The sequence below is a fragment of the Amblyomma mixtum genome, chromosome 5, assembly GCF_055824585.1.
Source record: "Amblyomma mixtum isolate Tamu chromosome 5, ASM5582458v1, whole genome shotgun sequence".
Classification (NCBI taxonomy): domain Eukaryota; kingdom Metazoa; phylum Arthropoda; class Arachnida; order Ixodida; family Ixodidae; genus Amblyomma; species Amblyomma mixtum.
In genome coordinates, this window is record NC_143016.1 from 14,200,402 (window position 1) to 14,344,580 (window position 144,179).

The following is a 144,179-nucleotide window of genomic DNA, read 5'->3' on the forward strand; positions in this document are numbered from 1 at the left end:
AGCTCGTTGAACACGTGCGTGCCTGTATATAGCGCACTTCTTCGCTCGTTTAGATTCCGAGCGGTCTCGCTTCGAGAAGATGATGAAAAATTCGTACCCGGCAAAAAAATAAATAAATAAATAATAATAATAATAATAAAACAAGAGAACCTGAGGGAAACATGCACACACCACCGCTGTCTCTCAACTTACGTTTAATAGTAAAAGGGAACGCAGATAAAAATACGACTAAAGATATACGCGGCCCATGCGAACAAGGACGTGAGAAAACAAGAAATTCACTAGATAGGCATGCCTTGTGCACAAGCAAACGGTGAAAAAAAAAAAAGCAGGAAAAGTATTTTTTTTTTAAGCTTTTTTAAGAGAATAAGAACGGGAACAAGTGCGTTTGTTAGACACTCTCTGGCACGGCCGCTGGATCTCTCGTACGGGAGATCTAGCGGCCGTGTCTTTGGTAATGAATGAACAGCAGATTACCAGTGTTCATCAAGAGGAAAATGTACAGGCTTTTTCAACGAAGGTGAATCAAAAGATCTAAAAATAGGCTCATGAGGTATATCAGATGGCTTTTGGGGCGCTGTATATCTTGTGTCGGCAGACACCAGAAGACAGGTGAATCATGTAAACTTGTAAGCTGGTTAACTAATAGTTAAAAAGTAACTACTACATTTAGGCGTCTGGTTTCAATTAAGCTGACCGTTAGCAATAGCATTACCATGTCAGTTTCATAATAGCATTACCGTTTAAAAACGCAGTTACCCTCGGCGCTGTGGCACAACAAATTTTGGCTGTCACGAGCACGTTTCAAACATTGCGCGTCTTCGTCGCGCGCGCTGCAACACCCACCAGTTTACGTCACTATATGGTAAAATTATCACGTGACCTGCGCTCACCCGCCTGCTCTGCGGCAGCTAGCAAAAGGCGAGCATCACAGCACAGACGAGGGAAAGAAAGTCACGTGCGCAATGGAGCGACGTTAACTGCTGGGCGTTGCAGCGCGCGGCAAAGACGTAATCTTCGAAATCCCGTGATAGCTAAAATCTTTCGCCTGTCCCGTCTGGCTTTCTGTGTGTTGTCTGTTTCGGCGCTACAACCCCTTTCTGGAAACATGCACCAACTAGTCCCCCAACAAGTAGTACTGAGCTAAAATCTGTTGAGTCAGAGCTCCGAGGATAGTCGCGCTTGAGAAATTGCAAAAACTGACATGGCTATATATATAACCAACCGCCAGCTACCCATCTCTGATAGCAACGAGGTGCCTAAATGTGATGGTGATGATGAATTTTTATCGCCCAAGGGGATCTGCGGCCAAAGAGCGCCATGGCGCAAGGTATTTTCGTTTTGCTCAAGGAGGGGTCGAAGACCCATTTCCCAAGCATTTCACCCTGACTAAGCCGGGCACCAGGACAGGGGAAATCTTGTACCCATTGTATCGCCGCTGACTACCCGGTGGCACTGGGGATAGAACCCAGCACCTCCCGCATGCGGATGCTCAACCGCTCTTTCCCTGTTGAACCAGCGAAAGCTTGTCTTCCGGATGTGAGCTGGACAGCACCGCCTCCTAGTCCTCAGTTGTTGGGTTATTGATTCTCGCAATATCTGGATTATTCTGGCATGTACAGCCTTTGTCAAAAGTTTGGAGCCCAGGGGGTTTGCTTCTTAAGCACACTGCCTGGCTCGTAATGCATCTCCAGCCCTTCAAATTTGCTGAAGGTAAGAAGATTTCTGGTCCTGCCTCCTCCAATGGGTAGGACTACCACGAATGTTACAGGAGTTCCACTGCGAGGCTTAGAAGCAAACCCCCTGGGCTCTAAACTTTTGACAAAGACTGTACATACCATGCGATATAAAGCCACTTCGCCGCGGAGGCCCAGTGCGGCTTGAACGAAGTTGGGAACATAATGCTGAATTTGACTGGGTTGATATAAGTATTTGATAGCAATTTCCTTAGGATGACCCCTTGCTCCTTGTTTAGATTTTAATGATAAAAGCACTACTTCACTGGCAATCCTGAAAACGCCGATATGTCCCTGAAACCTCGACCTTTGACCTTTGAGATGAAATGACCTGGATACGGTGTGGCTAGGGGAAGGTCACGTGGTACCAAAGCTTAAAAGGAATTGTCTTGAAGGACAATGTAAGGCAATGTCTAGCGAATTCGAAGTACAAGTCAAGGCAGTGTTTAGGTCAAGCTAATTCGAAACTAAGTGCTTTCGCGTGTGATACACTCGGTTTAACGGCGTCATAACTCTCTTTTTTTTTTTTTCTCCGGTTCGACGTATACTTTCCTTGTTAATCTCAAATGTTGAAGTATTTCCTCCTAAGTTAATAAAGGCTCTGAATAATTATGTTACTGTGAATGTTGGGAGATCCGGGTAATAGCACTCCATCTCTATACTTCAAAAGCCTGTATTTTAATATTGTGGTTCACCTTCGCTGAAATAGCCTGTATATTAATTGTATTTCGTCAGTACTGACCTATGGGGCAAAACAAAAAGGCTTGAAACTAAATTGAAGACAGCGCAGCGAGCTGTGATATGGAAAATGGTAGGCGTAACGATAAGCGACAGGAAGAAAGCAGAGCGGGTCAGGGAAAAAAAAAAACACGAGTTAATGATATCCTAGTCGCAATCAAGAAGGACATGGTCAGGGCGTCTAATGGAAAGACAAGATAAAAGGTGGTCCTTAAGGTTAAAGGAATGGATTCCAAGATGAGGCAAGCGTAGCTGCGGGGCGGCAAAGAGTCAGATATGGGTGGATGAGGTAAGGAGGAGGAGAAGGAAAAGCGATGTAAGGAAGTTTGCGGGGTTAGGTGGCCGCAGCTTGCTCAGTACTGCTCAATTGGAGGTCAGTGGGAGACGCCTTTGCTCTGCAGTGGACGCAGTCGATGAGGATCCTTATCAGCGAATTCAAGCTCTTTCGCGTGAAGAGTAAATGTAGGCCGATTGACGCACTTTACCATGCTCTCGTCATGACAGCTCATGTAGCCTGTGACAGCTCATGAGGTGGCGGAATAAAATTTCAGTATATGAAAATCTTGATGGGCAGCAACCAGGGCTGAAAAAATCAGCCAAGTGACAACAAGAGGGTGCTTTGGCACTTGTCTCCTTTAAAGATTTGCAGTGTCCCCCCCATCAGCACACAATAACAGACAATAACAGAACAGAAGCATATCCCGTTGTTTACGTGTCTCCTCGACACACTTCTAGGAGATATATCTATTGTCGCAGAGATATGTCAAAACACGAAGCAAACACAGGCGTCGTCATTCCGTAGGACTCGGCTGATTTCCCCTTCCTTTGTGTCTGTCCTCGAAAAGGCCAAGTTTTACAGCTGCATTCCAAGCATACTTTTTAGCGATTTTTCTCCCCCGTCCGAAACTGGATTTGATACATTAATTCAAGCACCATAGTCGATTCCCTCTCGGCGTGCCCTGGCTTTGAAAGATCACCCTTCTCCATGTCGCACTCCCCTTCGATCCGCTTCTTCTCGCGCTCACCAAACTGGTTTCGCGTACGATAGAGTCTGCGATATATAGGGAGCTCGGTCACGTGCGTCACGACGGCTGACCTGCCGAGATGGCTCAGCGGCTTTGACTTTCGACCGATGAGACCAAGGTCGTGGTACCAAATCGCTGTCAGTGGTGATCGCATTTCGGTGGAGGCGAAATACGAAAGGCCCTGTGCGCTGTGCGATGTCAGTGCACGCTAAATAAATTAATTAAATTTATCGAAATTAACGTAGAGCGCTCCACATGCTGCGACCATTTCTCTCTTTTGCCTCTCATCGAGCTCTCCTTCGTCCCTCCTCTCAGAGAGCGTTTCATGTGTCCACTGTGAGCAAGAACAATATGCGCCGTGAGCCCTTCCTTTCCTCATAGCCACCCTCATAGCCACTACTCAACATTCACACCCTCTACTCAACGTCACTCAGTGTCACTCTTCGCAGGATTCATATATATACCAACACCCTCACACCCCAGCTCGCCTGCGGTCTTACCCTTCCTGCCCTTCACCCTATGCCAAAATGGAGCACTGTATACCTTTCAGTCACCTGTAGCCAAATCACCCTACGAACCCCCCTTCAGCTGGAGTCTCTGGCTGGCATCGGTTTAACTGGGCGACCAGCGCGACCTGGTGCCCCATGCCGAGAATCTTTTGAGCGCTTAATCTCTCGCTCTTTAATAAAGTGATTTTCTCTCTCTCGCCGAAGGCTTATACTGTACAGTTCTGCTGCACTGCAGTGAACGTAAAAAAAAAGTAACAAATGGTCGAAATTACCCAGAACCCACCCTACGAAGCATATCTTTCTTCTTTCACTCCCTAGTTAAACCCTTTTCCCTCACGACACGGTTCAGGTGCCCATCAATAGTGAGACAGTTTGCACTTCCTCTCCTCGTAACCAGGGGAGCGTGAATATTCGAAGTTTTCGAATAGCGAATCGAATATCCTTGCATTCGATTTTATTTATTTATTTATTTTATTTATTCAAGTTACCCCTAAGGCCCTCCAGAAGAGGGTATTACATTCGCTGAGAAAATCAAATAATACCTGCTCAAAATTATTCCATGCAAATCGAATCCGCTCTCAAGTTTTCAAATAGTTTTCGAATAATTAACACGCAGTTTGAATAGGCCACGCCCATGTCGTAGTTCTCTTCACCGACTCGTTCAAAGACAGTGCCAGCCTCCGCGCGATCTCACCATCGCGAACACGTCATTGCGACGCTGTTCTCGGAGGGATCGACCGGTCACAGAACACCACCAGCAGTGAGCCTGTCGACTCTATGTAGCACCGCGCGATATATGATAAAAGTGATTTCTTGGCAGCTGATTGATCAATATCAGAACAAAGTCACCAGAAATTGAAAAAAAAAAATAACAGGATTTAATTCACGACGTTTCGGCTGCGGGATCCAGCCTTTTTCTAGTGTACGCATTCGAAACACGCAGCACAAGCAGCTTTTAATGCTTACCTCCTAGGGTTATTCGATCGATCGATCGATCGATCGATCGATAATCGCAAATTACTCAGGTATTCTCCATTAACTCTTATATCCCCAACTGTTCCCATTCCAGTCCCCGGAATACCTCCTGTAAGCAGGCAGTGAAGAGCATTGGCGAGATCGTGTCTCCCTGCCTGAAACCTTTCCGTATTGGAATTATTGCTGACTTTATGGAGAACTATAGTAGCTGTGCAGTCGTTATAAATATCTTCCAATATTTTAACATAACACTCTTCCACACCCTGATTCCACAATGCCTGCATGGTTTCCACTGAGTCAAATGCTTTCTCGTAATCAGTGAAGGCTATATATAGGGGTTGGTTATATTCTGCGCATTTCTCTATCACCTGATTGATAGTGTGAATGTGAACTTTTGTGTGAACTTTTCGCCTCCATCGAAACGAGCCGCCGCGGTGGCTCAGTGGTTATATATGGTGCTCGGCTGCTGACACGAAAGACGCGGGTTCGATCCCTGCCGCGGCGGTTGAATTTCTTTGGAGGAGAAATTCTAGAGGCCCGTGTACTGTGCGATGTCAGTGCACGTTAAAGAACCCCAGGTGGTCGAAATTTCCGGAGCCCTCCACTACGGCGTATCTTAGTCGCTTTGGGACGTTAAACCCCATAAACGAAACCAAACCAAACCATCGAAACGCGGAACCCGGGCACATCGGTCCGACTCTATGTACTCCAGTTAGACGGGAGGAGAGGAGGAGGGATGCGAGTTTGGAGAGCCTGTTCACTGTAATTGGTTTTGAGTAACGGAAAGACGCAGTAACCGTCTCGATTGTCGGCGGATGCCTCTCAACCGAGCCATAAGGGAAGGGAACGAGGGATGTGAAAAAGGGAAGGAGAAAGAGGCGCCTTTGTGGAGGGTCCCGGGATAATTTCTACCACCTGGGGATCGTTAACGTGCAGGTATCCATCGAAAGCGGCCGCCTTGGGTTCTAATATCCCTTTTGACTTTTCTCTTCCTCCTCCTAAAACCTCTCTCTCTTATTCTTTCGGCCAATTATGTGATAAATTCACCACACTTCATAATAACTATCATTTTGAATTTTTCGGTACTTCCCAGTGTTATTTTTGATTTGCAGCAACATGTACCTGAAGCCGCATACGCAAGTTTCAACGTTTCGCAGATTCCCGCGCAGCAGACAGACTGGCAGCGGAAATGATTGATTCAGTCACGCAGCCGGGCGACAATGCCTGTGGTGACCTTCGAACTGTTGCTTCCAAACAACGGCCTCGTTCTTTTCGCAGCGCACTATTTCCCGTTTCGCGTGAGCTTCATGCTTCCCGAGATCTCTCGAGCACTTCTACATAAGGTCGACGTACCGCCGGCGGGCGCACCAGCTACGATTTCTATTCCTTCTCCTCCTCTGCCGATAAGATAACAGCGCACTGGCGCCGGCGCGCAAGTCGTCCAGTTGTGTGTTGCGGCAACTGCAACAGCGCTCTTCGCGAGCAAAAACCGAAGCAGCGAAGCGTCGCGTCGCTCTGCCCGTCGTGAGCGGCGAGTGCGGGGAGCGCAGGAGCACTTTGTCGAAGGCCAGCAGAGCGGCAGGCTTCGCGGCCGGCGATACGCGACGAGTCAGTCATGTTTTTCAAGCCTGTTTTGTCCGTGGTCCGCTTGCACCGGGTCCCATGGATGCTGGGACGTCCTCTCGCTACCCTGCCCGTCTCGTCGGTGGCGCGACTACATGTAAAACAAGCGCTGGACGCGGCGAGTACGACAAGGTGCAGCTCCTCGCAGTTCAGGCCCCGTGAGTTGAACTTGTTTTGCTATTCCGAGAGAGCGACAGATTCTCTCTTGAGCCTTGCGATCGGTGTCGTCGGCTCGTGGTTCAACTTGGTTACAGATTCCAGCAAACATCAATACTTTTTGTCTCTTGGAGGTCTGCATTACAAATGCATGCCGTTAAAATTACTAATGATCACCAGCTCGGAACCTGTGCGCCTAGGCAAGTTCACCTCGCGTTAATGCAATTCAGTCACGAGCTAGCCATCTTCCGTTCGCAGGCACATGGAAGGATCTTGCTTGCCCCGTTAGCAAGAGTTCTTGCTCCGCGGTCACGCGTTATTTTCTTCTTTCCGGCGCAAACATTACACCTCAACTATTCGTTAACTGTTTTAATATGTGTAGGTCACGATCAGGTTTGGGTACATGTGAAGATATATTGCTGCACTTTGCATTACAGAGATGAGCGTGCACGGTGTTGCTAAACGCATTTCGTCCTGTAACCCTGCATGCTTTAGCAGCAAAATAATGTAGGCATAACTTTTCTCTTTCTCTTTTCATCCAAAGGCGGGCCATCCGGCATAATCAATCGTTTCCTCAAAACGTTGCTTTTGTACACTCCGCCACGTGTGACCCATGCATGGCACTATGTCCATGATGCCACCAAAAACAAAAATAAGTTGTGCGAGGCTCATGCGCTGGGCACGTTGCCAAACTTTCTTGGCCTTGCCTTTAGTGGGGGAGTCAACACCTTGTACAAGAGTGAGGACTGAAATGTTTGTCATGAAAGTGAATAAGTATGTAACTGAAAAAGGAGACAACTGCTGTTAATAATAGTATGTAATGAATAGTATGTAACTGAAAAAGGAGACAACTGCTGTTAATAATAGTATGTAACTATTAACCATTACCTTCCTCACAGACGACCTTGCACAAAAAGGGTGTTTCAGCATCTATAGATGCCATTCAAGTACATGCCTTGGATAATTCTAGTTCTTGTCCTCTAAAAAAAAAAAGAGTAATAAAGACATCCTAGCCTTTATCAAAACGCTAGCACATTACTTCTCCTACATGTTGAGTGAAGCAAATATTTCCGTCTTCTTTTAATTGTAGAACTGAGAAGCAGTAACTGTTTTGTCGTGTCGCATGGCCAATTTTAACCAAGCAGGAGAATGCTTGCTGTTGGCCAAATTTGCTTCTGACATGTGTCTTGAGGAGGGTTTAATGAATTTGAAGGCATGCCTGAAGACAAATTTTTTCTTGTACGGATAGCAGTGCTTGAGGAAGCAGATTTTTGCAAACAGGGAAAACCTGGTGAACTTCATGCACAAAGAATGTTTAGAGGACTCTAGGGAGACGTTGTGCTTGTGGATTTGTTTATGCCTTCTCCCAATAGTGTTTCTATGTGGAAGCTTGGTTCCTTTATTTGAACTGTACTCTTGTGCAATAACATCTGTCACAGTATTAGCACCAACCCTGACATCTTGCATCTTTAAATCAGCTGTTGTGAGGGCACGCCAGCAAAAAATCTAGCAACATTTAAGATCATTAAAGCAACATTACATTTACTGCGGCTCCTAAATTTTCCTGTCTATGTGCATGCAAATACTTAGCCATATTGGCTATTTATACAGTCTGGCCAGAGATATTTTCGTTTTCATTTTAAACATGCTTTTATTCACTCTCACAGGTGTTGTGGCTGTTCGTCCTGTGACAACAACAAGCGTCAACTTTCAGGACCTAACCTATGAAGACCTTGAGGCCCTGCTGCAAGGCGGTGACATCCAGCTGATAGATGTGCGCGAACCAGCTGAGGTGGCTGCTTCGGGCAAAATTGGCAATGCCATCAACATTCCATGCAAGTGTCTTTCATTTGCTCATCTCTTGAACTGCACTGTAGCATTAAAATCTGTTGCAAAGTAACAATACTATGGTTACCTTTGAAAGGCATCCGATTACAGCTTGAACAAGCACAAAAGATTTTTGCCACAAAAAAAAATAACCAGTAGGTGGGTATCATCAGCTGTTATTGCACAGTGAACATCTTTTAACATAGATACGGGAGCATAGTGCATAACTGTTCACATAAATGTTATCAAAGTCAATCACACATGACCAGCATTAGTGCGAGTGAAAGGTGTTATAACATAGAGTGAAGTGCCTTTCTCTTTAGAGTTAAGAGTACTTATCGTAACATTGTTGTCGGTGAAACAAACACTGTTAGCGGTGAAGCACACACTATATTGAAATCAAGACTTTGGAGATTAAAGTTGCTTAGACAAGGTGGATGGATATTTTGAATAGCATTTCGAATGCAACACGTTTTCAGTAGAACACGGGGTGATGTTCAATCTGACTTAAGTGAAGTGTAGAAAGGAATAAGCAAAAGTGTGCTAAATCCAGCAACTGACCTACATTTAGTTTGGATGACCTGTGCACAAGCTTCACTGCTCTGAGAACAGGAAACAGCAATTAACCAAAGGTTGAAAATCGATGTTTAATTTGCAGTCATTGGCCAAAGCTGAGAGCTTCCAAGTTATGCAGTTAGTTCCTACACTAATCAACTGAACACTAACCTTCCACATTGTGCGATAGAGTTTGCATGAAACTTCAGTTAAAGCATGAAATGCTTGTAGCTACCTCACAGCATTTTTCCTAGCATAACATTGTCAAACCCATAGCAAAAATTGCCGTAATGCGCATCCTGACAGTTAAAATGGGCCTGTAAACAGCAAGTGATAGTGCTCCCACACTGCAAAAATTCCACTTTCACTCATAATTCAAGCATCTTCGTGAGAAACGGTAAATAGCAGCAACTGCAATAAGCCGGCCTTATATAATGTTAAATGTTGATTTTGGACTGCTTTCAGAGAGAGCCATGCATAACGTGCTTTAACAACTGCTGCGCACAGTTTTAGTGCCCTCTAGTGAGTGCTCTGAATGTTGGATTCAATGCAAAAAGAAAGACGCTTATCACTGCTCCAAGAGTCGAGAGGCAAACATTATCTAACTGGATGCTTGTTTAAATGCAGTGAAGGAGCAAGGACACCAGCAATGTAGTGTTGGCAGTTGACAGATAACGCTTCTTGCAAGTGTGATATGATGACTGCTTTGGAACTAGCACAAAAAGCCGCCAAGTATGTGGGCAATGAAGAGCATTTGCACATCACAGTCAGAAATGCCTAATGACAGAGTCTATGCTTGCATAGCTTCAGGGTGCTACAGCTTCCTCAACCATAAATCAGCTCATGCTTTTGGCCTACTGCCTTCCTTGAAACTGGGATGAAGCTTACTTTTGGTTGTGTAAAGCATCATGCTAATATGTGAGTGAGTTTCTGAATTACAAACTGTTCCTTGTGTCAAGAATGTGGTGTCTCCCGCTATGGCTCGAATCCAACCCCAAATAAAGCAGAAAATACTCCTGTGCTGTGCTAAGTCACCACACATTAATGAATCTCAGGTGGCCAACATTAATCTGAACCCCTCCACTATGGCCAAGAGGAGCTTTGGGACGTTCCACATACTCCACATACCTCCCACCAATTAAACCACCCATAAAGGTCAAAAGACTATGTCCATAACTGCAGTTTGGCAGATAAGGTTTTTGTGCCTATTTTGAAAGTTGAGTTTAGCGATCCCATATGAATCACTGGTTCCATCTGTGTGCATTTGTATGAAAGGAACTAGAAGTGAATACCTTTTTAGTTGATAAACGACTAAAATCTCCGAGTGTATTACACAGCCTACCTCCGGAAAGTCAGTTTTGCAATTTGCAGATCTCTTGTGTTATTGTACCATACACGTGACCTGGGTGTCCTTATGCATGCCACCTCCAGCTGAAAATATAAAATGTTGTGGAAACTTGCGATGTGTTATAAGTGTCTGTAAAGAGATCCAGTTTTTCAAGGAGTTTATATATTATCTCTGCAGTGGGACAAGTGAAAGATGCTCTGCTGATGTCCGATGAGACCTTCCAGAAAACATATCATGCGCAGAAGCCTCAAAGTTATGACCACAACATTGTGTTCTATGGCGCTGGCCCCATCAAGAGCCAGGCTGCGCTCAAACTTGCTCACAAAGCTGGCTATGTACAGTATGTATCTGATATTTCTATGAATCGTGCTAACCTCTTGTAATCAACCCATCTTTCAGTTCAGCCATTAGCATAGTTGTCATTGAAGCTGTTTGAAGTTGTGAGTCAGCGCTTGTCCTGTGTCTTTCTTAATTTGGTTCCTCGTCTTTTTGCGCTGTGTGTCACCATGAATTGAAGCTATTACTCAAGCTGATTGCAGGGTAGAGTAAACCAGTGAGTAAAAACTCTCCAAGGGCGTAGTATGCACAAAGCAAAGGAGGTCATAGTGTAGCTGTCATGAGGTGTACGATTCTACCAGGACTAGTCATGTTTCTTTCATATTATTCACCTGATTTGACTTCCAGTGCTAGTGTTCCAAAGTTGAAAGGTCTATATAAACTTCTCAGCACTGTTTAGTGGCTTCACCCCATGGACAGCAGCTTACAAAGTCCACCTGCTTGTCACTTGCATCAGGCCATGTTAAGATGACTGTAAAAGTCTAGAGGTTAGCCTTAATTTAGCTCGTAATTCGCAAGTATGTCGTTGAAACTTACACGCACAATGTGCGATCTTGCCAAGTAAGTGAAAGGTTGTAAAATTTCGAGATTATTGTAATATGAAGCCTACTTTTGCGAGAAATGTGCAAGTTCATTGCAAGCATTGCCAGTTTCCTTCGCAAGAATAAAGAGTACATTTTTTTGCTTAGTTGGCCATGAAATGCAGGTAAAGTAAACAAGAGACTATTGGCTCCTATTCATTGCATATTGGGCCACATCTGGGGACCGTGACAAATAAGGCCAAATTTGCCTGAATGATACTGTGTGGTGCAGACTGAGACTTTTTTTTCTGCTTAAATTATGACCTCACCATTTTTATTTAAGTGTAGTGTACACGTTTGTTGACCTGTTATGATAAGCAACACCCGATGTTATATTTTTTACGGGACCGTGGAAACAAAATGTACCAGCTGGGAAACATAGTAGCCGACTGCAATGCATAGAAAAATTGTACATCATCTGTCGCTTTTTTTTTTTTAAATTATTTCTTGTAAGCACAACATGCTTTTGCGGAAATTGCTAGGCTTTGTGGCTCTCTCGATCGTTTTGCATACACAGAACACCCGAAGCGCCTGCGATGGCTCTCAGTCTACCTGAGCAGCTGTCAATGGAAGGGAGGCTACAGGTGAAGTTGCGGTACATGTGTGCCTTTGTGCTGTGTTCATGGTGGCCGCTGTAGTCCTACACAACCCTTGTCTGTCGGAAACCAGAAATTGCTAATTTTAAGCTGAAGGTTCAAGAAAAAAAAAAAACCCGGGTGGCACAGTAAAAGCACCAAAGCCAACCTGCGTAGCCGCATCTCCTATAGTGCTGCTGGTGTGGCTTTTGTCGCAGGATAGTTTTGTTTTTGCGCCTTCGATAGTTTGTGCTCGTGTCGTAGCAGTGTTGGACCTGCACGACTGCACTAGCATTTGCAATAATATTCACGTTGTCCTTAAGCGTGCATGGTGTCTGCATGGGCAGAGCATTGCCGGAAGCTACCGAAGACTGTACGTGGTGTCTTGCTTTGGTTGGCATGCCACCTCTGTTCCGAGTGCACTAAACGTAGGTTGTCAAAATCCCGGCATGAGGCAAACCGTTATCACAAGGAAACACGTGGTGTAGAAAGCAGGAATGCTGCCATATTTTGATGTAACAGCAGAATTCCTTTTGCTTGGGCTTCTATGGGAGCTGCGACGGGACTGGCTTACTACAACATAGCGGTGGTGTTCTAATGCAGTTAGTTGGCCTGTTTTGAGGTATTTCGGCAGAGCCTGTCAGCACATAAGTAGGTAGTGCTGCAGAGAAAAGAACTCTCCCGCATTTGCTGAAATTAATGTCTGTACTTATTGGCAGTCCATTGTCGAAGTAGTAGTACAGAAAGTCTTTCATGTAGAGCGGCTCGAAAGTTGGTGTCAGGAAGGAAGATTCTGAATTCTGTGGGGTTTAAAATCGGGGAGATAAACACGTTCTCCCCGTTTAAGCGCGGCTGACTCAGTTCAAAACCGCGCGGACCCCACCCCGTGGTCGCGTACGCTACTGAGCGCACGCCGACCACGGCGGGCCGTGCTCTGCGGGAACAAAGGAACGACACACTGGCTGACACAAACAAGGCATTTATTGCTATAGCAACAATAACGCCAGCTAGCAACAAAATACACTGAGGAATCTAGGATGTCCGACTCACCAGCACGGCGACGAGCGAACGTCCGCCCACGGTAGGGCAAAGGGATAAACTCCGAGGTCGAGCGGAACGGGCTCGGCGGGAGTAAGTTCCGGCCGAGAGGCGCCCGTCGACGAAGAGCGAAGCTGCGAGCGAAACGTCCGTTCGCTTCCCGTCGCCGAGGGAGAAGAGAGCCCGTAGCTCCCCGCGAGCGCGCAGCAAAACGCCATCCGTGGCGCTGGTGTCGCTGCGACGCGAGCGCCCTCCCCTGTTAGTGGAAAGTCACCGAACCGAGAGGAGTGCTTTGAGGAGGAGCTAACCACAGGGAACTAGCGCGTTGAGGGAAAGCGAACGCAGGGGACGAAAGCGTCCCCACAATTCCGAGGTGAAATAAACAGTGTATATCAAAAAGACCTACTGTACTCGCTTCCCTTGACTTGTGGCAATGTATGCATTGGCCCAACTGGCAGGTGTGCTAATGAGAGGTTAAAGGAGCACCATTATGATGTACACAAAGCTTACAAGAGCAGCTTGGAGTTTTTGTTGAAATCGTGACAGTGTGCCAAAATTTACATGCTGCGCAATCCTTAAAGGGACACTGAGGAGAAATTGAAGTTGGCTTGTATCGACAGATTACCAGCTCCTGATTACAAAAACGCCACTCATACTGACAACAAAGCTCTTGTAACGTAGAAAAGAGCAAGAACCAAAATACAGGTATCGCCGCCACAGGCCAAACTCGCAAGTACAAGCGTGATGACGTCATAGGACAAAACAGTGTTGCTAGAACCAATGGTTCTAGCAACACTAAGACTCGAGAAGCCACGAATCACTGAGGCGCAGCCAATGCATGCGCAAATCTCCTTGACATCGCCAGATGGCGCCACGTACCCGACAGCTACGCGTGCTCCTGCAGCATTGGGACCAATCAGCGCCTGCTCGCCGGCAGTAGGCGGGCTCCCGGTATTCGCTAACAGTAACAAGGTACACTGTATGATAGAGGTGTCTATTTGCGAGAACTTCGTTGACGACTTTGAGAACGGGATCCATGGTAACGCTGGCAAAACGCCGGTGCAAACGTAAACGAAGCGATGGTAGCGACGGTCGCAATAGCCGATAGATGCCTTCAACGTGCGGCCGGCGGTAGCTTTCTTTTCGGCTGCTGCTAGGCCGCACTGCTGGCCGCCAGAAATTACGGAGTCTGCGTTACGTCATGTGCACTTCATGTTTCACGTCACTTAGTCCCGTGTCGTCATAAGAAAATCCCAAGTTTGAATCAGAGCGGCGGGAAAAACTTTTTCAACTTCGAATGCAAATTTCTTAGAAATAAATGCATCTTTCGCTGCCGGCCAAGTGGCAACAAAGCCATGAAATGCCGAACTGTCGGATTTTGCTTTTAAAAAAATATTAATAGAGCTCTCCTCACTGTCCCTTTAAGAGGCACAGAGAAGGGTGTGTCGCGAGGTAATAGCAGCGGAAATTTCTAAAATGAAGGAAGGAAGGAGTCAACATTTATTGGGAGGGAAGAAAATAGTTGGAGCAAAGCAGATGGAGTCGTCAGTGGAGATGGCGATGAGCACCTCCTGGACTTCCAGGGCAGTGCTGGTCAACCGCACCTCACACTGCTCCAAGGCTCACATTTGGCAGCTTTAGCTGGTGTGGTTTATGGATACTTGTCCCTGTGACATGGAGCCAGGTAGGGGTGGTGCCGCATTGCGGGCTTGCATTCATATATAGTGTTGAGTGGAGGCGGTGTAGATAGCGGAGATTAGGGAAAGCGAGTCTGGATTCAGCGGAGCATGTAGGCATCTGGTGAAGAAAGGTGTTTGTGAGGAGTGGTGGTAGATGTGTCGATTGAGTTGTTAGGTCTCAAGGCGACTAGAGTAGAGGGTCGAGAGGGGTACGTTTGGGCTGCAAGTCTCTGCTCGCTTGGTGTAATCACCAGCTAGGGTGTCAACCTTTGTGTTGCCTTCTAGGCCTTCGTGTCCAAGGGCTCAGGTGATGGCATGATTTTGGAGGAGGGTGGCAACAAAAATGCGGAGGGAGTTTGGGGACTGCTGTTGGTGAAGGCCCGACACGCAGCCTCCAAGCCGGTGATAATGTGGGAGCTGCGCATTTGTTTGTCCTGTGCTTTGATGGCGAGTTCGATGACAGTAGCCTCCGCCTGCCGCGAAAGCGTATCTGGAGGGTAGTGGGTAGGAGGCTGCGTCCACATATACCACTGTCGTATCACTGCAGTAGTGTCTGCGGAGGTAACAAATGTGGGCCTGACGTCTAGTAGCCTAGAGTTCGTGGTGTATGTGGCATGAGAGGGGTCAAGGTGGAGTGGAAGCGTACTTGCTCAGGGAGGATGCCTGTGAGGGCCATGGTGCATGAAGCTAGATCATTGCCCTCAAAAGAGTGGGCAGTGGTCTCTAATGTACGTTTTGATGTCCCTGGGGTGATTGCATAGGCTTCGAAGAATGGCCCAGCTTTTAAAGGTGCTTAGAGTTCCTCTTAGTGCGTCGCAGAAGTGGAGCCAGTTCTGTGCGGAGGGCTGGGAGACATAGTTCTGGGCCTGGGTTGCAATGTTGGCAGTGTGAACCTCGAGTTTACTGTTGTTTTTTTTGGTGGTGCCAGCATTTAATGAAGGTGGAGAAGATGGGTGTCTCCAGCTGGGTGTTCTAAACGCTGGAGTAAACGGGTGTGTACAGAATGTTGGGGACATAGACCTTGCCTCCATTCAGAGATATGTGGTAGCTTGGGCAGAGGAGTGTGTGGCTCAAAAAGTCCCAATTGGTAACCCAAATTTCGCCTAGTGGCTTGCGCGATTGGGAGTTTGAAATATTGATAGAAAGGACGAAATAGATTAAATGGTCACTTCTGAGGGTTTCCCCCAGGTTTTTCCAGAGCAGCTGCTTGATAATTTTTACGAAGGTGTTTCTTGATGCACTATTGCCAGTTCTGGTTGGTGCATGAGGAGATAGAGTTGGAGAGCATCAACTGCTGTGAGAAGGGAGACCCCTGCCGTCATGCATTCAGAAAGCAGAGGGCCAAATGGGGCTTACTTTTGTTGGGGTGGAACAAACATGTTGATCATGCAGGCGCTCTGTTTTCGACATCTGCACGGGAGGAGTTCCCGGAGAATGCGATCAATCCGCTGGCTAAGAGTGTTATAGAGCTCAGTCGTGTTGTTGCCAGGCGCTCATTTGTTGCTTCATTTGCAGTTCCAGTTGTTGCTCCAAGTAGGGTCCAAGGCTGAAAGAGATGGTGGGGTGGAGCGGGTGGTGGAAGTGTGTGCCGTGGCAGGGCGGCCCCCCAAGTAGGAGTGCAGTTAGTTGATGGATGTGCGCCCAAAGTTTATAACGCGAAGGCGTTAAGGAGCTCGTGACACGGAAAAGCCGCAGTCGCAAGCACCACAGTCTAAGGTCATTAGTGCCTGGGAACACCAGCGGCGGAGGTCTTGCGCAGCTTGAGAGAACAGAATCTTTCTACTTCTGGAGCGCTGCAAGTGACGTCTACATTCATGCTTAGGGAAGCGGAGTCCAAAAGTTTATTGCACACAGGGGCATCTAGGAGCAGTGCGGAGTGATGCCAACACGTGGGTGGTATAAAGAGCGAGCTTAAGGTCGAGCTTCTCCCGAGTTTCTATTTCGGCTCTAAGTTGTTTAACCCAAGTAGTGTTCGGTAAAGTGAAGGAAAACTCTCGCTTTAAAACTGGTAATATCGCTTTACTTTCATGTACCTTCCTTACGGCTATGAGGTGGAGTGGTTTTTAGGTTGCCAGTCTACAAACCTTATACCTTATAAATATACTTTATAATATACCTTTTGTAAACAGGCAGCATAAGGTCTATTATAAGGTTTCAATAAAGCCTTCCGAAAATAGAGGCCTGCATCATCCTCTGCTACTTTGTCCATGTCGTTTATTCAACCATCTCTCTTGTTGCCTTTCCTAGGTTTTGTTTTACACTTCACTATTTCTAAACAGCTAACTGCCCAATAGTTCTTGTATAGCAAAATGAATCTAAAGACCGTTGTGATTTCATCAAAGCTGCCCATTCGGGTCACTTGGAACGTTTCTGAATGCACTGTAAAGTTGGATTGCAAGTTGTCATCGGTATTCAGTAGAGTTTCTATATTGTTATTGGAGAGATAATTCGTTGCTATTGAAAGGGGAAAATGTTTTTCATGGAATGCATTTTTGTGTGCAATCAAGCATATCTTCTACGATGTGAAGAATAGTAGCTGGACTTCATCCATTATCCAGCTAGCCACTTGCTTGTCTGGGTTACTTGAATGTTACAAGTTGTTAGCATTCAACCTACAGTTTTCGGCATTGGAGAGAATTTGTTGAAAGGGGAAAAATAAATGTGTTCATCGAATGATATGTAACAAAGCTAGCCACTTGCTTGTCTGGGTTACTTGAATGTTACAAGTTGTTAGCATTCAACCAACAGTTTTCGGCATTATTGGAGAGAATTTGTTGAAAGGGGAAAAATAAATGTGTTCATCGAATGATATGTAACAAAGCTTATCATCTAGGTACATGAACAATAGTGACGCTAGTGCTAAACCAGAGACAGCCTTTTGTGCATGTATTTTAATCTGAAAAGTATTTTTCTACTTTGATACCAGCATGGTTAATTACATGCATATTGAATTAAGTTCCATTTATAGTCAAAATAATTTGCCATGCACTTCTTAAATCAGCAGTTTAGTACCAGTGCTGCAGCTCTGCCACTGCTGTACCTGTTTGCTTGTTGCTTCCAGGCGTTGAAGTGATAACTGTGTACCCAACCTTTTCCAGCGCTCGAGAGTACAGTGCTGGCTGGGACGACTACCAGAAGAAAAGATGATGATCCTTGCCTTTTGTCGCACACTTTTTCTGGGCAAGCTCATAGCATTCGCCAAGAGCTTTCCTGTGCAGTCTTCCGGTGCCAATCAAGTATATATCATTCTGACGCTGTTTGAATTTCAGCCGCATAAATAAAGCATATTGTTTACATAGCTGAAGCTTCCTTAGTTTGTGTTCAAAGTAAAGTGGACATGCTCAGTACTGCCATTAAATGCTGTTTGATACTGCACTTCGTCCATTTAGAATGAAAGAAACTAAACCTTCACTCTGAAGGCCTCTGGGTAAAGACCTGGGTAAAGACCTGGGTAAAGGACCAAGTTGCAAGTGGGCTGCCTACCACAAAGTAGGCTTCAGGGACGTACGTACGTACATGCCTAAAATCGGAAAATGCTCCTAGTAGTGCTACTGCACAAAAATATCGTTGACACAAACCGTTAAACTTTTGCACACTGGTTCACAAAAGCACGGAGAGAAGCTAGTTTGGTTTATGGGGTTTAACGTCCCAAAACGACTAAGGCTATGAGAGACGCCGTAGTGGAGGGCTCCGGAAATTTCGACCACCTGGGGTTCTTTAACATGCACTGACATCGCACAGTACACGGGCCTTTAGAATTTCTCCTCCAAAGAAATTATGCAGAGGTGTTCTCCAAGCCCGAGAAGCCATCGCAGGTGACTTTCCAAGTTTTCTTAGAGGAGTGATGGCCATGGGCGACAAGAGCGATTATAAAGGATTCAACAGCTGCTGATTGCATGCGCGATATTTTCAAAAGCATGCCTCTAACATGGCCATGTTTTGCGAACACCACGGTTCTTTCTCTTCCAATTTCCTCTGCAAAACCTGAAATTTCAAGCACTCTCAATGAGATGAGAGTCCATGTTCACCAAGGGACACCGAGGTCATATCTAAATAGGCCTATATCAGTTTGGTCGGGTTTATTTGGTTTAATGTTCCAAAGCAACTCAGGCTATGAGGGACGCCGTAGTGAAGGGCTCTCGAAATTTCGACCACCTGGGGTTCTTTAACATGCACTGATATCGCACAGTGCACGGGTCTCTAGAATTTCGCCTTCATCAAAATTCGACCACCGCGGCTGCGATCGAACCCGCGTCTTTCGGGCCAGCAGCCGAGTGCCGTAACCACTCAGCCACTGCGGCGGGGCAGGCCTATATCAATAGGGTACCATGTTCTGATCACAAAGACACAACTCGCTTAAAAGAAGCATTTATAAGCTAGAGAACACCAGAAAACAAAATAAAGGTATAGCCATAGTTGGCCGGATTAGGAAGTGAAATGCGTGCATTGACAGGGTTTTGCCGCGGATCCCAGAGGATATAGTACTACTCTGCCACAGACACCAAAATGGTGGCAACCCATCCTTTTTAAAGCCCCAGCCTTTTCGGTACAGTGTTCTTTTCAGCATGGATGTCACAAATATGAACTGACTGGCGGGAAAATTTTTTTCTCTTTTATACTTTGTACAAAGCCTGCAGACTCGATTCAACATTCGCTGCATTTCTAAATGGATGCTACGTTTGATGACAATCTTGGATTTTTTTTATCCATGGCAAAAATTTTTTCATATTTTACAAAGCAGTTGCCAGAGACACTGTTAACAAGATGTCACATAAACTGTTAACAAGATGTCACATAACATCTGTCACATAAACTGTTAACAAGATGTCACATAAAAAATTGCAATTTATCAAAATGAAATACCAAGATTGTCATCGCATATAGTGGAGCTCTGCGAATGCAATAAAACAAACTGGAGCAAAATAAACAAAATGGTCATGAAGAAATCTGCGTCGCAAGGCGAGCATCTAGTATGAACACCAGAACAGAAAAACGCCATTTTTCTAGTCTCCCTATCTGCAGTGCCACCACGGTTTATGGAACAATTTTTTTCAGGCTACTTCCCCGTGAATTTCAGCAATGAAACTTCAGGACAGCATAGGAAACAAGGCATACGAGTGAATGGAAAGATGTTCAAAAAAAGATTAAAAAAAGCAGTGGCCAACCACATTTTTTTCGCTCAATGGGAGCTTTTTCTACATCCATCAGCCACGTAGCATATATTTACACAACTGCGTTTGCACTGTTTCAGTTGCTTGTGTTTTTTGTCACCTTGTTTTCAGAAGACCCCATTTTCCGCTCGCTCCTTCCTGCTCGGTGTGGTTCAGGTATTCATGCAAACAGAGACGGCTACCATGCCTTCCAATCCCTCATTATTTCCTCCTCACCGTTGCCCTGTCATGCATGGAACTTGCTTTGGCCGGCCTACAATCACAACACCAGGTACTGCCTAGGCAGTACAAAGACCTTCGTTTTTCCTGCTTGCCCGATCAACTCAACATGTTTTCTTTTATACGTGCCAGTTACATGACTACAAACATTGTACACCGAATGGATGCAGCACATTGTCCTGTAATAGCCACAAGTTGATTTAAGAAAGTTTACTTGCCTGTGTCACTGCGTCATCTTGCCATTTATGGATAGAGTTTACAATGAAGCTGACTGTTAAGCATTGAGTTCAACCTCATAAAAACAGGGCAAATGTTTTAACCTTACATTTAAATATAACAAAATTAAGTTAAAATGATGGCTTTTTTTGCCTTGGATTTAATGCAGTGGTGAATGGAAGCAAGACTGCAAGGCAATGGTACAAGGCTAATGTGGTAGATTGTGACACACACCTTCTTCACAACTTCCTGGCACTCACCCTTCAGTAGGCTATGCCACTAATACTTTAACTCATTAAAGGGACCGAACATTGAATTTTAAGCGCCCAATTTTTTTTTTTTTTTTTGGCACAACGTAAAGCTTGCTCTCTAAAGTGCTGGATTCCACAACAGTTTTGTGAGAAATGTAGTAGAAAATTTTTACCAAGAATTTTCAAATGGTGCACGCACCAATTTTTTGTGTATCCCGATACTGGGAACCACAATCAGCGAGCGCAATAGCGACTGCACTTCAGCAAAAGTGCTATACAAAAGCTCATATAAACCTCACCTGCCAGACAGTAAGAAGATATTTTTAGAATAGAATAGCGTCCATTTTAATTTCCATACCTAAAGCTTTTATGACGCAGTGATGCACCCTTGTTGACGAAACTTTAAGTAGACCGTGATCGACACTCCAAGAAACTCAAAACACTGTGATGCCATCTACCGCACTCACGTGATTGCAAGTCTACTCGAATGTAAGTCAACCCCCCATATCGCATCAGGAAAAAAAAAAAAAAGGGCGCGCGGGGCACATTCCAAAACAAAAATGTATTAGTCACTGGACTACTCGTCCACACTTGTGCCATCATCCTTTCTAGCGCTGTCATCGCTGCTGCAGTTCCACAGCATGTCGTTCTAATGTCATTGTCCAGCGAAATAAACCACTTTGCAAACAACCGCACCACGAAATCACGTGGAACAGCTGAAAATTTTGCCTCGCTGCAGCCGCCACACCTGCCTGTATCACCCGTTCAGAGACATCGGATTTGCACCCCGGCACACAGTTGTTTGTTGAAGAATGACAGCCATTTTGAATGTAGACATGAACGAGCACCGGACGCTTACCGGATCCGGAGCACAAGTGGCGAGTGACGAAGAACTACATTAAAAACTGGTAGAACGTGGCCAGCAGTCGTCAAATGCATCAGACAATGCCAAAGAGAAACTACACATGAGCGGTGCCGGCTCTTCCATCAGATACCAACATTGCCCAGAAACACTGCCGTTCCGAGGGGCGGTGGCGCCGCAACTGGAACAGCGACCCTTCCATCAACTATCGACACTTCCTTAAGTGCAGCATGCGCAGTTGAAAGTTTAAAAAATAAAATAAAAATAAGTCCTTTCAAACAAGTGCACAGAATAGCTGAGTGCATCCGGGAAGAGCCAAAATGCAAACACAAAATTGCAACCATGCTGTAGCACCCCTGATATCTCATTTGTCTCGCTTTTATTTATGTTGCCATGCTTTGGATTCAATTGTAAGTCGACCCTCCACTTCAGATTTTCAAATAAAAAGAAAATAATAAAAAGAAATAGGTCGACTAACAATCCTGTAGATAAGGTAGTTACAATAGCTAAAAGTGCAATGTCGACAATGCGAAGGGAGCATTGCTTTTCATTGTAGGGCACGCTACAGAGAGTGTAAACTAAAATAAAACATGACGAACATTCTGAAACAAGAAAACACTGTGCACTAAAAAAATAAATATGGGATATTTTACCCAGATGTGGTCACGGGGTGGGCTACAATGAAAATGGTGGGTTTCAGAGCAGGACAGTCTTTTATGAGATTTTCAGTGACAAATTACAATTATAAATTCTCCTTTCTATGATACTGCAGTGCTCAATTCTTACAATACGAGGCACAATCTTTTCATTCCTGCCATAATCTAATGACGTGTTTTGATCAGTGGTCGGTTTGTTTAAGAATTCCAGCAAGTGCCAAGTGGAATGAACCACATTTAGTGCTGTTCTCTCTTGCACCTTTACATGCTATATATAATTCCAGCATCACACCACACAGATCAGACTACTTGCAATGGCTCTGAGCAATGAGCAAGTGCCGGTGAGTGGCAGCCAAAAATAAAGTACATAATTGAAAATAAAGTATTTGGCACATTTCCGGCTCAAAATATCATTCGAACCATTAATTACTGAAGCATAATTGAAAATACAGTGTCATAAAGAGAACTAAGGTCTTCGCTCCTGCGGCAGCAAGGGCAGGGCAGGAGAAATAACCAGCTGCTGGATCACCTGAGCTTGGATACTGGACCTGCATTGTGATGACGATGATGAAGATAAATTATCAGTGGATTTTCACACACTACAGCAACACTGTAGTTCATGAGGCACGCCACGATGGAGAGCTCAGAGTTAATTTCGACAAGCTGGGCGCCTTTAGTGTGCACCAGTATCTCCACAAGGACATGAAGTGTAGCTGGGATTCAACCCATTAACACATGCTCAAGAGTCAAATGCCACAGCCATTGAGCCACCTGTATCACGGGAAAGGTTCACATTAAGTGGTTAGCAGAAGACTACATGGTCTAGAGAGATTTTTATATGCAGCGATAGGCATGAGTTCATAGGAAAATGGTTTTGAGTTAACAAATGAAATTTTTAAAAAAATTTACAACGTTGAGTGCTGTATTCATGACAACAGTAGATGTGAAAGAAGGTAGGTGAAGTTTTCAATTACACATATTTTACTATATATTGAAAAAAGTACAGGCCCCCAGAACTTTGGCTCGGCTGGAAAAGGCCTGTAGCAGCTGCTTTTCTGGGAGCTCCCTTCTGAAATTGTGTACGAGCGAAGAGCTGCTGATTCCAGAAGAGGGCAAATACAGACTGGTTGGTACATGTTTGAAGAACTGGATAAAACAGCGCAACAGAAAACGAGCAATACTAATATCCGGGGAACACTCGAGAAGGTCTCACCCAAGCACTGTCGACGACTTTGGAAAGTCATTGAGGTCCGCAGCTGTTGGTTCTGCCTCTTGTAGAACTCTGAGAAGTCCAGCCGAAAGCCTAGCCCTTGCAAGTTGGTGTCGTCGTGTCGCGACAGGCTCAGCAGAAAGTCCTGCACCAGACGCTGCGCACCCCGTATATGTCAGTGTCGAGGTCAACACATGGGGGCTGTTGCCAGCCTCTTCCGCTAAAGCCAATCGTGCGTGAGCTCCTTTTGTCATTTATTTAACACACAAACAATTCACAAGATTGTATGTAAACCTCACAGTGGCCGTACACAAATTACAGAGTACCATGCAAGTGCCATTCTGCCAAGACTGTATGTATTAAAGTTCATGTCAATGCAATAGTAACACACGGCATAAACTTCCTGTAGCATTGCATTTGTATGAACAAAAATAGTGCCCTGAGAAGGCAAGTTTCAGGCTCCAGACGGGCAGATCAATCCAGGCCTCATTTTTAGTGAACTGAAGTAAATAGCTTGTGCACGTGAAGGGTTGTGGGATGGCTGGCATGAACTTTGTATCACTTGGCACAACGATGAGCACTTACTCAAAACAGGCACTGCCATGCACGAGCAAAGGCCATGCCCTACCCTCGCATTTAAGGGGGGACACTGGTCTTGAAAAGAAAATTTCATTAATTTAGTCATAGTTATGAAATTTTCAGGGCACATGTATTTTTGTGCGCTGATTCTAGATATGTCATTTAATTTCATGTAAAACAATTTCTTGAGCACTTATGCACATTTTATGCAACTATTTTGCGGAGAGTTTTGAAGAAAATTTGCTGCAGCAAACTCGCTGAAATGTATGCCATTGGGTTCTCTTGACACCAAGGAATACAATAAGGGTAAAATTATAATCCTGGCTCTCATAGAACTCGACTAATAGGGTACTGAAGCTGCCACTTCAGAAACAGGAATACACACTTTCCTTCTCATTTCTGAAGCAACAACTTCAAAACTCTATAACTTAAGTTCTATGATAGGCAGGAAGACATTTTCACCCTTATTGTATTCCTTGGTGTCAAGAGAACCCAATGGCATACATTTCAGTGAGTTTCCTACAGCAAACTTTCTTCAAAACTCTCCACAAAATACTAGCATAAAAAGTGCACAAGTGCTCAAGGAATTGTTTTACATGAAATTAAATGACATATTTAGAATCAGCACACAAAAATACATATTCCCTGAAGATTTCATAACTGTGACTTCATTAATAAAAATATTTTTTTCAAGACCAGTGTCCCCTCTTAAATAAATGTGGCCACTGAACCAACCTGGTAGGCATCTGCGATCATTCGAAGGGCAGCCTGAGCCCGCAGGTTGCTGGAGCCACTGCCACTATTGAGCTGAGCAAGCAGCTCCTCCTGCACCTGTTTGAAGCGAAGCACTTGCTCGAAGATGGAGCGCAGCTGGGACAGCATGTCCTGCACAGATAGAGGACACACAAGAAGCACACACATTTCGTTGCCTCCAAATAAACTCACTGAAAAGAAACAAGAACACCACAACATTGCAGTCTCCTTGTCCGCGCTTTATACTGAACAGAAACTTCCATCGAAACACTGCCAACTCCGTTCCATAGGGACAAAGCACACCTGCGTATCTGGCAGTGCAACACATGGTTCCATGTGGTCTGGTAGAAAGATATACATGTTAACAGGAAGCACACCATTGGAAACACTGACTGAAGGAATCACTGACAGGTGTTACTTCAAGGTGTTCTTTGCTGCTTCGAGCAACAATGAGGTATTGTCTCATTAGCAGGCACAGTGACACGTGTTGCAGCTAATGCAGGCTCTGACCTGTCTCTCATTTATGAGGAACACTGAGCATTGTCATCTTTCAGTGGCAATGCAGCAACTTGCACAACACAGGCAACCAAAGGCCACACAGCACATCAAACCAAATCAAATAAAAATATGCACTGATGAAAATGTACTATCGAGAAAAATCATGGCACTACAACAAAACAAGCGGCATGATTTGCTGAGCCTTTCTTTAAGACTTGAGCCCACACTGAAGCGCAAAAAGGAAACAGACTGGTCAAGGGTCACGACTTGAGAGCACTGGTACTTTGCCAGTAACTGTGGCCTAGCATGAGAGATGATCTGAAACATTTTTTTTCGCATGTGTAGCATTTCTAGGAAGCCACAGCAAATTTGTCTGCCTACTCTAGCAGCCTTGACAGATGACAGGAGTGGAGATACTGAAGTGAGCAGACGAATGCTATGAACGATCACACACAAGATCACGCATTGTATTTCTCGCATCATTTACAAGTCTACCCTTTTATGTGTAAACAAAAGGAAGCAAGACCGATTCAGAAGCTTCAAAATGCCCCCAAATGCTGCTCATTCAGATTTCCACTGGCAATATTCAAAAACATTTGTTCTCAAAATAAAAACCTAGTCAAAAGTGTACCGTGCATCTTTTATCTAGCCTATCCCAGTTGTTCTGCATAGCTCCCCTTCAATACCAAATTAATAAAAATAAAAAAGTTTCAGAAATGCAAAAACAGAATGAAAACAAGCTGCAGTAAAAGTGAGAAGTGCAGTCAGTGAACGTTGAAACAGGACTAAATGAAACTTAATGCTCACTCCCATTTGCAGGAGTCTTGACATAGCAGATCACAGCACGCGGTTATCATGCAGGCTCACCAAACAGCTGAAAGCACCACTTCATATCAATACTAGGATACCACAAATGCATCCCGCACCAATGCGGAAGCATGATGACAAGTGACAGCACGTGATTCCACAGGAATGACAGCAGTTCTGTGCTACCAAGAGTGGCGAGTGTGGGTGGTGCTGATAAAAGGAGCTCACCCGTGACTCTGCGTCGACCAGGGCCCGGGACATGAGGGCAGTCAGGAAGTCGTCGTGAGCATGGATCACCTGATCCAAATCCTGTGCTTGTGCCACCTGAGATTCCAGCTCCGCCCACGAGCACTCAATCACCTGCATTCCAAGACTGGCACCTTCTGAACCCTGCCTCAAACTAAAGAAGTTGAAGAACAACTAAAGAGTCTAAAGAAACTAAAGAACAAGAACTCATTCTGCACCTCAAGTAAAATGTGCAAAATAAACTTGGTAGTGCAGTACCATGAAACCACTCACAGATGTTATTTCAAAAGTTGTAAGCACAGGATAAACAAAAATCTTACCTCTTCACAACACACTGCTCTTTGCATAGGTGTGCGCTTTATGCGTGCATCCATGATTTCTATCTATCTGAGCTTGTTCAGCACTTATTTCTCACACTAGAGTAAACCTTTATTTAAAAAGCATGAATAACAATTTGGCATGATATTTAGGCAGCAAAAATCAGATCCTTGTTTAAGGCTAGCTCTAAAATTGAAGGGGAACCCATCCAGTCAACATTAATGATAGAGGCCAGATACAGCACCTAACACCTTACAGGGGACCTGTTAAGGGAAGCAGCATGATCAAGCGGAACATTTTGTTACTTTCATGCCAAGCAGGAAAATAAGAATAGATGATCAGCCATTTTTCCTGTCCTATAGACCATTTCATCTAGGGCGCAGCCATTTTGGGGAGGTGGCGCCGTCTATTTTCTGTTCTTGTCCCTAGCGCCAGCTGGTATGCACGCGCGCGCATTTGTGCTGCGCCCACGGTGCAGTACGGAGGCGTCGCAAATTGGCGTTTCAGAGCTTCTGATTTTTTTGTGCGTGTGTGTGTATGCTAGAAATACGCCTGGGTGACGGGAAAAGCTTTTCAAGCAAGACTGCCGCCGTTCGGTTTAGTGATGGCCGGAACTCCATCGAATTATGGGCAGGAGGCACTTTCACCGTCGTTCAGATGATTGACCTAGGCAAACGAAATCTGTTTACGAGTTGTTTGTTTGCTCTAGTGCACAGTAACGGTCGCACCACTATCTACGACGGCGGTCAAAGAAGCGACACAGGCAGCCGCCAAGCTTCTTTTATGCTATCTGATCGAGTTCGATAGAGTACGATTACCGCCAGCATAACAAAGTCACTTCATGAATGTTTACGTTAGCCGCACTTCACTTTGCTTAAATGTGCGTGGTGCGCAGACGTGAACTGTATTGTTGGACCACTCACGGTGATGAATTTCTTTCGCGAAAGCTGACCCGTATACACTTCACAATTTCAGGCAGGTATCTCTGCGTTTCAGGTGGTTATCACTTCGAGATAAATGCTCGCCTACGAGCAGGTCTAGGTGGTAGTTGCGAGAATGTTTACTAAGCCAGAGCGGGCAGGCACCGAACGAAAGCACTGTCCAGGCTAGTTGACATCGCGTATGTCATCATTGCTTGCTTGGGGGCTTGGCCACCGAGCGAGCGCGAGCAATGACCGTTCTCGCTGCCTCGCCGCTTTTTTCCACGTACGTGTCCACTCTTCACTCGTGGAAAGAAAAGTGTTGCGGCCCTAAATGAATGTCCGCACTGAATAGAGAAAGTTAGATGAGAGGTTGCATGGGTATTTGCCACGCGGGAGTAGAACTTCGCCACGCCACCCGCAGCTCGATTGTGCTTTGGCGAGCAAGCGCGTTTGCGGTCGTCGTTAAGCACGCTATGCGTCTTCACACAATTTTTTGGTATCTTGACGACTGGTGCAGTGAGCACGCTCTTTTGTTTCTGCCAAGGCCCAGTTGTTCGCGGTAACAACACTGCTGCAACAACATTGCTTACTCGGCAGTGCTGTAATATCGCATATCATTTGCTGTCAAATTTAGCATGCAACAAAAACTTTGGAGAGGTCTTTTTTCTGCTTATCTGAGCTGTCTACTTCCATTGCTCAGATTTTGTGACCTTCATACTTGTCTGCAGGTCACGAGCTGTACAGGCATCCAAGTGTTGTCACTGACTGGAGTGGGCACACGTCCGAATGCCACACATAATTTTTTATTTGCTAGAGAAGAAAGCATGTGACATCAAAGAAGCACAAAATCCTCTCTGTTAACGCTAGCCAGCCAAAGACATCGCTCGTCTTCATCTGACGGAAAGCGATGCAGGTGGAACAAGTCGCAGCCGCACTGACGCCGCGGCTGTTGATGCTGTGCTCATGGCTCTGCGCTAGTTTTTTTCGCTTGCAATAGCTGTTGGTGCAGCCAAAAACAGCGCAGTGTTATCCTGATGACCTCGGCTCATGATTCATGTTCACAGTCAGCGTCAGAACACGTAAAAACTGTTTTCTCGTGCAAAAGACAGCAGTACACGAACGTCACTCAACGCGTACTTCGCCGCCCGCGCATACCAGGAGGAGAGGAGGAGGAGAAGCGGCGGCGCGCGCGCGCCGGTTCGAGGCTATTTTCCTCCTCGCGCCGAAAACGGTCTATAACTTCTGCTCACTTCCAACCTTAACTTGAGAGAAGACATCTGGTCCTATGTGTGTAAGATCCAGGCATGGCTTCAAATAAGCAAACTGCTAGAATGCTATGTTTCCAAGAAACCTTGTAGAACGAAAAAAAAAAAAAAAAACGGCCTTACCCATCATGCACCGCATATCAGATTGCTCCAAAGCCTTCTGAAGCAATGCAGGCGATTTCTGCACGTTTCTTTAGCAGCACCATCAAAATAACAAAATACAGTAGAACCCTGCTGTTGCATTTTTTTTTGTAGAACCGTGAAAAAAAAAACGTATCCAATGAGAAGTGTAGTAACCGGGCACTGCTTGAAAAAACAAAATGTACATCATTGTCTGCTGTTTCTTTATTTCTACTAAGGGCAGCATGCTTCTCTGGAATTTTCAAGGCTTTGTGGTAGCTCTCGCGATCGTTCGCATGCACAGAAAATCCTAAACACCCAGCGACAGCTCTCTGTCTGCCTGAGCAGCTGTCGATGAATAAGACCCAGCAGCGAAGAGGGCAAGCACACGGAGCGGGCGGAGTGTGGGTACGCCTGCGCGCCTCTGTGCTGTTTTCGCAGCAGCTGCTATATAATTCTACATAATCCTCATCTGCGCAATCAAGAAATTGCATTTTTATGCTGCAGGAGACAAGAAAAATGAGGATGATAGAAACATGCATCGGAGCCAACCCACACATCTGTGTCGTGCAGCACTTCCCACGCGGAGTTTGCCGCGGCATAGTTTTGTTCTCGTGCCTTCGGTCTCATTCGCGCTTGGACCATAGCTGTGATGGAACTGCACTAAAAGCTACAACAGAATTCATGCTGCCCTTAGGTGCACTCGGCATCGGTGTGGGTGTAACATGCCGAAAGCTGCTGGACGCGGTGGTGGCCAGGCGCTGATGGAATCGTGTTCCACTTTCGCCAGTACGCTGTCGCCATTCCGTGAGCGTTAAATATAAGCTGTCAAAAAGTCCGGCACGGAGTAAACCACCTTTGCAAAGTTGCCAAAGTGACATTCAGGAGATAGAATGTGGAACACTGCCACAGTTGCAATGTAAGTGGCTTATGAAAATGTAAGAAATATCCGCACTGTGACTTTGGTTTACATTGGTTTAATTTTGGTTTCATTTACACAATTTTTTCCTTAAAACCCGAAAGCAGGATACAATTATTTGGAAAAAACAAGTATTTGACTTTAGTCACAGCCAAAGCAATACAAATCATAGAAACAATTAAAAGCATACAGTATAGCAGTTCCACACAGAAGACTGCCAGTGTGCTTAAGTAGAAACAAGCCACTGCCCTGTCCCCTCTGACCATCGTAATGGGGATCAACTGTACCAAAAACGTGGTGCGATGTGCACAAAGGAAGGCTCGTGAATACAGCATGATCTCTACAAAATGACATTGACATCGTCTGCCTGCTCCCAGCAGCACTCACCTCGAAGACCATGTAGTACTGGACCTGCTGCATGAAGTGCATCATCTCCGAGAGCACCATGTGGCACTGGTGCAGCACAGGCTGTATCTCTGCACAACACCGGGAGACAACAGCACTGCCAAAGGGCACCTCTGAAGCCAGTAAGAACTGCCAGTGTCTTTTGTTGCCAGTAGCAACGTCATTATCACTGACCTATGCACAGCCATAAGGTTACCAGGAAAGCCACCGGCTGAGGGATATTTGTCCTGGTCATCCTCTCAAGCCTGGACAAATTGTTCAACTTAATTGTTCAACCCGATAGCTGCATAGCTCACATTTTTATCCAAGTGGATTACTCACTTAAGATCCTCCTGCCAGCAGTTTCAATATGCATGACATCCTTGCCAAAAAGGACTGGTTGCCATTGTTTTGAAGCAAGTGGCGGTGTAGTGTCGCCTCAGAGATCCACACCCAAAAACACAGAGACCCGTAGTTACACTATGCGTTGGTTGCTGTTAATGCCTTTAAATCGAGTTTTGTACCCTTTGTGCATGGTATTGTTTGCGAGCCCCTACACATCTGTCTGCACACAGCGAGACATCCCTTCGGGCCATCTAGCAGGTGGTTAGATGTTTCCTCGCAGGTGTCTCGAAGTAGCAATTCGGACATACAGTTGTCACTTCCAGTCTGGTGACACGACTCCACCTCCAGCCAATAAGAATTATTCGGTCTGGTGATATCACTTTCCTCCAGCCAATGGGAATTATTATACACTAAAACCTCGTAGATATGTTCCCGGTTTATACGATTTCCCGATTCTTACGCTCAAAATCGCGGACAATGAAAATGTCCCAAGGAGTTACACTGTATTTTTCCCGGTTAATATGTTGCTGGAAAACATGATTCCTCGGCTCATCCCGTGGGCATGTCCTGGCAAATTAGTGCCAGCGATGAAAAATTTTAAGTCTTCCACCTTGATGCAAAGTAAATCATTTAACATTTTCGGAACGCTATTGTAAATCTCTGCAGAGATAAGCCGCTTGCGGCACGCTACAGTAATTTTGCTTAGATCCGCTATCATGCTAATGCTAAGCCCTCTAATAGCAAAGCAAAGGACACCCTAATTCCCTTATAAAGAACTCTTCCTCAAGAAGTCGACAGCACCACCTACCAGCAGCGTGTTGGCGGTTCTTGATTTTAAGGTTGACCATCTGCTGTTTCCAGGCAGCTGTAGCTACATACTCCATGTGCTTGACCCTCCAAAGGTGATTGAAGAGCCGTAGATACACCGACATGCAGTATGGTGTGAACACCTGCATACATGCTACAGCTCAACCATTCATTCATTTACTAGGCTCCTTGCTAACAAAGATACACATTAAATGCAGTCAGATTGTCTGAAGTGCACCCCATGCAATTTTAGTGCTTGTGCGGCATGATGAAACTCAAGTCTGTCGATGGAACTCAGAGGCCACAGTCTAGAGCTTACCATCATCACTCAGGCCCCATATACCGGATTCTCGCCAAAATAAAAAATGCCCACACAGAACTGCTAGTCTTTCCCAGCCCGTATTTGTGAGTGCAGTGATAAACTTGTGCCACTTGCCATGCCAATTGGTCCATCAACACGGTAGAAAAGGCTGAACGCGTCCCAGCCAGTGTCACCAGGGTTAGTCTGCAAAAGATTGTTACAGTCAACCAGACTGTCACCACAACAGGTCGCAACGTACGGAGTGTCTAAGTCTCACACTAACACCTAGAACTCTCAGCAACGTGCCAGCTCAATGAGCTAGTATAAGTTCTCTGAGTGCAAGCTTGAGAAATGCTCAAGCATTGACACCCTCAAACCTTCTGGATTAAGGTTCATTGAAAAAATACTTGATCAAAAATGTTAGGCACACAGTTCAATCCCCTTATTACCAAGGTAAGCAGGCAGAACAAAATGTCAATACCACTGAAAGTATTTCGAATTTTCTATCCACTTTTTGGTCAGTCACAATCTGAAAAAAGCAGCAAAGCGGACAGTGATGGCAAGAGAATAGTTTATGGTTTATTGGGGTTTAACATCCTAAAGCAACTCAGGCTATGAGGGACGCCGTAGTGAAGTGCTCCGGAAATTTCGACCACATGGGGTTCTTTAACGTGCACTGACATCGCACAGCACATGGGCCTCTAGAATTTCGCCGTCATCGAAATTCAGCCGCCGCGGCCGGGATCGAACCCGCGTCTTTCGGGTCAGCAGCCGAGCGCCGTAACCACTGAGTCACCGCGGCGGGGCTGATGGCAAGAGAAATATACCGGCAATATGAATAGCTTTCTACAACTACTGCACCAGAAGTCAACTCATAACAAACTTTAAAGCTCAACCTAAAGGCAAAAAAAAAACACAACAAAGCAAAGTGCACTCACACTAACCAGTTGAATGGCATGAGTTTCCTTGTGTAATGCGGTGCATGGCTACAACAACATTATATACAATGAAAGCATGTTAGCAGAGCTTGTATGGGGTATCGCTGGTTTGACATACCCTCATTCGAGCCTAGTGATTGCACATATCTGCGCAGGACAGGACAAGAAAAGAGACATGTTCACATCTGAAATTCTCTTTTCATGTGTCTTTGCTTGTCCTATCCAGTGTAAATTTGTATGAGTGCAAGGATCGAATGAGACAAAGTGCCCTGAGGTGACCCGAAAGCATGCAGTGGAGCCCACACAGAAGATGCTGCTCTTTATCAATATGGCTGCTAACACACACTCCACACTTCATCCTTGTCTTCTGTTCACCCGGCAGTCTGAGGCATTGCCCCCCCCATGAATAGAGACTTCGATACCCGTGCATGTGACCTGCAATGGCACCTACCACCCGACACGAGATAAAGGGGTAAAATAATGTGCACTGTGGTGAACAGAAAGTGTCATAGGGCTGGCAGCACAACGGAGGTGGAGTGAGCACGAGAAATCCTGACAAAGTGCAATACGTATTGTTGTCGTTTAGCAACAGATGGCATTTCACAAAAATAATTTGTTAGCTTTCCTTACATCGAGTAGCCTTATCTCCAGCCGCTTCAGTATGTCGGGGTCCACAAACTGCGCATTGGTGGTGCGCACAGCTTCAGCCAGCGCCTCTCTCAAAGTGTGCTCATGCAGGCATTGCACGGGCTGGTTCAGGTGCTCACTGCAATAGGAACACCACCACAAGGTCAGCCAATGACAAACATGAGCTATGGAGAAAAACATAACATGGTCTCAAGCAGTGTCTCAAATGACTATGGTACGGACTGGAGGCATACCGGTTTCATCTGGAGGCTGGAAAGGTCCTTCCCATGCACATGGCAAAACGCAGTGCTTCCCTTGGTGCCTCTTTTCCATGCTACATTCTTTGGTTGTCTGCTCAGGGTCATTACAGTTCAGTGCTTTCCCTTCTGACTCGTATCTCTTCAGTTAAAAATTGAGGGGGGGGCACTTTGTTGACCTAAAGTGCAGTGAGGCGAAAGCCATAAGCGCGGTGTTGCTGCTTGTGTCGCTGATGTGTGGATAAGATGTTAAGCTTCGCCTCTAAGAGTGGAACACGACAGCGTTTTGCAATGCTGCCAGGGAGTCCACAGAACGCCATCGCCCATTCCGCTGTACGCCTTGTTCCTTGGTAAATTGGTTTTTGAGGAAAGGAAATGTATCTGTCTCACATATCTCAGTGGACACCTGAACCTCGCCATAAGGGAAGGGAGGAAGATGGGAGTGAAGGAAGACACCATATTCACTAGACCCGCCTTTGTTCATTCCAAACCATCGAGCTGGCATGGCCGAAGTGGTTACTGTGCTCCTCTCGTACTCCGGGGACCCTGGATCGATTCCCCAACTCGACCAATTTCTTACTCAGTTTTATTTATTTATCTGGTCTGATTAGAAAAATTAAATAGGCTAATTGGTTAATTAAGCAATTAACTAAACTCAGTTCCACTTACTTGGAGCATCACTATACCATCCCTTTAAATGGTTGCATGGTTACTAGCCAAAGTACAATTGGCCCTGTTTGAAATTCGCGCACTGTGATGTCACGACTATTTCCACTAATTGAAAAGCGTGACATTTCTGTCGACAACTTCTGCTTACAACGATGAGGCATTCCTTAACAAGTCAACCTCCATGCCATAGTGGTCAAAGTGCCATAGCACTCTTAAGCTTCTTCCCTCCAGTTTGTTTAAGGCTTATGGGGTACTAATATCTCAAAGCGACTCGGGCTATGAGGTGAGGGGCGTCGTAGTGCAGGGCTCTTTGTAACTCAGATCTTCAATAACAGAAATAACTCCTCTCAGCTGCTTCTCATTTTCAAAGCGACTCGGGCTATGAGGTGAGGGGCGTCGTAGTGTAGGGCTCTTTGTAACTCAGATCTTCAATAACAGAAATAGCTCCTCTCAGCTGCTTCTCATTTTCAAAGCGCCTCAGGCTATGAGGTGAGGGGCGTCGTAGTGCAGGGCTCTTTGTAACTCAGATCTTCAATAACAGAAATAACTCCTCTCAGCTGCTTCTCATTTTCAAAGCGACTCGGGCTATGAGGTGAGGGGCGTCGTAGTGCAGGGCTCTTTGTAACTCAGATCTTCAATAACAGAAATAACTCCTCTCAGCTGCTTCTCATTTTCTCAGCTGCAATGCATTCCTACAGTGAACTCCAAGCATTTATTGCCAAAGAAGCAAACTATAACCAAAGATTTCTTTTATAAGGCTATCTTTTTCAAAAGCTTTGCATGTGGACAATTCATGGCAAGAAATACAGCATTTGGGCAATACACCTGGCCGTATTTCACAAACGAATGCTCAACAGGTTTGCACAAACACCAGTTCAGGCAGGGTTTAAACTGAAGATCTAAGCTGCCCATGGACAGAAAATGTATGCTACAGAAGTCAATGAGTCAATGAGCGTACACTGCTCCATATTTTGCACAACAGAACTGAATAAACAAAAAGGGCAAACTGAGGACACACACAGCACGGCATCCCTCTGGCAGGTGGCTGTCCCATCTGTACGGTGATCCCTAGCTTAGTTTTGTGAGTGCTGAATTGCTGTTCTTTTGCTGCACAGGCGCAGTTAGCTTTCTTATATATTAAACAATATACATGAACAGGACTCCTCTTTCACTTGACTAAGGCTCTAAGCCCTGGTTTTAGGCCTTGATATGTAGCAACGTCAACCGAGAGTGACATCACCATAGTGTGTGGCAGGTCACGCTTGTTCGACTTACTCCAGGACGTCCATCAGCTGGCGCACAAAGTCACCCTGACCCAGCAGAAGAAACTGTCGCAAGGCCTGCACAAACACAATCAGCATGAACTTATATCACTGATCTACCAAAACCACTGCTACTTTCAAGGTCAAGTAGCTGCCCTGCAAATGCTACGCAAGAGACTGCTATAGGAAAGTAAAAGAATATCTGATCCTTGCACTCAGAAACTCCTTTTTTTTTATGAAGGAATGTGCAACTACCTTGCCAGCTATAGAATGAAATGGCACTCAAGACAACAGCACAGCAATGAGCAGCAGAACTACTGTGTCACTTTTGGAAACAGGTAGAACTTTGCCCCAGCCCAATCACAGGCTAAACTAAGCAGCAATTTTAGCTAGAGGTGGAACTCGGTGGTTCACCGCATTTTCATACCATGTTAGCTTGCAATACCTGCAATGCCACAATTTGTCAAAAGGAACTGAGGTACAGCGCCACCTGTAACAGTACCAAAATTAACAACATACTTGTTACTCTTATCCCTGCCAACAAGGTTACCATTCTACAGTCCTTGCTGCATCACAAGAACTTGCACTGGGAGAGCTAGGGCCTTAAAGCCAAACACCATGGTAACTAACTGCACATGCTACATGAAAATAACATGCACCGCCATTCAATGGCTGATCCTTCACTGGGCTGCGAGAGAACATGCCTTGATAATTCAGCTCCAAAGGTGCCCTAATGCTGGTCTTGAAACCACAATAACAACCACAGTTCAGTTCAAGTAACATAGAAATATCTACACTGACTTCACATTATTGCAGCTGAAATAAATCCACGGCCTGCATTTACACCCATTTCCGAAAGTAACTGCATCTGCAAGGCAGAAATAAACAGCATGCAGTGATAAAACCAAGGCTAATACAGCAGCTAATCAGTGCAGGGCAGAAAGGCACTTGGTAATTTGGGTTATTGAGTTAAGTAAAAAAATAGCTATTCATCTTCATCACAGCTTCATCACAGTAACGAACTAAGTCGAAGCGATTTGGTGTCCTTCCAAATGAAGCACTTTGACAGTGCTAAGAAAATAATGTCTAAAACATCGTGTAATAGTTACAAACACAATCTGCAATCCAATGATAAGGCAAAGAGAGCTACAGTAATCCCTCGTTATAACGAAATCTCTTTATTCAAAATTTCTCGAAGCGCACGAATAGCTTGACCCGCTTAGAGCGAAGTGGCGAGCGGAGGCATCGCCGCCGCCGAGCGTAGGAATCGCCGCCGTGACGGTGACGCTTTGCGCATGCAGTGTCAAATTAATACCGCCGACGAATTACTCATGCAGGCATAGAACAGGCCACAAAAGTACCAAACCCATGATCGATGACCTGCCTAGTAACGGGCACCAAGAGAGTGCAGAGTGTCCCTTGCTCAGTGGGGCCAAATTCCATGGCGCAGCACGCCGGAACCGTTAATCCCGGTCGGAAGCGCATTCCTGGTGTTCCCCATGACAGAATCCACAAGAAAATAAATTTTTCCTCGCGCTTTGCGATGCCAGAAAACCGCGGTGTCTTGGATGCGGAACAGTGGCCGGTCATGCTCGATTCGCGCCATTCGACGTGACAAACGGTCTAAATGCGTGGTAGGGTCACTGAATTTTGTTGTTACGGCGGTGACACGTGCGAAAAGCGAGCGCGATTCACCGCGGCGCGAAGTTGCGAACGGCGTCGCAGCGTCCGATCACAGCTCGCCGGCTGCGTCATGTCAACGACGGGCCACCCGCGGCAAACGCAAGGACGGGCAGCGGGAGCCAACACGAGCGCGGAGAGCCACAGCGTCATGATGACATAGGGCGTGCTCCTTTGAGCCGGGCCGGCCTGCCCATGGCCGGTCTCGGCGCGCATGGCCGGTCTCGACGCGCTCGCTCGCGCCGAGACCGGCCATGGCCTGCCAGCCTTGATGCCGGCCGCCGGCATCTGAAAACGCGATAGTATTGTTTGTTCAAGTTCATAGCATGTCCTGGGGGTAGAGATGATGACTGCGATATAAGCAAATTTCATCCAATTGCCGCTTTGGCGCTGCTCCTGCCTGATGCGGTTTGCCTGCCGTCTGCTAGCTAGCTACGTTGCTGATGGCGTCGCGGAAATCTAACGTATCTTTTATTATGGGACCGGTTGACAGTAAAGGGTTGCCGTGTGTAGCACCTTTATTTGAGTGCTGGCCAGTCCCGAAGCGCTAACAGCTGCGGCATCGATGCGAAACCGGCTAGGCTTAGCGCAGACCAGGGCAGTCGGGAGCAGCGCGCAGTTTGTCACCCGGCGTTCCTGCAGGCGGCGTCGTTGCCGGAAGCTCCACACTTGCACAGACATGCTGTCGTTGCTCGAATCTAGGAGGCAGACTTTATGGCAGCATGGCTGCTTTGTATTTTTCTTGTGCGAACGGGAAGTAAGCCGAGCCTGCCGGCTTGTTGATCAGCCTGGATCCCGTCTGGATCACAAAAATGAGCTTAAAGCTTGTTCTTGATATAGTTGATATAGATAAACTCTGGTATAAGAAATTTGAACTGTATCATCTTTGAGGATCGCTGACCAATACTGAGTTGCTAGCAGAAGTAACAAATGTGCTACGTGCAAATTTTGTAGCGAAAGCTACATTGGCCACGAACGTGCGATTTCGCTGTGGCGGTGCTCTGAGGAGGCACAGAGACCGACCTTGAGCCGTTGCCTAGCAACCGCCGCAGCTGGCGGCATCCGCCAGCTTCCTTGCAGTTGTGGCGCAATTAAATCTAGACTGTTTTAGCTTTTTTCGAGCGGTCGATTATATCGAATTATCGCTTATAACGAATTTTTTCGCCGTCCCGCTGACTTCGTTATAACGAGGGATTACTGTACTTGAAGCTAGAGTAACCACAATAAATACAAACCTGCAATACAAGAAATAAATGGCACATAGTATGCTGCATACATATGCACTCTTTACCTCTATCATCAGTGGAACAACAGTTGACATAGCAGCTTTAGTAAGGTGTGTGTGAGTGTGGGTGTCATCACAAGCCTCACGCAAGGGCTTTCAATTGATCAGTTGGCATGTAATTAAAGGCCGACCGTTGTCTCCTAAAATTCAGTCGTTGAGCCATTTTCTAGTATTCACAGGCCGTCACTCCTAGAGAGACTGACTGACCTGCAGATGCTCCCTGAACTTGAACTGACTGTTGAGCGCCGACAGGACGCGGAAGTTGCGCGCATGGTACGTCTGGTCCAGAAACTCGAGGAAAGAGTCCTCCCGCTGGCCATCCAGTAGACACTCCACTGCACGCACACAGTCACAAAAAGCACCACTTTGTTCACAAAGTTTGCCTGCGGGCACCATTCGAAGAAAACTACCACTGCCTCCTATTTTCCTGCTTCCTAGTAAACTTATGAATGCTGCGGGCCCTCCACTCAGCCCTTCTGTCATGAATTTTTGTCAGGCCCTCACAAGTCTACATCGCAACTATACACTGCTTCCAGGGTCTCAATTATAATTAGAATAATTCAACTTAATTTAGGCCATGCAAGGCAAGTGACTGAAAACAAGGGTTCTCCAAAGCCATGCCAATGCTTACGTAAAACTAGGAGGCGTCGATCTGAAACACAATTTAGCATGTTCCATTTTGTAAGCATCAAGTGCCAGCCACTCGTGGCGCATTATAACCTTGCAGCAACTGAAACCGATACAAAACAAGCTATGCACATATATATGTACATATATATATATACAAAACAAGCTATGCACATATATATGTACGCCATAACCTAAGGAGCTAAACTTTGCAACTGTTAGCATTGGAAAATACAGTAAAAGCTTGCTAAATATAACTGCACAGGGACATCAATACAGTTCAATTTCATCGAAGTTCAAGCTAATCGAACTGAACAGAAAAGATGGTACGTTGTGATCGGGAAGCAGCCAAGTAATGAGTGCCCACCTTCGGCATTTTTTTCCCACAGGGCAATGGCTCTAATGGTCTCGTTAAGAACGGGAGCTGTCGGTTTTAGCAAGCCTCCATCCAGTTCTGAGAAGCCGCTGATCATCTTAGCACCTTGCGAGGCTGAAAAATCAGCATTCACTGCAACCGTCCTATGACTGTCGCTGTTCAAACAAATGATAGCTCATCCTTCACAACTTGCAAGTGTGCATTTACAAGTCGCACAGGTTGTGTGACGAGAAGCGACAGCAACAGGAGAGTCACACACTGTTCAATTTTCCAGCTCTGCAAACCCAAGTCGCAAATCAATGAGTGGTGCTACTTAGATTGCGCTCTCATTTATGATGAAGGTCGATGGTGTGCTTTTCGGTACCATATGCTTCCTGGCATGCTTCAATAATAATCCGAATCAAGCAGGATTTCAATCTTGATGCTTTTCAGCCTGGGATAAGTACACACAGCGTCCAAGCGCATCAGCGCGTAGTTCAAATTCCCAATGGCAGATCCTATCCAATTCACGTTCCAGTTATCAAGTTACCTAATGCCTAGTCTTCAGTGGAGCACAAACATTCCAAGTTGAAGAGTTCGAATTATCAAACCATTCAAATTACTGGAGGTCAAATTAACAACCTTTCACTGTATTTCAAAATTACAGCGCTCATATGCAACCAGCGCAGCTGAGAAGTTGAAGCCAGCCAACAGAATGGCGGTTTTGTCACGTGATACAAGCAGCCAATTGGGAAGCTGCATTTCATTTTTATTTTGAAGAATTTTTCTCCTCCTTGAAGCGACACACAGGATTCCGTTTTCGATGGAAAGGAAGCTGGCGCACTGTGCTTGCAAAGAGAAACTAAAGTGACTGCATTATGGTGCCTGGTCTCACAAAATGGACAGGCATACAAAAGGGCACATTACGATGACTTTTCACAAGGTACTGCATCATGAGCCACCGCGACGGCAGTTCTTAGCTTTTATCCGAGGTTTTTAATGTCTGGGCATTGCAGGGTTAAACGAGTCTTGGTCTTGCGTGTCGAACCGTTGGAAAATTGCTCATTAACATGTGAGTTGAATGTCGCCAAAAGGACTAATCGCCTTTAATATTTGCAGCGCGCAGCTTCCATTGGCCGACCAATACGGCAAAACTTTTCAGCTCCTTTTTCGTGTCCCGAAGTTGGGGACCGACCTACATGATGCATCAACTAATATTTGAGTAAACACAGGATAGCATGCCTTCAATGCTGCATAATACCCGGTTAAAATGCGAGCGGCGACTTTTCGTTGTCATTTCCCGTAAAAAAATTCGCACTACACGTGAGTAAATAAAGTATGACAAAATTAGGAAAACCGATTTTTTAAAATCGTTTTTCAACCCTAAATATTAGCATACCCCCTTAATCCTACTTTAAGCAAAGAGGTAAATCACCTATTTTTTTCCCTAGTAGCGCAGCAAAACAAGCCACATTCACGTTCTTTGAAAGGCCCAGACAATGTGTTCACATACGACCATTCATTCCCTATAAACTTAAACCTTGAATGTCTCACTGACAATGAGGTGCAGAGCATGTAATGCACCATCACAATGTCACACAGCCAAAAGCATGGAGACTAACCTGGGTGTGGTGGAGGCAGATCTGCCTGCTGTGGAGTACCTTGGCAAACGTGAAGCAAGAAGTTGACAGCCTTGCCTGTGCACAGAATCTGCATCAAACATGAAAAAAGACATAGTTCTTTTGCAGCACATGGAGGTAAAATGAACAACCCCTGTCACAGAAAGGCAGGTGGCTACAGTTTTTTGTACCAGTAACATACATTTACAAACAGCAAGTGAACAAAACCACTCACCATGGACGTACCCATTAAATATACAAAAATACCGCATTAATTTCAACTTCAAGGGGCTGAGAAAAATGTCCGAATTATCTGAAGGTCGAATATCGAATGGACTTTAATAAACTGTCTGAAACCATTCACGTCCCAGCAGACTTATTCAGTGAAAACCTAGGCGATGGTCGCCTGCTTTTGAGGAGATAGTTTTGCGGCAACGAGGATTTTTCGCAGTTCTTACAAATGCTTTACTCTGCGTACATTGCTGGAAATGTTGAAACTAGCTGTTCCAAAAATTAGAGAGGACACTTAAGCAGTCACCAAATTGAAGATATTCTACGGGAGCAGGCTTCGTGCTGAACTGCACCTTCCGGGCCTGTTCTTCAGAGAGGAACGATGGCACCATGTTCTTGCGCAGGTAGTACTTGTCGTGCCACAGACTCTCCACAGGCACCGCAGGATTGCTTGCGATGAAGAACTGCACACAGGAGGGCCACACACACACTGTGTCACACAGCGCGTTCCCCTTCTCCTTTAATGCCTGCAAATTTTGCTTCGCTCCTGGGTACGGAGAGAGGTTAAAGTGCACGGCATACATTGGGGAAAGCTTAGCCACCAAATGCACTGAACTTCAGCTGGCACAGACACTCTGAACACAAAATGTTGCTGCAACTGCATTAGTGTCACAAAGAAAACAAAAACAAAGCACACAGACATCTCGCATGAATGGCGTCATACTCGTACCTCACAGTGAACATCTTCAAGCTGCCCCGTCTGGATCCAGCGGCACAGCATGCCATACCATGGCTGGAGCACCTGCATGTTTAAAAAGGTTGGGAAGTGAGAGAGGTACCCCACTTTAAATAACAATGCAAGGAATTCATCCGCACCACTAACTTTTCTAATATGTTTTTACAATGCTCGATATACTTTTTCTCCACCTAAAAAGAGCCATGCAAATGAACTGATCTTGTTCCTCTCTTCTGCACACTCATTTATCACTCATTTTTGTGCAATATTCTCTGATGACGGAAATCAATAATGCCAAGCAATTAAAAGCCATTCGCGACGGCTCACAAACTGGCCACCAAAGGTGAAATGGTTTCTCAGCTACAGCGCCCCATCATTTGCGTTTTCAAGAGCTTCACTTGATAGCAATTGCAAAGAGAACTAGCCCAGATACATGTTAGTGACGCAAAAATGGTGCATTTAACCATTTAGAGAAGACAAGTTCGAATGTAATAATGGTTTATATTGATCCAAATTACTATTTTGCATGAGAAAGAAGCCCAAGAGAAAAGAATGTGTTAACAAATAGAGGATCTACACCAGGACATTTTATTAAGCACACATTCTTTCTGCTGGTTTTTCCTAAGGTAATACGTACAGTTGGTACACAGGTCATGACACCAGGAGTGCATCGCCGGGTGGCACCCGTATGCAGCAACAGTACGGTCTGAAACTTGGAGGGGGGTTAGAGATTTTTGACCCTGACTGTACTAAGTGGCCGGCCCAGCAAGCCATGCTTCTTCAGTACTATTTAGCAACAAATTAATATTTGAAAAATCGAAAACGTCAAATTTTAAAATCAAAATAAAATGAATAGAAAGAAATATAAACACTTGATTCTTGAAATCTTGAAACACCTGCGCCGTGCAGAGCGAAATGTGGAAAACTGCAGAATGCCTTGCTACCACTTACAGCGATAAGCAATCTGCGGACCAGGTCACTAGCGTCGGGGTCACCATTTGCCATGGATGCATGTAGCAGGCTGGCCAGCTGGCCCCCCTTGAGCCCTGGACACAACAACACGCTGACGGTGAGCACAAGCACTGGCCTACTGCTTCCCATATTTGATTGAAAAACAACCTGCACCAGTGTAGCACATTCCCCACTTGTGAAACGCATGCGCCTGCGAGCACCTGATAACTGATACAGTGGAACCTCTATTATACAACTTCCAGGGAAACGCGCAAAACCGTGTTATAATTCGGGGCCCGTACAACTGGAAATCTCGAAAACAATGGATACATTCACGTAATAAACACATCCATTATTCTGGCTGTTATATTTCTGTTCCTCACACATTATAAAAAGAGGCCTAGTTTTCGTTTTGCGAAATTTGCTACTAAGACAAAATAGCAGGTCTTTCCGGCATCGAAGAGGCGGCTTTGGATGAAAGGCACACGTGCTTTGCTTCTATCACTGTGCATTAAATAGGCATCACATGCGCCTCGAAAATGCCGATTTTGAATGGCATGCCTATAATATTGCTACGCGGCGGCCAGCCGAAGAATGAGACGTGGTGAACCATGGCTATGAGATGATTTTAATGGCTGCTGGCCTAGTGCGGGCGCTCCGTCCCGCGCCACTGCCAGCTTCGTCTTCGTCACACTACCCGGGGCCTCCGAGCGATCGTCCCGATCGGTGACAAACAGACGGCGAAATGGCGATGGTCTTGAGTGAAAGATGGTGCAGTGCTGGCCGCCACGATGAGAAAGATGAGAGAATGAGTCCCGGTCCACGAAGCATCCGCGCCGTAGGGTGCCAGGAGCTGACGGCCAAGGTGTCTGGACACACCGAACGGCAGGGGCAGGGGGACAGTGTCCTCATGTGTGGGCAGGGTCTTGGGTCGGTCGGGTCTCGGGTCGGTCGGGTCTCGGGTCGCCGTGTCTTGTGGTCCGGGCGGGGGACGGGGCTGGGGTGAGCGGCGAGGTCGGTTCAGGTCCGCGGCGGGCTGGGGCATGGCCGGGCGACGCGGACCAGGCACTCACGGCCGACGTCCATGGCAGGCGCAGGACACCGAAGCTCCGGGACCAGGAGGGCGATGAAGGGACCCCAGCACCTCACACCAAATGTTACGCGGCGGCCAGCCGAAGAATGAGACGTGGTGAACCATGGCTATGAGATGATTTTAATGGCCGCTGGCCTAGCGTGGGCGCTCCGTCCCGCGCCACTGCCAGCTTCGTCTTCGTCACAATATGATTGCTCCGACTCTTTGAAGACATTTTGCAACGCGCGATATGGCCATGCCAGCGACACATCTCTCTGCTGGAACTCCGTCTAGAACCGCTCTGACCTCGCCATTTGTTTCCTAGGCAATAGGCAGCAGTGCCTGCATTAGGTCTTTGCATACACACACAAAAAAAGAAACAGAATCATGTGTCTGCCTGCAGCGCGATTGCGTTTGCCTGCAAGCGTGCCTTTCACTCGGTGTCGCAAGGCCTAACGTGCTCCGTGCTGAAGCCGCAGTGGAAAGCGCTTTCGGACTAGCCAGCACTGATCAAAGAAACGTCTTATCTTTACTGCCTGCACAGTAACTTCATGCTGGTATGAATGTGACATCTTAGAGAAGCGAGCGGAAAAGCGGGCCTGGCGAGAGCTGTTTCGCATCAATGGCCACGGGTCGCACGAAGTCAGATACGTCCGCAGAACAGTCATTACAGGCCATTGTGCACCGATTCGCATCGTTTCATGCACGTGTCACCTTGATCCGGATTTTTGAAAACCCAGTGGTTATGTGACATCTGCCAAAAAAGATCTCCACCAGAGTCTTTCATTCCGGATGGTTCCTGCCGGGTGTTGTATGAAGCGGGCCGCGCATAATTTTCCATCATATATAATACGGAGGATTCACCAGGCCCGCACTAATTTCTCATAAAATGCATAATCGGAGTCCCACTGTAATCAGTAAAAAGTGTGCAGAGATGCCAAACGGTATTTTCCCCACTTGAAAGCATAACTATACATATAAATACATGCTCCACTAGCCCGGAAGGTTGCTATAATTTTCAACCTTTTGACAGGCCCACTTGTCCCCCAACAGAACTACAGTCGAACTTTTGTTACAGTGAGATTACAATGGCCACTGGAGCCACAGCCGACTTCCATTTGTCATGGAGGGCACCTGGACTGTGAGTGGAAGTGCAATTTTCTCTTTTCGGGAACACTATCACAAACCATTATTTGTCGGCCTGCTTGAACGATTGGCAAAGCACATTCTCATCACTTTCACGAAGGAATTAAAGTTTTTTAATCGGAAGTGCTCTGGCGTGCTTATACAAATGCACATGAGATTCCACCCCCGCTCCTAGAAGGGTGGAGATCATTTCAAATGACTGCACCACACCTGCACATGACTCCACAAGGTCTCCCAGGAGCCGAAGTTTGGCTATGGGCTTGTTGTTCCATGCCATCACTCGGCGCATCGTCAGGGCACCTGCACCCTCTTCTGGGAGGCTCAGCTGCAATTCAAGAAAAACCAAGTTCTTTGTGACCGTCCACAGCACTGAATCCCAGTCAGTACTGTGCAACTTTAACCTTTTAACTCCGTCCTTAATACGTCAATCCAAATCAATCAATTTCATTGACTGCACAAAATGGCCCATAGGAGGTAAATGCAGCCATTTTTGGACATGAAGCACCATCCAGTTTGTTGACAAGTAACTCCACTTCAGTTCCAGATTCAGTTTTTTTTTTTTCTAACACATGAAGGTGTATTTTTAAACTTCATGTGGAACCAGTCAGATCGATGGCAACGAACATGGCATCCTTGTTTCATGTCAACCCTGCTCAACATTTCACTTTGTAGGTGCAAGCGACAGCGGTGTGTTACAAGAAGACATCTACTCGCCCCGATTGTTGTTTGGACAGTGATGACAGCTCCACCTACCTGGCACCATCAACAAGTGCCTGTTGATTAGTTTTGTTTAGGATATATTGCCAAAGAGATTCACTTCTTCCTGAGCCACTCTGAATGCAATAGACATGTTCTGAATGATTCCTTGCCCCCAGCGGCGAAGAGGGTCAAGTTTTCTCCAAGGCAGCCTGGAGCCTACCTTGGCATTGCACTGCGGACAACAGCAAAGCACCCACACAAGCGATTTTCTTTTTTATTGATCAAAAATTTTACCATGATGACTTCTTTAACTTTAAATACTCATTTCTCACATGGTAATGCATAAAACTTACAATATTCAAGAATCTTCATGCTCCTATATTCTGACAATATATTTATTTTATTTGTGAATTTTTGTGAGCCACTCAAATTTTGCCAACCAAAAATTTCTTTTCTCTTAATTAGCAATATGTATCCTTTCTTATTTAAGTCTTTAAAAAGAGGACTCAATTAGGTGCACTCTGATGCGCTGCAATGAAGCAAAATGTTCGAATTTATGGCTTTACATAAGCCACCCTGAAACTGCCCGTTTTCCCGTAGTTAGGAAAGAGTTAAGTGGCACAATAATTCCCCAAGCAGCAGCCAGAATTCGCCATTTCATTTTATGGCATGGTTTGATAAATTCCGCCCAAATTACAAAACTTTCTCCTGTGAAAATAATCACCGAAGGAGGGCAAAAAGTTGGACATGTTGGTATTGATTTATAACAGATATTCCCCCCCCCCCCCCCCCTCTTTTTTTGTCCCTTTCTTCCTTTTTTTCTTTCTGTGGTATTTTTCCTGACTTCTATTTATTCTGAGCGCGAAAATAAATTGCTTTCGTTGCTAGTATGTGCCTGTCCTGTGTGGCCTTCTTCACGTGTGCTTGTCTTTTTGTGCTCAAGTATCCATTCTGAAAATAATCACCCCTTTTGACAAAATTATCTATATGAAGTTAGAACAAAATATACAAAACATGCCAGATGAACACTTTTTTCTTTTCGCATTCAGCGCAGTCCACTGTCAAACTGAGTTTAGTCCTTCATTGTCCTCTGCCTCACTAACTGCCCATCAATACCTCATCAATACCATTATGCTGTTTATAGCTGCTGCTTTGTTTGGACAAAGCTGGCGGAAACAAGTCCAGTTTCAGTAGACTGAATGCAGGAAAAGAGGCACCTGCGCATCAAGCAGTGCCAGCAGTCGGTAGTACTCTGCCATTTCAGCCTGCAGGGCTCCCACAAAGGCATCGCAGAGAAGGCCAAGCCGCGTAGTCTCCGGTCGGCAGAAGCGGTCCACCCGAGAGCGCAGGCGCCCCAGCTCAGCCACACGGCGCACATGACGCCGCTGTGCACACGAGACCTGGCCCTGGGCGCCATCCACAATGGTTAAGACTGAGTCCAAACAGGGTAAACTCAACACATCAGGTGCATGCAAACTTCAGGACAAAATTCCCCACAGTAAAGCAAGCATGCACCACATGGTGGTCAAAAGCAAGCTGGCTACATGCATGCACAACACATATCTCCCCTTACTTTACCCAATGTAACCTAACACAATGCAAAATATAACTCAGGTCACAAGATGCAGTAATATAGTGTTTCATTCATTTTCAACAATAGAGGCCACTTTAATGCAAAACTGGTCAAAATAACCCTGCTGGCTCAGTTAGAAAACGCAAACAAAACAGATATACTGGGGTCTCACTTCTTACTGCAAAGTTGCAAAAGGAACTGAGAGCACTTTCTCGTGTCCCCATCGCCTGTTCACAAATACTGAGGCCTCGAGCACAGTTCAGTCGCCTGAGGTCGCCACAATGACCGGCATCAATGACTGTGCCAGTGACAACTGTCCACACAAACTGCTCCCATATGCATGCGCAACTTAGCAGCAATCCTCTCCTATCAGAGCTCTTTGTGTTCCCCCTCAACATGGGTGCAACAATCAAGTTTTCATGCACTTCATTACTTTTTCAGTATTTCAGCCAAGATGACCCTACAGACAGTGAGCCACACCAGGCCAGTTTTCAATGAGCAGATCAGTCTTATGAGAGGCAAATAGATGGCATCTCAGCACAAGTAACTGAAATAAAGTGAGCTCAAAGATAGATTTTGTAGCTGCCTCATTAGCAGAAGTACCGGAAGTAAAGACCTACCTCTGGGTCAATGGCATAGCTGCCAAGAGGCACATCGTGGAATTGCACCAGACTACTTGAAACTCCTTGTAAGCAAAACAGCAAGTCCCTCAGTACCTTCTGTTCCGTGTGACCAGATCCTCCAATCACTGCACAAATTCAACAAAAGATGCGTGCGATTTATCATCAAGCATTCTTTTGAAAAACCAGTCGGTTCCTTGGGCTCAGTAACCTCTAATGTTGCTGTGCCTCTAGTGACAAAAGCTTCAGCGAAAATCCAAGTTAATGCACGGTCCAGAGTGAGTATGTTTTTTCAGCCTCTCAAAGATGCCCCAAGAAAACAACCACGGTTGTGGAAATCCACAGAGTGACACCTCCACCATAACCATTGTGCCACAGACCAGGTGTCATCTGTCATGCACTGAAATTCAAAACTGCAATACCCCTGCAAGTTGCAAAGACAAATGACATTATCAGAGTCCTGGGAATTTATTTAATTCAGCAAAACAAATACAGAAGAACAGTTCTTGAAGGATACTAATGAGCCTAGTATTTCCAAGCTACAGAACCAACAGAAGGTTTGACGACATTCAAGGTCCTATGGCATAGTGACAAGTGCATTCAGTGAACACAAAGGCAAGACCTTGGCTACAGCTTGCAGAGGTGAGGCGCTCCTGGTTTTCCACAGATGCTGTGTTGCGACATGCACCGGGGGGCCAGAACTCAGGGCGCGAGGAAGACCGAGGCTGGCTGTGCCGCGAAAGGCGGTGTGGTTCCTGAGAAAGTAAAGGTCATAGTGTCAAGCTCCAAAACACCCCAGACAGAACAGACGCTGCCTAGCACTGAAGTGAACAAGCAGTTGAGTATTCATCAGTGAACATGCACAAGGAGTGTATCTGCTAGGGCATTCCTCAGCTATAAACGCATGACCATCAATTTGCTTTTCACTAACACCGGTCACTCACTGCCAGGCTAGCGTAATAATACTGGAACTTGTGAAAAGGCCTCGCGTACAGTTCTAAACAGGCTCATGGAGCTGCCACTCCTGAATTAGGTTGATTCTATTATAACTAAAGTCTTGAGGGAGGCTCTGAATGAGATAAGAGCGGAATATGACTGCTGCTGGGGGTATGAAATACGAGTGAAATGAAATGTGAAAAGAATAACTTTGCTTCTTAGAGGAGTATAGACACACAATTTTGGTGGCATGTTTTTGTCTCTGTAACGATGCGGAAGACACTGCTATGCATGAATCATCACATGGTGTTCACCTACGACTGATAAATTATTTATAATTGAATTTCTTTCTCGTGCTCTTTCGGTTTTGGTTTCAGCAGCCGAACGATGACCGTGACGTTAACGTGAAGCTTACAGGTCACGTGAAGCATGAAAAAACTGCAATATAATCGTTTATTCTACATCCGTTGTGATTCCGGCTCTCGAGACAAGGTGGCTTTAGCATTGTAGTGAATTAAAACGATGAAGCAGCAATTATATCGCAGTTTTTTCATGCCTCATGTGACATAAAATCCTCACGTTGACGTCACAGTCGTCGTTCGGCTGTTGAAACTGAAACAGCAAGAGAAAGAAATTCAATTATAAATTTAATGTTCGTAGGCGAATACCACATGGTGATTCATGCATAGTAGTGTCTTCCGCATCATTACAAGCAGAAAACATGCACCCAAAATTTAAGTGTCCACCACCAAGCTGGTGTTAAAAACAGCATTAATTTTAAGCCACCTGTCAGCATGCAAAATGAAAGGAATCACTATTAAAAAACTTTAAAGAGCATGTTAATTTTAATTGCGATGGGCTCCCTGTGTTAAATCCAAGTGCAGTAACTAAATTTTCCATGCTTTATCAGTGTTATATATTAATTTTCCTGCACTTTGCACCTTTGAACTACTTATTTGCCTCGATACAAAGTAGCCTTTTCAGTAACATTGTTTTTCAACACACAGCTAAGACAATAGTGGATAACAAACAAACAAGCACGCATGCACACATGCATGCCCACAGTTGCTGTGAAAAACCATAAATTCTAAACAACTCCCTGACCTTCTGCCCCATTGCAAGGTAAAGAAGTGACAGATGGAGGAAGTAATGCCTTTCACTTGCAGGAAAAACACAATATCAAGTCGCACCCAATTTCAACCCAAAAAGGCCCCTTCAAGAAATGAGGGCTACAGAAGCAGAAAGCTTGAACATGCCTATGACTTGGAGGGAAAAAAAGCGATAAAAGTGTGCTGAATTCAGTTTTAACCAAAAAGGCCAGAAGTCTTGGCAAGCAAGTTATAGCTTGCTGGTTGTTAAGAACGGGTTACACTCAAAGTTGAAAATTAAGCAGGGAAGCTGTGATGCAACAGTGGCATTTTTGGATCAGCAGCGCAGCTGTGCGATTTGACGTGGCGCCCCGCTAGCTTAAACACCTCCACAGACATGGAAGCATCACCCCTTGCTGTCTGCTAACAAAGCGCTGTTTGTTCACCATCACCAGCTTAGCCGGTTGAGTAGGTTTATCAGTTGCATGTAGGACACATACACGAAACTGTGCATAGACGTCACTAAAAGTATAACGTTCTGGCTACTGCAACAACTGAGCGGCAGTTCTATCCCTGCCGTCAACACGCCGGCAACTACATGATGCCCCGCCCTCTCGCTCTACCCAGTGCGACACCCCGACGATACCAGGTCAACCTAGTTCAACAGAGTTCTTAGCAGTAAACTTCCACATCTGTTTTTGTCTGCCGGCTATCTCATTTAACTTGTGTCACTTTTTAATGACAATAGCTATTTCTTGTATAAATCAGGACCTCAGTTAACTTTCCTTTTCCGCCAAGTCCATGTACGGTCTTGCACTTTTTTCATCTGGCCATTGCTAGATAGTTTGTGCGCTTAACCAAGTGCAAGAGTATTAGATAACATCAAAAACATCAACTAATGAATAAACAGGAAAATGTTGAGCACATTAAAACAAATTACCATCTTCAGAGACAAAAGCTACCTGGTTCCAGTTTCAAAATACGAGGGCAGGGACATTTTGGAATGTTTTTCCGAACACTAAAAGCGAAAAATCGATTACTTTGCAGAAAAAAATAAAAATTTGAATGTTGCATCATACCTTAAGGCTTTCCATCAAGTCCAAATGCAAGGGAAAATTTAAAGCCCTCTATTCATGCCTCATAACAGAACTGATCGAGAGCGTAGACCGGCTATTATCTGCAGTGGAAAACAGCTACAGCATGTAACACTGAAATTTCACCAATTTGTAAAACAGCAGGCATACCAAGAGTGGCCGTGGTGTGGGTGGATGTTTGCTTGCATCTTGCAATGCCAACAGCAGGCGGAGTAGGGACAGCCGCTTGGAAAGCACTCCCTCTAATGCCTGCACAAGAATGAATGCACAAGAGTGTTAATAAGCATGCACAGAGGGGAAGGGAAGGCATCAAGGCATGCATCAAGCACGCCTCAATGCTGCCTGGAACTCTCCTTCTGCTTCAAGGTCGCTGCGGTGGCTCAGTGGTTACGGTACTGGGCTGCTGACACGAAAGACACGGGTTTGATCCCAGCCGCGGCGGTTGAATTCCTTTGGAGGAGAAATTCTAGAGGCCCGTGTACTGTGCGATGCCAGTGCACGTTAAAGAACCCTGGATGGTCGAAATTTCCGGAGCCCTTCACTACGGCGTCTCTCATAGCCTGAGTCGCTTTGGGACGTTAAATTAACCCCATAAACCAAACCAACCAACCTTCTGCTTTAAACAAGGCATATCAATTTTCAGCACAATTAAGTACACACTAAATCATAAATTGAGATCTCATGCACCCCTCAAGTTGTTGGTCAACAGCACTTGTTAATACTGGATGCCTCAGTGCTAACAAATAGTGCAGTTTACAAACTCGACTAAATAATGCAAGCTTTGCAGCTTTGCTGCTTAAGCTGCTAGCACTTTTTAATTGCAACAAGACACTTTCGCATATCTTATTGAAAATTAGAGACCTTACTGTGCGCCGTTTCATAACGTTTTTTTTTTTTTTTTTTTATATAGTAAGACCTTGTAGCATATTTGATACCTGTCTTTTCAGTTTGAAACAATGAGCTCAGCTCTAATATCATGTAGTTGTGCATATCAGATAAAACGAACAGGAGTTCACGCTGGCTGTAGATGATCTGATCAAATGCGAAATTGGTGCACTTCAGTTTTATAAATGATAATTATGAAAAGAAATGTGCGTGTCACAGAATAGCAAACAAGCAAGGCCAGACACACAAACTGAAACAGGTGTGCAGTGAACAAGGAAAAACTCACCGGAGACCGAAGTCTTCGATAGAGGTCAGAAAAACGAACTGCCTCCTTCTCCTTGTGTTTAGCAATAACTGAAAAGCAACGGCTATTATTTCAAATGTTCAACAGGACCGTGAAGCCGCACTCACAAGACTTGATTATCTTCTCCACCACACTTGTTTCATCTTCCTCAAAAGAGCCTTCAAATGAGCTGTAAAATAAGTAAAACCAATGAGTCACTTGCAACCGAGTGATTTTCTGTTTTTAGATCATTTTCGATTTATGAGGTACCCTGTTGCACAGTAGTTCCTCTGCTATAAACTTGAATCAGAACTAGTCAGCGAACAGGAACTTCTCTAATGCAACATGTTTTGCACTACAGGAAATCCCAATGCTGCTAAACGACAGTAATTAAGCACAACTTCATCAACTCACGAAACCCCTTGTGTTTTCAGCTTTTATAATTAAGTATATGCCAGTGCTTTTGGAGTCGATTACGTGCACCGTATGAACTGTCAGGTATGCAGAAGCCTCTCGCTGCTACTTCCAAGCGGTCAAAAGAAAACAAAAAAAAAAGTTTGTGTGCGAGGTCTAATGGAATTGCGTCCCGATAACATCGATGACGACTATAACGAGCATTGTTTAGAAGCAGTGCAAACACAACACTGACAGAGAATTATACAGCTGCTGCTGTATGTTCTAGAACTAAAAGCGGCAGCATCTTCCGAAGGTCGTCCGCCCAATACAGCCCTGCCTTGACAATGGTCAGATATACCAATTATGCATATAGCACGGACGCAATAATTACCTTCCAAGTGCGGCTAGTGTGTTCTCGTACAAGGCGCGCACAGACTCTGAAAAAGAGAGAATGTTCAAATAGCGGCATTGCGCACACCAACGGTGTCTTCAGCATGAAGCATACCTTCGGGTAGTCCTGTCAGCTGCACACACAAACTGTGCCAAAGCTTGGCTATTTCCGCCTCCCCACCAAGTAAATTCATTTCCATTCAGTCAGTCAAGCACTGAGCTGACAACGATAGTGACAAGGATGGTCTTCCATGGTCAGGTATGTTTACATCTGCAGGTTTGGTTCGAAAGCCTTGATTCGAACGCGCCAGCGCGCGATCGCGATTAACAGACGCTAGCGCCGCCAGCGCCGCGTAACGACGACAAAAGAAAAGAAGAGCGGCAGAAATCAATTCAGCGAATAACGTGGTTGATGTAGTTTGATTCTTGAACCTACACAGATTCAGAGACGCTTTTCAGTTCAGATCGATTTCTAGTTCGCAGTTTGATTATTCCATGACTGCAGCCGACAAACGCGCAGCTACAGCTTTGGCCTCCATTTCAGACCCGCGAGATTTGACTTCAAATGTGCGAGGCATTTTGTCCTCTGCTAAACTGTCCGGTTATTTTGTTGTTCTCGCGCATTGCCCATGCTCAGGCAGCAGTTTTTGGTATCATGTAGTCTGCTCGTATGGTATAATTTGAGATATTAGGAAGTACAGCAACAGTCTGAACTCGAAGACTTGCACCTCTTGTGTTTCGACAAGTGTTACCAGTGATGGTGCGGTGCTTCGCGAGACAGGCCGCGGAACTAGCGCGGAGACTTCAGTGGGAAGCTCAGCCGCCTGTCTTAGAAATCTAGACGGCAGTACATTACAAGTGCCACGTTCAGCGCTGCTCTTTAATACGGGTCACACGTCACGACACAAAGCGCGACAGAGCATATGCCTCGTATTTTTAGAATAGCCACAGGGTAAACCACAGGGGCGACTACAGCGCCTCTATGCACTCGCGTGTTCTATTCGACCTGTGCCATCGCCTTTTCTGCGAGGCGTGGGTGGCGTGGGGGCGCAATGAGGAGGGGAGTTCGGATCCAATGGGCAAGGTCGCGACACGGTGACCAGAGTCAAGCGGCGTTTACCGTTGAAAAGCATTTGCAGTCTTGACAGAAAAGTAATAATTGCTTATTTCTCGTTTACCGACCTAATGGAAAATGGGTGTAAATGCTCTTCTTTTCTACCCAACACTTGTACAGAAAAAAAAAAAAAATGCTTAGCACTCTGGATGAACAAGCAAGTGCTTTGCACAGATGTAATAATTAAACAAACCGCAACATCTCTAAATGGGCAAACGCACAATATAAGCATGTACATAATATAAGTATGTGCATAATATAAGGAACGTGGATCATAACATTCAAGAGAAGAATTAGCCAACTATGATTAGCAGTGCAAGTTAGCAGTTAGCAGAGCAAAAAACAGGACAATGTAATACAGACAAGGTCTCACTAGTAACCTAGTCAGCTGTGAAAGGATCAGTGCCCACAAGCACCATGAACACCCTAAACAGGTCATGTCCCCGTTGTATCCACAAAGCAATGCAAAGGCAGACTGCACAGGTTGCACACTGTGGGGTTCCTGGGCACAGTTTTCTGTACAATGGGATACAATTTGATTTTGAAAGATTTTTTCTACGCAGCCATGCCTAAACAGGTCCACGAAAGGCAAGAAAAACCAGTTGTCATTACATACATGCATGCAGTGAGTCACCCCAATGAAAGAAGTCGTACGAAGGTACCAAGGGTTGCCAGTACTTTCTTCACCTAAAAAGCCAGAAATACCAAAAGGAGCTGCTGCCAAAAACGTTCAAAAAGAAACAAAAAGACTTTTATTGAATGCACGAAAGTAGTGTACGAGATTCTGTTATCTTGAAGGTCATGAAACATAGGTCAGACAAGCCGCTCTCTATATGATCAGCTAATATAGAGGGCATAACAATGATATCAAGTTAAAGAGGACGATACTACCCCAACTATGTCCTCTTGCGCTGTACTACAAACTTCGAGAAAAGCAAGATTCTTGAACACTACAAGCATCAGTATGTGCATGGATTGTATGCAGCCTACCAAATACATGGGAGAGCAATGGACTGTATCAGCACTCCTTCTGTAGGTCTGAAATGAAAATAGATTATGTATATCTAGATGGCTGCAAGAAAAGAACTATGCTGTATATGCTGCATGCAATGGGCAGATTCTTTCTGTATACAAAGTAATTTAACATTTATAGATCTTTATTTCAAAAACTGAGAGAGATATATCGGTGCAGTCTGTGCAGGTGGGTTGTAAGCAAGGCAGGCATTACTAACTAAAATACAATTAATTGCCTAAAATTATACAATTAGCTTTTTATTTTTCACTTTAACAGCAAGATAATATTACAAAATTTAAGGCCGTCAGCATCGAAGGTGAGCCCAGCATTAAAATTGTTTTTTATCGGCACTGTGGTTTGAAATATCAAACGTAAAAAATACGAAGTTGAAAGCTCGCTGAGGTGGCTTCCCCACATTGCACATTTAAAAAATGGTGTCATTCACATTTCTAACGAGGAAAGTGCAGACACCGTTTGTGTATTTTATGACACAGAAGCAATTAATGTCATTTCAGCAACCATACCATGTGCAGCAACATCATTTTATAAATATGCAACGGGGAAGCCAACTCGATGAGTATTGAAATGTGGAATTTTCACGGATATTTTGAACCACAGTGCCAATAAGAAAAATTTTAACACTAAGCTCACCTTTGAAGTTGACAACCTTTAATTTCGCAATATAATCTTGCTCCTAAAGTCGAAAATAAAAAATCTGAGTTAGATCTATCACACACATAACGTCTGCCCTGCTGTACAGTCCACTTGCAGCAACCACACCAACATCTCACCCATAATTCTAAAAATTAAAATCTGTAAACATTAAAAACAACTCTCTGTAGAGTGAAATAGATGCAGCAAATTTATTTCAGTTGCTAGTCAGCACTAGCATCTGTCTCTTCTTCTACTTTGTCCTGTCTAGTGCACTGATAACTCCATGAATCATACTACACTGTTGAATTTGCCTGGCCATTCTCCATACAGTCTTATGGGTTATGAGTTTTGCTTTTGGCTGTACAGCCTTCACAAGGAAGTGCAAAATAGAGAGCTGCTTTAAAGGTGTCGGCAATGTACACTTCCAACTGCCATCTTTGACAGTCATAAGATGAACTATGGTCACCTCCTTGCTGTTGGCATCTGCCACCAGCATAACTGTACATGGAGGCACTGTAGATCAGGCACCGCAAGTGTTGGGACTGTACTGGGTGTGCTTGAGATTCCTGGCAGTTCAAAGAGTCGAAGTGCAATCCCTCCACATTTGAATGAATCCTGGCTGAGAATATGTGAGGAGCACAATAGAAACCACAGATAAATTTTCCTTCCACTGACACCTGAATGTCCTGCAGGATGCTGAAGGCCTCATGAGCCTGCACCGCCTCACTATGTGCTTTTAGAGAAATTTTGTGAGCCCAAACAACAGCGCAGGCACCCAGAACTCCCACTGAGCAAGCTGAACGCAGAGCTAGGGTTCTCATCAAGGCTACCCAAGTTCTTGCCTTATCGCTTGCTCTCATTGAGAACTGAACTCATGAAGAATTGAACTCATGAAGAACGTCTTCTAGTCTGCGACAATATATATTCCCTCTGCACTGCTGCATTTGTATATTGGAATTCAATTACACCAGAGATGTTTTCTGAAATTTTAGGGCTCCTTCGAGGGTACTGAAGGAGTCTGTGACGGTGAATTTTAAACTGCACAACCAGCACTGTGACCGAGTTTTGTTTATTCAAAGTTCTGACAATACGAAACTGTCTTAGACTGTGAGACCTAGTGTTCATGTCGTACATTCATACTTGAATACATAAATGCGTAGCAAGGCATGAGCTGCGATCAGTAACAAATTCTCGTTGCTATCATAAAGATATAAATGATAAATGTATATGATAAATAAGCATGCGTATGTTTGCCTTTAGTGGGAAAAATATATATAGCACATCAAAGAAAAAATATAAGGTTACAATTAATGAAGACAATGTACTCCTGTTTGTTTGGTTTTTACTAAAAATAGAGAAGTGTATTATAAGAGGTTTTAAAACAGTACAATACTGAATTATTAACACAGGTAGAAGAAAGTACGTAATCTGTATTTTGCTTAATTCAAGTGTTTAACCTGCGTACCACAGTGCACTGCCTAAAGTCAACGTACGCACGCCTCCGCAGTTACTGCGGTTCCACTTGCAGGTGCATATATCTAACTACCCTTTTTACAAGCTTCTAAAGGTATTTTAAATGAGCAAGCTTTAAAGGTGACATTTTTTAGGAACAAAATAGTAATAAATATGCCCTACTCCCAACAACAACTCTGCACATAACTTTTGCTACTATCCTCAAGTGATCCAGGCCGTGAGCTAGAGTTTCAGAAGTTTTTGAATGTTGTAAAAATGCCATGACAGTATTATTAAGCAGTAAACTTGGAGACTTTTTTAATCTGGCACATCATTAACACAGAAACAAATACAAGCAACCCAACAGTTGGCAAGGCTGCATTACCACTGTACAAAAAATCCTACGTCATATTTCACCTCTTTCCTAGCAAACGAAATTCTGCACTGTGCATACATACAGTGTTCTCATTAGACAAGGTAGTATAGCATAGAAGCATTAATATAGAGATAGTACTAAGATCAAACACCCTGTCAATTAACAGGGTTAATTGGAGAGATATGGGAGAGGCCTTTGTCCTGCAGTGGGTGTAGTCACGCTGATGATGATGGTGATGAAATTGATTAATTGATTAAAAACAAAAGGCGTGCATGAAGGTTTCGTTCCAGCTACTCAGTTATAATGTGTAGGTCATTCACTGTCCAAATGACATATGAACCGGTTTGCCCATTTCCTGGTCAAAATGCTATGGTTTGAACTGGACTGACCAACTTGACCAGTGATAAAAACTAGAGGAAGGCAGCACTAAGTCACTCGTCAGATGGAAGAAACAGACACACCACACAATTCAAAAACTTCAACCAGGTCAATTTATTAAAAACGGCCATATCAACAGAGATAAGCATTTTGCTGAGCTTTACAACTAGCAGCTAAATATAATTCTAAGTACTGTATGTTACTAGTGTAAAGCTTTTTAAATAGTGCTGTCCAATATAGCAAAAAATACAGTAAGCAGTGGACAGCACTCTAAGAATCTCATCAAAATATTGCTGTAAATAAATACTCTATTGTATCATTCCATCGACGTCGAAGAAATTGTGCGAACAAGCTCGACTGGTAGGCCAAAAGGAAGCGCCGAACTGCATTGCGCTTCACCGTGAGAGGTCAGCCGATAGTCGCCACCCTTCAAGGTGGTTTTTAACAACTGAGGTTGTCTACTTGAAGGTCACGCTAAGGTGTGCCTGAACTTTTCAAAATGTGATTACTCTGAAAGAAAGAACAGCTTGAGTTAGCACAAAATGTAACTGGAATGCAGTAATGTGTATTTCAGACAGCACTCTACTTGGACTCATGAAAACTGAAGTTTTTTCTGGCTTACACAGTTGCATATTTTCAGTATTCAAGGATACTTGATGAGCGTAACCTCCTTAAAAAGGGAAAAAAAGGGCATTCTCCATAAGCCACAAGCATTTTCATTCTTGGACCCAGCTTCTGCCCTGCTCTTTATTGTGGCTACTGGCCCGAGCTCTTCCAGTTACAATAGTCTCAGCTGTAGTATCACATAACAAGAAGTTCTGTGCTGAACAGCCTTGTACAAAAGGCATACAAAGGATTTCTCAAACTGGCTAAAACAGGGAGATCATGCACGTTTAACCACAGAACTTAAGCTAAAGTGTTTGCTCGCCAAACAGCAGTCAGACTTTAAGCCTGGGCATGACATAGTGCACTGAGAAAACAAAATATTTCTTTGTCCACAAGCTGTACCTCTATTATATGGGACGCCCAAGCAGAGGACTCTAAATTAAATTTGCTAGCACCAGTTTCTCTAATATTCATTAAGGACTCGGTATATAAAAGACTGAGTATATAAATGTTTCCACGTTTTGGCTCCAATGGAGTGCTCCCACTACTGCCAAGTATTAAATCTGTAACTTCTTGGTCAGCGGCACAACACAATAGCTGCCATGCCACTATCGCATATGTATGGCAAGCATAAACACACAGAGAAGCATTGAGCAACAAACTTGTGACACAAAGCACACAGCAAGGCAAGTGGACAGACGTGACAGACAAAGAGTTATGACAAAACGCATACTAACCAAAAGTGGGTACTAACTGATAAGAGCTCACCTGTTAAACAAAACAGGAAACAGAGACATATGTCGTAAAGCCATGCACAGATGACAGAAAGTCTGGCATCAACTTGCTATTTTCTGTTTGCTAGAATGTGCACAGCTGCTTCTCTATGCAGTTTTAAGAAAGTGCACATAGGAAAAGGTACTATACTGAAGAGCTGCACTACAGCACACACACACACACACACACACACAGCTGATGCATCTAATGAAAGAGTCATGGCTTTCAAAGTAATCACTACGCTAATGGCACTGCATATTAAATGTCAAATCGATCACCATGAATGTGCTGTTTTGTCACAGCTAGCACAACACTGCTGTTTTTATTATGAGCACTAAGAGAAACTGTCTGCCACAATATAAACACGTTTCAGTGGCACTGTACCCAAAAAAATCTACTCAGAAATCACAAGTGCATGTCGCAGAAGTTCATAAGCTGATTTAGGCCTTGTGCCATTTTGACATCCTTTTGTTGTCCGTTGTCATAATAAAAAAGCAGACTCTACTAGCAAAGCTGGCAGCAAACAATGACTGCCACAATCCTGGTGCTCTGGAATGATGACATCGATCTCCAATTATACGGGTAGCTCTTGAAACAATTTGTCACTCCTTTTTTTGGGCTTGCTCGCAGACTATCCTTCACAAAATTTAGTCCATGCAGCCATAGCATCAGCAAATACAAAGTCAGAACACATTTTGCAGCTATACATACATGCAAGTGTGCAGTACTAAGCAAAGCATGACACTCAAAACCCTCTACATTTCTACTGATACTAATACAATGGCATGCCTGCTGAACGGTCACACTGACAATTCAAGACAGGTTTTGTGCTTCGAGTTTAGATGATTAAAAGAGCAAATCACCCTACTAGCCACACATTCATGTCCATTATTTTGTTTGTTTGCTTCTAACAATGCTGCACCTTCGAGCACAGCACAATAGTAGTTGAATGTACATCTCACATTTTGATGATACATTGATAATGAGCCAGCTGTAGTGAAGGAAACTTCTTGGAGCATGAAGAATCCCTTACAACTGCGGGGCACACATTACATACTTGGTCACCCCAGATAAGGATACTAGTTATCCCCAAAAGGCACTAGCTCCATCTGAATAATTTCCATGGCATGTACGAGACAGAATTTTGTATCCTCGCATTACCAGCACACCTTTATCACAATGACTGAATAAGCCCACATATAATGTTTCAGCGATCTTCATTCGCAATAAAAAAAAAAAAGGCTTTTTGGGATATAAAGTTGTCTTTCGCGGCATAGTAATACCAGTGGATGCCACATCTGAATGGTTGGATGCAGGCAATGTGCAGGATTTTTTTGGAGTGCCTAATGAATTCTTCCTTGAAAACCTCTCATTTTTGTTTGCCTTGTTTCTGGTGTACTTTTGGCACCTACATTAGGCATGCGGCAAGGATGATTTTTCGAAGGGGGATGGGCACAAGGTTATCTTTTGCAAGACAATTGGGGTCTGGGCCCTGCGTCCCCATATCAATTGGGACCCATGGCACGCTCCGTACCTCACACTTAGCTACATGCCTGGGTCACAAGCTTTCTTCTGTAATATTCACCTCAAAAGAAGTCTACTGTATAGCCTACTCAATAAATTCCCATGTTTAACTTGGCTGTACCACGTAAATTACCTTGCGCATATCTGAAATATTTTTTTCCCTTGCCTGTAACACTGATACAAATCAAATCTGGAGACTCTACGTCTTTAATACCTCAAGATCTCATGTGCTCTGATGGATATACCTCTTTGGCTAGATTAGAACATGCTTCTATTACAAATGCAGTGTTCTGAGGCAGGCAGAGAATGCTTTGACTAGTTCAAACACACAAAAAAGCAAAGAATAACTGTGTCAAAGCCCACTGTCCTTGTTAAAAACACATGTGAAAAACTAAACGTTTTATCTTAACCACTTACAGTATCTTGATGGCAGCAGGTAAGAGAAGAGAAGAGAAGGGAAGAACAATGACAAAAATATCAGAAGGATGCTATCAAATCAGAGACTGCCAGAAAAAATGCTAATAGTGATACTTTGTGCTTTTTAAATACTGGGCACAAGGCTAACGAGAAGTGCGCATTATGCGCAGGATAAAACACAATTGCCTATAGGTAGGCAAAGAGAACGGATAAGATCAGCACTCTGCACTCCTAAGTAAAGAGGGCTAGCTGGAAGGACTGTGCTTTCTACTCCACTCAAATGTTCACTCAGGCATGACTGCCAGTCATGTCCCACAATTAAGTTTATGCAGACTGGATGTGTCCCCCAGAATCAATGTTAAACTGACAAATAAGCGCACTAAAGTCTCTTCGACAACCGTGTTTCAAACTGCATAAAGGATTCAGCAGCACTGTTTCACTGAAATAAAACTACTCTGAAATGACCAGAAAAAAAGAAGCATTATGTCAGCTGATAGCAGACAAAATATTCTATTAGGAACCATCCCGCACCCACAAGGAATTGGCACTTGGGATTCAGATTGAGGCTAATTTCAGTAGCACTACCCTCATGTCATGCACACTCCTAAGATTTCTGGTTTCAAGAGTTTTTCTCATGTGCACGAAAAGACAGCTGAGTTCCCAGAGAGCACTTCAAGTATGACATGCAGGTATGCAACCCAAGAGGATGGATCTGATCATACTAAACAAGTAAAGAAACAATGGTTAAAAAAAGTCAATGATAAAACAATGTCACAGTGAGGCTTACCGGGAGATGAAGATAAGTCTGTCTGAGATGCATCATTATACAGAACCCGATCACTGCGCTCTTTGAGGTGGGGACCGATCAGCTGTAAGGTTTCCAGTAGTAAGCATTTACAACAGAAAGTGCTGAAATAACACATGCACAATGCTTATGAAGGATACACTAACTAAGGCTAACTTACAGGCATTTGCAAGAGACTCCTGCAGCCAAATACAACCAACAGGTGGGCCAGCTGGAACACAAACAAATGTGAAGTTCATTAACAGAAATTACCACAAGTTTAATTACAGGCAATATTCTTGCAGGCATGCTCGCTTGTAGTGAACAGGCAGCTGTGCAGGTTCCTGAACATGAATGACATGAAAAAACACTTTCCTTGTGACCCAGGCAGATGGCATAAAAGTGAGATACCCACTGAAGCAGTAGTGCAAATGCACAGAGACTGAACCTCTCGATTCCTGGATTTATATGCTGATTTTGTGAAAATTCAGTTTATTTGACAATGCAGGCACTCAATAATAAACTTTTTCAGCAGCTAGCTGTGCATACAGAGGAACAAAATGGTCACAAATTCATTGCTTCTAAACGTGCAACATGTCTTCTCTTAAAGGAGCACATACACCAAATTTTGGCTGCATATTTTTTAAGGCATGTGAGAATATTCGATAATTTCAAATATTCATTCAAATAGGAAAGTACCTCATATTTTTTTTTCTGAAACTCTTGCTACGTGTGGTTTCGGTTCAATATACCTCCTCCAAGATGGCACAAGGGTGTGCACGCAACCACAGCCCCGACTCTGTGCTGCGTGCCTGCCCTCCCCCCTATATACCAGAGCTGGTCTGTATATTCTTGCGGCAACAGATCCGAGCATGCGCACCTGTACCTGCCAGGTGTCTGTCACAGCACTATTCGTGGTGCGCACGCCCCATCACCAGCATGGCGGCGTGCACCAATAAAGATTTAGCATAATGCAATCCGCTTCTGCGCATTGCCCGTGTGCATGTGCTGATGGGCCCCAATGGGGCACGCGTGGAGACAGCTGGCCAGCGCCTTGTGGCACCCTCTGGGCAATATACCATGCGTAGTGGCTCCCCACGAAAACAGATCGCGCAATGCTAAATCTCTCTAATCGGAGGAAGCGAGGCGCCCTTGATTTTCTCTGAACGAGTCTGACTTGACTGTAACTGCCGCAGCCGCTTTTCTGTGCATTAAATTTGCTACACAAGCACGACGGTATGAGCACAACAGGGAGCTGAGCCAGCACGAGACACGCGGAGACGCAATCACAATTAACAGCAGCAGTTGGAGGCCCCACATATAGGTCCCACACCCCGTAGATAGCACTGCATGCTGGTCGGCTTCCCCAATTTCCGACGGCCATTTTTACAGAAAGCCTACACAGAGTCTGTGAGTGCGACAAAGCCTCAATGCATTCTTTTTTTGTGTGATGACCTTATGCGTTTGAAAAATACATTATTTTGAAAATGCCCATTATGCTAGCTGTTCACCCTTTTTGTGTGCCAGAAGCATTCGAAATTATTTGATGAAATTTACTATTTGCTTCAAATTCGCTTCGAACTAAAAAATCACTAATTGCATACGCCAAATTTTTTTGCTTTTTAATGATATGTAAAACAGGCAAATACCACATCATCATGTGGTATTCACCTACAACCGCTAAATAATTTATGACTGAATTTCTGTTCTGACATGTTTCAGTTTAAATGGCCAAGTGATAGAGATAATGTCACAGGTCAGCGTAGGTCACGTGAGGCATGAAGGAAACTGAAATATAATCGCTGCTTTTTCACTTGTGTTCCGGCTTTGACGCAGGCTGGCTTTAGCATTGTAGCGAATTAAAACAACGAAGCAGTGATTAAATCTCAGCTTCTTTATGCCTCACATGATCTATACTTGCCTTTGACATCATAACCATTGCTTAGCTTATGAAACTTAAACTGAAACAAGTGAGAGAAGAAATTTGATTACAAATTATTTAGAGGTCGTAAACGAATGTGAAATGGTGATCAGTGTATAATAATCTTTTATGAATCACTACACAGAAGAAATATGCAACCATAAAATCAAGTGTCTACACTCCTTGAGCTATTAACTCAGTTGAAGGTAAATCACAGATATTTTTTTTAAGAGAAGTTCCATCAATGAACCAGAATTAATGCATTCAGGTATGGTTAACAATGCTTGCAGAATCATAAAAATTGATGTTAAAATTAAAACAAATTCGAAGGTAGTAAGTAACACCTCAGCTTCTAGCACTGTGAAAAATAGCCAGCAGCATATATAACATGGCTGCTCGTAGTAAAGTGTAAAGACAAACTATAATCATCAAAAAAGTGAGACAAAAGTTGTATAAAGCACAAACCAGGTAGAGGTTGAAGCCCAGGTACAGGACCCCAAAGATTGCCACACCAAGATAGACGGCCCAGTGAGATGGCAGGCTTTCAGTGACGAAGTTGCTCACAAAGTATAAGTTGATGCCAATCACAACCATGGACAGCAGGCTCGCCCCTACTTTAGTCAGCCTGGGGAAGTAGAAAACAAACAAACAAAACAAATGATTCTACACTTTTGGTGACAAAATAAAAATCTGTTACAATACTTTTTCAAGGCTGCACCATTTGGGAGCAGCCTTTTCTTTTTCTTCTCTAAGAAGAAGAAAGAAAAAAAAGACTTCTCCATTTCACAATGGGGCTGTACAGTGTTGAGTCCAGTTGAGTGCAATATGAGCATGCTGAAGACAGCAATGACATTTAGCTCAGCGATGTGATGAAACAATTGCATCCTGTTGTGAAAGGTTCACCTTGAAAAAAATATTGCTACATTAAGTTTGATGCCATAAGCGATGCTGGTCAACTTTGATTTTTGACTACGCTCATAAAAGATGTGCTTTGTAGGATGGTGGTGGGGTTCAGTTGCAGACTAGATAAGCCAGTACATCAACAGCTGCTCTTCCCATGTAACAACAAAAATAAAATGTATCTCCTACCACTGCCCTAGAAGGTCTGTAGTCTGAGAACTTAGCTATCATGTTTTGAATGGTTTGTACCTAAGGTGGGGTTCAAGGTGCACTGAAGAGGATATTGAACTCGTCTTTTGGCGCGGGAACTCAATCTACACGTTCCGAGTGTTCTTAAAAACCTCTAATTATTGCCCTGTACGGCCGATTTCCCTAATTTAAATAAGATTAACGTCTGGCTCCCGCCTTTCTTTTTTTTTAATTCCCCGCAAACGGTGGGAGGAGTCGACCAACGCACGTGCCTTTCAGGCAGTCGCGTGGTGGCTTTGTTTTTGCTTTTATTTCGTTTTTTAGGTTTCTGTGAATAAATAGACCTAGTAAGAGACTACATAGCTGCAAATTAGACCCATGGAAGTAAAAATATGAGTGTACTCTTTGCTTTCGCCGATCACTACATATCGCTCTAACGATGGCAGAGCGGCAAGCCGCCACGGGACTTGTTGAAAGGTTGGCTGACTGCTCCCACCATCTGTGGGGAATTCAAAGAAAAAAAGGCGGGAGCCGGGAAGTTTAATCAGATTTAAAGAATGCTCGGAACGTGTAGATCGTGTTCTGGCGGTAAAAATACGAGTTCAGATTAATCTTCGATGCACCTTTAAGACATACATGATGGCTGCATTGTGGCCATTTCTCAAGAAGAAAGGGTTCCGAGGTGAAGCTGTGCCCTCATGACCCACAGTAAACACATGATCCGACTTTATTCCACCATGCACCCGTGAGCGCATCCACCTTCGAACATCGTCTTTGTCCACTTGTGGCACCAAGCAAATAAGCTTTGCGCATGTGGAAAGATAGTTCAGCAGTAACCATACCTTAATGAGGTGCAGATTGTAAAAATTAACTTCAATGCACTCCGATGTCTCTTTTCACTACAGGTGTCAATGGCAAGCAGTTCATACATGCAAACAAACCACACAATGAATCACAGTTCAGGTGGTTTCCGCATTTTGAAGTCAGCATATATATAAACCAATACCCAATTAATAAAAAAATATTATTTGTAAAGCAATAAATATGACAAGAATCATTCGTCATATGTCTTGCCAAGCTGCTATGCTATTAATAGATCTCTCAGTCAAATATACTAATTATTATGCCCGACAAATTCTAGCATTAAAGCAATAACCACTGTGGTGGTATCCCTGATCAAAATAAAAATCCCTTGAATATGTCATGCTCCTAATGGCTCCCAGCAACATATAGAGAGACTCTGTACACTTTGCAATATATAATGAACAGAATTAATTATACTATATATAATTAAAACTTATACCCCAGGCAATGAATGACCTGGGGAATACACCTACATGCAGTATGCCAATCCAGAACAGATATGAGGGTCATTCAGTAACAGAAAAGTCTTATATAGTTGCATTAAAAATATCTAACCGCTCCATCTTTCTTATACGACTTAATAAGGGAGGCTGTGATTATTCATTTCTATAAAGCCAATGTTAAAAGCCAGTTTTTCTGAAAGGCTTTAAAGAGACACTGAGGAGAAATTGAAGTTGGCTTGTATCGACAGAATACCAGCTCCTGATTACAAAAACGCCATTCATACTGACAGCAAGAACCAAAATACAGGTATCGCCGCCACAGGCCTAACTAGCAAGTACAAGCGTGATGACGTCATAGGACAAAACAGTGTTGCTAGAACCAATAGTTCTATCAACACTGGGACACAAGAAGCCACGAATCACTGAGGCGCAGCCAATGCCACGGCCGCCTCGATCACGCGCGCGCGGCGGAGCCAGGTGGCTGTGCCAATGCATGCGCAAATCTCCTTGACGCCACCAGATGGTGCCATATACCCGGCAGCTACGTGCGCGCCTGCAGCATCGGGACCAATCAGCGCCTGCTCACTGACGGTAGGCGGGCTCCTGGTATTCCGCTAACGGTAACAAGGCACACGGTATGCTAAAGGTGTCTATTTGTGAGAACTTCGTCGACTTCGAGAACGGGATCCATCGTAACGCTGGCAAAATGCCGATACAAACATAAACGAAGCGACGGTAGCGACGGCTGCAATAGCCGATAGATGCCTTCAACGTGCGGCCGGCGGTAGCTTTCTTTCCGGCTGCTGCTAGGCCGCACTGCTGGCCGCCAGAAATGACAGAGTCTGCGTTACATCATGTGCACGTCATGTTTCATGTCACCTAGTCCTGTCTCGTCATAAGAGAGTCCCAAGTTTTGAATCAAAGCGGCGGGAAAAACTTTTTCAACTTCGAATCCAAATTTCTTAGAAATAAATGCATCTTTCACTGCCGGCCAATTGGTAACAAAGCCATGAAATGCCGAACTATCGGATTTTGCTTTAAAAATTTATCAATAGAGCTCTCCTCACTGTCCCTTTAAAATATGTACTGACTGTGATGACAACGCTGTCAACCAACCAGAATTTCCTTGGCAGTATTTGCAACTTTCCATGTTTAAAAAGAGAAAAGTTTGCACGGCACCCAATACTGAGAGCATGATGGATAGGAAATCAATTTGTGCAGATTCAACACTGTACCAATCAATAACTGCAAAAAACTAATTTTTATTCCGCAGGTTTTTTCTTTACCTATCCTCATCCAATTTCTATCACAACTGCTGATGAGCTTGCTTGCACTACTGTCCCATGAGAACAAAATGCAGTTTCTGGAGGTCAAGCTAGCATTCATCCAAATATGTCTGTTCTGTCGTCACCTTTCATAGCACTACAGTTCTATAACGCAAAACAATTGTGAACCAACACCAACTGCAATGTGTATTATTGATTCCAGAAAAGACTAGGCCTATGCTAGCTTGAACAGCAAAATTAGCTGTTGAAATGAACTATCATACACTTCTTCAAATTTACTGATTTAATTAAATGACTCTTGGAAAAAAAACAACAAAAGCAGCTGCTGCAGGCAGCATGTAAGCTTCACAAAAGTTGGCCGTACGTACGTTCCATTCTTGAAGTCGCCCATGAACGATGCTGACGTGGTGAAGGTCAAGGTGGGGATGAGAGCAAAGGGCAGCTGCAGGCTCATAAGTGCATTGAGTAGGTCATTCATCCCAGACAGCTGCCCGATGTCGCCAAACACAGCACACAGTATCGTGGGCGCGATGGCAATGAGACGTGTGATGAGCACTCGTAGCCACCGGCTGATTGGCAAGTTCAGAAATCCCTGCAATTCGAAAAAAAGTGGTGTTCAAAGTGAAGCGCTAGGAGAACTGATCTTATGCAAGTTATGGTATTGGTCAAGGTTATACATTGGTAGAAATATGTACAGACATGGAGAAAGTCTACGCGACGCAGGTTTGAAGGAAAAATCTATTTGTACAGTGCCTCGAAATCCAGTCAGCAGGTATCCATTACAATTTATCAATCAAGCATGTCCCCTCATGCTTCCAGGCTTGTCAACAAACCTGTTCGCCAGACCATACATGTATACATTTTTTTGGTTGCAAACCTGCCCCTCATCGACTATTGTACATGATGACTGTACTCCCCAACAAAACGGAACATCAATTACAAGTGTGAAATCAATTGAAGTCTTTTTTAACACAAACATGCAGAATTTGCATAACTACAGAGCAACTGACAAAGCAATACTTTGCAACACCAAAGAATCCAATAAATGATAACTGTGCTATAACATGGCAATGGTACGTGGCACAGTCAATGCTAGGTTATGAAGACTACAATGTGTACAGCATATATGGGCCTCTACCTCCAAAATGTTCCACAGTTTAGCTGTAAAGAGTCTTCGAAAATTGTGCTGTCAAAGCTTCCAATTACTCCTAAGGCTAAAGTTACAGGTCAGAAACAAACCTTCTAGCGAAATATTCGTAACAAAAACTAGATGACAGTGACTTTTCCATTCTTTCATTTTTATACAGTACAAGAAACAGACAAAGTTTCTCATGGTCCGAGTTAAATGCACGCATTAGCGTAGTAGGCATCAAATATAAGTTATGGCAATAATACATATCAGACTTAAAAGGACACCGAGGATAAATTGAAGTCAGATGCTACTTTCATTGAAATCAGAGCTTTCATAAGCTAAAGAAGGCCAGAAGATGGAACGCAGACGTCGCTATCACCGGCTGTGATTTTGAAACGACAGTGCGTCGACATGGTTTTTTTGGTGCACATCCATGAGGCTGCGCTACATCTTTATTAATTTCCAAAGTGTGATCATAGAGCCCTTCTCAAAGTAGATGTCAGAAGTTTGAATCCATTAGTGGGAAAATACTTGAATGCAATTTTCTCAGCAATAATTGCTCATTCCGCCACAGGACAGACAACGTAAGAAGAGAGAGACATAGAATAAATTTTTACTGAGAACAAAAGTTTTCTGAATGAAGAATGCAGCATTAAGACAGCGTTCTTCATTCAAACATTATGTCTGACCAGCTTGCCCCCCCAGTATACTTAGCTAAAAAACACTGAGTGGAGTTGCCCTCAGGGTCAACTTAGAGAATGGTCTGACTGCACCTGCATGTGGCAGTGCTGCTAGCAGAATGAATTAGAGATGAGTGGAAGGATACGACATTACTGGTGAAATGAACACTTCAAATGGACTGCTAAATGACTGCTAAGTGCTCAGACAACTTAAGACTTTAAGGTCCTAGAAAGCATAAATAGAACCCCATACTCCAGCTGAGTTTAGATTCGAGACTATGCTTGCCAGACAGTCATATGCACTTCTCATTTCCCTATGTATTTCTGATCGTGTTCTGCTTGAGGATTGGTTTTTAATATATGCAGGCCAGTGGGGTTGACAGCAGTAAATGCAATTCTGGGGTTTGTTTGTCTGTTGTGCTATGGTAACCTCTTTCATAGTAATGCTGCAACCACTACAAGTTCTTCAAATGCAACTTTGGCAAAAGGCAAGAGAGTATAAGTCAGTCCCTTAGCTTCAGAAACCAGAAATAAAAAGAAGTGAATGTCGTATAAGTCAAGCAACGAAAGGTGTGAGCAGCACACTGCACCACGTATCGAAGCTGTGGTGGAAAACCTCCACAGCCGCACTGAAAGCTTGGCGTTGTTACTGCACTCGAAAATGTGCTCCCGCTGCTTTCTCCAGTTTACTGTGCGTGTTCTGGCAACATCAAAGCCACACGATGCAGCTCAGTTTTACGAATTTTTAGCACATAAATGACAGTTTGCGCCAAAAATGGTCCCCAACATTCGGGAGGCGCAGGACTCTTTGCGTCCTTGGCTAAAGCACACAGTCAGCACGGCGGTGGTGTGGTGGTGCTGCTCATTTATCTTGGTATCAGATGCACCTGAGCATTTTTTGCTCAGGTGCATCTGATACCAAGATAAATGAGTTCAGGTCTTGAAAAAGAAGGTGCACATGAAATCTTTGTGCCGATATGGTGGTAGATATTGTGGTAGTTTGTAATGGGCTCAAAGGTGGCCAGAATGCAGGACTTTCAGTGGTAGCATCATTGGGGTCATTCTCGAGAGCCCTCCATTTTCGGCATCTGCATCCAGGTTTGCAACCATGCTCTGATCATGATTGGTCAACTCCAGAGTTTAGAGAGTGCATTTTTTGAAAAAAACAGCAGGTTGACTTATAAGCAAGTAAATATGGTACTTTGTCCAACGTTTTCTATTTACGTCTCTTCTTACAACTTAAGAACTGGCATTCAGTACTAATTGGTGAAACAAGATGAAAGCAGGATGACCTTTTGCAACCATAAAATATGGTGTTACAAAAGCAGTTACCCACACAGGGTATAGTTACCTCCATGATGAATTGGCCAGAGTAAGTGCCGGTCATTGTGGAACTCTGCCCAGCGGCCAGGATGCCCACAGCCCAGACGTAGAGTGGGAACATGCCAAATGCACAACCCAAGTAGATTCCCTGTGTTCGCACACCACACACAGCCACGGTCATCCAGGGCACACACACACAACTGAGAGCACCACAGCTATGACTGGTAGTTTAATAAAAAAAAACCATCACCAGTTAAGGAGTTGCAGTCAAAGCCCCCCCTGCTGCAGCGTTAATAAGATGAATGAAGTGCCCAATACAATACACACTAACAGTCATGAAGCAAATTTTGGAATGTCGCAAGATACGTAGTGTAGTCCCACCATGACTGAAAATATTTTAAACAATGCTTTCATTACCTTTCTCATGATGCCGCTTATAACTGATTCCCCGCACTCATTCCCAATAAATCCATGCTTGATTGCTTTTACAACACCTTCACTTAATAATGAGAGAACCTTGAAAAGTCTGCAGCCATTTATGCTCTGTGCTAGTGCTTCAAGGCTTGCTCACCATAAAAAAACTTGGGACAATAATTGCTTACAGTAATGTTTCCCTACAAATAAATTGAAGAGCACAAAAATAAAATTTTATCACAATAAAGAGCTTTCAGCAAATTGCAAGGTACAGGTGTAGAGGCCCATAAAAGGCCAAGAAATGTAAAAGAAGTCAGCAGTGCTGGTAGCGAGAAGCATGTAAGGTATTCAAACTTGAAATAACTCACACCCTTGTATATATCGACGTCCACAGGGTCAGTATTGTTCTGAAAATAACAACACACAAATATGAGAAATCAAAATTAACAACAGCTCATTGCATAATGCAAAAATGTTAGTTTGTTACCACAATGTCTTTTACTTACAGCAAAGACACTCTCGAACTGTGTTCCTATGCATTGATCCCTCTGAAAAAAGTAATCAGGAAAATTGTTAAATACAAGACAGTACACAGCACTGGTGTGATGCACATTATGCAGAATATACCTGGAATATGATTACAATATCCCATCTTAAATCAGAAGTAGCAAAGAGAACAAACTGCTCAGTCAATATTTACCTATTTAGATGCCTCACGGCAGTAAGCCCTTTGAGAGCTGTTCAGAGTATAATATCACAAGTAGCAGTTTGAAAGGACAAGCTATTGTCTACGCAACTACAATTAATGCATTTACCATTTGATCTAAAACTAGCACCACCAATAATGTTACATTATAACAACTGTCTGACGTGCGATCATACTCATGGCATGCTTGGCAGCAGCATCTTACCACAGGGTTGCATGCCTCTAACACTGCTTGCTTTGACGCTCTATCAGTGGAAACAGTTACAAGGAACTACGGAGACAGGGAATCACAAAATGAATAAAGAGGTAAAAAAACGGCTCCACACCAGAACTCACAACATCGAGGTTGGTGCGACCGTAGAGTCCATGGGCAAAAACACCCATGACGAAGATGTTGATGATGAAGGAGACAAGAAGTGCAATGCACGCCTCGACAAAGAAGTACTTGTTGGCCTCCCGCACCTGCACCTTGTCCGCACGATCTACAGCCCGTGACTGCAAAAGGTAAGAGGAAACTGAACTCCTGTCCAGTCTATGTTCTCCCGCAATAAACTGCCTTTTTTTAGTCGTCATTGAGAACAGTTACACTTCAGCCACAGAAAAAAATTGGCACACAAAATTCCACAAATTGTAAGCCAACCAGAATGAAAAACAACTGTGATGATATTGACTAGACTGGATATGCATCATCAGACAAACCTGTTCACACAACAGAACATTACACGCAAACAAGTGTTGTGGTTTCTAGCAATGCAACTAAGGCTGGAATATGAAAAGACACCATGTGATCTTGCAAAATATGGAACACATGAATGTCAGTTCAGGTAACACATCCAGTACTTGTTACCGCAAGAGTATCTGAAATATATCACACAAAAAGCAGCTGCCAAAGTAGCCAACATCCTTCATGTAGAAAGAAAACTGTGGCTCGAGTTACGTAAAATGCTATACTTTATAGAGAAATATTGAGGTAATGCACTTAACATAAACAGTGACATCATTTCGGAAGCAATAAAATTTGACACGGACAAAGAAAGATGGTGCTTCTGAAATTACATTGAAGTACCAACTAGCTCGATTCACTACCCTCATGCGCAGTAAAACACTTCAAAGCATCTCCCCAGTCAATACCACACAACCATGTCACTGTTCACGAACCAGACATGGTAGGTGAGTGACCCATAAAACAGGAAAGAAGCCAATGCTTGTGTCACAGGAAGGCGCATACCTTGACAAGGGCGGAGTGCAGGTAAAGGTTGTGGGGCATGATGACAGCACCCACAATGCCCACAGCCTGCAAAAGGGCCCGGCTGTCGCAGTGGGAGCACCAGGGCACAAAGAGGCCCTCAACGACGCGCGCCTGGTCTGGAGCCACCCGCACATACTGCATCATGACAGCAAGCCCAGTGTGAGCACACAGGTAAGTCTAGTGAGATGAGACAAATCACAAGGACCCACACTCTTTCTCTGCTTCTGGAAGTTTCGATGAACATGGCTATAACATAGAATAGCAGGCCAATTCACTGGTTGTATGTTTGTTCTAGGCCAAGTGTAGCAGCACATTTTCCAACGTTACTTGATCCTGAGGACAGGAATACAGAAAGCCAAAACTTTACCCTTTAAGATTAATACAGCATGTTACCTACTGTAGCCTAAAAATATGTGGAAACAAACTTCACAGTGTAAATAGCAGTCTGGTTAAATGCACCTCGGTGCTGTTTAAACAGAGGAGCTGCACTGAAAGAGAAGCCAAAGGAAACTAATGCAATCGACAGGAATCAAAAAGCTAAAGAAGTAAAAACTCAAATCATACAACTGACTACTTTTAAGATTGCCAAGTGGCTGGCTTTTGACCTGCCCTGCCAGCTTCTTCCTCCTTGCCCTCTTACAGTGAACACAAGATGCTACTCAAGCTGGGAATAAGTGCACAACAACCCTGAAAACAAACTGCCTGAGAAGTAACTATGGCAAACCGCTACTCTTTAATTTCATTTCTCTTTCTCTCTCTCACACCCCCCAGACACACACACATGCACACACACAAACAAGAGCCCTCTGAAATTCACATGCACACATATGTGCTATAAACAAGAATTTTTCAACAATGAGAAAAATCAAGAAAGGACCTCGCCTACCCAGAAGCACAACACGCATGCCCTTGACCTCACGTGCCGTACCTCATATCCAAAGGTGAGTGCCATAATGAGAATGAGGAACCCAAAGAAGGCCTCAAGCTTGCGCAGCCCATACTTGTCCAGCAGCAGGAAGGTGAATGTATCTATAATCGTGATCAGCACGCCCCCATACAGTGGAACCCTGCAGCCAAAGGGAGTGGGAATTGGATGTACTGAGCTGCTACACCTGCACTCGATCCTCAAGGCATTTTGTAACGTACTTGCTCATCTTTTAAGGCATAGCGAAAACTGAGCCCCTTTGAGGCCCTTTGATGCTCTCAGAATACATGGGAAAGCAGAACTTATGCACAGCAAATTTCAAAACACTTGACACACTGCAGCACAGTTTGGTTTTGAATTAATTCATTGATTTACATGTTAGCCACACTGCCTCAAAAAGGCCCCAAAAAGCCACTGTGATAATCAGAAATGCCCCTTTTATTATTTTTATTATTTTATTATTAGTCTTTTATTATTTCACAAGTTATTTTACAGCCATCTACGAACTGCACCCTACATGGTCCCTCCGGCACGCATATCTCGCCGCACTCTCCATCAACTCCAGATCAACCGTCTACGTGCACGCACCGTCACCTTCGCAGCTTCATTTTTTTCTCGCACCGCTGTGGATTGGAATGGCCTTCCCGCTGACACTGCAACAATAACTTGTCCCGCGAACTTCGCGCACAGAGCATACAGCTATTTGTCATCATCATAACGCATGATTACTTTGTCTCACCAAACGTTGTACCCACCCCTTATGTAATGCCCCTGAAAAGGGGTCTTTAAGAAAATAAAATTGATTGATTGACTGAAAATTTATACGGTGCATTACGAGCAATGCTGAACTTAAGGAGTATTTTCTGAGTGCCATATTCATAAGCAAAGAAACTCAAGCTGCTTCTGTTCCTTTCAAACTAATACCTCCAGCCCCTGTCCACTTGACCTGCACTCCCTAAAGCAATGCCTACCCTGCCAGGGCCTTGTTATGTTACAGCACATCCACTAGCAACTACCAGCAAAAGAAATGGTGAGGAGAGAGATGGCTGCAGGCAAGTTTGAGCAGGCTTGAGTAAAGTAAATTTTGCTGGAAATGTTTCCTTTTCAAAACAATTCGGGGCTGTTATCACTGACATTAACTAAACAATAAGGCATTATTAAAATTAAGTGCATTTAGTACAGTCAGTGCAAGCCATAAGTGCAGTAGATGGCCACCCACACACTGATGTCATTAAGCGCACCACCCATACTCATGGCTGAAAGTTGACAACTGCATCTTGTCCATATGCAAACACTAAAAAAACTGCCACTGAAACAACCTGTAGCACCATAATCACTGCTTCTTACTCATTCCTTGTGTATGGGTCAGGGCAGTGCTGTGAGCCATGAGCAGTGACAACACTCACCACTGCTTGGGACTGTACAGCCACTGTCAATCCTTCGACTACCATGTCTGTCCTATAAATAAATGTGGTTGTGGTTGCAATGCTAGAAACTTCCCCAAAACAAAGAAGAGCTTGATTTTTCCTTCAGTCTGTGAGTGCTGTGGGCCATGTAGGACAGAACAACTTGGCAAAAATATTCGCAGTGATATCATCCATCTGCCGAATCCATTTATTGCCATGCTCAAGGAGCGCTTAAGGGCTCATGTTGATAGGATAGAAGGAAGGAGAGTTCAAAAAGTTTGAAGCAGTGCACAGCTTGATAAAAATGAAGCCATTGCAAAAAATAACCTGGTGATTGGTCCCCTGGCTAACGGATGAACGGCAAATCCCATTGCCTTTATAACAGCCCTACAGCCCTATGAGTGAAGAGTGGGTGCAAGGACAGCGGAAAGAAAGGTGCTTGCAGTTCACACTTGAAGTACAGTAATTATTAAGGACCCTTTAACTATAAAAAAAGGAACACATTCTGATGTTCTCCAGCAAAGCTGATGTCCTCAAGGTTAAAATTTTTGTTTAGCTAATGCTCACGCTGTATGCACGAACCTGATCACAAACCTCTCTAAATTTAAAGTGGAAAATGTTTGCTTATGTTTCCAACAATATTCAAAAGTTTCAGAGACCATTCCAGGACATCTGCCAGCATGGATAATGTACAGTGTGTACGAAGAAGAAGAAAAAAAAGTGAGACTTGCCGTCCACCAGAGAGAAGATAAATGGCAATGGCAGTACCAATGACCTCTTGCATGTCTGAGCCAACAACAGCCACTTCAATCATGATCCAGAGCAGGATGCGTGGAAAACGTGGATAGCCACGCCGACACATTTCAGCCAGATGCAGGCCTGTCACCACACCGAGCCGAGCACTAAGACGCTGCATCATCAGGCCCAGAAGCGTGGCCGACAGCAGCACCCACATAAGCTGCAGAAAGGCCAGCAGAGAAGTGACTCAACTTCTGATCACTGAAAGGCACTACTGCCTTCTCAGAAAAGGTAGATCACAAGGAAAAGACATGGTTCCTAAGACAGTTAGTTGACTTACAGTCTGCCTTCGCAAAGGACAGCCATCTTTTTTCATGTTATTTAGCTGTATTATGCCAGTGTTTGTCTTGTGCAAAACTCCCCTTTGTAATGCGATTTTTGCGCTAATAACAATAAAGCCCAGTAATAATAAGCAAACAGCCCTAGTTTTTAACTTTTGGTTTTCCACGATAGCAGGCATCTTGACTATGGCAAGTTCAAAATGCTAAAACTGCCTGTGCAGAGATTTTGGTGCATGTCGAGAGGTCTTATGTGGCTTCCAGTTTAGTGTTTACATAAAACAAGATAATGCAAGATAACGTACAGTCTATTGTAAAGTTTACAATCCACCGTGCCGCTCATTTCAATGGTGTAATGGACTGTAAACTTTTGCAACAGACGGTATGTGTATGTAGCATCAGTACTATTGACTTAAAAGCATAGTACTGAAGCTGTTTTTATATTTATGTCCCATTCTAGTATTGTTCAGTTTACTACATTTATGCAAAACACAAACAAACATGTTCCTATACGTTCATGTAAATGTGCTTATTGCAAGAAAGGTTCAAGCATATTCTTAAGTCAAGTGGCCTATTTTGTTAAAAATCTGAGAGGTAATAGATGTTTGTTCAGATATAACATTCAACCTCCTTTTTTACCATACTAGTTAGTACAGGGGTGTCAGAAATAAAATGAAAAGCTTTATGGTTGATACTATTCATACTTTTAGCTCTCCTCATAGCATCGCATTTCAATGACTGTTCTTGTTTCGTATGTGTCAATAAGACAGCTCGTAAGTCACAATTAAAGGTCTTAGTAACGTGCACATGACGAAGCTATACCACACGAAAAGTGAAGAAGCAGCGATGGATAATGGCCCTTTCCAAGTAAAAAAAAATGCTTCTTTTGCCAACCTTAATGTCTTAGGCTACAAAGAGGGAAGCCTTAGTCACAACAAACAATGAACAAATTCGTGTTACTGTCAGCTCCCGTGAGTGGGCTCGACAGCACACAAGACGTGTCTGAGACTGGTAGAAAAGAGGCAGCAAAGGTAGGACCACTGCACCTTGTACTCGGCCAGGGCGCCTGACTGCAGGTCTGACTCAATGTTGCCCGGGTCCAGGTAGGCGATGCTCATCAAGAAACCCGGTCCTGTGAAGGCCCACAGCTTGCGAAAGCTGAAAGTAGTCTGGAAAGAATTTAATGTAAACTTTATTTCAAGCAATATACAATAACCAAGCAACAATGAAAATTACCTGGACACAAATAATCAACCCTTTTAGGTGGCCTGCACAGTGAGATGGAAAAGTACAATAGTAAGAACAAGTGTCCAGTATACAAAAACAATTGCCATTTTCAAAACAGATGCCACAGCTATTGCGTGCTTGGTTAAACATATCAAGTGAGAAAAAAATTGGCAGTGGCATGCATACTCAGCCTGCTGATGCTACACACTGGATTAAACACAAGCTTGATCCCTTCACAAATTTCTAGACTCCAGACAACCTTGGTGCCGTCCATCAACATTGGTGTCACTATGCCGCAAAAAGCTTTTCTTTACCTCAAAAATCATACTTTTTTAAAATTTAGTGATAGCTTCCCTAAAACACCTGGTATGCAGTAGTAAGCGCCACGATCACGTGCACAGGCTACCAAGCCTATATACAATGGTGGTTGTATCCCTGTAATGGCAACCATGCAGCAGTATGTTAGAAAGTTATGTAAATTTTGAATGTTCACTGTATACAATGTATTGAGATTTAGCAACAAATCTGATGTAACTAAACCCATTGAACACGGTCCAATTAGAGCCAAAGTTGAACTAAAAGACCTATTGGACTCCCCACTTGGCATAGACTTACCCAACTGAGTGCCCTATTGGAATGTGGCCTACAGTCCTTTAAATTATCCAAATGGAACAACCCTTCTCACAGGAATCAATTGGAATTGAAATCTGAGTCCCACTGGAGCCAGATAGAAACACAATTTGTCCATCTGGAAGTTCATTTGAATTATCCAACTGGAACAAATTTTATCCCATTTGGATCCCATTGGAAGAAGCTGGAAACGCAATGGGTTATTACTGGGATGCTTATAAATAAACATATGACAGATATACATGAACAGGTCCACAGTACAACTTGCTCACCTCTCCTGTGTCTGGGACCTCAATCTTTTGCTGAAAGTATGCCTGATCAGATGGTTCAAATATCTTCTGATTCGATGCTGCGGTGCCATTTCCGAGCCCTTCAATAGAGTTGTATGTTCGTGATGACTGGTCTCCTGTTCAAAGAAACATACAGTTATGCGTGTGAATGGCGGTGAAAGAAAAAAAAAGCAGTGCCACATTACCTGTAGCCCCTGCATAGCTCATGCCTTTATCTGCACAACAGAGGGCTGGCTGTAGCATTGCTTCAGATTGTTTTTGCGTGCTGAGAATGAGCCAGATGCAAGCAATTGGGGCAGCTATTGATGACTACCTTCATTCTGCACTCGTTATGTTGTGAAGGTAACATATAAGAGTCCAGAACATTTACTTGAAAGAATAAAAACTTGGTGCACATGCAGGTTTTCTTATTTAAAGCACTCAGTGTGGTGGCAAAATGACTTTCTGGCTCACATCATGCATCTGTCTTGCAGAAGATCGCCTGGGTTGAACTGATGAAAACAGAAGGCTGAATGTCTTGGATAACCGTTATGCATTTAGTACATAGGGCAAGGATCAACTGATCTCTTAAAGGGGCTGCGAAACACTGCTTGGGGGGATACCGGCTATACTTCAGGTGGGTTCTTTATGTCACACAGATGCTGACTTAAAAAGAATTACAGGAATCGATGCACAGGAACGGGAGTTATTCAGTGAAGAAATTTGAAAATACAAGCAAACAAAACGCTGCCCTCAACTCGATTTTGGCGGGGCTTCCCACTCCTATTTCGCTCTCCCAATGACGGCACCCGGCGCAACCAATCAAAACAGCCAGCCAGAGCACGTCGCGGAAGTTTGTACTCCACGGTTGCCTGCTCTCTGTAACTCGTTCTTGCTGAGACTGGCAGCGTCGTTTCCATGCCGGAGCGCCCCTGGTGGTGTATTTTTATTTTACTTGCTTTGCAGGACTTTTATCTAAGACAAACAAGTTGTTTTTGTTGATCCAATATAAAACGCAGACAGGTGACAAAATGTGTCTCTATTTATTCACACAATTTGCAGTATATTTACTGTTTGTCCGATCAAGCTCGCGCCAGGTGATGTCATATCTGCTGCTAAAAACCTGCCACTGTGTGGCGACACCATCAGAGCCATGAAGTTGTTTTTGGGAGGACATTAAAATATTAAAAAACGGAATATACGCGGTATTACCGACGCTAATAGCACCATTATAACTCACTGTATGCAATCAACAGGCAAAACAGTTAACTAAGATTGTGTTTCTGGGCCCCTTTAAGGGTGAAAGAACATTCATCACAACAAATACAGTGCTTCCATTTCTACTCGTATTGGGGTACACAATATATATTTCACACAATGGCAGTAGTCCAACTTATTAAAAACAAGTTAAATAATTTCTCGGGACCAAGTCTTGAATATGCAAAGCAACCTCTTTGGCAACTTGCACACCTGCGGAGCATTCAGAATTCCTTTAAGTCCCTACGTCAGCTCTGGGTTAAGGATGTTCATCTTAGGACTTTACATGCCACTGCCAACTTTTAAGGTGCTCAGATCTATTAAAGGCAACTTAGTACAAAGGTTACAACTTCACTCTGCTGTCAGCTCTTGACAAGTAGACTTGACCGTTTTACGGTTCCCACCTTTCCTTTAATCTTGTCCTATGAATACAAACATATCTGTGCTTTGCTTAACTTTTAAGCAAACTTTTATTGGGAAAGACAGCTAAAAAGTCATTAGCATCCTACTCTTTTTTTCAGCAGATTTTTCAACATAGCCCTATTGTGATGCTTATAAGTTTACAAGCTTATAAGTTTTTGTACACGTTAAGGCATATATGTGTAACAGCCACATTTGTGCTAAGTAATAGTGAACAGCATGGTATACACACACATACCATGAGTTATGTGCATGCTGGAGTCTTTGCCTTCAGATGAGCCTCCTCTATCATCATCATGTGTGCCTGAAATGACAGGATAAGTCATAAAAGTCAAAATGTACACAGTGAAATATATTAATTCCAGCTCTGCACTGTGCAATGTTATTTTTATTTCGCTTATGCAACACTGATGTAAGTTTGACCAAACACAATGAAAGGAAATTCCAAGAGAGCCTACCTGGTACTGCCATGCTGAAGCCAGGTCTTCAAGTTGGAACAATGTACAACAAAGGGTATAAACCTCAAATGCTCTTGCTTTGCATTGCTGTTCTCAACAAGAAAAGCTAAACAATATGCTAGTGACAAGTAAAAAGTAATAGAGCTATGCATGTAAGCATGGCCCATGCAATGAAGTGAACAATATGCTTTTCATTGCAAGAACTGCAGCTACATGCACTAAAGATGTACAGTCTTTGTCAAAAGTAACCAGGCTGCATGGTTTGCTTCTAGCTCTTACAGTGGAGCCCTTATAGCTTCCATAAAGCTGAAATGGTCCTTAAAGGTAAGGACTGGGGGTCTTCTTACCTTCCAACACCTTTTGATCTCTAGACAAGCCACAAGGGCTCCACTATATAAACTAGAAGCAAACCATGCAGCCTGGTTACTTTTGACAAAGACTGCACATGCAAGTAATCCACAACCCTAAAATGAGGATAAAAGTATGCAATACGAGAATGTGAATCAAACGATGGGCACAGCAGCAGTGACATACCAACACAAACAATATACAATGCATGCATTCAGTATAATAAGCAATTTCAATAAGCATTCAGAGGCATTCCTAATAACTGCATCCTGAATACGATAACTTACATCTTGAATACAATAACTGCTCCAAATGTTTATGTCCTGGGTACAGTAGTGTTTTTGCCATTTTATTGTACCATATCATGGTGCTCATTAATGTAGAAATTTCGTTCTCACAATAACTCCCGGTGGTGGACATCCATCATGCGAAGCATAAATAGTACAAAGTACTAAGGCACAGTTCACAATTAGGAAAACATAATGGCATATGCATTTCATTGATTATGGCTCCACCATACAATGTAATGGACACTTTGCCAGCTTACAGCTGACATGCAAACATTTAGAAAGCATACACAAACTGCACCAGTGACCTAAAGCGATCAGTGTGGAGTAAATCAATGTATATGACAATAAGGCAGGTGTGAGTCCGTAGCCTGACTGCTGTACTGCTTTTATGAGAATTTCACAAAAGAAATCACTTTCTAGTTGTGCCAAGCGAAGCTCCATCACGATGAACAAAAACATCTCCACAAAATTTTTTCCTGGATTGGCTGAATAATGTTTTTCATGGTCAAGGACCTTCAGGAGGCTAATGAATATATATATATATATATATATATATATATATATATATATCAATTAGCATTAAGCAATAACATATTCAGTAATATTCTAAATTGATCAACACCACAAATTAAATAAATAAACTAAAAAAAAGTCCCCTGTGCCCCTTGGTTTCTGGTGGCTGTTGGCTTCTGTCATATTTATAACGAGCCCCCTCATTCCCTTTCCCTTGTTTGCTATATATATATATATATATATATATATATATATATATATATATATATATATATATATATATATATATATATATATATATATATATATAAAATTGTTTGCGGGCGAAAATGAAACTGTTTTTTTTTACCTAGCTGCACCAATAATATAAGCCTGTGCATCAAAGAAATTAAATCTTTAATGTTATATAGAATTTTTCACCACACAAAAAGTGAAATTACAAAAAAAAAGAAAATGTAAATACAAACTTCCATCACGCCAAAAATACAAATGTGAAAAAGAGAGACGTCAAGGCGCTGCGTGTAACTCGCGCTATGAGCACAGCGCGCGAGCGCTTTTCAAGGTGCACGTAGCCAAACTGAAAACCCAGACTTTGCTGCTGCCCGCGCGCGGTGCACAGGTTTTGCGTTAAAATTATACGCACTTTCGTGGCTATATCGGCAGACCGAATCCAAGCGCAATAATTAATAATAAAAAAAAAACCAAAGCGGTTGACCGTGAGCTTTACAAAGAATCTAGACCTACGGAAAGTGAAGAAAAATGCTTGCTTACAACCACTGGCATTTCGATGTCTTTATAACCACTCAGAACCCAGCCGATGTTCAAAAATTTGACGCCAGCTTTGTCATCAGAACATATAACGCTGGAGTACTGATAGAGAAAGAAGTTCGGGGTTGATACGGACCATTCCGAATTTGAAACCGTACGTGCCACAACAATGCATTTAGCATATCGTTCTCATTGAGGCAGCGAAAATTCAAGACACAATAAAGCGCGTGCAACCTTCGATCGCTTCACAAGACCAGCAGCAGTACCTCTGCAGAGCTACAGCCTGCGGACAGCAGACACGTACGACAAGCTCCCGTCGCGATTTGGTGGCATATATTCATCATGTGCGGGCAAAGGAGAGCAACAGGACTAAAGGCTACTTACCTGTGCATTCAGTACCGAAGTCAAGCACCATTCAATAATTAGAACCTATCACACGTGCACGCATCGCTACCATCACCACGCACACATCACCACCGCCCGCTACACCTGCGCGGCAACGGCAAATAACGAAGCGAAACTGGCGAAACTGACAGCAGCCTACACGCTCTCTTCCCCTCTTCTCCCTCCTCATCGCTTTCGTGGCTAGCGCCAGCGGCGGCAGTAATGGAAACATTTAGCAAGAAAGGAAGGCAAACGGGATGTCACTTTGTGTGAAGCTAGTTTGAGTAACAAAATTTGAAGTGCTGTATAAAAGACTCACGAATTTTTTAGTATTTCTTGCGGCCAATTGCTAAAAAATTAGCAGAATGACGCGCTACCTATAAGCACTAAAATGCACTGCTAAACTGCAGAAGAATGGAAGTCTGGGCGAGTTGCTACTAATTCATAATTTTGTAACAGTGCTACACAACGAGGACAACGAGCAAAGAGTGACTGCGCCGTCAGCGCCGTCTCTGTGTCACTCTTTGCTCGTTGTGTAGCGCTGTTGCAAAAATTATGCACTGCTAAACTTAGCTGTAATTGTCACGATCGCCACAACCTCTCGCGCTGTGCTTTGGATGTCGATGTCTTCATGATTTTTTATCCTTTTGCAAATTGCGTATGTCGACTGTTACCGAAGCTTTCGACTACATATTACCCGCCCACATTCTCGCCATACTAGCAGACACACGCTGCGGACACACCATGTACAATTTACATAAAAGCTTTCCTCAACCACCGCGACCACCGCTCCGCCCGTATCCGCTTGCTCCACAAACCAACGTTGCACAAACAGCCTCACCCCATACCACTCACTTGTGGCACTCCGCAAAATGCTGTCCCCTCCCTCAGTCTCTTTAACCTGGGCATGGTCACGCTCGCTCGGTCCCTAGCAGACATTTCCGACCTTCATCATCTATGCAGACGATCTCAACCCGTGGGTCACCACTGGCTCACCGGGAGAGGTTAGCCAGTGTTGACTCAAATTAAAAAAGTTAGCTAATCTGGCTTAACTAATTAATAAACTTTGAAGAACTAAAAATACTTCAGACTAGGTCACGCGAGTCTAAACAACCGTCAGTTGGTTTCACGTGCCTAGGACATCCCGTGTTTTTTAACAACTTGGTTACATTTAGCCGGGGAACCTGGTATATCAGGGATTTGGAGGGCTGAAGATCCGTATAGAACTCTTATGAAGCAGACAATAAAGGGAGAGGGGGATATATGCTGGGGAAGGGGTGTACGTGCATGGGGATGTGTCGGCAGTTCAACTGGGGAAAAGTGCGGAACGGGGTGCCATACAGTCTAAAAATCAGATAAAACAATTAAACACATTAATTTACTAAGAAAAAGTGGCACTGCACCGCCCGCCCGTTACAAAGGGGTGCCAATAGTTTTGTATCTAGTGGCTGCACCCCACAAAAAGAGAGGATATTGGGGATCTTGCAAGATGCAACAATTCCTAATCGCTTTTCAAAACCGCGCAGCGATATTAGCCGCGGCGATAATAGTCGATCGCAGGGTGGTGGTGGCAGTCGGCTACTATCATTACTCTGATAGGAGGGAAAATACATCCGTCCTCATCATCACCCGCCCACTTGCCTACGTGCTTGTCTGCACATGAATCTGTCTGTCCCCGTCTATCTTCCCGTCTGTCTACAAATCTGGACCAATTTGAAGCGTAGGGCTTATACGCATAGTTCAGAGACAAGTACTACTTCCATGAACAGTTTCCTACAGGCAAACATGTCTAGAGCTAAGTGTAAGCTCTCCATTTTCTTTTTGGCTCCCTCATCACGCGCGACATCGACCATTTAGAATCAATTAAAAAAAAAAGCAATACGATTCATCTTCGGCCGGCACGATCGCAACTTTTCACCTTCTTCACATGTGCATACTTCATCTTTGCAAAGGTTAGAAGATAGGTGCACACGTGAACGCATCATTATGCTGCACAAGATCGTTCACACGTAATCTGGCATTCAGGCGCCCTTCTCATTTGTGTCCTCAAGCCCACGTGCAACCCGACGGAACCACCCATTAAACATTGTTCCTTTCAAACCACATATAGATTGCTTTAAATTTCCTTTTTTCCCTCTAACTGTTAAATTTGGAATCGATGGGGCGGCTCACTTCGCTCATTACCAATTGAAGTATTCGTTGTTCAGTTGCCTAACAATTTGACCGGATGATCTGTTTTTAATACTTCTATGTTATCTATTTCTATGCTACCCATGTTATTTGTTTTTACTAATGTATGTACTGTAATGATCGGAGGCCCAGCCAGCGGAGAACGGCGAGACAGTCAGGCGTCATCAGGTATGCGGCCAAAAGCGCTGCTGTCCGGGGGAGACAAAAGAGACACTGCGTGGGGCAGCTACTGGCGACGGCGTCGGCGTACACAAAGACGTCTAATCCCTTCGACCGGGAAGGCTGAGCGCGGTGCTTCTCCCGGACTGCCCGTGGACTGACCGACGAGACCCAGTGGCGACGACGGCGGGGCGGCGGCGCCGCTAAGTCATTACCCGCGTGCGCCCTGGGCAGCAGACAAAGCCGAGGGGCGACACGGCTGATTTGTCCCTTCCACCGAACTGAAGAGGTCACCGGTGTGAGCGGTCAGCGCTCGCGTCCCCATCGATCAGGATCGTCACTCAGCAGCAAACGACCTTTGGGCCTGGGAAAACAGTTCGCGACTCAGAGACGCCAAGTTCCTCCTTGCCCGTGTATGTGTGTGTCTGTGCGGTGTGCGCCGTCACGTGGGGAGGGCGGAGCCAAAGAAGACGCTAGCAGCCCATTGGACGCTCAACCCGAGATCAGATTCCCTACCTGGGTACCTGGGGAATCTGAACTGCATTTAAGCAGCAATCTGTGGGGTGCCAGATCATCCTCCCTCATTTTCTGACTTTGGTCTCCGTGCTACTGTACAAAATGTAAAATAAACGTTCCAGCTTTGCTATTCCTCCCGAAGGCTTCCCTCCGTAGTCTGGCTGCTTCGCCCCAATGCGGTGAAGACCCCTGGTCCCGATCCCCGAGCACATCAACTGGTGGCAGCGGTGGGATGGTCTGCGCGGCGTCCTGGCTCCGGTATGGGTAAGTGCACGGTCTTGTCTCTTTTTGAGTTTTGCCAGGTTGTACATCTTTGGAATTTGTAAACCTAGGTAATGGAATGTGGCTCCAGAGATTGCCTGGGAATCTTCTCTGACCACTAGTAGAGACTATCCGTCGCTTGGGGAGCAGACATGGACTGGAAAAAGTTGCGCAGACCGGACCTGGTTTTGATATGCGGGAAATTGGGCATCGATTGTGGGTCGACGTAGGAAACCGCTCTTGATTGAGGCAATTGAGGCAGGCGGTGCAGACGCGGAGGAGATAGTCGGATGTTGGGAGTACATTCGGGAGGAATTAGAGAAGGCACGGGAACAAAATAAGCGAGAGGATGAAGAAAAAGGGAAGCGCGAAGAGCAAATGGAGATCGAGAAAAAACGGCTCGATCAAAAGCGGGAAAGGGAGCTGCGGAAAATCACTCGCGAACTTAACTTGATCAGAATGAAAAGAATTCGATCTAGGTTAAGTGTATTCAGAACAGGCGGTAATATCGGGACTTTCCTTGAAAAGTTTGAAGGAATTTGTACGGAGGAGCAGCTGGACCAGGGTTATTGGTCAATAATGCTGCTGGGTGTCCTCCCGTGTGAAGTCGCCAACATATTAGCGCGCCTGTCGGACGAGGATGCGAAAAACTACGCGAAAGCGAAAAGTGCGCTCCTCCGACGCTTTGGAATTACCGCAGAGGTCGATCTCAAAAGCCAAAGTGAATGTGGTCAGGTACACCACGACAGTGTCAGCGAGCGACTTAGGAGCTGCGCTCAGTCGCCGGAAGACACGGCAGCTGCTCAGAAGTGCCGGGAAGGGGCAGATTTGGTCCCAGAAAGAAGGGTCACTTCGGCAGCGAGGACCGAGGACTTCGGTCAAAATTCTAGCAAACAGTGCAGATCCGCAAGCCGCGAGGGCTCGAGGGATGGTGTAAGCACTAAGGCTAGGAATGAGGAAAAGTGCATATCTGCAAGCCGTGAGGGCTCAGAGGATAATGTGGGCACTAATGCTAGCAGTAAGGAAAGGTGCAGCGCGGCGGTTTTGAGCCCAGAGGAGCGTGCACTTTCCGGGAAGAAGGCGGCCGTCTCTAACCCTGAGGCAGATGCTCTGTTGAGAAGTGAGGTTGATTGCTGCGATCGAGAGGGTAACACACAGGAAAAAAACGCTACGTTAGGCGAACAGCATGGTTCAGGTCCAGTTGCAGGCCAGAGCGTTAGTGTCGTAAGCTCGAACAGCAAACCTCAGGAGAGCAATCTATGCTCAGGAAAGAGTAAAGTGCCGACGAGACAGTTCGATACTGCGACATGCAGTGACTCGCCGAAAGCACGAGCCCATTGCTTAAAATCAAGTGGGAAATGCGGCTCGGTGCTGCGTCAGAGAGAAGACGCGGAGGGTGAGGACACCGCTAGAAAGGGAGGCGCGCAGGGCCGATCTGCTAAGGCAGTTTTCAGAAGGCGGCCGCGCGCAAGAAGAGCCAAACCAAAGGGTGCTCTCCAGACAAAGGAGAAAGTACTGGCCGAAGACACTGTAAGGCTAAAGGCCGGCCAACAGTGTAATCGGCCGAGACGGTCACCGCGGCACGCCAGGTGCAATAGACACCGCACAAGGGCAAGACCGAGAGGAAGGGTTCAGATAAAGCGAAGGCCACCCGACCCATTGTGGCGACCCTGCGGTTGCAGTACGCGTAAAACTTGCAGCAGGGCACAGGGAAGCATGCACAGCTACCACGCTAAAGAACGCAGCAGAACGCGTTTCAGTGGCAGGCCATTCTTGAATCGAGAGGGGAATGCTCGTAGGCATTGCTTTCATAGATCGTCCCCCTCCCGCATTCTTTTCAAGTCCTGCTCAGGTGGTGGGGACGCGCGACCGGGGTGCGGAACAAATCAATGTCGCGTGGCGTCTGGAGCCCGAAGAGGTGAACGCGCATTTAAGCCCTTGGGCTTTTGTCGGGTCTCGGCGGCCCCAGCTACTGTTAGTCTGCGACCGCGCCGAGCGCGGCTGAAGTATAGGACCCCTCGTGTCGCGACGGGGATAGTTAGCAGATTCCGAGAATAGAGTCTCTGCTGTTTGCTTTTCCTTTTTTTTGCTGCTGCCGAAAAAGTTTTGAGCACATGTAGTTTTTGGATGCTCGTCATTAACTTTTGCAGCAGAGGTCTTGCATTTCTTTTAATGCTAATGGTTTGACAATGCACAGGTAGTGCTTATGTATAGCAGCGCCCGCTGTCACGGGAAATGCTGGAAAGACGGGCCATTGTAGGACACTGGCATAAGCACCTGGAGTCTTTGTCTAAGGATTAGACAGATTAATGTGAGTTGGGCTCCGATATTGAGGAAAGCTTTGCCAGGTTGAGCAAAGGTGACGGCACTATGCGGTCATGCAAATGAGGGGAAGTAAGCACGCTCGTAATTCTAGTGGTAATTACGAGTTGTACTCCATTACAAAGAGGGCGAGAAAACTGAAACGCGAGGGCCTCAGCACGTGTTTTCTCCGTGGCCCTATTGGAAATGCTTAAAGTTCCTGAGAAAAACAGTTTGGATTGTTTTCTCCGCATTTGCATCTCTGAAGCGTCACCGTTTTGTTCCTTTTGTCGTCTAGTTAGAGCGGTTTTCTTTGTTCAAAATTCGGAAGCGAGTGTCTTCCAGTACAAAAGAAAACACAAAATTGGCTCAACTAGGTCCGGTAGGCCAGCTTTCCAGGCATGCGCTTTCGAGCGAGGGCTGGGGGTGTATCAAAATTTACAGTCTTTGTCTAACCTTATCCGAAAACCTGGCAGTTCTCTGAGGCTGGCCGTGTGCTGCCCTGCTGGAGGTATGGGCTTAGCGTAGGCCTGATCCCTAATGCTCCGTTTCGAGGACCACTGCAAGATGTGCAGGGCTTCCTGGCCGACCTGTCGAGCAGAAGGACTCGGACACTGACGTACATTCGTGGTGCACCGATCAGCTGCAACCACTTCGTGACGTCTTCTTGGCGGCGGACGGACTGTAATGATCGGAGGCCCAGCCAGCGGAGAACGGCGAGACAGTCAGGCGTCATCAGGTATGCGGCCAAAAGCGCTGCTGTCCGGGGGAGACAAAAGAGACACTGCGTGGGGCAGCTACTGGCGACGGCGTCGGCGTACACAAAGACGTCTAATCCCTTCGACCGGGAAGGCTGAGCGCGGTGCTTCTCCCGGACTGCCCGTGGACTGACCGACGAGACCCAGTGGCGACGACGGCGGGGCGGCGGCGCCGCTAAGTCATTACCCGCGTGCGCCCTGGGCAGCAGACAAAGCCGAGGGGCGACACGGCTGATTTGTCCCTTCCACCGAACTGAAGAGGTCACCGGTGTGAGCGGTCAGCGCTCGCGTCCCCATCGATCAGGATCGTCACTCAGCAGCAAACGACCTTTGGGCCTGGGAAAACAGTTCGCGACTCAGAGACGCCAAGTTCCTCCTTGCCCGTGTATGTGTGTGTCTGTGCGGTGTGCGCCGTCACGTGGGGAGGGCGGAGCCAAAGAAGACGCTAGCAGCCCATTGGACGCTCAACCCGAGATCAGATTCCCTACCTGGGTACCTGGGGAATCTGAACTGCATTTAAGCAGCAATCTGTGGGGTGCCAGATCATCCTCCCTCATTTTCTGACTTTGGTCTCCGTGCTACTGTACAAAATGTAAAATAAACCTTCAAGCTTGAATATTCCTCCCGAAGACTTCCCTTCGTAGTCTGCCTGCTTCGCCCCAATGCGGTGAAGACCCTGGTCCCGATCCCCGAGCACATCAGTACCCACTCCTGCTATGTCTCTCCTCCGAGACAGCAGTATTTGTAAATAAATATTACGAAGAAAATCGAAAATGTTGTAGCTCCGGTCACATGACTATGGTTATTTCCCAGGGCATATTCACCAGGAACTCTCCGTCATTGCAGGAAAGCTCCATCGTACTTTTTTCGCGCGGGCACCGAGCCACGCTGTTCGAAAAGAGTGAAACCGGACAAGACACCTGCATATGATCACACACGTGTACACACGTGCATGTAAAAAAAAAATAAAGGCAAATTCTATGGCTAGCGCATCTTTCCCTCTTTTCTTCCACTTTGGCGCTGGCACACACGTGCATGTAAAAAAAAAATAAAGGCAAATTCTATGGCTAGCGCATCTTTCCCTCTTTTCTTCCACTTTGGCGCTGCTCTAGAGAAGATTTGTCCGCCTATTACGGAACACCGGGGGAAGAAGCACGATCTCCTGCCCTGAAATGCAGGAACCTTGTTGAAAACTACATCAGTTCTCAACAAGGTTCCTGCACTTCGACACGATGGAAGACGCCGAAGACGATTCGTCAACGTCTAAGAAGACGGCATAGAAATTTCAGGGCAGGATAACTACCATGACGAAACTTTATCCCTCCTAATATGCAAACAAACGCTCAAGAACATATGACGGGCTTTAAGGAAAGTCATCACCATCATCAGCCTGACTACACCCACTGCACGGCAAAGGCCTCTTCCATGACTCTCCAATCAACCCTGCCCTTTGCCAGTTGCGGCCACCGTATCCCCGCAAACTTGATCTCATCCGCCCATTCAACTTTCTGCCGCCACCTGTTACGCTTGCCTTCTCTTGGAATTTCCAGTGGCGGCCTGTCCGGAGCCAGTGATTCTTAGCACCCTCCGCTGCGTCCCAGGTTTGGCCGCCACCTTGGTCAGTTGCTCCGCAGCCGCTGGGGACTGAGGGCCGAGGGTTAATTGGTTTGTTCATGGAAGGTTGCGGCCAAGTACTACACCAGGGTGGCCGAATCCTGTTCTGGTGAGGGTGTGCGTTGTCGGTTCTAGTCACCGAGATCAGGCCGCACCCCAGGCAAGCATAGCATCAGTCCCAAAAAGGCTAATGAAGGAAAGGAAAGTAACACCAGCCAACACCAGTAACACCAGGAAAGATGCCCGCAGGAAACTGGGAAGACTACAGGGAAGAGGGTCTTTCCAGCCTCTTTACTGTCGCCTTCCCAGTTTCCTGTGAGCGTCTTCTTTTGGTGGGTGTTATGCACCAGCTAGCACAACAATGTGTTTCGTAAGATGGGCTCTTCTACATTATACACTCACTTTCAAGGGGGCCACGTCTTTCACAAAGCTCTGGTGCTCGTCTGCTACGGAGATGCGCACGACGAACTATATATGTTCAGTCGCGCCTCGCGCGCGCTACACACGTGGTTTACTGGGGCACTATGAAACCATGCACAAGGTTGGCTTGCATGAAGCCTGTATCCAACATTAGTCCTTGTTTTTTGCGTCTGTTGTTGCTGGCGCGGCAAGCGCAGGCGCCTAGAAACTTGCGTAACCCGCAGGCATGTCGAGCTGGCTCTACGATGGTTGCACTGGTGCGCATCCAGAACCAGACCTGCGCAAGTGAAAGTCCTTGTGAAAGAGCGCGGACGACCGGGAACGCTGCATAAAGCTGCGGCGCCACCATGGCAACAACTGTTCTGTCCTTTTTAGTCTGTTTACTGCGCTTTACGTCACGGTTCGCAGTACCTAGCAGCTGCCGTTCACAGCTCGTAACAATAGTCGGGCTGCCTGCATGTTGTTGGCGCGGGCTACGTGCACACGGAAGTGAAGGCGAAACTGCGTACCGCCGGTTAGGTACGTGAACGTCGCAGTTTGGAACTCCTTCCCTCCCCCCCCCCCCCCCCCCTCTAACCGATGATGTTCAGAACAAAATTCCCAGCGCAAATAGGGGTTTGTGCATCCTTTTTCCTCCTTCCCCAATGGGTACTGAAAAAAATTGCGCAGCAACATGAGGATTAAGCAGAGACAAACACAAAAACGAGCGCTACTCCCAACTGAAGTTTAATTCCAAAAATTCCAAAAACATGCATATAAATAGGAAAAACAAAACAAGACCAGACCAAGCTATCATCAAGAACATCACGCGTCATCCCCGTGCGTACCCGGGTGAGTTGGTTAAAAAGCGAAACTTCCTATCAGAGAAGCGGACAGAAACATTGCCAAAATATTGCCGCACTTGTGGTGCGAGCGATAAGAAGAATATGCATTGTAAACCGCTTTTTCTGTTCAGGCACAGGAATCAAATTGTGCGTGAGCTCATGGAAGCCTTTCATATGCGTATCAGTGGAGATAAATGCGTCAGCCAGACTTCCGTCCGCTTCTCTGAAGGGAGTTTCGCTTCTTGGCCAACTCACTCGGGGATGCAGGGGGTTGACACGTGATGTTCTTGATGATAGCTTGGTGTGGTATTGTTTTGTTTTTCCTATTTATATGTGCATGTTTTTGGAATTACACTTCAGTTGCGAGTAGCGCTTGTCCTTGTGTCTGTCTCCGCTTAGCCCTCGTGTTTCTGCGCAATTTTTTCAGTATGCATATCAACCAACTCAACTTTCTGTTCCCCAATGGGTCTGGGCATCTTTATGTAACCGGGAACGATATAAGTTCGTCCCGGATATAAGGGTGATGATATATAGTATTAAAAAATATCGGACAATCGTTCTTTCAAAGGGAATGTGAAATGAAAGATGTTTGTCGGAATTTATTCAAGTGCGGCCCATTTTGCGCGTACAGCACGCAACGACTCAGTAGAAATCTTACGGCCAACATCACAGGCGCTATTCCGACCGGCTTAGATGGACGAAAAGTTCGGATAGCGTGGCGCAGCACGATTGGAGGCTGCTCTGATCGGAGATGAAAGGAGGCGGAGAAATGTGTTAGGGCACGAGCGAGACAAATGTTTGGAGTTTGGAGCTTTAGCGTTTTCTTTAGAACATGCGGGACTTTTAACGTCCACGGGACTTTTATCAGCTCGGCGCGAAAAGTGGCGACGTGCATATTTCATCAGTATAGATGTACTACCATGGGCGCAACCGCAGCTAGCGCACCACAGCGCAGAAAAGTGTGCCTTTCCTGGTTGCTTATTGGATGCACGTTTATTAGCTCTTCAAGAGACAAAGGACTGAACACAAGTGCACCGGACAACTGCGCAGGAAACTTGTGTTTTGTTTTTCGTCTCAACTTGACTGCATTTATAAGAGTGCCAAGGAGCAGAACTTCGATCATCTGAAGAATCGAGGTTCCGAATACCAGTAGTCAACTGATCCGAACTTCGAGAATTTGACACTTCATTCCTTCGAATCTCCAGAATTATTGCAAATGAAAGAATCTCTTTTATAGACCTTTTTCAGTTTTAGCCTCGCTCCCAGCGCGCCGAACACCGCCATGTTGCTTTCCTCCTCTCTGGCTGGTTCGGAAAGGCGGTGTCCGTGCGTCCTGTGCGTTCTCTGCGGTTCTCCGTGTTTACTGTATGCGGTTGCTTAGCAATAGGAGCCTCGATTTGGGTGTATGTGCGATTAAAGCTGCAACGAGGTCTTCGGAAAACCACTGCGCAGTCGTCTACTGTTCAAACAACTACAGGAAGCGAAGGCGGCTTGAAGCGGAGCAGTGTGAAAAAGACTGAGAGCCACGTCGGCAGTGCGGTTGCGGGCTGTTTCAGCTACACATACCTTACACGCGAGCACCTACTGCTGATGTCGCTAAGATATGTGTCTTATGTGACCCTTGCAAAATCAAAACATAAGTAATAATTCGGGGAAATGATGCAGCAGCACTGCGGGTTACGTGAAACATTTGTTATAACTGCCGACACTGGCGACTGATTATTAACGACAACAGCACTGTAAACATAGCTATTTGATAGTACTTGAAAGCCATGATGGATTCCGCAAATGCCACAGCTGTTTGCATGAAGTAAGTATCCGATAAACGAGCAGGACTTAAAAAACTGAAGGCCGCAGCTTTGACGTGTCCACCTTGCATCGTGACACCTCATGCTTCAACTAAATACTATTTTCAACTGGCGCCATAATGCAAAGTGCCGATTGTTTAAAAAAAAATGTGCTATTAGGGACGTGCAATCAGCAGGCACGCAGTGCCCACCCGACCACACGCACGCGCTTTCTCACTCTTTCGGCCTTAATCAGCGGCCGCACCCGAGACGGACCAAGCAGATACGCCCCTGAGGAACTGTCACAGCAGGTGCACCAGTTTCGAGTGTGTAATTACATCGCGCCCGAAGGCCAGATGCCTCTCTACTACATCTTTTTTCGAGTTTAGCGAAATGTGGGACGACGCGAAGCTCCAAATCCAGTTTCCTCGGTTCCTGCGACACTTTGCTTCGACGCGCGACGCCGACGGATGCACTAGCGCTCTGAAGAGCGCTGCCACACACTCGCATGTTCACGCTAAGAGTGGAGCACCCTTCATTTGCACGCTTCACGAGTTATTTTACCGTTAGTACGAAGTAATCAAAAATTTATGCAAAGCCAAAAGGCGCAACAGAATTTTGTGCGCTTATGCGCTCCAGCCGTGCCTTCTCCATGTAGCACTACAGAAAGTACTGTTTTTTAGGACAGTGCAGATGGAAAATGTAGTGAAAGACGCAGTCGAACGCAGTTTCAATCTGTTCGTGTCACCGGCGCTACGCAGAGCAGACCGCTTGAGCGCTTGACAGCAACACTGCTGTTAGCTCGGAACGGAGTGGTTTTTCTTTTATAATTATAACTACTACATAGAAGCGCTCAGCAAGTTTCGTGCTCGCATTAATAAATGTCTCCATTATAAATATCAGAAAGCCGTTAAATGAATTGCGCACACTTGCGTAGAAGCGCACCTCCAATGTCGATTTTCGGCACAACTTGCAGGGAGACATCCGCGTCGCCGCTCGCCGAAGCACGGGCCATTTTGTTCACAGTTGCTCAGTGCATACACTGCAACACTTTACAGGTCAAAATCATGCAAAAATCAACACTCGGATGAGGCTGAACAGCGCGGCGAGTACTCGCTTCCTGTATCGCAGCGGCGTCCACCCAAGCCAACATGGCGGAGAAATCGGCCAGACGCAAGACGGCGCTGCTGTCGAAAGATGGCCGCGCGCACCTGAAAAAGGTCTATATGGAGAAATCGCCACATTATTATGTGTTGGGTTGTGCAATTACATATCTAGTTGCCCTTTCGAGTAATATGGATCTACACCGTTTATATTGCTACGGGTCGACTCAGAGAAGATGAGGCCGACGAAGTGAGAGGGCGCTTGGCGCGTGCTCGGGCTCCGAATCCTGGACGGTGGCCTGTGTTTTGGCATCCGGTGCGCCCTGTGCTTGTGTTCTGTTCAGCGTGAGTGCACCAGTGTTCTTCGTGGCGTGAACGCCTCCTGCCACGTAACATCTTGGTGGAGGTGAGGACTTTCCCCTTCCTCTCGTTCTGGACTATCCCAACACGGAGCTTCGCAGCGGTCGCTACACCGGGACCGCTACAATGACGAAGCCCGGCGACTCGCCAAGTGCCACTGCCACTACATTCATGGTCATGGCTCATCCCCGTGACCCCGACATCTTTTCCGGTGCCTCAACTGAAAACGTCGAGAGATGGATCTCCATGTACGAACGTGTCAGCACCCATAACAGGTGGGACCCCACCGTCATGCTGGCAAACGTAATTTTCTATTTATCTGGCACAGCAAGGCAATGGTACGACACCAACGAGGACGAACTAACGAGTTGGGACATCTTCAAGGAAAAGCTTCGCGCTCTGTTCGGACCTCCGGATGCTTCGAAGCTCGCAACCCAAAAACACCTTGAGTCGCGTGCTCAGTCCTCCAGTGAAGGTTACGTCACGTACATACAAGACGTCCTTGCCTTATGCCACCAGGTTGACACCTCCATGTCGGAAAACAAAAAGGTGGGCCACATCCTGAAGGGGATCGCGGACGACGCTTTCCATTTGCTTCTGTGCAAAGGATGTGATACCGTGGATGCCGTTATTAAGGAGTGCCGTCTCTTCGAGCAAGTCAAGAGCCGGCGCATATTTCCACAGTTTGAACGACTTCCCCATACGGCCGCCACATCTACGTGTGTTTTTCAGCAGCCACCACCTAGCCCACCTCCCACTTCGCCTCTCAATATCACCGACGCGGTCACCCGGATCGTTCGCCGCGAAATGGAGGCCTGTGCACCTGCGGCCCCTCAACCTACCACCCCCAGTCACCCCTTGCCCGATGTCTCCCTCATTCAAGCCGTCGTGCGAGAGGAACTCGCAAATTTGGACCTCTCACATGCTATCTGTTCCATCGGGAACTCTAGCGTCCGACCACCAACCAGGAATGTTTTCCGTCCAAGGGCTCCGTACTTTCGTCGCTACCGTAATCCAGCAGAGTGGCGGACGCCTGATGATCGCCCAATATGTTTCAATTGTTCCTGTGTCGGTTTCCCGGCACTGCCGCAATAGATGGTTTCCGACTCCTCGCACCGAGCTTTCCTATGCCAACCGTTCAGATATGCCCCCCCCCCCCCCCCCCGTTTTCCGCCCCGACCACCTCATGACCAATCAGATTCGGCCAATGATCTCGCCAGCTCCCGACCACGTCGTTCTTCCCGCTCTCCATCTCCCCGAGGCCGGCGTTTCCGATCCCCGCAGCACCTTCGATCCTCGGCAGCCTCATACGACCGCTCTGACTTGGAAAACTAGCTGATGCAGCTCCCGGAGGTGACGCTGCATCCACGACCAGACCCACAAATCCTCTACAGACCTCCCACTTGAACCAACTAGACGTTTGTGTTGATGGTGTCCCCGTGCGTGCGCTTATTGACACTGGTGCGCATATCTCTGTCATGAGTGCACAACTTCGTCGTCGTTTACGTAAAGTTCTCACGCCGGCTCGGTCTCGAGTGCGTGTCGCGGACGGTGGAACAGTTAGTGTTGACGGACTCTGCACTGCACGCGTTAGTGTTGCTGGCCATGACCTTCCGGTGCAGTTCACTGTTTTGAACCCTTGTGCTCATGACCTCATCCTCGGCCTCGATTTCCTGTCAGAACACTCCGCCCTGATCGACTGCTCGCAAGGCGTCCTACACCTCGATCTCCCAACCATCGATCCTGAACCCTTGCATTCTCCCCGACTGTATTCGCCCGACGAAGTTTCTCTGCCCTCACTAGCCGCCTTATTCGTTACCCTCCGTCCTACCTCATCAGTCCCCGATGGTGACTACTTACTCGCCCCTATTTCAGATGTCTTGCTGCACCGCAACGTTGCACTGCCCCATACTGTCGCTACAATCAGGGGAAACAGCGTGTCACTACCGTTAATTAATTTCAGCTATTCAGCCCAAGTCCTTCCACCTGGCATATGCGTGGCAACGTTCTCCCCTATTGGCTCCTGCCCAGTTGCCCCATTGGACCCTGCCCATGCATCAGCTCCTGCAGACCCTGTTCACGCTCCTACTTCGACTGACGCGATCACGGCAATGATGCCCTCCGATTTGCTCCCTGCTCAATCTTGTCAGTTGCGTGCGCTTCTCGAGTCCTATTCCGACATCTTCGACCTCCATAACAGCGCCCTTGTCCAAGCTCTTACCGTTACGCACCGCATCGACACCGGCGACGCTCCTCCGATCCGCCGCCGACCATACCGGGTCTCCCATGCAGAACGACAGGTAATCCAGGCGGAAGTGGCAAAAATGCTGGAGAAGAACATCATTGAGCCCTCTCACAGTCCTTGGGCTTCGCCCGTCGTCTTGGTCAAGAAGAAAGATGGCTCGTGGCGCTTCTGTGTGGATTACCGTCACCTGAACAAGATCACTAAAAAAGATGTCTATCCGCTTCCTCGAATCGACGATGCCTTAGACTGCCTCTACGGAGCCAAATTCTTCTCCTCCATAGACCTACGCTCTGGCTATTGGCAAATTGCTGTGGATGACCAGGATCGGGAGAAGACTGCTTTTGTTACTCCTGATGGATTATATCAGTTTAAGGTTATGCCTTTCGGCTTATGTAACGCCCCAGCCACTTTCGAGCGCATGATGGACTCCTTGCTGCAAGGATTTAAGTGGTCCACTTGCCTCTGCTATTTAGACGATGTAATTGTTTTCTCCCTCGTTTTCGTCCCACATGGACCACCTCTCACAAGTTCTTTCCCTCTTCCGTCATGCCGGGCTGCAGCTCAACTCTTCAAAATGCCGTTTCGCGCGTCGTCAGCTCACTATACTAGGCCATGTCGTCGATGCTACAGGGGTTCGTCCCGATCCAGACAAGATCCGAGCAGTAAAGGACTTCCCAGTACCCCGTACGAGCAACGACGTTCGAAGTTTTTTGGGTCTTTGTTCTTACTTTCGTAGATTTATTCAAGATTTTGCCGACATTGCTCAGCCGCTCACCGATCTTCTTAAAAAGGATGTCAGTTTTTCCTGGGGGTCCTCTCAAGACCACGCCTTTGCCCACCTTATAAGGAAGCTTACCACTGCACCGGCCTTGGCACACTTTGATGTGTCAGCTCCTACGGAAGTCCGTACTGATGCTAGTGGCCATGGAATCGGGGCAATCCTTTCCCAGCGTCAATCCGGCACACATCGCGTAATTGCCTATGCTAGCCGCCTCCTATCCCCTTCCGAGAAGAACTACTCCATTACCGAAAGAGAGTGCTTGGCCCTCGTCTGGGCTGTTGGCAAATTTCGACCCTACCTATATGGCAGGCCATTCACAGTTGTTACAGATCATCACGCACTGTGCTGGCTCTCTTCTCTGAAGGATCCTATCGGTCGCCTCGGTCGTTGGGCGCTACGACTCCAAGAATATGACTACGTTGTGATCTACAAGTCCGGACGGTTGCACAAAGATGCCGACTGCCTCTCTCGTTACCCTGTTGCCCACACTAATACTGTGACGAGCGCAAGCGCTATTGACCTGTTCTCTCTATCGTCGTTTACAACTATCGGCGAAGAACAGCGTCGGGATGCGGAGCTTCTCTCCATCATCGATCGCCTAACGTCCGCCCACACCGACCCTTCACTGAACCGCTTTGCTCTCGTTGATGGTATTTTATACCGCCGGAATCTTCAACCAACTGGTCCTGACCTTCTCCTCGTCGTCCCGAAGCACTTACGAACAGTCGTTCTCCACGAACTCCATGACCTCCCGACTGCTGGCCATCTAGGCGTTACTCGCACGTACGACCGCATCCGCCGTCGGTTCTTCTGGCCTCTACCGCTCAGTGCGCCGTTACGTTGGTTCTTGCGATGAGTGTCAGCGTCGCAAGCGCCCTGCATCTGCTCCCGCTGGCTATCTTCAGCCCATTGACATCCCTCCGGAGCCGTTCTACCGTGTCGGCTTGGATCTTCTCGGCCTCTTTCCTGAGTCCACTTCTGGGAACAGATGGGTTGCAGTAGCCACAGACTATGCCACCCGGTACGCGATAACACGTGCGCTCCCCACGAGTACTGCCGCTGATGTCGCCGACTTTCTTCTTCAGGATGTCATTCTTCATCATGGAGCACCCCACCAACTGCTCACCGACCGAGGCCGCACCTTCCTTTCAGCAGTGGTAAACGACATTCTTCGCGCGTGCTCAACTAAGCACAAGTTGACGACCGCTTACCACCCCCAAACTATAATGGCCTCACTGAGCGACTCAATCGCACGCTTACCGACATGCTCGCCATGTACGTCTCCTCTGATCACCGAGACTAGGACGTCGCACTCCCATACGTTACATTTGCATATAATTCATCCCGCCACGACACTGCCGGCTACTCTCCGTTTTACCTCCTGTACGGCCGCGAGCCTCAACTGCCGCTTGACACATTGTATCGAACATCTCGTCCCCCACATTCTGAATACGCCCGTGAAGCCACTGCCCATGCCGACCATGCTCGCCAAGTCGCCCGTTCCCGCTTGCAAGCCTCCCAAGCTTCTCAGCAACAGCACTATAACCGCCGCCACCTGGACAGTGCCTTCTTGCCTGGGTCCCTTGTATTGCTCTGGGTGCCTTCTCGCCGTGTAGGGCTCTCGGAAAAGCTTCTTTCTCGATATGTGGGCCCGTATCGTGTGCTGCGCCAAGTCACAGCCGTCACATACGAGATTGAGCCTGCCTTCCCCGAGTGCACTTCCCGTACTCCACCCTCCGATATTGTGCACGTGTCGCGCCTCAAGCCCTACCACCTACCTTCTTCTGACACTCGCTAAGCAGCACCGCGACGGTGCTTTTGCGCCCGGGGGTCATGCTACGGGTCGACTCAGAGAAGATGAGGCCGACGAAGTGAGAGGGCGCTTGGCGCGTGCTCGGGCTCCGAATCCTGGACGGTGGTCTGTGTTTTGGCATCCGGTGCGCCCTGTGCTTGTGTTCTGTTCAGCGTGAGTGCACCAGTGTTCTTCGTGGCGTGAACGCCTCCTGCCACGTAACAATATAAAGGTACATTTGATCAAAGTCTCTATGAGCACCCGGGAATGAACAGTCCCTTTGTTACATTATTCCTGTCATGGTGGCAAAAACTGTCGCATCCAATTCGAGAATTCGGCGCTCGTTCTTTTCTAGTTTCATTTATGACCTTTTTTATTTGCAAAGATCACCATGTTTGCATGGCCAACGTAATATGTTGAGTTATGGAGTTATATGGCTAGTTAACTGTTCTGGTAACATCCAACGTCGTTATACAGGTATGGTTTGCCACACCACGGCCGGACTGGAACGGTGGCAACGCCTGCTACGCCGCAGCTCGAGTCTGGCCATGGCCCTACATTCCCATTTGTTCGAAGTCTATCGCGCATTCGGATATGACCGGTCGTTTCCTCCATTACTCTTGTCATGAAGACAGAAAAATTGCGGTTGCACCGTTCAATCGCGGAAATGCTGCACAGCTGAGTGCGCTTCCATTTATGTGAGTTCGTCGATGATATTCATTATTCCGATTTCTTTACGAACTTGCCATCGCACTTGCCATCACCGCCAGTCTTGCTCAGGTCATTAACCAGCTGGACATATTTCGTTCTCTATTTGAAGGCAGTAAACCGACCATGGCCGCCGCGGTGGCTCAGTGGCTATGGTACTCGGCTGCTGACCCAAAAGACGCGGGTTCGATACCGGCCGCGGCGGCTAGAATTTCTTTGGAGGAGAAATTCTAGAGGCCCGTGTACTGTGCGATGTCAGTGCACGTTAAAGAACCCCAGGTGGTCGAAATTTCCGGAGCCCTTCATTACGGCGTCTCTCATAGCCTTAGTCGCTTTGGGACGTTAAACCCCACAAAACCAAAACCAAACCAAACCGACCATGACTCATCCTCCCCTCATTTCCCGGCATGTTTCGCGGCCATTTCATATTATGATTTTCTTCCTGATGCTGTATAAAGTGTAATCTTTCGACATTTTACTGCCTACAAGTTGAAAAATCGTCCATTATACGTGCCTTTTTTTTTTTTTTGTTCGCAGCTGGCCTAGCGTAAGCGCTCCGCCCCGCGGCACTGCCCGCACATCGTCGTTTTCTACGCAGCGCAACTCCGTGCTTTCGCACTGATTCGAATGTAGTAAACATTGTCTGTAGTATTCTTTTCTTTTTCACTTCGAATGCAACAGCTGCACTAAATGTATGCGATTACTTATCAACATCGTGGTAAAGACAAGTACCCTACCTCCGCATTTATAGCACACAGCGTGACGGTATGCGCTCGTTTCCTCTTAGCGTCTCTAAACATGCCGTTAGGTCGCGCCGTGACGACGTAGCCTACAGACGTAGCCGACAACCGCGGAAAAACCTTAGCAGGAAGCGCAAGAAGCTGCTCGCCGTCAAATCTTGACGCCACGTGTGAGCATTAAGCCGCGTCCGCCTGGGGCTTCCCTTCCGTTGCACCCGTGTGCGGCAAAACCTGTCGGCCCGCTTTCGACGGCGGCAGTACTGGAAGAGAGCGAGCGCAAGTCAAGGTTGCGAAACGGTAGTAAAGCTCGGCTATACATAAAGGACGCGGATAGAAACCACTTCTTGATCAGAGTTCTCTGTACACAGAAAGAACTGGATTTCCGACGAATTACTCTAAGTGTTCCGCACAGCTCACTGATGAAACGAGACTCTACGTCATGACAATGGGATGTGACGTGGATTGGGAACACATCGCCACTGTCATGTCGGTGACATTAAATCTTGTTAAGGATATGTGCCTCTTGTCCCTGTAGGAACATATAGTGCCGGCAGTCTTTCTTTGGCATGTGTTTTGAGTTGTAACTGATCCTGGAGACAGTGTATGTGTGGTGGTCGGAGTCGAAAGTGCGCCTCCCATAAGCGCTTCATCGAAAATTTTCAATTCTTTGTCTCTTCCACAAACTATATTTTAACTTTCCAGCACTTCGGGAAAACCTGTGCTCCGGCACGATCTTCTCGCCCCTTATTTAATTCCCGCAGTATATAACGTGTGCACGGCTCCACTAATGCATTCAACAAATCGTTTCTTTCTAGTGCGATAGAAGACTGGAATAGCCTGCCCGATCACAATGTCATTGCGACTAACCCTTTCAAATTTAGGCAGCTGCTCATCAACCCTTTTAACGAACAATAAAAAATTTCCTGCACACCCTGTATCGGTTACCACGTACTGCAATGATATCATCATGTTTTACTGTATTCGTTGTATTACTGTAGTCTGTATTACTGTATGTTTTTTTCTACCACACTATCCTCACTTGACTAAACCTTCCCCCTCTCCCCCTTTATGTAATGTCCTTACGGGACCCTTAAATGACGACGACGATGATGAGATGCGTGATAGCTGACGGTTCGTTTTGCAAAGGTTGCAAAGCAGTGGTTCGGATCTTGGGAGTGTTTATTCGTTTTTCTTTGTAATCAATAACATCGCCAATTGACCGTCTGTGAGTGCAATAAAAAAAAACCTGACTGCACCTTAACAAGACAATAAGAATTAGCCAACAACCAGCGATGCGCATACATTAGATTTGCGATAGTGGAAACACGTAAACATGTGGGCTACAGACCGTCCACCTACAGGGGGTATTCGAGTGACGTGATGGGCGTCATTTTGTCATCTAGTGCGTAGCTTAAGCAGAGCAGGCTGGAGCAGGCCTGCACTCTTTAGACAGGCCGGTGGCCTTTCGCAGTTCTCTACAGACCGAAAAATGGCGGCCGCTGTGACATCGGCGAATACTCCCAATATCTGCTGCTCTGGTCGATGACTACCTCTTCTTCTCGTTCTTCTCCGTACAGTGCCCCTATCTGCTTCACGAAGCAAATTTGTCTCATAGAAAAAGCACGTAATTCGAAATGCGCCTTTCGAAATGGGCAGTGATGTCTTAGAAAGGAGGAGAGAACACTCTATTAGGACTGTTTATCAAGCTCCCAGAATATCAGCGCCCCAGCTGGCGCGCCAAGTCTAGTTACGTTGGAGACACTGAGCAGAGTTCCGACATGGCGTGACCGAATTGCCCCTGTCCCATCCCCACTTCGAGTTCTCATAACCAAGCATACTCCAAAAAAATTAAAACCAAAACGCTCGTTTCCCCTGTGACGTATACCTGTAGTCATTCTGCTCCGACCTTACCTGCCGAAACAGTCCCTTCCAGTATACAACGGCGAACATTTGCATCGACCTCTTTCCAGTCGCTCTCACAACCCACCACTTCCCCCCTCTCCTCTCCCCCATTCTGACCGGCGGCTCTGACGGCAGCCTGGCTGGGGGCTCTGAGAGCTGATGTATTGCAGCATCTCAGCTCCTTCGACTCGCGCTGTCACATCAGGTCGACCGCTTCCAGTCCGAAGCCGTTTGTGTGGAAGAGGCTGCGCATTGAGTCAGCTGAGCGTCGGCAAAGGACAGCGACCACCGATTGTGGCAGGTCTTTCGACCGGCGGCGAAGATGCTGACTTCGCGACCCTCTCCTCACCATACACATGCACGCAGACATAGTATTGTGAACGTTTTATCTGCTTTTCCTTACAAACAGCGATGTTTGGCGCTCGGCTGCTGGTCCCGAGGAAGCGGATTCGAACCCGGCCGCGGCGGCCGCGTTTCGATGGAGGCGAAACTCGAAAGACGCCCGTGTGCTGTGCGCTGTCATGGCGCGTTAAAGGCCCTCAGCTGGTCGAAATTATTAAAAGCACCCCACTACAGTGCTTCTTTCTCTCTTCCTTCTAAGCCGCTGCGGTGGCTCAGTGGTTATCGCGTTCGGCTGCTGACCCGAAACACGCGGGTTCGATCCCGATCGCGGCGGCCGCATTTCGATGGAGGCGAAATGTTAGAGGCCCATGTACTGTGCGATGTCTGTACGTTAAAGAACCACAGGTGGTCGACGTTTCCGAAGCCCTTCACTACGCGTCCCTCGTGGCGTCAGTCGCTTTGGGACTTTTAACCTCCTAAACTATTAAACTCTTCCTTCTTTCACTCCCTCCTTCCTCCCTTCCATCGCGATGCGATCGAGATGTCCCCCGAGATATGAGAAAGTTACTGCGTCTTTCCTTTCCTAGAAATAATTTTTTTTTTGTTAGCTTATAGCAGGACGACTGCGAGCGTTCTCTGTATTTTTGTATCATATACCTTATCGCCACTAAAAGAAAAGAAAGTTGTTAATGCTTTACTGACGCAACTCGGCTTCATTTTTTTTTTTTTCAGCGTAATTTAGTCGTTCAGAGCGCCATACCACTACTTCCATTTCAGCCCGCGTCAGCAGCATTGCTCGCTACCGATTACGGTACTCAGCCGAAAGCAGCGTGACGCCGACGCCGAGACGTGAGGAGAAAGGACAAACTCTGCGCTGGCGAGTCAGTCAGAGATGCGGAGATCGGTGAGTCACCCACAAGCGTGGAGCTGCGCGTTTGCCTAGAGCCTTCGCCTTCGCGTTGGCGTCATTGCAGCAGCGGGCGTGTTTGCGTTGACGGTTGGGCGAACATGGAGATTTAGCTGCCTCTGGCGAGACAGACAGTGACGTCAGAAAAGTTCGTCCTTTCGAGACAATGCTCTTTGCTCAAGCGATGGAGGCTGCAGCTGCGGGCTTCGCGGGCACTAATTTTTCGTTGCCCTTCAGGCTTGTAAGTCAGCAGCGATAGGTTGGGCTCGCACGGGAGGACTGGCGGACAAGCACAGTGCACGGCTATTAGGGCGACTGATGACCGCAACAGTGAGGGTCAGCAAGGGCCGCACTCTACCTCGGACATTTCTCCGAAGACACGCGCATGGCTTGCTCAAGATCTTGTCGCGCACTTTACGAGAGCTCAGTTATGGCTTGGCCAAGGCGTAATTGCTGAAAGATAACAGATACAAAAAAAAGTAGATCCTTGAAAGAAACCAGGCGCCTCCTTGGCCTCAGTCCAAAGTACACATTTCAGTGTAATCTCGCCCTCATAAAGACGCCCTGAATTTTTTTTTTCCTTCACGCACAGCATTTAAGAGCGTTGTAACACACGTTTACTTTCACACAATTGGCACACTAAAGCCGCCTTACCCTTGTTCACTCCGCATACTCGGAATTCTCGTGACCAAACGAAATACGCCGCGAAGGCGTATATTCTGAGCGTAGCAATATAGCCCTTAAGATAGATTAACCGTTACATTCCCCCAAAGATGCATTACCCCAAAGACGCTCCTTCAGTTTCGCGAGACTCAGCAGTCGTGCGCGATGCATTCAAGCCAGCCCACCTCTTGGCAGCAGCTGATGCAAAGCGCCGAGCGGAGCGCCTGTGCTCAAGCCACGGTGCGAATCGTCCCACGTAGCCTTCCCTCTGCAAAGGTCACTGAAGTTGATTGCATGACTTGCCCAAGTGTCTACTGTTAGGCTACTTATTTATTGAGAGGCTTGTAGGCCACCGTAATATTCATATCAGTTCATAGAATTTCGAAAATGCCGTTCTCGTCGCCGCTGCAGTGCAAGGGGTCGCGCACTGGCGGCCTCAAACGGGAGCAAGGCATCCTCTGGTGCGCGCTCTCAGAATACGTTGTTAAATGACTCGTTGGCATTTTCGGTTCGCTTGTAGCGGCATTCATTGAGAAGCTCTGGCTGTACTACTAGCTGTAAAACACACTTGATGGCATGAAGAACAGATGGATGAGTATTTATGCACCAAAGGATCGTTCATCAACTGGATCTTCTACGCGCATTACATGTCGGGGTGTTTGGAACAGCCCATGACAGGGGTCGCTTTCAGCCGGAAACGTGCGGAAATACCGGGCCCAAACAGTCTTACTTCTAGGTATATACAACCAAAAGCAAAACAAAAGGTTCAAAATGATCTTACAAGGGTGAAGAAATAGCACGCTTCACATGAGGTACGAAAATCGCAGGGTATAACTTGTTAGCGTTCAATAAATATGATCTGTATCTTTCTCGCATTGCCTTACAGCTGCCATGTCCAGCATTCATGGACAAAAATTTTGAGTACTGGCATACTGTAAGGTACTCTTATGTAAATATTGGAGGTAATGGTCCATTCTTCCGACGCGTAGAAAAATCTTTCTTTCAAATTTTTTTCCATCGCTCGCATCGACAGTTAAGATCTGCGTTAAAAAACGAATGGAGAACGTTTTTGACGATAGCAAAACGTTAATAGCAAAAAAATGCAAGGCTGCCGAAGAGAGATCTGCAAATTTATTGATTATTATAGTGAAATTTTACAGTATATGAAAAAGATTTCATAAACTTTTTCCAGTTGACAAAAACTTTTGTCCAGAATTGCCGGGTTTAATTGTCAGTTTTACTTCTGAAACCACTTTTTATAACTCAAATGTGAGTGATTTTGGGCGTGCTCTTTAGCCACTTCGCTTAGAAAAAGAAGCTATTCTGGCTCTATACCAAAGGCCGAAAAAACATGTTAGTCACTGAATAATGTTCACGAAGGTTTCTAAATTGTAGACGTGTAAAAAACGAAGAATCAATTTTTTTCCCCTCCACTTTAGCCTATTCTGTGACCTTAACGCGAAAGGCCTTCCAGATCTCCCTCTATTAACGTTTCTTAACCTGTTTCGAAAGAAACAAGAGCTGCCGGTAGGAATCGTGCGGATGAAGCACTTTATTTGTCTCAACCTAAGGGACATGCTACACATGTACTCTGTCCGTGTAAGCGTCTTCTACAACTGATAATCTGAGTGCGTCAACAAGGAGGCGAGAATAACTGCGATAAAGTGCTGCAAACATTTACCCAGCATAGTGCTTTCAAGGCTTCACGAAACGCTGAAAGCGAGCTACAAGCAACGAACCGTGGCAGCGCTAGCCGCCATAATAACGCTTCGGTGTGTTTCCGCCATGTGCGTCGCGCGCAAGTGCCTTTAATACCGCACCGTTTATTTCCCCAACTGCTCCACGTGCGGCGCAGCCAAATACGGCAAGCGATATGCGAACATCTGTTTGCGTGCGAGCGGCACCAAAGGGAGGCTATGGCTGGTCGCATCGTTTTCCAGACGCCGGTGATACGAGCCTTATCCGCAAAGGAATCTGGCTGACTCTATTCCCACCCTCTGAACAGTGGCCTGTTTTGTTCTTTGTCAAATCAGCTCGCAGCAAACGCCCGTCGCGGCCTCTTTATCACCCCTTTTGTCATCTGAGCTTCTCGCCGGGCTCGCGGGGGAGCGGATACAATATGCAGGGCAGATATGGACATGAATAACGGGACAAGCAAGTGTCGCAACCAGTTGTAAAAATCTGCCCCGATAGAAATAAATTTGAATACGTTGTACGAAGCACAGCATGGCTCTTGAGCAAGCATTAATTCCAGGTGATCTATAGAGAGGGATGTGGAGGAATGGAGGGTAGAGCGGCAAGCCTAGTTTTAACAACGCAGGCAGCAAGAAAAGTCGTTGATTCGCTATTTAGTGGAAGATCTGTTAAGGTGTACGCAAACGGAACGCGATAAACAATTGGCGTGCGAACGTGTTTGCCGGCGCACTTACTTTGCTTTTTTGACATCGAATGTTGATATGTTATATTTGACATCGGAGAAACGACGAGAGAATGTGGCGTCCCATTTGTGCCACTTATGTCAACATCAATTCTTCAGGACGTAGCGAAATTAAAAGGTTGATTCAGTGCTCGGGATGTTGTGAAGTTATTGGATTGTTTACAACGGATTTGCATAGAAAGCATGTTTATCCACAGGCTTACAAGCTCCAAGTAAGAGACTGTTAGCAACCGGTCCGTTTGCCATTGAAGTGATCCCTTATAAAAACGGTCTATAGACAGTTTATAGACTTCTTATAGACCCTATTGCCTTCTTATTTATTTTGTCTATTCATACTCTATAGACTGCCTGCAGACTGCTCTTTAGGATTTGTCTATACAGAGTCTATATAATTTATAGACAGAAGTCTATGGACAGCCTAAAAAAAATTGTAAGAGATGCTATTCTGATGGAGAAGAAACCAAGATGCTAGTGGCGCGGGGCTTCAGGAAGGGCTATAGGGGCCGCGTGCTTGAGAACCCTTGTATACGGGCTTGAATGAAAGGCGGCTGCCTGTTGTACGGTCTACTCTGCGCCCCCTGTGCCCACAGCCATTCCTCGACTGAGTTTTAGGCGCATTAAGAACAAGTCAAACTCTCCACGGGAGAGCTTCCTGAACGTACAAAATACCTGTAACCGTCCACAGCACCCGCCTCGTCGGACGGCGACTAAAGAACTCATTATGAAATTGTGTCATGACAAAGTTAACTTGTTACTAATAGATTAACTTCACGTTATGCCCTCCAGTCTCCTGACAAGACAACTCCTGAAACCGAAGTTCAAGAAGAAAGAAAGAAAGAAAAAAGAAAGAAAGGAAGTAAAGCAAAGAAAGAAAGAAAGAAAGAAAGAAAGAAAGAAAGAAAGAAAGAAAGAAAGAAAGAAAGAAAGAAAGAAAGAAAGAAAGAAAGAAAGAAAGAAAGAAAGAAAGAGAACAGGAGGAAATTAAGTGCGACACTGCATTCCGTGGTTATGAAACTGCGAGTGAGCGAGCGGATATGGAGGCGCTTGCTTCGTCAGTCGCTCACGTATTCGTGCAACCCTATAGGCGCCCGTCTTGACGTGGCTCTAGAGTGCGCAGAGCTCCTTTCGATATGAGTAAGCGCCTCGCGAAATTCAACGCGACACGAAAAAAGTTGCTCACCCGGCGACTTTTCCAACAGGGCGTCCCACGTTTAAGGTCGCTCGATCGGGGCGTCTCTCTTGTGGGTCACAGGTAACTCATTCGCTCCGACGACGCTAGATGGGCAGCATATGTAGCTGCTATACGCTGAGCGTTGCTCTCTTCGATAAGGGTTGCACGAGATTCCACTGAACACAAACAATGGACGAAATATCCAACGAAGCTCAACAGGAGGGGTTCGGCGCAGTTTACAACAATCACCGGAAGCAGGAAGATGTAATTAACGCGACATGAAAGAGGGAAGGTGAGGAGGTAGTGAAACGTCACCAGATGAGTAAATATTCATTGCTTTCTGTGTAAGCAAGTGGCATACAAATTGATACAGGCGCAGTGCTTAAAGTCAGGGCAGTATCGCGGGGTCTCAGACCCTCCTGCCAGTATTCATGAGGGATTTCAGACCCTCCGCGCTAGAATGTAGGGACTGCGTGAATCAGAAGCAGGCAACCATTTTTTATTCTTACTGCCAGCGGCGGTCGAAACATTTCTTCTCTATCGTTCGGAAAATTTCAACTTGATTTTCGGTAAGGGTCACTAACATGTTTTCCAAAACCCGAGACGGAGAAATATAAAAATTCGGTATCACTACACAAAAGCTAGAAGAAGAAAAAGGGAAACCTGCGCTCTCACACCACGAGTCAGTACGGAGCTAGCCACTGAGGCCCAAGACTACACAACAACACACAGCAAGCTCACTGGTAGGACGTAGGGACCTCTTGTTTCAGGTCTGTGCCATAAACTGAACAAGCAACGACCATTAAAGAAAGGATTTCTCCCCTGTGTATGAAAAGATGTGTAAAACAGGCCGCCAGCCGCTTTCTCTCTCTCCATTTTTATTTCCCTCTCCACCTTTGCTCGAATCATTAGCGACCCGCCACACAGGGATACCCGTTATGAGCCTGACCATACATTGTAGTATAGCTACTTGCGTATCTTCCCCACATCTTATTTATTACGTTTTCAATTGCGCGTTTCCTCGCTTCTCCGTTCAGAGCCTGTCCCAGCTTGGTGCGTAACACGCACGACAGTTCTTGGACGCTGGCCTTTTCCGTCAAGGGCGCAGAAGGCAACTCGACTGCTACTGTAGATCTTGTCGCCGCAGTGTCGTTGTACGGTTTGTTTCTTTGATGCGCTCCATTTGTTCATAGACCAGAGATAAGCCCGCTGCGATACATGCTAACCTATTTATTTACCCATTCATTGACTGATTGATTGGTTGATTTTGCGCTCTTGTGTCTTATCTTTACCTCCATTTAACACCTTCCCCCATGGCAGGGTGGCTAAGTCCGTTTCACTACCTTCCCATTCTTTTAATGCGAAAGCGTTACCGGGCTCATTGTCAACGAGACCGGGCGTTGTTGTCCAGACGAAACGGTCCGAAAGCTCAAATGACGTCATCAGAACAGCTGCCATAGCAACCATAAGAGAGTCAGCATAGGACCCAACGTATGCATAAACACCCACCGGGCCTTTAGGGCGAAGACCTTTAAGGTAAACACCTTTGACATAAAGACGTTCAACCTAAATGCCTTTGGCCTAAAGGTCTTTATCGTAAAAGTATTCAAACTAAAGGCCTTTACTCTAAATTCCTTCGAGGCATTAGCACTAGTTACTAACTAGCACTAACTAGTAAAAAATATAGTACAACTAGTAGCCCACGATGAGAGACAAATGCTTTCGCATTCACAGCACATAAGTAGTCTTTTAAGTACCCTCCGTAATTTTCTTCCCCTTCTCTCTCTCATCCGACGCTTCTCACTCAGCCTTAAACAAATCAAACCCACAATGACCTAGGTTAGGCTGAGGAATATATCAGACCTGAGCGTAGATAATTATGTTTTGCAACAAGCAAGAACAGGAGGCCTCTCTTTCCACACACTTTAGTGCGACAACAGGCGTCAGCTTGAACTGAAACCGTGGGCTGTCCGCCGAATAACGGTGACACAAGAGGATCTGCGACGGACGATTTAGCAAGGTTAGGCCAGATGCGAATTAGGTACGCTAACACTTGAGTTTTCATTCTCTCATTGGCCATTCTCTACTTTATATTCACAGATCGCTGGCAGTTCTCATGCCATTCCTGGCACAGTGGCGCAGCGGTCAAGGGAAACGCCACTGCCCTGCGATGGCAGGTGCTGCCTCAGGTGGGGCTTGTGCCACACAGGTTGCTATTACCGAGCAACCACTCGCGATCAACCGTTAACTTAACTGCCACCTATACCAGATGCTTAGTTTGCTCCCAATGCGGTGGGTAGGTTGTGATGACGCCACACGGTCACGTGACCTAGGTCACGTGACCGTGTGGCTGCTCTGAGGGTGGCTGCCCAGGCCATCCTGCGCCACCCTATTTAGCGCTCACAACACTCACAACGACGCCTGCTTCTGTGCAAAACGGGAGCCTTAACGCTATCGCGCTGAAAACAGGATAAGAAAATGAACTCGGGCGGGGCATGTACTGCGGAGAAGAGATAAGGGATGATAGAGTACAGACAACACAGTAGATATCAGGGAAGGCAAACGTATCACTGGGGGGCGGTTGAACGCTGGCGGCGATATGAGAACAGGGGTCGGTGGAGGAGAGTTTGCTGGGATAATGTGGCCGCGGCTGAGGCAGAACAGGGCTGACTGGAGGTCGTTTGTGAGAGACCTTTGTCTTGCGGTGGACACGACCCGAATTACGGTAGCGATGTTTGTTGAACACACGAGCATGTTGTCGCGAGCGGCAGAGAATGACCACAGAGGCAAACTTAACAACATCCAGCACGACAAATGAAATAGAATGGGCGATGTTTATCTTCTTTAGATATTGCTGCTCCACATCAGACGGCTTGGCAACAGCCCGCCCGTCTCCTGTGATGAGAAGCGCAACGGGAAGCTATGCAAGGGTAACAAAGTTGATGCGGTCGAAAGGTCTGAAATCCGGAGCTGTAGACGGAACAAGTCACTGGATTGTTTTGTGAAACTTCGGAGCTGTGTGCGCATCTAATTTGGCTTGGAGCTCGTCTTCATTCGGCCTTGTAATTTAAACATCTTCCTGGCCTGATTTTGGCCATCTTAACCGGATAACGTAAAGTTTACGGTAAACGTATACCGTATGCGAGGCGAGGTGCCTGCGAGGCAGAAGAGAATCACCCATTTATTATATAGCCGACAACCGATGTAAGGTTTTTTTTTTTGTTTAATGCGATTCCGTTAGCCTGCTTATCGAATTTCAAAAAATAATGTCCACGAACACGCCCAAATGAAGAGAACGGTCGCTCGGGACGGGGTGCAATCAGAGCTCAAAAAAAAAAAAAAAAAGGCAACGGACTAAGTTAAAAGTGAAGTATAATTTTTTTTTCCGAAGGAAAAAGCTGAAGCGCTTTTCACAACCAACTTGTGGTTGAATGTGTCCAAAATATGAAAAAAAATTGGAGGGGACACTTAAAGGTACGACGCGACAGCTTCCCGTAAGTGCAGAATCGGTCATGGTCTACTTGAAATTCATACATCCCTGAGAGTCCTTATACCACTCTTGGCGGAGTGGTGCAGCTGCTAAGCGATGCGCCCCTGCCCTGCGATGGCAGGTGCTCCCAGCGGTGAGGCCTGTGCTCGCGGGCAACGTCTCGCGACCAATGATTAGCTGCCACCTGCCACTGTGCGCAGTTTGCTCACACTCCGGTGGGCAGGTTGTGATGAAGCCGCATGGTCACGTGACCTAGGTGGCCCATTTGCCTCCCAGTTTGCTACCTTGGGATTTTTTGTCATGGCCAACGACGTCCACTACGCCGACGGCGACGCCAGATTTTCTACGACACGGGCTCCTTGACGCTATCGCGTTAGAATACAGATATAATCCAACGTCCGAAGAATCAATGTGCGCAAACACGCATGACGCGACGTGTTTACGCCTGCATGATCGGTGGCACACGAGCATCATTTTTCCTGAACGTTCGCTATACCTGCAAACGCGATCTCACCAGGGGCACGCCAAAGCGCTCCCAAGAGTCGCATTCTCACGTAACGACGCGGGAAGCCAGCACGCGAAAGTATAGTGCGCTAGGATAACTCCAACGCCTGCCGGTTTTTCTCGTCGAGAAACGAGCCTTGACGATGATATAGCGACGGTATAAGAGTAAACGAAATACTCTCACCACGTTTCCTCATGGGCGGTGAAGCGAGCTGCAATTATGGACGAAATGAAAAAAAAAAAAAAAAAAAACGCCGTCTTGTGATGCAGAATGAGAAGCAACGCATGACTTTGACGGTATATTTTCGTCTTGTGGGAGTAAAGCATCTTTTTTAAATAAAGAAATGACAGAACTCCGGGCGGGCGAGACTGCGACGTTCCGAACGTACTGTGCCACAAGTGCGTTACGATATCGCCCCTAACGAAGAAATGGCGCGAGCTTACTGGTTATGTAAATCATCAAACGAGTCCGACATGAGAAAGAATTAATTCGGAAGGAGTGGAGTATGTCCTGCAAAGAAGTAAATCTATGGGCCCCATTCGATTGCGCCCACAAGGGACGTCTGATACATTTCCACCCCATGGCTTCTTTATTTTGCAGTCTACGCAGCTGTTCTCCATAACCCTCGAACACTGCCCGTTAATTCGTGGCGTTCAGCCTTGGCTGCGCGCCGCCGGCTTTCTGATCCCGCACCGTTTCCCTCGCCTCATCTTCAGTATACTTCGCAGTCGCCACTACCCTCGCCAGTTTTGCTTGCTAGGCCATCTTACGAGAAAGAGCCTTTCAATGCACAGCCTTCGCCAAAAGTTCAGAGCATTTACTCCTGAAAAATGTTGTACCAAATGTCGTATAGAGAAGTTGAGTGGTAAACGCAAAGTTCGTTAAACGCAGGGAAGTAGACGCACCTACAATTTAGGGCGTGTTCATTTTTTCGCGTGATCACTCTCTGTCTTTTATAAACAACCCGAGCGAGCAAGGAGGTGGGTGGACAAGTATTGAGAGTAGTGGCTTCACGATTTGTTACCAGAAAGACAGAGACGAGGCATTGCGAAAGTGCTGTCAGCGTCTGCACGTTAACAGAAACTCCCGAAGGAGGGCTATGGCTTTTGTCTCGCGCTGTCTGGACGTCGGAGATATGCGCTTATCGCGAGGGCAAGTGGGAGGCAATGCCATCGTCCGCACAGTGACCTGTTTTGTTCTCACTCTTGTCTCATCAGCGCCCAGTACGCTTCCTCTTATCTCACATTTTCTCAGCTGAGTTTTCCGCGAGGATCACGGGGCGGCGTTCGCGAGCGGGCAAGAACATAGTCTCTGGGAAACCACTTCAGAAATCGTAATTTTGATACCAAGAAGCTGAAAAAAATTTGCAGCGACTCTATTGGTGTGGATACGAGTGCAGGCTGGAGCCGCATGCCTTTATTTTTTTTTTTGGAGGGGGGAGGAGGGGTTACGTTTTAAAGCGACTCAGGCTAAGCCGTAGTAAAGGGCTCCAGAAATTTCGGCCACCTGGGGTTCTTTACTGTACACCGACATAGCACAGTGCGCGGGCCTCTAGAATTTCGCCTCCATCAAAATTCGACAGCCGCGGCCTGGACCGACATTCATGTTTATAAAGCTGCCTTGAGTTTCTACAATTCAATGCAGGCCTGCGTCAGAGGTTTATGATAGACAAGTACGGATTTTCCTTTCTGAGTGCCGAGCACTGTTACCGCGTATTCGCAGCACACACGCACTTCCTATAGCTAAAAGAGCAGTGGTTAGAAACGTAAGGTCTCGACAACAACCAGGGGTCACTGAAGGTTGAAACTGGTGTAAAATACCCCGTCCTCTTACATGGTGCCGATATCCAAGCAACTTACCTGGTGCTCAGAAAAATACGTATCCTCCGGATGCGCTGCACGATATCTGGTAGACAGCGAAAAAGTGAAAGTGGAATAAACTTTTTTCTTCTCCTCTCTCCCTCTCTACGGCTGTGTACATATAGTATGGGAGTCTGAATGATCGCGGCTCGCCGTTGCACCGACAGCTTTGTACTTGCTGCGCTTCTTTTCGGCGCAACCATTCCCTATGTATCGGCTGACGCCGGGAGATACAAGAAAGCACTGCCGATGCTTTGGAAATACTTTTTCATGGCTTTTTTACAACAGACGCTAAGCCTCGAGCCAACGTTACTTCGGGGCCAGGCAGGCGCAGGTAAGGCAACGCAGTGGCATATCCTCCGCAGTGCACAACGAATTAACACTCTCTCTCACAAAGCTACCCTTGTGACGAATCAGTGAGGCGCCGCTGAACTCAAAGATTCAAGTTGCAATGAAAACAGGAAATATTTGTGCGATGCTGCGCAGAGGCTTCAATGGCTTTCGCGGCATTTGCTTGCGGATAAATACGAATTTTATGAGACTTCTTCCTCAAGGCTTAACGCGTATATAAAAGGCATTTTGAGGCATGTCTTCCTGCTGCGGCAGGTGCTTCATTATTTACTGGTGCTTTACTCAATAGGGAGTTTTAGTATTGCGGGCTTTGCGTAATTGCGTGCGTAGCGGAAGAGCGGGTCCAGAGTACGCATACGCAGAACGCTAACGGGGAAATGACGTTGGCGTACGCACGTAATTTTCCGAAGTTAGCGTTGTGGCAGTTGCGGCTTTTGCGCCTTTAGCGTGAAAACATGGCGGCGTCCTTCTAGGCGAGAGCCGCCCGTGGGGGCGTTCATAGATACGGGCTGAGGAAGAATGTCGCAGCACTGTACCTGCTGCAAAATTACTTAAACTGGAATTATATAACTCACTTTGCAGAAGACGAAAGTCCGGCCATAAAACACTGCAGCAAAGATATTATTGCTGCCAGACATACAAAAGCACCCTACAGCTGCATTCTTAAACAGGCGTGAATACTGTAACGAATAAACATTTCGGTTTTTGTCCTTACGAGGTTGAACTTGCGGAATGATGGTATGCAAGCCTGTGGAATCACTAGCGGCGACGGTGACGCCAAAGGAGCTTGGTTTGAGACAGTGGAATCTCTCGCCTGCGATCTAGCTAGTTTGCTGTGCAGCAGCGGCAAATTTCAATCCCGATTAGTAATTTCAATGACCCTCGACTCAATAGCATATCGAAAGTGTCCGTGTGATATGCCTATAAGAACTCCCTATTTCAAACGAACAGGAAAATGTCATTTAAAAAGAAAGGCGATAACTGCGCTCGATTAACAAGACACAAGTCAAAATACTTCGCAATCGTCTTTATTGTGTGTTCCGTCCCTGCTGCTATCTTTACACAGCCGCGCAGCAGGATACGCAACTCACGCGCACACGTAAAGACAAAACAAAGAAGAAAAATAAAAACAGCAAAAAGTGTTTGGCGAATATTTTATATTTACAACATTTCAGGATGTCCACAATATACGGATGGCGCGCGAGTTCAACTTCGCACCAATAATTTGGCTCGCAAGACATGGACTCTAAATATAGTACACATCTGCATGCTTCCACGCCACCACTATATACACATGTCCATATCTAGAAAATAAATGCTCGCATGAGTGCGTCTTTGTGCGTGGGTGTACTAGTATGTACGACCAGCAGTATACACTCATACCCACGAGGGCTTACCCAACATGAACACTCTGCACATTTTGAATGTCACTGTAACTGGAAGAATCGTGCCGAGACATTTGCTTCTCATTTTTACGCATATCTCGACGCACACTGCATGCGATTCGGGAGAGTTTTTCACTTTACATCATCTCGACAGCTATGCCGCATGAGAGTCATAATTAAAGCTTTTAACAAACACGAATTGAACTTCTGGCTAGGTAACACCTTCTCTTTACATCTGCTTATGACGCTGGTCACTGCTAAACTCGTCTCGTCTAAGTGTCTGCCACACAAAACGCTACAGCCACTAAGACGTCATATACGGCACTGCTAATATAGATACATTTACATTCAAGTTCTGCTTTCACCATAACGCAGTACACTGGCGACATTAAAAGTATACGATACACAGCTCAAGTGCAGCATGTCACCCTATAAGCTGCTGCTGCCGCCCTTATGTGGCTAGCCCCGGCAGAATACTCATGATCGAAGCCGGCATACGCGTGCGATGCAACGAAAACACCTAGGAGTCTTCTTAACCACATTCTTAAAGAAAATGCGAGATCATCTAGGTTGCCTGCTGTGGTGCCTACAATGTGCGATTTTACCGCCAATCTCCGGTTGGAACAGGTTCCACTGCCCTTATAAGGTACGTTTGTGTCACCTTCCGGAACGCTTCAGTACCTTCTGCTCGATTTTAATATTCGATTATACAAATCCGACCCAATAATTTACCTTAATTCATTTTCTGGGCTGGGCCTACTTGGAAAGTTTTTGAAGTGCTTTGTAATTTTTGGAAAAGGGCCAAATTCCGAAATTTTGGGGTCCTCAGATATTCAAATTTGTTGGTGGCCTATGATTGGTCCACTGGTGGTCACGTGATATTGATGACGTCACGACACTCTATATCGCATTCATAGATCGCGGGAAGTCTTCCTACCACTACTGGCGCAGTGGTGCAGCGGTTAAGCGATGCGCCACTGCCCCGGCGGGTGGCCGTTTAAAAAACAGCCACCGGTGAGGCACGCGAGACCCAGACTGCTCTTTCCGAGCTCCCGCAAAGCTCTTGGGCAGCGCCACAGTGGACAGGTGGCAACTGCATTCAATTTATTTGAATTAATTTCATTGCCATGCGCCATGAGGGGCAGGTAGCTCAGAACCCAGTAAGCAGGTTGCCAAGTGCCATGGTGGCCATATTGTGAGGAAGTCGGAAGGTCATGTGACCTCCATCGACCAGTCGTTAATATAATTGTCACGGTGAGCAGATTTTAATGACGTCACAAGGTCACTAGACCTCTCTCGAGCACTCAGGGAATCTCGTCACAGAGAAGCCGGATGTTTTTTTGCTAGACAACCTAAATGCTCTCGCATAAAAAAAAAAGAAGACTTTAAATAAAATCTAAATGCTATCATTTTACGAGCGTAGGATGTAATTTTGCAGATAATTTATCCGGCATTACCGCTTCAACACTTCCTCTGCCAAATATCGGGTCGATTTGTTAATTTCAAGTAGCGTGCACGGGCAATCTGGACGCCTTGGCTGTGAAATAACGAATCAGGTCCGGAGGAACACATTCCAGCCGGAATAAAAGATTACTGCCGAAGTGATCTTGTAACTACCACCTCGTTTCTCACACGGGCGCTTCGCACAAAAACGCGGTTCATTTCAGCCGTTACGGTACTAAAAATTATTTGCCCTCAGGCGCACTCAGAACAGAAATGTGCCAGCTGCGGCAAAACTAGGCGCATCGCCAACAGCTGCTGCTATGCCATGCGCGCCATTCGGCAGAAACAGCTGCTCCGATGCAAACCGCCCCCAGGTTGACGGCTTGATTTAGACAACTGCATATTCGGGCCGCACTGCCGGGTCTTGCTGGACTCGCTTAGGGAATCCGGCATGTATAAATAACCATTTATGACACAAGGCACGCTTTCGCAATAAAAGTGAATCGAAGAATCATTTAGTAATGTGAAAGCATTCAGTAAATATGGCAAACCATCTTGCTCAACAGTACGTGTTAAAAGAATTCAGTAATAATACCAACTCCTAGCTAAAAAAATCAATTCGCGAGGATACACTTTATAATGACGTGATGTAACTTAGCGTAATTTGATCTGCAACAAGCGTGCATGAGACTACAACGCGGAAAAATTGCTGGTTACGGACAGAGCTTGGCAGTGAGCTCACTAACGCTGTACTTTCCCTCAGTTACCTACCAGACAGCCGGAAGACTTTGCTGATACCGTCCGAAACCCGAACCACTGAAACTTAAGTAAAGTAAAAAGGAAATGTAGATCTCCATTACGGGGTTATACGAAACGGTTGGTGAGCGGGTATAAACACACGTTATTCCTCGCTTAGGCATTCCGGAAACCGTAAATCCACCTTGACGCGGCGTGAGATCGTGCAACGCGTTCTTGAAACCAGCAATCAACTCACCCGCGCATGCGCACTATTCAAACAGTATGCGAGAAGCAACGTAAGAGATGGAAGAAAAAACTTGCTCTCATGACGTGCCTGTCTCTACAACACATAAGGCGTGTACGCCTCATGCGTTATCCTTCGTGACGGTCCGCTATGCTATGGGCAGCATTCATTTGCGTTCACGTCGCACGTGTGGCAGCATGTAGCTGTAGGCTGAACTTTGTCACTTTGTATACCCTTTTCTCTCTCTCTGTCCGTGTCCAGCGTATGGGTGTGAAAGGAAGCGAATGGAATTGCACTATGCCCAAACAAGCGGCGACACTACGTGACGCATAATAGGAAGGTCGGTGACGCACTCGACAACAATCACCGGATGGGAGTAGATATGGGAGTAGAGATACACACTACACCACAAATAATAAAACATATGGAAGGGGCGGGAACAAGGAATGGCCGACGGAACGGTAACGAGACGGTGCCACGTGATGAGTCATCTAACTTCATCGATGAACTGAGAGGGCATCTATTTAATTCTTTTTTTAATGGAACAAGCACAGATATTACTTTCGTTTCAAGCAAGCGCGAACGCACTGACAAAGTGCCCCCCCCCCCTGCACTGGCACCGTTCGGAATCCTACCACGCTGTCCATCTTCATGCGCTTTTTATCTCAAGCTAGCCCCGCAAAAAAAAAATTAAATGGATTTTCCCCTACATGACTGGTTTACAGTATACTATAAATGCAGGTTTTGGTTGTTTCTTCCACCTCCAGGATAACACAACACGTCGCCTCGCATGGTAATGTAGCTGCAGTCAAGATCACGACAAATTAAATAAAAAAAACATCCTCGTATCCTATGCGGGCACTCTTATTCTGGAATAACTGAAGCATCAATCTTGTAAATCTTATCAGACATTCGCGCGCTAAACGAAACGTTCGGACGATTTTGAAAAAACGGGGTTTTGGAGGGCGTATACGTAAACGGTAGCGTAAACGGGCGGATTAAACGGTAGACAATGACCACATGAGCATGCTGACGCGAGAAATTGCATGCACGGCGCGCAGCTACCTTATGCACTATCGTTCTACTGCTGACGTCGTCTATGCGACTGGCTCGACTCGTAGGATTACAAGAGCAACGAACGCCTATGCAAGGGCGGCAACGGTAAAATGGATGGAAGGATGACGTTCCGGCCCTTATAACGGAACAAGCTAGGCGGAAATTTGAGAACGTGTTATCATTTCTTGCGTAATTCTGATCAGTGAGCTTTAAGCTGGAGTCCAAGCCCGGCTAAACTTGGCGCAGTCGGCTGACGACTCCGCGTGCACCATGATCATTTAAGATTCGCATGAACTAGAGCTCAACGTACAGAGGACAAAACACATGCCTAGAACAACCAAACTGTGTGTTCCGCCGCTCCCAAAGCCGCTGCGCCCAAGGAGGCAAAAAATTATGATGAAATTCTATGAGTTTAACTGCATATGTTAACATCTAGACCATTTTTAACCAAATCATATCGCTAGTTATCGCGTGTTCAAGCCGAAACACGCTCAGAACGTGTTCTAGACATGCGTTTTGCCCTCTGTACATCCTGGCCACCTAGGCAGCTCCTCAGAAAAGGCAGGTACAAAGCCTTCCGTCCTCCATAAAAAAAAAAAAAAAACGCTGTTAAAGATGATATTCCAAGGTCAACCTCGGAGTGCAGAAAGTAGCCGAGACAGTGAGAAGTTATGTTAGTGAGAGTTGCATTTTTTCTGCTGGAAGAAAAACTGAAAAAAAAAACAAAAAACTGCGCATTGTATTTGATGTTTCTCCTGTGCACAGACCAGTATTTGGTGCGGGTGCTTATGGGTTGAGTGAACAAAATATATGGAACAACCGCTTGCAGCGACACACTCAAAAACACACAGAGCAAGACACGCGAAGCAGTACACGCAACCGCTGCACACACGCTAAAAGCCCGTACAAAAAACACACTTCAGTGGCAGTGTTACAGAGTCAGGCCAAACACATGCTCCGGACAAACAAGCTCCGCTCCCGCCGATCGGTCCTCTGCATGCTTCGGCAAATCGACTTGGGTGTCCACCCACCACAACACCGGTCGTGGGGCCTCCCACAGGTCAGTCTCGGCAGTCAGCAGCCACGATGGTTGACGCGTCGTCCTGAAGAAACTGCTCACACATCCAGTATATCCCTCAAATGTCGTTGTTTTCTGAAGTTAAAAGTCCGGTTGGCACATTGCTTCTGTCGTTTTTGTGCGTTACTGAACACAAGTAACGATTTGGAGAATATACGAGAAAACGATGACGATGAAAACATACTCTCAACAGCGTGCGAAATGTTCTCGAGAATTGCCTTTGTTGAGCGTAATCACCTCCAATCGTTTAGTCTGTGCATACAAAAGCTGCCCAAATGGAGGCCCCATTAGTAGGCAAAGCGAAGAAGTCGTAGCTGCTCTCCTTGCCCCTTCAATCAAGGCGAGAACACGAGCTCACGGGTGGAGGGGTTCCTCGTTCAAGATTGGCATCAGACAAAAAGTTTGAACTTGTAGCGGTCTCTTCAGCCTTACGTGGCAACCCTTTCACGAAAAAAACAAAGAAAAGGCCTCCGACTAATAGCACGAACGAATCATGCCACAAGTCCTTGAACTAAGTCCGACTAATAGCACGAACGAAACATGCCACAAGTCCTTGAACTAAGACCAAAATGCGCAAGAGAAAAAATGGCGATGAATTTGAATGCGTAAACAAGTGGGGGTTACAAAGGGCACGTGGCTTATCTTACGAATGAAATAACTTATAGCGGTCGCAGCGAGAGGTTTCTCAGCGAGGCATTCACAGACCAACAGAAGTGAGTAAATCTGTCAAAGCCTACTTCTTGAACGGTAAATGCGTTGTGAAGACTGGGCATTAAAGCAACGTTTTCTTCTCATACTCACATTTCGTAATTTTTGCTCACACGAGTGTTCAAATAAAATGAAAGGAAAAGTGAGTAAGATTGAGTTTTACAAAGAGATATGGACGTTTAAAAAGGGCGTCCCTTATTCAGCTGCCGCTATCGATTATAACATATCTCACAGAGTATAAATGAACAAATATTAAAAAAAAAAACTTTTTGCAGGCGTATATACGAGTATATATATCAAATCTCATAACGGTACTTAATATGTACACATTAAAATATTTATTTTTAACAGTGGCAGCAGGGAACAATGTGAAACACAGTCGCACCACTTTTCATAAAAACAATGTCTTACATATGAGCGCGCCAAACGGGCACATGTTTCGTTATGAGGCCGCTAGAGATAAGATTAGATAAAAACGTACAACGACAGAGCGCAAGCCATAAAACTGCACTCACTGACATTCTGCCAGCAAAGATCAAACGGAAAAACCTCGTTTTTTTTCTGTCAAGATCACAAGGAGCGAACGAGTAAGAAACTACCATGTTCACTTCTCTTAACTAGCACTAAATGAATCTAAAATATCCTTAATAAAGCCGTCATATCTTAGGAATTGTTGATCCTTTCCACTTCGACGTTCGCATACCACGCTTTGCCGTTTTACGAAGATCGATGCTCATAGCAAATTTCTGCCATGTCAGACAGCCGCGATCTCTATTCAGTGTAGGTTACCTTAACCAGCCCCTATGCTGCGCACAGCACAGGTCAGTCAGCCCAGTAATTAAGGCGTACACCACCAACGGATTACGCACGACCGAAACAGAGATCACAATGAAAGAATATGATTCCACCGAGGCAGAGATCATTTAAGCAACCAAAGGTATCGTGGAAGTAACGCGTTGAACAAAGTGAAGTTGTACAAGCTTGTGAAAACCAGGCTCAAATCAGAGTTCGCGAGATCAGCATTTACCGTTACGTGAATGCGACGTAACAAGAGAATCTGATCGAAGAAAGAAAAAAAAACTGTACAAAATGACAAGGACGAAAGGCAAAGGAACGAACACAACATCACGGACGCATCCACGCTGTTGCATTCGTTCCTTTGCCTTTCGTACTCGTCATTTTGCGCAGTTTTTTTCTTTTCTGCGATCATGAACCAGCTATCCAGCACGAACGTTCTCCTAAACAGAATCTGATCCGGAACTTCTCGCGCACATTTCGGTACGAACCGTTGTCGAGTAAATTATCAAGCCATAACGAGCAACACAGTTCCCCCTGAGAGCTCGAACCGAGAGCACGTATGCCGAGTATTGCACGACGCAAGTACATGGTTCCGTATTGCACCAGGTAAAAACAGTGCAACCATGTCCATGAATGTTTTTTTTTTTTTGTCGGAGTTGCTAAGCCGTTATCCTCTACTGACTGATCACATCTTAACACTGGGCCCCATCGAAGCACCGAGCACGCACACAACGAAGAATCGATTTACTTGTGTGAGTATCGATCGGCTCGAACAGGCAAGGCAGATCAACGCCGGCTAGATCGAACAGACAAGGTGGCCGAGCCGTCCACTCCCACTGCCGAACGCCGAACATTAAAAGGAATCGATTCCGGACGTGCACCGTCCCGAGAAATATCAGCTAAGGTGGAATCGATCCACAACACGCACTGAGCCTACACAAGTTCACGCCCATCAAACGAAAAATAAAAACAAAAAAAAATCAGATTGCGAAGGCCGGCGTGTAGACCCGAGACACGTTCTTCCATGAGCGTACACGCATAATTACGATTCTTTTTGCGCCGCGACAAAAAGGAGGTTCTCCAGAGTGGAGCAAAGCTTTTTGATCACGCGAAATGCGAAACTCCGCTTCTACACCTCCTGTGGCCACCTCGCACAAGTTATAAGATTGAAGCGCCAGCTAGCAGCGGCAAACTACAATTGTCACCGTGCGCAACCTCTGGGAATTTTTGAGCGGAGGGCGACTTCCCCCTCAGGCCAGAAATTTTACATAGGGAAAACTATGCTGAGCTCCACTTCTCGGTGAAAAGGAGTCCACCAAATGGTTGGTTCAAATGTGACCACCTCCTCCAAGAGTGTCCCAAAAATCCGTCCCTAGCCGTTCGTCGTCATTAAGTCCAGAAACGCCTAAATGTATACCTCCGGTTTCAGCCTTTAATTTACCTTTCTCGGACTGCAATGTCTGCGACCTTTTCTAACTGCATCTATTTCACAAATTTTGTTGCCAGACACCAGCGCGATTATCAACCTTCTCGGAGTTTGTAACTTGTGCACAGTTAAATTTTACCGCCCGCAGACGTCGCGACAGTCAGCTGACCTCCAAGTTTTGGACCAATCAGGCCAGCGGATCTGAACACGTGGGTCCTATGAGAAGTTTCGGAACTCGTGGAACGCAATACCGCTACTTCAGCGAAGCAACTGCAATGCTGCAGTCTTGCTACTGAGATGACGCGACAGCCCTCAAGCTATGGCACGGTTCACATAAAAAAAAGAATAAAAACTCGGACCGAAGTGGCTGCTTCCTGGCTACTTTGTCTTGCGCCTTGAAAAAAAAAAGTTAGGCCCGGTATAGAAAAAAAATGGCACTTGAACCAATCAATTACGCTCAATGCTTACCTCTCATGCCTCAAAACGAAAATAAGTTTAAAAAAAAAGGCTACTCCAAATGAGTTACACGAAAAGCTTTAGTCAGTAGGCATTACTGTCCAAAACAAGGAGTCCTCAATGCGAGCACAAAAATTTCCTTCGTAGCAACTCCACAGGCTAAAACTGACACTTTCCTGCAATGGACACGAAAAGGACAGAGACTGTTTCGACGCTGCAAATGGCTTAACACCACATATTAGCCGAACAGAGCAACATGCGGCTTCTGTTCCAGAGGTTTAAGATGGCGGTGCCCGCCGAGCTCGTGGGGAACCTGCCAGCATCGTTCAGAAAACGCGCTTACAACTTTCTGCGAGTGTTGCTACCGCGTTGGTGCAGAATGGCAGAGTGTGTGCTTTGTTGTAGTTAAAGTAGATCGGGAAGAAAATGAACAGGAAGACGTTTTCAGAAGCGTACTGGAAGACACCTCTCACGTCACACCTCTTGTGCGTTTCTGACATCAAAAGGATACTGGAAGTAAATATAAACTTCAAAAATCAGTGCGACAGCTAAAGCTTCCGGGACTAACGGAAGTGAGTACGACCAGCAGACAGTCGATGCGACAGAGATACAGCGTGCTTCATTGTCCCGACGGTCGGGCGTGCTTTTAACGCGTCGACTTGCCCGCCAGCTATGAAGGAGTAGAGATATCTAATTTTAGGGGCACCAAGAGCTTGCCGAAGGCTTGACGCGCATACAAGGAGCCATATAGGCAAGTATCATAGGCAACCAATGCTTAAAACACATTATATAGGTTTTGAAGTATGCATAGCCGAGCTTGATTCGTTCGAGAATCTATCGCGAGCGCCATCAGGAGAGCGCTTGAACTGCAGTTCAGAGATTGATATTTTCCGGCCCACACATGAGTGACCGCAGTATTATAAAAAAAAAAAAAGTATCTTCGTTCGTGCTGCAAAAATAGTGACCCGCAAAAATCAAAACCGAAACTACAGCGCAGAAGTTAGGCCACAATAAAGTATTCAAAAAGACGTCAGCAAGCCCAAGTTATGCCTTCCGGCAAGTGTTCAAATAAGAAAAAAAGAATGCCGGGGTTACTGAGGCCGTGTGCGATGTTTACCGCGTTAAGAATGCGGCCCATCAATTTCACGTCTCTGCTCCTATAAATGAGCAACGGTAGTGCATGCTGCTGTAAGGTATTGCCGTTTTCAACAGGATGAGCCAAACTGCCGGACGGAGCAGTGTACGCTGCCCACTGCAATTGCTCTTCGGCGAGCCTATGGCATGGTTTTCAACTTCTCGCCCATCGGAGATCCTCCGCGCTCGTACACTATGTAGCGTTACTTCGTGAATGACCGCCACCGGTGCCGCAAGGATACCTCCCCCGAAGCTCTGTTTTGCACCTGGGTACTGCATGGCATCTATGGCAGCAAAGAAACTTTCAAGATAATAACACCCGCCAAAAAAAGAAACAAAATGCCAGACATAACGCACAAAAACGCTCCTTACGACCCCTCGATGAGCTGCGTCGATAATTGGCAGCATACTGAAGGAATCCATTGTCAGACTGATAGTGACAGAGGGCGCCAGGCTTGACCAAGAACGCCCGAGAGCAGCTCGTGCGCTGTAAATTGGAGAAAGCCTTACTTTGGGCTTTCGCTCACTGCTCATGAGCACGCTCAACGAAGTGAACGTAAATATAATGCCAAACGGGTATCGTACAGCCGCCGCCGCATTTAACCCAAACACGCATGGTGCAGTTCTAGAGATCTTCAGCAATAAACTCAGGCTGTAAAAAGCAAACGCCGATAGCTGCCGGAACGAAGTTATATTCAGCTAGCGCATGCAAGCTCTGTGAGCAGTATAAATGAAAAGAGAAAGGAGCTTTAAACGTGTTCGTGTTGAGCGCGACGGCGGCTGTGCCTGCAACTTAGATACCGCTGGCAAAGTTTATACCTTCTTATATTAATTTATATATTATACCTACATTTCTGTCTCGGGAAGTTCTTTTAGGGGCGTATGTTACAGAAATGATAGCAGCAACAAGTTCGTTCTCTTTGTTTCATCTTGCACCGCTCGAACGCCCTGAATAAGCCAGGCGCCCTTTTGCACGCCAGTGCGCAAGTTGCCTATGATGGAGGCCCGAAACCGCAGGTGCGCGGGATGCTTTGATTCGCCATATGACCCTGGCAGAACGTGTCCGCGCACTCGTATCCTCTATGTCGGGGCCAGCCATCAACGCTGCTTGACGCCACTCCAGGACGGTGCTCCTGCTACGAGGGATCAACCCCGGCGCTGTGGACGAGTACCGGGCCAGCTGGATGTCCAGGCAGCCTCGGCGGAAGATCACACGTACAGCTTCCAGATGGAGATGGGCTGCCTGTAGAGCCCCGGGGCGCCCTGCTCCCGGCCGCCGAACACGTAGAAGCAGAGCCGCCACTGGTGCAGCTCGGGGCGTCCCCCCGGCGGGCTGCCGTGCGTGGCGCGCCCGGCGCTGCGCAGCCGCACGGGCGTGCTCTGGCAGCTCTCCTCCTTGATGGCCTGGATGGGCGGCGGCCGCTTGGCCACCGTAGCCGCCTGGCTGCACACGGTGGCCGTGCGCTGGGACACCCGGTCCCAGGAGCGCGCACGCTCCTTCACCACCTGCCGCGAAAGGAAACACACGGCAGAGCGACGGGGTGCGTCCATTAGTTGAGCAAGGCACAGCGTGAAGCGTGTGATATTTATTAGAAACGCCGAAACCGTAAGACAGTAAAAGAAAAAGTTCATATTTTAACCGTTCCGTGTAGGCAGTGTGACGCATCTTTAGAAAGTCGTTTGGTGCAACGCGAGTGATTGGAGATCAGTTAAAGAGGCCCTAGACCTGCACACGGCTCAAGTTCGCAGACAGCGACGAAGCTTTAGGCTAACATCCGAAGTACGGGTAGAGATTACACACTTTTGCGTCAAATCTCAGCTGAATACCAATTTAGGAGTACTCTCTGTGTGTGGCACAACTTACACGAGACTCGCACGAGAAGTAAGGGGCGCCATTTCGGCATACGACGCACATGCTTCACCGGTGCAGGCCGAAGCACGCGGCGATAAGCCGATTAGACATGCGCGTGGCGCTCTCGCCGCCCTACTTGTACGCCAAAATGGCGGCCACTGTGGCCTGAGTGCAAGCTACATAAAGCGCAGCAAGACATCGGCTAGAGGCAGCCGCGCGGCCCACCGCGGTGGCTCAGTGGTTAGCGCGCTTGGCTACTGAGCCGGAGTAGCCGGGTACGAACCTTGGCCGCTGCGGCTGCGTTTCGATGGAGGCGAAACGCAAAAAGGCACCCGTGTGCTGTGCGATGTCAGTGCGCGTTAAAGATCCCCAGGTAGTTGAAATTATTCCGCAGACCTCCACTACGGCACCTTTTTCTTCCTTCACTTCCACCTTCCTCCCTTCCCTGAAGGCGCGGCTGAGGTATCCACCGAGAAGTGAAACAGTTACTGCGCCTTTCATTTTCTCAAAACCAATTTTTATTTGCACTACCCTGTGCGGATGAATGCAGCGCACGGTGAAAAGAACGTTCCAACTCAACGAGTCACGATGAAGGCAACCGTGGATACGCATTTGCCGATGTTTGTGCTGCCAGTCACTGCTTGTCTACGCTGGCACAGCTAAGGAGTAGTAACAGTCATCCAAGCCTCTATACAGCAAGAAAAAGCTTTTGACAATAAGTGGTGTAGGGTATCTGGGACCCACAGAGCAGCGCGCCCGCTTCAGCCGCGCAAACTAGACACGGACCTGTATGCCCGGCTGAGCAGCGGCGCTGAAGGTGCTCAGTTCGATGGCGGCCGCCGTGGCGGCGTTGAGCGAGGTGGGCCGCGACCGGGGCCCGTGGCCCGTGAGGAAGTTCATGATGTCCCGCTGCAGCTCGGGGTCTTCCTCGGCGAACGAGTAGTAGCCCGAGCAGTGGGACGTGCTGTGCGACAGCTGCAGCGGACTGCTGGCCGGCGCACCGGAACTGCTCGCGTCCGAGAACCACGTGTAACTGCTCGTCGAGCGGCGTGGCCCGCCCGCGCGGTACCTGCACGAACGGGGCGCAAGAGAAGAGGGGCTGCTGCTTCTGTTCACCGAGACCACGCTCTCGGAATGCCTGTTAGCTCAGATCTCAGGATGACGACAGCTGCGGTTCCTGCCAATAACTTTCATTCAGGCCGGTGCTGCCACTGCCACGACAAGCTGCTTCCGAGCAGCCTTTGACTGCTTTTTGTTGCAGGGCCGCCACTTATGGGTGACAATAAGGAGTGAACAGAAACGGCCGTAGCTTTTGCAGTGGTCCTGCTTTGATGATTTTATGAAAAACTAATTGCAATGGCTGCGCAGCAACCCAGCCCCCTTTTCCGCCTCAGTGCGTGCCGTCCATTACTCGCAGCAACCGCTCAACATCAACGTTGTCCAGCAGGCGATTACGGTAGTTTTCGGGTACGATAATATGACGTTGTAGTCAAGGCTAAACTGCTTGTTCAGCAGAGAGTCCTGAATACGGCTGTCATTGTAAGAAAAAAGGAAACACGAGGGAGAGCAGCGCAAAACGGGAACAACGCAACAAAGCTGGAGGCTTCAGGCAGACAAACGAATATAGTAAAACGATGCAGGCCACGTCTTGTTACAAAAACACTGAGGCGACTTTCAGTTCCTTTCTCTTCAGCCTATTTTCTCTCCTAGCTACTTACCTGACGTTGCTCTGGTCGAGGTCGATGAGCAGGTCGGCGCGGGGGTCGGTGGCGTTCTCACACGGCGTGTGCTGCTGGTCGGAATCGGTGGTCGTCGTGGGCGTGCAGCAGCAGCTGGCCCCCGTCCGCGCAGCGGCCGAGGCCGCCGCTGCCGCCGAAGACGACACGTTGAAGGTGTTCAAGCTCTGGGAACTGTGAGACCAACCACCCGAGTGGCGACATGTCAGGCTCCACACAGCAAAAGCCGCAGGGATACATGCAAGGTTTTGGTTGTATATTGCGTAAACTTATAGGGTTAGCATTGTTGGTGCTCCCTGGTGTCCCATTACGCCTTGCGGCGTTTACTATTAGCCAGAGACGTGTGGCGATCGTTGACACTCAATTGATTTGCTCAAGAGTGATCTGACTCTGCTGCATGCAGAATGCATAAAGAGCGGTGCTCAAGGCCCGCATCACAGCCCACCAGCAGCAGAGAGACAAAGCGTTCGTTAAACACCAGTACCGAAGCCTGTGCGGGCCCTTACTTGGCCAGGCACATATCGGACGCATCCGACCAGAAGCGGTGATAGAACAGGAGGGGTGGGGTTCAGGGGTTGTTTCCTGCTCCTCATAGCAGCGGGGATCCAAGGCGAAGACGGATGGGGGTTAAACAGCGAGACGGCAGGGTGGGTTAGGGGTGTCAGCAGCGATGTGGGGAGAAGAGGCGCACCTTGTGATGCGTCGAGACCTATTGCTCTGCGGCGGCGGGCTGAGCATTCCCGGTGGCACGGGAACCGAGCAGTCCCGGTTGCGGGGCAGTATCTCGGACAGGGGCCGCACGCGCACGGTCAGCTGGTGCCTGGGCGTGGACGCCCCGCTGCTGTCGGATGCCTCGAGCACGGCGTCCGAGCTGGCCGACTTTTGGATGGCTTGCGGAGTGGGCGCGTTGGACGTCGCCCCGTCCCCTTCAAGCAGCTTCACGGTCTCGTCGCGGCGCACGCCGCCCACGGCGTAGTTACCGCTAGAGATGCTGCGAACCAGCCGGCTGCTGGACAGCTTCTCCTTTAGAGACCTGCGCCGGCAACACCGGCCGCCAAGTTTGTGTGTGAGTGCAGGCACGCAGGGCAGTGACGCAGAAAGTACGTCGAAGCAGGCTACGTCCAGAGCATGCTTTCCCAGCCACCACGAAGAGACCTTAATCACTGTCTTCCACCACGAACTCGGGCAGAGCCAGCGGGCATGCGGCTCCATGCGTCATGCTGCGTACACTTCAGGGTGCACTCACGAACGTGCCCTCAAGAAACAAGCATATCTTACAATGTCAGAGCGAAGACCGTATGTGGAGGGTAACAGCCGCAATATGCGTAACTTTCGGTCGCCGCAAACATTGTTAGAATGCTGTCCGGCAGCAACCACTAAACAGGACTCTTCCTCACCATCATGACAGCATACAACAGCCAAACTGGCCAAGAATACTTTTGGCGGCTCAATATGGCCACCCACCTTGCTATCATACTTGCCACACAACATGAAAAGGATCCCTCGCTTAGAAACTAAATACAGAACCTATGGAATAACTTCAACGTGGCTTATACACCTCAATGAAGGCGGAAATGTGCTCTCTGTATGTTTCCGTGAAAAAATAAGAACAGATACAAGTCGCAACAGTCGCCCCCTCCCACTGTGCATCTTTCCAGCGGTGACATATGCTGAAGAATCCAAAAGAAGCGGCCACGAGAGCGCTGCCCATTGCCAGAGGCGCTCAACTACTTCATGCGCCTCTACTCGAGTGCCCCATCTCGGGGGAGGGGAGTGCAAGGGCGGGGCCGCACCTGAGGTTGACCTGGGCGCCGCATCCGCCGTACGCGCAGCCCCCGTCGTCGTCATCGTCCTCGTCCTGGGAGCCGGTGCGCTTGCTGCACAGCCGGGACACCGGGTGCACCTTGAAGCGCATCGAGGCGGCCCGGCCGGCGGGGCGGGGCCGGTGCTGGGACAGCGCAGCGGCGCACTCCTCCTCTTCCCTGGAGGACACGCGGTCGGCCCAGGTGGCCAGGCCTGGGTTGACCAGGGCCACGTGCCGGCACCGAGGCGTCGGCACGGCGCCCTCCACGGCCACCTTCTCCCACGTCTCGCTGGCTGCACACACAAGGGCGAGGGACTGAGCTGTGGTGTACTAAGATGGGCTTGCAGGTGCAAGTTCATTCTTGAAAACAATGCGGAAGACGGAACGGATGAGACACAGACATCATGAGCACGGATAAGAACAATTTAGCTGTGCAGCAAGCTGGTGTCGGCTGTTATGTCTGGGCTCCCCTCCAGATTAAGTGGATTAGAACGCGGACTCCCTCGGCCGGCGTAGCCACGGAGGCGGAGACAGAGGCAAAAGGAAGTCTCCTCTGGAAGCAGCCAGCACGCCTTTGCCAGTGCACCCTTTGTCTACTTGATTTCTCCCAGGGCCTGCCGTAAAGGACCTCCCGAAGACGACTCGGGTGTCATGGGGTCCAATGACCCTGTCTGGCCGCGTACAGTGCAGACGCCTTCACCGCCAAATAAAGTCGCGCTGAACTTTGAGCACAAAGGCCTCGCTTCCGTTGTCTCTCCTTCTCGCCGGGCCCGCGGCGGCGGGCGGGCGTGCCTTATTTCCACCCATCGCGACCATGTCTGAAGACAAAGGAGCAGTTCCGGCGGTTATTCCACGCTCGCGTGCCTGCCTTGCTCATCACAACTTAAGAAGAACAGGTGCACCCCACACGTGTAGACCACCTGCTGACCTTCCATTGTTTGCGCAACCTAAAGGCGTCCTCCTCACCATCCAGCTCAACACGTGACGAAGGCGTGTTCACTATTGAGAGCGTGTGTGATAATGCACCAAAGTGAACTTCTCAGGGCGCTCCTTGCACGGCAGGCACGCTCCAACTAGGGAGCCCATTCGCTGTTTACGTGTACGAAATGTAAATTAGTTTGTATAAAGTTTCTTTTCGCGTATTCTTCGTAACCACGTCTCCGGCTTCCTCGTCCCTTCTCAGTAAGGCATGTTGCCGGACTAGTTGGTTTAGCATTCCTTCTCCAGCCCAACCTCGATACCTGAATCCCAAGAAGGCTTTCTGCCGAGCTAAACTGTTCACTTCCACGCTCATTTTGTACGTCGCTCTTCCGTTCCGTCCTTCGTGCAGTGTTTTCAAAAATCAACTATGGTAATCTGAATCAGCTGTGGTCATCAGCTATGGCAACCTGGTTAGAGAGTGGCATGCGCGTCCGCTTTTACAAGAACAAGACATACACGAGGCGCATATACGAGACACATCGGGGCAGTAAAGCTATATACGAGGTGTCCCAGCTAAATGTAACCAAGCTTTTAAAAAACACGGGGTGTCCTAGCCGTCTGAAACCAAATGAGGGTTGTTTAGAGTCGCGTGGCCTAGTCTGCAGTGTTCTTTTCGTTCTTCAAGGTTGACTAATTAGATAAGCTTAATTAATCAACTTTTTAATTATTGACTCGAGGAACAAAGTGTGAATGGAAAAGTTGTAGATGCTTTGAGAAACAGCTTACTGAGACATTTGCAGCAAAGTACTATTTACCTAAAGTAGTTTTTTTACCGGCCTTTAACATAAACCGCGCAATAAGAAAAAGCTTCCACATGACAACTGTGCCACTTCAACGTCCCAAGACGCGCCTTAAAGAATAAAATCCATTTTTTCTGAAGTCCTCTCCTCGATGAGACTTCGGGTGCACGTTGGAGCAGAGAAGTGAGCGAGCAGCTGGTCACGTGACAACTTTCTTTTAAGGCCAATAAATAAAGCTACGTAAATCGTAACTTGACGGAAACAGCACTACTAGCGGTTTTTCGAGGTGATCTAAAACTTTTGCATTGACACTTTCTTCCTGAAGTTAATAATTAATAAGTTAGCTAATTAAACTCAACTAATTAATTAACTTTGAAGAGCGAAAAAAATACTTAAGACTAGGCCACGCGACAATGAATAACACTGAGTTGGTTTCACTTGACTAGGACACTTCGCCTTTTTTAAAAGTTTGGTTACATTTAGCTGGGACACCCGGTATACTTTACTTGGTTAAACTGAACTTGTGGATGGTCAGAGGGATGATGTCCCGAAGTCACATTGTAGATGTGATGTGCAGGGCAAGCGAAGACACCAAACAACAGCCATGACAGTAAAACGAGTACCTATGACAATGCATAGTTATACTGATCATTCTCCTTCGTTCAGGTGGTCCTCTCCCCACGAAACACAAAACGTCTTACGAACGTCTCGGAACAGCTTCAAATGACTACAAACGTCTTGCGCTCTGTTCAAACGTCTCATAGATGTCGACAAGAAGAAGTTTCCTCTGCGGCGTCTCTTAAACATCTGCAGTCAGACGTTTGCTGTGAAACTTCTGTGAAACATCTGTAGTCAGATGTTTTCTAGACTTGTTCCTAACACGTGGTACTTGAGACCGCGTCAAGGAGATGCGCCAGTAATCAGCAGAGTTGCCACCGTGGATTAAACATGCTGTAAATCTCGGCACATAAATTATATGGCTCTCCTGCTTGACGTTTCGAAGAGCAGGCGCGCCGGTGCAAAGACCGCTCTTTGTATTCGAACACAGAAAGCGCGTTTTCTCCTACGGAGCCCGAATCACGTTCCACATCGAGTGCAGCTAACCCGCCACTCGTAAGGCTGGATTTAGGTAACATATAATGGCCCTGAAAGCAGACGCGAGTGAAAAAATTCGCTTCATGTTGCGAACGCCTTTGTTACGCCTCGGCTAGCTGGCGGCAGCATGCGGATTGACAGGCGCAGCGCACGCTGCCTTCGTCGCCTTCCCGCCGCCTTCGCCGAGCTCGCTCGCGCGGTTTATCGTTTATCGCGCAGATCACCCGCGCGCTATCTTTTCGTGGCGGCGTATCTTGGAGGCTATCTTTCTTGAGTCACGCCGCAGCTTGCTGCTTGGTGTCGCTCCGCACAGTGGCGATGCAGGATAGTTTGCCAAAGTGGTTTTAGCCGTTTAAAGCAGAAAAAAATCTTAGTGGAAGCTGCAAGTGCTTAGTTTTACATGAAAGTATTAGATTCAATTTGTTTTTTGGTTCTTTGATGATTTGTTTATTTTTACGTTTAGAAATGTAGTACTTCATTTGCTCATTTGGCGTTGCAGAGGCTAGCGATAGCTACGCGCGCGAAGCGGATGCTGCGCACGTTGTAGTACGTTTCGCTGCGCACTTTTTTCCGCGCTGGTTGGCACTTCACGCCGCTGCAGTTTGCATTTTCCCCTTTTTCTGCGGTATCGTTTACTACCAGTGTTGCACTGAGATGTGAGCCTCGTTTTCCGCAAAAGTAAGTAACCTTCCATTTCTCTTCTGTGGTGAAAGTGTCGGCTTTGCCGGCTAAGCCACTAACGCGCCTGATTGAACCTTTGGTTTACAAATCACAAAACAGTATCAGCCAGTGTTCTACATACCAAAGTGCAGCGTTGAATGTATTTAAATAGGGCATTTGCATGTATTTGAGCTTTTGTTGAGTGGATACAGCTAGGCTGCTATCGCATGCGAGTTGCTTTCTTTACCAAGGCGGTGGTGAACGTGACAAAGCTTCAAACCAACCAGCTTTGTTTAAGCGTACGTTGATAAGGCGCGAATTTTTTCCTGCACATTGATTAAAGTCTGTGCTCTATTGCATTCTGGCAGGGTTTTATTCTTGCCAAGGACTCTCATCTTGCCACCTGTGTGCTCCAATTCTCCTTGCTGTGACTGCCGTCAGTGAAACTCGCGTTAAAAAGGCTTTGGTTATCTTAACTGCGTCAAGCTTTTATTTCATTGCGATTGAGCGCCCCGGCACAAAGGTAGTTTACTCAGTGGTGCTGCTCTGTATGTGTGCAGGCTGTTTGGCAGTGCAGTGAAGTACTACGGCTCTTTGCAGGCATGGCTGCTTTTATTTTTTGGAAAACCATTGCACCGTGCACAGCTGGCGTTGTCCCTACTTCACTGTGTACAGGGTCCTTCAAAATATGTGCGAACACGGCGAAGCGTGCCCGCGCTCCGCGGAGCGTCAGCGCATCCGGCGTGGTCGCGCATCGAAACAATGTGGCGCATGCGCACAGCAGACTGGAGGCGGTGCTTCGTGTCGTCTGCTACAGCACGGCGCGCTTCCGTGCTGTAGCAGACGACACGAAGCACCGCCTCCAGTCTGCTGTGCGCATGCGCCACATTGTTTCGATGCGTGACCACGCCGGATGCGCTGACGCTCCGCGGAGCGCGGGCACGCTTCGCCGTGTTCGCACATATTTTGAAGGACCCTGTACATTTCGTTTTGGGTACAGGCTGTTCCAACAGTGGTTTTCAGAGGACCTCCTTGCCTGCTCAAATTCTCAAGTTTTGGTAAGCACGCTTTGCAGCTGACACCTTTTCTTTCACTTCATGATTTCTTGTATAGGTCTAGGCTCTTTGCTAATGTTCATTCCACAAGCCCCATTATTTGTTTGTCCTTTAGAACTACAACTGTTGGCCGGAGGAGCAAGGACCTGGTCTAGTTTCACGCAGATTAATAGCAGCACCTTGTACTTGGTTGTTCAGACGACTTGGCCTGGAGATTTTTTCAGTTCTGAGGTGGGAATCTGGACTAATGCTTCTTGTGCAGTGGTGTAAGTAATCTCTTGCAGTGGTGTAATAAGTAATCTCTTGCCCACTGTTTGAGCTTCATCGTACAGATTAGAAAGGGCTTCTTTGGCAATGCAGTGTTAGGAACCTTATACACACGCACTTTTATTTGTCTTATCTTTCAGATGTGCCCTGTGTGGCTGTCAAGTTAAGGTCCAAGATTTAACACATCTCTGGTGTATACTGAAGTGATGCAGGCATTACCAGGACAGCAGCATCTCTGCTATGTTTTCATGCCACAGTGCAAGATGTCAAGCATCAACCACTTTTGATTCAGCCACATCTTGCAGGTAAGAGAAAGCCTGTTTGCAAGAAGCATCTTAGGAGGTTCTATGAGTACAGTGTGCATCACAGTAAGGCAGTGCACTTGCTATTGACTGCTTGGCTTTCAGTGTCCATGCACGCTGTTTGGATTTTGCTTCTGTTAAAGGCCTCCAGAGTGATTGACTTCTTGAGTTTATGGTGAGCCGTAGCACTCTGCTGAAATGCTGCTTGCAGTGACATCATATGCATATATGTTTTTGGTTAGCTTATTTTATTGCCTGTGCTGTTTCTCCTTGCCATTTCCTGGTCTTATTTGCTTCCGACTCCTCATTGGCCATTCTACATGCACCTGACTGACTGTGCTTTTGGTTACTCTAATATTTTTCACTTCTGCAGGCTGCTGAACAGAGCTGGATTTGACTTCCCCTTGTTACCGTCTAGTTGGCATCCTCCTTGCAAGAAAAGCGATTTTTGGAACACGTAGCGAGCTCTTCAGTGCCATCCACATCACAGCAACTTGCTCATCAACGCATCCGTTGTGAACATGCCTGGGGCCGAATGAATTTTTGATTTAACAATTGGTTGCTGCTCGACACTTTCCCGCCATCCAAGTGCTTACCGTTGTAACGTCAGCCAAACCAGTGAAGCTACCTCCTCCGTGGCTTCTAACGTTAATTTCCTGATCCTTTTCTTTTTTGTGTGTGGGTGTATATGCACTGGATTCAATAAAGAGTAACGCAGTGACTGAAAAGTGTGCTAGCACATGCATTTATGGCTCATTACTACAGCCATACATCCCTTGTAATGTGGGCTCATTGTTCGAGTCATTGCAAATCAGTTTTGAGTTCATTTTGAGTGGTGTATACCAGAAAAATGAACTATAACATTTTTAAAGCTTTAGAGGGTTTAAAGGCAGCACTAAAATCGGTCTTGAAATGCGTAAAATAATACAGGCACCCATTTCGAAAAAAAAGGAACGTCTAAAAAAATTCTAGAAAAGTTGTACCTCAGAAGTTATCTAGCCGTATACAAGCGTAGCGTTAGCAGAGCTAATAGAGGGCTAGTAGACGTGTAAGTCTAAAAAACTGCTTAGGTGAAACTTCTTCTAGATGTCAAGCTTTTTTTTCCGAGACTTTTTTTAGACGTCTATTAGCGCTTTTTGTGTTTCGTGGGCTCCTGCACCCTCAAGACTGAAGCACAGTGACCTCGTACACGTGGTCACGTAGATCGCTCACCAAAGTGGAACCTCCAGAGGTCGTTGTTGGCGGCGCCGGCCCGCTCCCCGCCGAAGAGGTACATGAAGCCCTGCGCCTGGACGGCCGCGTGTCCGTGCAGCTCGACGGGGCCGCCCTTGGCCTGCCGCACTCGAGTCCAGCGGCCGCTGTCTGAGCGCGCAAAGAAGAGTCCAATGCATTTAGGGAAATCCCCCCCCCCCCCCTCCCCCAACGTGGAGTGCGTTTCGACCAAGGTAGTAATTACTCATTACCATCCACCTGAGCGCAGCCATATGGCTGAAGTGGAAAGCTGCGAAGCTGCGCACATTCTTCAGAATCTTCGCAGTTCAAGAAAATTTCGCCCTGGTACGGGGCTCGAACCCTCCCAGAGAAAGCTCCGTATATTTCCCATGGCTGCCACAGATGGCTGCCGAATGGCTGCCACAGATGGGTGCTAATGAGTGATTACTGCCTCTATTAAGATGACAAGGTGTGCGGAAATGACGTCCGCACACAGAAAAAAAAAGGGGGTGGGGGGTTCGGGTACGATGTACAATTGCACACCACGTACCGAAGTGGTAGGTCCAGAAGTCGGAGCGCTCCTGGAGGTCGGTGAGTCCTCCGTAGACCCACATGGCGCCCTGGTGCACCACGCACGAGTGGTTGTGCCGCGCCGGGGGATGCTCGCCGCAGCCGCTGCTGCCTTCGCCGCTCGTGAGCTCCCACTGCTCCGTGTCTGCGAAGGGGCACGAGACGGGCAGTCAGCAACGTGCTGCGTCACCGAGTCTAACAAGGAATAACGCGAAGCCTCCCTCCCAAGGCTACTCCTTGGCACTTGCGGGGCTACGGTGATCTGTGGGGCACCCTGTCTGTTCGTACCACTTCAACAATTATATACACAAAGACAAAGAGATAATGGATTGCCCGTTAGGGTTACAGAGTGCATTTACGGGAAGGCAAAAACCATTGAAGGGCACTGGGAAAACATGCCCGGAGGCGGGACAGAGTCAAGTGGGGAGATCTAGGTAAGGAAAATTTCTGGGATAGGAAGGACAGGGATAATTGGGGGTCACTCGAAAAGGCCCCTGTTCTAGAGTGAACCTAATCTGGCTGATCACGGTTATGATGACTCAGGGACGGATGTGGCCTGTACGGTCAGATTCCTATAAAGTCAACTGCATACGCTTAAAAGGTGTCGGTGTTAGCAGCTCGCATCAGAACCGCTTCTGTATGTGCTTAAGTCAACAGACTGTAAACTTATTGTCAACTCACTGTCAACTTATCGCCAACTTATGCTTACCGTCAGCGTACTCAATAGATGTAAAAAATATTGGCGTTCTCAGCTCTCGCTAATCTCTCGAAACGCTCAGCCCCATACACAACTCCAGCTCCCGAGACTTTGCGTGTTCCCCACGCACGTACTAATCATGGTAAGCAAATGTTATGCCACCGGATGCCCAGTTTTCTGAATGACCTTGAAATCTGTATGAAGTGCACCTCATAATGATCGACGGCAACTTTGCATACCGTATTTTCCGGTGTATAAGACGCACCCTTGTATAAGACGCACCCGCCATATATGCAGGCTGTCATTGAAAATGTTGGTATATAAGACGCACCTGTATATAAGACGCACCCCAATTTACCCAGTTAGGTTAGTGAGGATCAATTAAACACGCTTGCGCGACCATCATGAAATTCACCGTGCCTGTGAGAAATTCGTAAGCAACGCTAAGTGGTCAAAAAAGGCATCACTCACGCCATTCCCGCCCACGTTATAGAAAAAAAAAGAAAGAAAAAACCAAAAAACCCTTCCATATGTCCATAAGAACATTTTATTTCTACTTAAAACCTTGGAAGTCTTCACCTTCGGATGCGCTATCAAAAAGTTCGCCCATTTCTGGAGGCAACGCGACTGGAACATTCTTTTCGCACTACGTACACGAAGCAAACGAAGTTGCAAAGGGTGGCTGAAAAAAGAACGCCGGCTAGTCCTGGCTTGTCTTGACAATGGCTAGAAACAGGATTGTCGTTATCTTATGGCATTTCACATTACTTTTGCTTGGGGCCTCCGAAACGGTCGCGTGTTTGTGATAACGGAAGTCGTCATCCCCGCCGTTTCATGATAAAGTTCACCTAAAAGGAGTTGCGCACGGCGGTCTCCGTATTGAAGTATTAACCCTGTTACAACCGCATCATTGCTAGTGATATTTTTTCGGTAAAAAAAGCTTGAAAATGAACCTGAGTAATTTCTGAAAAAACGAAAAATTCGCATATAAGACGCACCCTTGTATAGGACGCACCAGCAAGATTTTCGAAAAAAAACCGCGTCTTATACACCGGAAAATACGGTATTTTCTCACCAGTCAGTGTGAAATGCCGCAAATGGTAAGTTCAAGGCATTGTGTGCGGAAAAGGAAAGATCCCCTCGTCAGAAACAGAAGAAAGTGCTCGGAAGATTTACGGGCATGCGCCCGCCACCCCTCGCCTTGTGTCACTCGCCATCACTGTCACCGTAATGAACAATGTCCCGTGAATGGATTAAAATATTCTTTGTGCGGTTTTCTCAAGGATCCAGTAAAGGAAAAGCCGCGGGTGGCGAGTATTTGTAACAATTCTTCCACCGTCAATCGATGCGGCTCCGTCGTTGCCTTCGTTTTTAGGAGGTCCCTTTGCCTTTCGTTGCACATGTCTAGTGTTTTCTTCGCTGCGTATACTTACTGAATCTTTTGTGCGTTGAACCAAACGAATGTTTCCTATCGTCATCAGCGGCTAGCAAACACCCAAACAAATCGAGAGCTTTCCCAGCAAAACAAGCGAGGCTCCGCATTCCGCGACCGAAGTCGCCTACCGACGCGCCGACTCTCGATCGGGGGTCATCGCTCAACGCATCCGCCCCTCCGAGCTCCTCGGCGCAAGAGGACGGACGCGATCGCGACAAGCGATGCGCGCGCGATAGCGAGGCGTTCGAGCCATCCAAGCAAGCAAGCGGCCGCGCTCTTGCCGCCGGCTTCTCGGGGCCCCAGGGCTGACAGCGCCACGTCGCCCAGGGTGGATGACTCACCGCCCGGCCGCCGATCGAGGCGTGACGCCACGCGCGCGGCACACGAGCGGGCTTCGTCGGCGGAACGCGCGCACCATCAGGAGAGACCGAAAGCCTCCACTTGAAAGCAAAAACAGCGGAGGAAAGGGCGGATGGGAAGGGAGGAGAGGAGATAAAAAGGCTCGGGGCCTGGAAAACAAAGCCGCGCTGTCGCTAGGCCAGCGTGCACGGCGTAGCGAAGCCTCCGGCACCAGATACGATCGCTCCGGTTTCAGCCAGGGGCTCCGCGGCAACGCGCGCACACACACTCGCGAGCTTAATTAAATTGCGGGTTAAAACAAATGGCCGCATAGAGGGAGACCAGAGTATGCACGCACACGTGCTCGAGCGCGCATGCTTGCTTGCGCGTAGGCTCCACCGCTGAAGTGAGAGGCTTTGCAGAGAATCTCGCCCGCAGGCAGGCTTCGCGCGCCGCGACTGACGAACGGATGTGCAGAGTTACGACGGCCATAAGCGCAAGGCTGTGAAAGGGGGGCGGAACTCACCCAGCCTAGCATCCCAGCTTTCATTCCTCTCTAGTATTGCAGAGATTTCCCAGTTGTACTGGCTCGCAAGGCAGAGTTGTGGAGGGCTACTTAACTACAGGGGTGCGGGCAAATTGTTGCCTGCGTTTACTAATTACAGCCTGCGCATAGGTTTCTTTATGCGAATCCAGGGCGCTCACGTTTAACCGAAAGGCAAAGTGGGAATGCTCTCACAGCAGGCTCAGCGATCTACGAAAGAAAGAGGGCGAGAGAGCGAGTCTTTACTTCAACGCAGCGTTTGCTGTCGGGCACATCTAGCGTCATATATGGTGCCTCCCCTTGCGCCACAGCCAAGGCCAGCTGGTCTGCCAGCTGTGCAGGAGTGAACCCAGCCCGTCACATGAGGGGAGAAAGTAGGGATAACAGGGGACGGAACGGCGAACAGGAAGGAGAAATGAGAGGAAACTGCGCACTCGGTGAGCTGCGAATCGCCATCCTCTCTGAACGGACGTCCGTCACTGTGGCTGCGATATTAGTTGTAGGTTAAAACGCAGAGGAGAGGTTGTCCGGTTTTGCTTAGCTCGGCACGCATTCATATTTTACTGAACGAAGCCTGCATAGGCAACATGCAATAGCCAGGCGGCGCCGCTGTCGCGCTGCTTACAGCGCCGCCACCATATGTTTTTTTGGTACTGGGTAGGCGGTCGTTCTTTGCGGCGTGCATGCCCAGTAGGAATTTGAAAATGTCGGTTGTTTTATATTGCGGATTCAAGCCTATTGATGCCATCGGTGTGTATTTTCGGCGACCGGAGCTCTAAAAAGGATGTCGCCTTTACGAGAGCAACCATGTTCACTCAGTGAAGGAAACGGACGGCGCTGAAATTTCGGCGAAGTGTCAGTCTTAGCGGGGCAAACACGTGTACGAAGTTCAACTTGTGCATGTACAGTGCATGTGTAAGCAACCGTCTCGCCGCTTTGCATTGGTAACTGATCTGGAAAATAGATTTTGAAAAACATAAAGGGACAAAGTTTAGATGCACGGGACCCGTGATTATGCGAATTTTTCCCATAGCGTGTAATCGAAAGCACAGTAAACAGTGGTGGGTGTACAGAAAGAATTGCATCTATCGAGCCCAGACTGAATGTCCAAGCAACCACACAGTGAGCCTCTTTATGACTCCCGCGGTATCGAGGTGTTTACAGCTGAATTCAGGTTGTTAATAATGTTAGGGCAGTTTCATGTATGACCTTGCTTGTCGGGAGCTAACCGGGATGCGTTTCAGTGGTACTGTTTTCACCACGGACAAAGTGTTTTGAACATATTTTTGTGTTGTCATTTGGGCTGCAGTTGAAGAAGTCTTCACCACTAAAATATAATGCAACCAAATTTGTATGACACAAAGCACTGCAAAATCAATTCACCCCTTAGGCAAAGCATGGAAATCTGCGCGAGACGGGCAAACACATAAGGGAACGACATACGGGAGTGGTACCTGAATTAATCACCTGCGACTCACCCCGCGAGGCGTGCTGCCTTTAATTCATGGTACCTCGACACGTACGCGCTAACGTTGAGCGCACGTACTTGAGTACCAGTATAGGACAAAACCGCGACCAAGAGCCCTGCTTTCGAACGCGACGAATCCTGATTTGAAGACCGTTGTTCTGACAGAACCAGAAAACGGCTTCTCAACGCGGGAGCGCGACCGCAATTCGACGATACCAAGCAAGAGAACTACTAGCGGCGAATTTAATGAACGCTCAATATTATAGCTTCATTCAGCCGCTCCACATTTATACTTTTTTTCTCCTCTTAGCTTCACGTGAATTATAACACCAGTGCAACTTCCTTGACACGACGCACTGCGACGATCCACTTCAGTCGCCGGGTTGACCCGTACGGCCTTGCAGGGAAACGAAACAGCTTCACGTCTCCGTTCCCATCTCGGGTATGACAGTCCTTCACGCAACAGTATCTCCGGTTGGTTTTTTTCCCGAGTGCGACCGACATCCATGGCGTAGGATGGCCGAGGTAAAGCTTCCAGAAAATCCGCAAAGCTGCACAAACTCGCTGTTTGCGCCTTCCTCGGGAAGCGGAGCCGGTCGGGCCGCGCCGAGCTGCCTACTCAGTGCTTGTCTCTTCGGCCACGAGACGGCGCCACATGTACCTGCAAACTACACTGCAGGTTGCCTATACCCGCTATCACAAGGTTAATAACTTGCACAAAAAATTGATTTGTAATTGTAGTCAACAGAGTAGTCGCACGAAGAAACGAGCACCTAGTAGAAGTTTCTTTAGCATAAATGCAACAGAAAATAGGAAGCCCATATGCCACATAATTTTGAGCTAACGCGCAGTTTTCTTTAACGTCAAATGGCTCGGGATTCTTCGCAGCACTGCGCCGTTAGTTCAGAGCCAAAAAAATGCGCTATGGTATGTGGGTAACTTCCAAAAGCTGAACATAGTAGGCTATGAGAGGCTCCGCAGGGGAAGGTTTCGGATCTATTTCGACCACTAGGGTACAATTAACAAGAGTAAACAGTGTAGCGGGCGGGGGTCTCTGCTTGTGTCCAGAGGCGTCGCCAGTTGCAATCCACTTCAAGAAAGCCCAATCACAGCGTCGCCAGAAATGGGTGAATTACCACGTCCTCCGAATGGTCGCATTTTTTCGCCTAAAGCAGTGTCGGGGTATTGGCTGTGCGACCGAAAAGAAATATTTCATGCATCATGCAACATGCATCATGTTGTTTCATGCATCATGCACGCGACGCAACTCAAGACACTAATTCTGCTTGCAGACGAACTCAAAACGCCAGGGGAAGACACTTTTCGGAGTGCGAGTAGTGCGCACCACGTGACCCTCGCTGCCGGTGTAGTCTTTTTTTTTTTATTTTGCTTTTATTTTTTAAGCAAACAGCACCGTCTCTCGCAAAAGTTTCTACACTGTACGGGGATGTTTTTGGTGCGGACGGTGGAGAAGCTGGAGAGCTTCTTGATAATACCTTAATAACACCAGTTGCAAGACCCCTTCCTCCCGACATTGTAGTAGTTTAAGATTCCGCACGTTGACTGGCCCGAAATTAGGAGGTCTGCGAATCGCTGCGTCACCAGGCGTGGTATAAAGTTTACAAGTC

General features: G+C 46.6%; 4 protein-coding genes and 1 long non-coding RNA gene across 15 annotated transcripts in view; 2 read left to right on the forward strand and 3 right to left on the reverse strand.

Annotated features, from left to right (window-relative positions):
* Positions 1-6,254: 6,254 nt before the first annotated feature.
* LOC149341338 (thiosulfate:glutathione sulfurtransferase-like) lies at positions 6,255-17,999 on the forward strand. Its single transcript, XM_089543386.1, has 4 exons — positions 6,255-6,764; positions 8,430-8,597; positions 10,670-10,832; positions 17,800-17,999. Exons 1-4 carry the CDS (start codon positions 6,599-6,601, stop codon positions 17,846-17,848), a joined length of 546 nt encoding a protein of 181 aa, XP_089399512.1. The 5' UTR covers positions 6,255-6,598; the 3' UTR covers positions 17,849-17,999.
* A 1,054-nt stretch (positions 18,000-19,053) lies between these two features.
* Positions 19,054-53,322, reverse strand: Grip91 (gamma-tubulin complex component 3). The gene is made up of 23 exons (XM_089543385.1): positions 53,086-53,322; positions 52,972-53,017; positions 52,313-52,374; positions 52,188-52,255; positions 51,167-51,265; positions 48,521-48,653; positions 47,899-48,026; positions 46,923-47,111; positions 45,217-45,331; positions 42,789-42,883; positions 41,832-41,903; positions 41,455-41,565; positions 40,874-40,961; positions 38,477-38,604; positions 35,318-35,382; positions 33,120-33,255; positions 31,687-31,755; positions 31,252-31,393; positions 30,102-30,190; positions 26,152-26,283; positions 24,601-24,750; positions 23,290-23,443; positions 19,054-22,624 (listed from the first exon to the last, which is right to left on the reverse strand). Exons 1-23 carry the CDS (start codon positions 53,168-53,170, stop codon positions 22,602-22,604), a joined length of 2,379 nt encoding a protein of 792 aa, XP_089399511.1. The 5' UTR covers positions 53,171-53,322; the 3' UTR covers positions 19,054-22,601.
* Positions 53,323-58,049: 4,727 nt separating this feature from the next.
* Positions 58,050-109,218, reverse strand: Mvl (solute carrier family member malvolio). Of its 9 annotated transcripts, XM_089543392.1 has the most exons (18): positions 83,143-83,467; positions 80,840-80,865; positions 80,620-80,685; positions 78,708-78,841; positions 77,625-77,747; positions 76,234-76,460; positions 74,100-74,238; positions 73,151-73,306; positions 72,259-72,417; positions 71,723-71,764; positions 71,585-71,623; positions 70,831-70,950; positions 68,036-68,259; positions 64,451-64,610; positions 62,246-62,296; positions 62,068-62,149; positions 59,303-59,333; positions 58,050-58,469 (listed from the first exon to the last, which is right to left on the reverse strand). In XM_089543392.1, coding segments are annotated over exons 1-18 (1,788 nt in total). In that variant the 5' UTR covers positions 83,151-83,467; the 3' UTR covers positions 58,050-58,468. The 9 variants fall into 9 exon arrangements, 8 of the variants coding, with proteins under 8 accessions (XP_089399518.1, XP_089399516.1, XP_089399519.1 ...); XR_016282917.1 differs by having other exon boundaries at positions 59,303-62,149; positions 83,143-83,468; XM_089543390.1 differs by having other exon boundaries at positions 58,050-59,333; positions 83,143-83,468.
* Positions 109,219-123,167: 13,949 nt separating this feature from the next.
* Positions 123,168-144,179, reverse strand: part of LOC149341341 (uncharacterized) — a 108,824-nt gene continuing 87,812 nt past the window's right edge. The window contains exons 1-8 of one of the 3 annotated variants that reach the window (XM_089543398.1): positions 140,199-140,529; positions 138,049-138,213; positions 137,499-137,648; positions 131,176-131,479; positions 130,074-130,415; positions 129,365-129,556; positions 128,433-128,715; positions 123,168-127,300 (exon numbers count right to left, since the gene is read on the reverse strand). In XM_089543398.1, the coding sequence (XP_089399524.1) occupies positions 127,004-127,300; positions 128,433-128,715; positions 129,365-129,556; positions 130,074-130,415; positions 131,176-131,479; positions 137,499-137,648; positions 138,049-138,213; positions 140,199-140,307 (1,842 nt within the window). In that variant the 5' untranslated portion in view covers positions 140,308-140,529 and the 3' untranslated portion in view covers positions 123,168-127,003. Of the gene's footprint in view, positions 127,301-128,432; positions 128,716-129,364; positions 129,557-130,073; positions 130,416-131,175; positions 131,480-137,498; positions 137,649-138,048; positions 138,214-140,198; positions 140,530-144,179 lie in introns of those variants that run through there. The other 2 variants (XM_089543396.1, XM_089543397.1) reach the window with 2 other exon arrangements.
* On the forward strand, positions 135,668-137,431 carry LOC149341342 (uncharacterized). The gene is made up of 3 exons (XR_016282918.1): positions 135,668-135,983; positions 136,125-136,289; positions 136,660-137,431. It is a non-coding gene; the product is annotated as an uncharacterized LOC149341342 (long non-coding RNA).

Coding starts and splice junctions, on each gene's coding strand:
- LOC149341338 (XM_089543386.1), top strand. CDS start 6,599: ATGTTTTTCAAGCCTGTTTTGTCCGTGGTCCGCTTGCACCGGGTCCCA. Junction 8,598..10,669: donor CAATGCCATCAACATTCCAT/GCAAGTGTCTTT, acceptor TTATCTCTGCAG/TGGGACAAGTGAAAGATGCT. Junction 10,833..17,799: donor CACAAAGCTGGCTATGTACA/GTATGTATCTGA, acceptor AACCTTTTCCAG/CGCTCGAGAGTACAGTGCTG.
- Grip91 (XM_089543385.1), bottom strand. CDS start 53,170: ATGGAAATGAATTTACTTGGTGGGGAGGCGGAAATAGCCAAGCTTTGG. Junction 48,654..51,166: donor CCACACCACGGCCACTCTTG/GTATGCCTGCTG, acceptor TTACTTTCTCAG/GAACCACACCGCCTTTCGCG. Junction 40,962..41,454: donor CTGAAGAACAGGCCCGGAAG/GTGCAGTTCAGC, acceptor TGTTTGATGCAG/ATTCTGTGCACAGGCAAGGC.
- Mvl (XM_089543387.1), bottom strand. Junction 74,239..76,233: donor TATCTTCTCTCTGGTGGACG/GCAAGTCTCACT, acceptor CTTTGGCTGCAG/GGTTCCACTGTATGGGGGCG. Junction 72,418..73,150: donor TGCACTCCGCCCTTGTCAAG/GTATGCGCCTTC, acceptor TACCTTTTGCAG/TCACGGGCTGTAGATCGTGC.